At 42.3% G+C, this 144,179-nt stretch overlaps 1 protein-coding gene across 2 annotated transcripts; it reads left to right on the forward strand.

Annotated features, from left to right (window-relative positions):
• Window positions 1-5,467: 5,467 nt before the first annotated feature.
• On the forward strand, window positions 5,468-120,953 carry CPLX1 (complexin 1). 2 transcript variants are annotated; one of them, XR_008744886.1, is made up of 5 exons: window positions 5,468-5,710; window positions 6,619-6,721; window positions 76,711-76,886; window positions 116,062-118,414; window positions 118,459-120,953. XR_008744886.1 is itself a non-coding variant. In XM_055791504.1 (4 exons), exons 2-4 carry the CDS (start codon window positions 6,691-6,693, stop codon window positions 116,257-116,259), a joined length of 405 nt encoding a protein of 134 aa, XP_055647479.1. In that variant the 5' UTR covers window positions 5,468-5,710; window positions 6,619-6,690; the 3' UTR covers window positions 116,260-120,953. The 2 variants fall into 2 exon arrangements, 1 of the variants encoding a protein (XP_055647479.1); XM_055791504.1 differs by having other exon boundaries at window positions 116,062-120,953.
• Window positions 120,954-144,179: the final 23,226 nt, after the last annotated feature.

Genomic DNA, 144,179 nt, shown 5'->3' on the forward strand with positions numbered 1-144,179 from the left:
CAGAGAGGAAAATATAATATGCATACCTGCTTCTGCATGTCATGGAGAAAGGGCAATCAGTACATGTTTGTTTCAGGATTTATAAGCACAGGCAGCTAAAATCTGATCTTGTGATATAGCTGCAGCAAATGTTCCATAAAAAGGTCATTTTCCAGAACTCTGAAGTGACTTTTTCTTCAGAGCTAGCAGAAATGGTTGAAAAGTCTTTCACAGTTTTGGCTTAAGGGAAAGATCCACTTCTTTAAAAGAATGTATCTATATTTTTTCTCTTTGGTTAGAAAATAAAGAGCTTACTTAAAACCTGCTCTGAGTGGAAGAACAAGAAACAAAGCAGTACTTTTGGAGAAAAACAAAACAAAACAAAACAAGCCAAAACCCAAACACCAAACAAACAAACAAACAAAAAACCCAGCTACATGTAGTAGGTTTGTGTTCAATGAGCTAAATCACTGGAGGGGCTGCATCTGCTGTCCACAAACTACCTTTAGCAAGTGTCTGACTCCTCTGTCTCCGTAGCTGTATTGATTAAAAGCTAATCATCTGCTGCTGTCCAGGTTCTGCCTGCAGTGCACTAAACAGTGCTGCAGTTACATCAGTGTGAGTTAATAATAAGGTGGGGGTGGGGGGTGGGGGGAAGTGGGGGGAAGGGAAAAAGAGACAAAGTTGGTTTATTTTGGGCAGTGGCTTAAGTATTTCTGTAACCTTCATACTTGGTTTGAGAGCTTTCTTATTAGTACTGTTTTTACATGGCATTGATTTCAGTTTAGCAGTCAAACACCATATGGAATTGAATAATCAAATATTGCATTTAAAGATGTTGAAATGAAACATCTTGACTCATTTGGTATTTTTTCCCCTCTTCTCTTTCTTTTTGGGGACCTGAATATTCATTTTTCTATGGAAAACATGACCCAAACCAATTATTGGCTTTTTCCATCTTCCTCCACAGACATCAGTAATGCACAGATTCCCAGCTGCTGGCAAAGAGTCTGAGTTCCGTGGACAAAGCCCCATGGAGGAGCTCCTTGCTCTGAGTTTTCTGTACTCTTCATCTCCAGCAAGCAAGGTCACAGAGTGGATTCCTGTCCTAGTTCTGTAAAGGAAGAATAAGCCTGTTCCCACAATCAGGAGCAGTTGTATCTCAGTCACACAGTGCAAATCAGACCAAGAACTGTCTCTGGTCTTCTGGGAGGTTTTGGAGGTGCTGGCAGTGGCCTCCGTGTGTGCGGCAGTGCTCTGCTGTCTGTCATGCTGGGGTGGATTCTGCATGGACGTACCCATGTCCATCTCTTAGCTGCATGAGGAAACATTGCTGTTACTGAGATTTGTTGCTGTCCAGTAAATAGGCCATTAAATTGCATTACTGCCAGATTAATATTCATAAATATTCCAAACATAATACATTGTTATATGCCATCAGAAAGAAAACCCATGAAGCATTGCTCATATCATTGCCATGACTGGGCAAGCTATTTCTCTTGTAGCAGGAGTTATGTATCTCATAACTGTCCAGGTTCACATAACATAATCACATATGTAAATCACGTAACAGATCCCTGTGAGTCCATCTGTCAGTTGGATTCTTCAGCAAATTGAGGAAAGGTTGTGTCAGAATCCCTCTGTTCAATTCCCAAGGTAAAATCCTTCTCTAGAAACCTTTCTGAGACTGTGATTAGACACAGGTCTATAGATTACATCACCTTGTTCTGACCGTGCCCTTTCTTGCCACTATGCCTGAAATCTGTGTGGTGAGGAGAGTACTGGTGGGATCTTTCCTAACTGATGTCAGTACCAGTGTGGCCTAGACAGGAGGTACCCTAGGTTTTTGTAGTGAGGGGGCTACAGCGGTGGTTTCTATAAGATGTCAGAAGCATTCCCCATGTCCAGTGGAGCCAATGCCAGCCGGCCTCAAGACAGACCTGCTGCTGGCCAAGGCTGAAATAACCAACGAAGGTAATGGCACCTCTGTGATAGCATATTAAAAAAAAGGGGGGTGGGGTGGGGTGGGAATTTGCATCATCAGGACAGAGGAGTGAGACAATGTGAGAACAACAACTCTGCAGACACAACGTCAATGAAGAAGGAGGAAGAGGAGGTGTTCCAGGTGCCAGAGCAGAGATTCTCTTGCAACCTGTGGTGAAGACGATGGTGAGGCAAGCTGCCCCCCTGCAGCTCATGGAGGTTAACAGTGGAGCAGATATCCACCTGAAGCCCATGGAGGTCCATGCTGGAGCAGATATCCACCTGCAGCCCATGGAGGACACCCACGCTGGAACAGGTAGATGCCTGAAGGAGGCTGTGACCTGTGGAAGCCAACACTGAAGGTGGACTTTGCTGGCTGGACTCGACCCCATGTGGGACCCACACTGAAGGACTGCATCCCATGGGAGGGACCCATGCTGGAGCAGTGTCTGAAAAACTGCAGCACAAGGGAAGGACTTGTGTTGGAGAAGTTCGTGGAGAACTGTGTCCCATGAGAGGGAACCCACGCTGGAACAGGGGAAGAGCGTGAGGAGAAAGGAGCAGCAGAAACAACGTGTGATGAACTGACTGTAATCCCCATTCCCCATTCACCTGCATTGCTTGGGGGGAGGAGGGAGAGAAATCAGGAATTAAGCCTGTGAAGAAGGGAGGGGTGAGGGTGTTTTTTCTGATTGGAATGGTAATAAATTAAACTAATTTTGCCCAAGTTGAGTCTGTTTTGCCTGTGATGGTAACTGCTGAGTGATCTCCCTGTCTGTGTTTCAACCCATGAGCCTTTTGTTAGATTTTCTCTGCCCTCTCCAGTTGAGGAGGAGAGTGATGGAATGGCTTTGGTGGGCACCTGGCATCCACCCAGAGTCAAAACACTACATGGGGTCATGTTTCACTGCCTCATGCATCTTGATTTTCTGAAGCAGTTGTATAATCTGAAAAAAGTGGAAGTAGTTTGGGGACAGAACCATGGTTACATGACCTTTGGAGAGTCAGCTGGCTCTGAGGACTGACCAGCAGCTCTAAACAGGTCAATGAGAAGCTCAAGGATCTCTCAGGGTCTTCTTGATAAACTTATTGTTTTGCCTTGCTTGTGAAAGCCCTGTGGATGACATTGCTTTATTCCCTGCACAAAAGGGAGGACATTTGCCATTGAAAAGCTTGTAAGTAGCTTATGGAGAGGAATGATTACATTTCTCAGCAATCCCACATGGCTGTGCTGACCTTTGACTGCTACAGGAGTTCCTTGACATAGCATTCTCTAGGATCCCTAAAGCAGGAAGGAAAAACCTGGTCTTAGGCATTTAGGTGTTTTAACTACTAGCCCACAACTCTCCGATCCTTGTGTTTGAGGGCATTTGAGTTGTTCTTTCCCAGACTCCAGGATATAAGAGCAAGGTGTGCACCTGGAGGTTTAGTAGCATGGAGCTGGCACAATGCCATCCTCCCCAGGAGCAATCACACAATGAAGAAAGAATGTGAGGTGCTGTATAACAGACTCAAACTACAAGTCCTGCTCAAAATTATATGTGCACTTGGGGAAGGAACACAGACCTGGAAATGGTGTATTAATTGCACAAGAACCTGGGCGCACAATTCCAGCAAGCTTCAATTTCTTGGGCACAGCCATCTATGCTGAGCTACTGCTATGGTATGTATGCAAGTAAGAGAATCAAAAAGCTACCAGTATGCCCTTTGGATTAGAAATGCTGGGCGTGAGTCAAGGCTTAAAATAAAAGAGTTCCCCATCCCTTCTAGACATTATTTTTTCCTTTCTGAAGTTTGTAAAAATGCAGCACATGCCTACCCAGCTGAGCTTCTTAGGCTGATACTAGTGTATATTGGAAAAGAGGTGTTCTGGGAGCTGAATAGAATAGAATAGAATAGAATAGAATAGAATAGAATAGAATAGAATAGAATAGAATAGAACAGAATAGAACAGAATAGAATAGAATAGAATAGAATAGAATAGAATGGGATGAGATGAGATGATGTAGATGAGATGAGATGAGATGATGTAGATGAGATGAGATGAGATGATGTAGATGAGATGAGATGAGATGAGATGAGGTGAGATGAGATGAGATGAGGTGAGATGAGATGAGATGAGATGAGATGAGATGAGATGGAACAGAACCGAACCGAACAGAACAGTGGAAAGGACCCACAATGATCATCTAGTCCAACTGCCTGACCACCTCCGGGCTGAAAAGCATGTTATTAAGAGCATTGCCCAACTGCCTCTTAGACAGTGACTAGCACGGGGCACCGAGGCAAACCCGGGTGGACGCTCACTGTCCTGAGCACAGAAACATGCCCTCCCGCATCTGAGCTGGCACCCGAGGGCTCCGCAGGCTGCCCGGGCGCGGTGGCCGGCATCGCTGCCCGGGAGGGGCTGGTTCGAGCCCGCCGCGCCTGCTGGAGCTGCAGGACCCTCCCCGCGACGCCATCAGCCGAGGTGGCCCAGCGGGTCGTGCCGGCGCCACCCCGGGATGCCAGCGCCGCCGCTGCCCCACCCCCGGGGCAGCCACTTCTGCCGGCACGATTCCCCTCCTCCCTCCCCCCTCCTTTTAGCCCCGTATCTGTTGCTTTGCGGGCTGCTGTCCCACCTCATTCGCTGGCGACAGAAGGGCGGATCAGCAGTCACAGCCGGTCCCTTCCCCACGAAGCCTCCAGTGCTGCCGGCACCCCCGAGCCGGGTGCCAAGTGCCGGTGCCGTCAGGGGTTCTGTTCCGCTTTGCCACGGAGCGCTCGCACCGCGCGTGGCTCCCTCCCCCTCCCCTGCAGACGCCGTCCCGAATCCCGGCTGGACACCGGAACGCTGCACGCGCGCCTTTCAACGGGCAATGGCAGGGAGGGCACTTTCCCCTTCGCCCCCCCACCCACCCCCCACCCCCCTCTTCCCGCCTCCTCCTGTGCTGAAACACCGCTGGATAGCGATCCGATAGCCGAACAGCTGGCGATCCTTCTCCGGCCACAGTTAAAATCCGAGGCAAAGGAGGAGGGAAGAGAAGGCTGTTCCCTTCCTACCTTCTTCATATGCCTCTCCAACTCCTGCCAGGACCTAGGGGATGAGAGGGGATCTGCGGGAAGGACCAGAACAGAGGACGCGGATAGCTCTCCCACCCTCCCCCCTTTTCAGGAAGCCGTATTTGCAGAGATTCCCCCTGGCACACGCACACACTGACTCCTGAGGAGATGCATGGAAGCAGTTGCAAAATGCAACAGAGGGCTGACAGACTCCCCTCCTTCCCCCAGGCAAAGCGCAAGGACACCTGGCTGCTGCAGACGGCTGGGGATGGGGTGGGGGACGTGCACGCAAAATACACGCACCCATCCGAGGGGCTGGGGACCGCAGGGGGCCTCCTCCGTGGCGAGCATCGGGGGGCGAGGGCGGCGCAGGGAAGGGGCGGGGGAGCCGGAGGCAGGGGGAGGGAGAGAGCCTAGCTCCCGCAACGAGGGGAGGAGGAAGGAGGGACCGTGTTGGTGGGATGGTCCGGAAATCCTGTGATAAAAAGAGGGGCGCGGGGGAAAAGTAGGGAGAAGCTCTGGACAAATTCTCTCTCTCCCACCCCGTACCTGCAACTTCCCCGGCAGCCCTCGGGCACATGGGCGCCGGCCGGAGCCTCTAGGAGCTGTGCGGAGCGGGGAGGAGCGGAGCAGCCGCAGCCACCTGCCGCCGGCCCGGCACAGCACAGACCGGCTCAGCTCAGCACCGCGCCCGCCGCCGAGCGAGGTACCGGCGCCGGGGCGGGCGGGCCGGGCCGAGCCGGCCGGCTTGCGGCGGGGCGGCGGCGTGCGGGCATTCAGGGACGGAGGACGCCCTCGTCCTCCGGGTGCTGGCGGGCCGCGCAGCCCCGCGGCACGGCCGTGATCCTGTACGAGAGCCGGTACCGGGCGGAGGGCGGCAGCCTGCCCCGGAGCCGAGCCGCCGCTCCCCGCGGCCGGGGCCAGCAGAGGGAACCAGCAGCCTGCGCGGCGGGGCTGCGGGTCTGCACCTGGGGCCGCCCGGTCTCAACCTTGAGCCATCCCGGGTTTTCCTGAGGAGGCGCAGCCCCCTCCGGCATTGCGCTGAGGGCTCCCCGGGTGAGGGTTCCGCGGGGCTGGCTGGGGGAGCTGGTCGCGCATCCGTGCTCTCCATCCAGCCGCCCCGGCTGCATCCGCACCCGAGTCTCCCGGCTTCCCCCGCTTGCCCGCACGGGCACTTGCGGAGCGCTTCACCTTCAAATGCCCCCTCAGCTGTCCCCAGCGGAGCTGCCGCTCCGGAGCTAGCTCTCCGAAAACCGAGAGGGCGAGAGGCAGGCGGGGAAACGAGAAAGTTCAAAGGTTTAACGCCTTCCTGCCCGCCTGCAGGAGACAAGCCGGGAGAAGCACCTCACTGCTCCCCCAGGCTCACTCCCGGCCACCTGCCCTGCCCGGGGGGAACCACCGTGTCCCCTTACCTCCTCCTCCTCCCGCCCGTTCCCTGTTCACCAGCATACAGTTCTGCTCCCCAGGTGCCTTGTCCTGGCAGGGATGGGGGGTGGGAAACTTGCCTGCCCTCAGACAAGGGGAGGAAAGCTGCTGGAGAGAGAGCCGAGACCGGGCAGCAGCCTTTTCTGCTCCTGGAGGCACCATTCCTCTTTTGACTGTGCTTCTTTGCAGGCTGCACTCCAAGGATTCCTGGTCTCGGTGCATGTGAGGTGTGAAGGTGGGCAGCACCCCTAAGCCATCACCATGGATTTTGTTATGAAACAAGCTCTAGGAGGTAAGTGTGATTGGCACGTGAAGAGTCTTGCAGCCCTCCCTCCCCTGTGCACCTGGCAAGAGAGGGCATGGACTGCTATGAGGCTCTGGTAGGGTCTGTAGCTGGAAGAGCTGTTTGGGAACGTGGAAGAGCACATCTGTTCACTGGCTCATGATCCCAGAGCCAAGTGTTTTGAAGAATCTGAGCGGGAGAGGGCAGCATCAAGCAGAGACCAAAGCCCCGTGTCAGGGGAGAGACCTCCCACTCAAAGTGTGCAGGCCCTGGGTTATACCTAATCTTGCACCCTACCAGCTGGCTGCACATCCTGCTGTACAGTGCACAGGTCTTTGCTTTACTTATTGCAATGCTACTGAGGCAGTTATTACAAAGGCTGCAGACAGGTTTAGCTGGAGCAAACACAAAGAAAGAGTAGCATTTTGTGTATGTGTATGAGCCCCCTTTTCATCCTTCCCCCAAATGCTGGCCCGACCTTTACTAAAAACCAGCCAGTGCAGAAATGTTTGTATCTGGTATTTGGAGAGTTATTTTTAATATGAATATTGCTGCAATATGCAGGGAAACAGTAATAAAGAATCCTTCCCCCCGCTCCCCAGGATATGATGGCAACTTCTTACATGGTTTCAATACATTTCCTTCCATGTGTGATGAATTGTTTTAATGGTGGCAAATAGAAAAGGCAGTGGTGTGAGGGGGAGAAATTGAAAACAGTACAAAAGTATTTGGGAATGAGATTCGTTCGTTCTGCCACAGTTGTGCTGCCTTTCTGGGCTGCTTGACCTGAACATTCAGTCAAAACAAGGCTGTCACTGAGACTATACTGAATGCTGCCTACTATTGGGAACTGGAATAGTTGTCATCAGAAGAAGTCAGTGAGGTGGTTCTGCTCATTCTCTTTTGTACTATTATCTTATGTGTTCATTTTCCTTTGATGAAACTGTAGAATCATGGGAATGTAAGAATGTTTCATGCATAGTGTTATTGGTGTCTTATGCGGCTTCAGCATTTACTGCAGGACTCCCTCCCATGGCATGGAAATGTGATTTTCGTCTCTGAAAGCAAAGGAACTCTTGTGTGTGTGTCTCTTTTTTTCACCAACGGAGAAAAATTCTCACAGTTAAGAACAGAAAAAGCAACCCAAGTTTTAGTTGGGCTGTTCGGAATGGGAAGATTGAACTAAAGAAGAAAGAGTCTAATTTGATTGCACAAAATAGCAAGATATGAAGATAACTATGTGAGAAGCTAACATTCTTTATGGTAGTAGTGTTACTCTTCAGTGCCTCTTCTGAAGGACAAATAGATTTGAGAAGAGCAGGTTTTGCAGTTTGCTACAGTGATATAAGGTTGCTTGCACAGAAATGAGAAAGTTTACCTGCAAACTGGAAATACAGCCACTGCAGCTGGAGATCACTGAATCCACTAAAGGGAAATAACTGCTTAGAGACTGCAGTTAGAGGCAGGGGGAGGAAGGTTGCAGCAGAGGAGTAACAGTTGAGATGCATGCCTTTTCTTGCAGCTTAGTGACTAACCTGAGTTGGAAACTGTCTGCTGATACTTAACAGCATTCACTCTGGGCAGACTTTCATTCTAACATAACGTTGCATGCCAGGGTCAGGGTTTGCGTTATAACAGCAGTTGATGAGAAGGCAAATTCAAGAAGCATCTTCTGGTGATATCTATCAAGATGCTGCCCAGGTCACCAGCTCTTCTCCCAGATGACTTAATGTGTCTGGAACTTGCTCGCTTACTCAATAAAGAAATCACTGCAGAGTGATAAAATCCAGGAAATGTTAATTCATGGAGACTTATTTTTAAATCAGAAATAGTTTCAAAGAGGATAAACAAGATATCTCAGAGCAAATATAACATGGAAAGTAAAGGTGGTTTTGGATACTTGTTTCCCACTGGAGCTAAAGCTCAAGCTGATGCAAGCATGCCATCTGGCCACACTGGCGCAGCAAACCAAGGACTAAAGGTTACAGTTTGTTTCCTTAATTATGGAGCCAGAACCCTTTTTTGTCTGCCAGTTCTGACATCCAAAGGCAAATGCCCAAACTGAGTAAAGCATTAAAGTTCTGGTGGGTGACAGGCTTGCTTTGGCTAGGATGCAAGGTGTGATCTGCTAGTAAGCTTTTAAATTATTCCTACTTTCAGGGAGATTTTCTTGTGGTTTTCATTATTTTAGTTTAATGTGGCTTTTCTCAGAACACCTCTGAATTAATTCTGCTGTCTGCTTGGGATTTTTTGAATGGTACAAAAGTTCTGCTGGCTGTCATCCTGTTACTGGGATACTTGAGGGCCCAAGGGTCTTAGCCATTTTCATACGGAAAAGGAGAAGGAGAAAGCCCATGGGAAGGTGCAAGGGATTTGTCTGAGGTGGGATCATGATGTGGTTGAAGAGACAGATTTCTTACAGCAGAAACTAGCATTGTGCAGGCCAAAATGCTGTGAAGTTATGGATATACAGAACACACAATAGCTCTGATTCTGTACTACATGGTGTTGTGCAAGCCCCTTTTGATGTGCTTCTTTTATTACCATGCATAGAAGAAATGTCTAGCTGGGATGCCTGCCTTAAATAGTGACTTTTCCTAGTATCAGCCTGTGGATAAATCATGTAATTAATTTCATAAATAATCATAATATATAATTATATAAATAATCATGAATAATTATGCATATGAATGGTACTGTCTAAATTTCTTCTTTCTGCTACCCCTTGAACTCATTGCACAATGCAAACCCCATCAGGAGGAAGGGTATGTTAGAGTTTCTGGATAGTTAATCACTGTGCTATATTACAGGCATGATTTTCTGTTGTATTGACAGCAGCTTAGAGTGAGGACTGCTGCTTGGCATTCACTTCTTTATCTGTCAAGATTCAGCGGAGACTTGTTTTTGTTCATAAGTATTCTTGAAATACTGTAGGCAGAAGGCAAATGCAACCAGATTGCCATCTGGAATATGTCAGCAGGGGGGGACTGCCTACTTAATGTCCCTTACTGGCAGCTTTGGTTCAGTGAGGTATATGACAAACACAGTCCAGAGGGAGTCCCCTTGTCCTTGAAGGTAGGCAGTGATTTAAACCCTCCTGAAGACAACGGGATATAAGTCACTATCCGTAAGCTCTGAAAAAGCAGCCCCTGTGCTAAGCTTACATTAGTGAAGATGTGTGTGTGAATGCTAGACAAGCCTGAATGGAAACAGTACCAGTGTTTAACAACATCTTAGCAGTGGCCTTCTGTGTGACTTACGGAGTGTGTATTTTGCTGCTGCATTTGCTTCATTTTACTTGCTTGTGATGTGAGGATTACATCCTTGATTTTCCCTGGGGCATTCAGTGAGACTGATTGCAGTTAGAGGAAATACAGACCTGTCCAGGATGGAACAGACAGTGAAATAACCAGTGTTTTCTGCTTCTTCCTTCTCCAATTCAGCCTCTTGTTTCTCACATTTGCAGTTCTCTGCTGAGCCTCTCTCCTGTTCTGGGACCTCATGCATCAGCTAGACTGTGCTCCTCTGGTTATGTTAATGTGTGAAGTCCTGGAGCAGTACAGAAACTGTAATGCAGAACAGCAAGTTGCACTGCCAACAAATAGCACTGGTGTACTTCTGGGGTCTCTTTAGCTTGTAATCCTTGAAACCTGTGACATGTAAGGTCTTTCATTTTGCAGTCAGGTGCTTCCAAATCACAAAGACTTAAGAATCTGAGATGAGACAGAGGTCTCCAGCCCCCTGTAGCATGTGGTAGATCTTGGGAGCCTAGCTACCTTTGTTCTCAGATAACATCTGCCTATATGTTGTGCAGTTCTGGGCCCCACAATTTAAAAAGGATGTTAAGGTACTTGAATGCGTCCAGAGGAGGGCAACAAAGCTGGTGGAAGGGCTGAAAGGCATGCCCTGTGAGGAGCAGCAAAGGACTTGGTTTGTCTAGTTTGGAGAGAAGGAGGCTGAGGGTAACCCCATTGCTCCCTACAGCTGCCTGAGGGGGGGAAGTGGAGAGGGAGGTGCTGATCCCGTCACCCTGGGGTCCAGTGACAGGATGCATGGGAATGGCTCAAAGCTTCATTAGGGGAGGTTCAGACTTCTTTACTGGGGGGGCAGTCAAACACTGAAACAGGCTTTGTAGAGAGGTGGTTGATACCCTATGCCACCCATGTCAGTATTTGAGGTGTTTGGACAATGCCCTTAGTAACAGGCTTTAGCTTTTGTTCAGCCCTGAAGTGGTCAGGCAGTTGGACTAGATGATCATTGTAGGTCCCTTCCACTGAACTATACTATTCTAGGCTATTCTATTCTATAAATTTTTGAGTAAGAGTATAAGATGAATTCTGCAGCCTGTTTGTAGTATGGTTGTGTTCTTGATGTTCTTCTGGATCCCTTTTTCCTTGTCTCATGCTTTGAGTATATGCATTTTAATGACATTTTGAAGATGAAGAGGTAGTGTTGGTGTCTGATGGATACATTTTTCACAAGGAATGGTTTTATAGGCCTTTTTTTTTTTTTTTCCTAATGCATGCTGCTGGCAAAGCTATTTTCTTCAAGAAATTGGATTGAGTGCAGTCTTGATATCTGTTGCCAAGACAAGGATAGAAAGGAAAATCCCATGGAGGTGTCTTAGTGCTTCCAGAAAAACAAAACTAACATAGGTTCTATAGCTGTTCAAGGCTGATTAATCTATATCAGCCTTGGATTTTCCTTGTTAATTTATTTGATGCCAGATCTTCCAATGGAAGCCTATAGTGCTTAGTTTGTTCTTCAGGAATTCCCATTAAAGCCAAGAAGCAAGATATCTTCCAAGGAAGCAAACTGTTGATCGTGGAGATGATACCAGTGAAACAACTACATTGAGGGTCAGCTGATTTATTTCATCCATGATCCAAACCAGAAGGAGGAAAACTGGCCAGGTCCTTTCTTCCTGTGCCTTTCTTGAGAAACCTTCATTTTATGTTTGTTTGCCTCTGTTGGGCCTGTTGTTGGAACCCTACAAATACTCTCACTTGTGTCTGCTGGGATCTTACTTATGTTTGCCTTATTCGTAAGCAGGTGCTGAGAGCAGTATGCTTATTTAGTATTGTTGGAGGAAATGAGCAACCTTCAGCCTGCTGATTGTAAAGGTAAGCCACAAAGAGCTTAGCTAAGATTTCTCCTGCTGAGCATCTGCTTGCCAGGAGCCTGCTTGAAATAGAATGGCATGGATAAGCAGGAAGTTTTCCCTCTTGGAGAGGAGAGAGAGGAAGAAATAAGGAAGTTTCACATGCATTAAGGAGTTTGTCTAGGATTCCTTCACGACAGAACAAAAGATGCTTCTCTTTGATTCTTTGTTCACTTCAAAGGAAATTCTGCATACTTTTCATTTTGACATCTGTTGTTGTACACCTGAGTATTTCTGGCTTTTTTTTTTGTGTCTTTCATAATTGAAGTTGGTTCTCAAGGGGGGTAGAGTAGAGAAAAATTATGGTTTCTTGCCAGCTACATACTTTTGGCACAAATAGCATTTTTCAATGCTGAGTTTTGTTGTCCTGTGTTGACAGAAAACACTACCTGCAGCAGTGGATTTAGAGCTGGGCAGGAGACTAGTGCATTATGCATTACACTTATTCAGACCTTCCTGGTGAAATGAGACTCTGAAAATGTAAGCTGCTGGTTTGCCTTTGTGTTGGTCCTCAGAGACAGGGAAGTTCAGACTGTAGTTCAGCTGTTAGCTGTGGAGACCTATTCACTCGCTCATGTGCTGGCAAAAGGACAGCCATGAAAGAAGGCAGGTATATTTGAATGCTGGTATACATGGGAGAGCTTCGTGCTTCGATCAGAAGTGAAGAGAAAGCTATGAAATCAAATACTTGCAGACCACATGGGTTTAGAAATCTTGCTGAGATAAGTTGAGAGTGAATGGACTGCTTGTGTTTGTTAGTGCTGCAGTAATGTACAGGGCTCCAAATGATCTAATTTATATCTGCAGAGGTTCTCCATTCTTAAGGGAAGAGAGGCACCCTGCCCTTGTGGAGGACAGGAATGACTGTCTCATTTTGGAGCACCTCCAAGGCCAACAGCAGGAAGATATTTGCATGGAAAATTGCAGTATGAATTCTCTGGAAGCTGCATGGAGAACAGAAATCCTCCAGCAGATTTTGAAGGTCACCAGATTGTTGAAGAGGCCCGGAAAAGAAGTGCTAGTAAACAGGAAAGGCTGGCATAAAGAAAGGGACAGATCTCCAGTGTGTGGCCACTGGCTTGTCTCAGGTCAGAGAGCTGCATGAAAATGCATGCTCTTCTGCTTGAATACCATGGTCACTTCTTCAAACCTGACATGATAGTGCTCAAAGGAAAGAGAGGCTGGTGCTGAGGCTGACGGATACAGGTTCTAGTATTTTCTAGGGTGGGAATCCATAGTTTTTCAGGCCCTTGGAAAATGGATATAGTTCATAAAGTGGTGACTATTGGATATTAGTCCCTCAAAGCTGCAGGATTTATACTCCCACTTCCAATAGCTGGAGATGTAGCATGCTGTGGCTCTTCCAGGTTCTCTGACTCTCCTCTTTCAGTGGTGGGACAGAGAACACTCTGCCTTAGCCTTGAGTACTCCTGTTTGAGAACTTGCAACTCTGCACTGCCTTTGTATAGTCATTGCATGTGCTGAAATCAAGTGCTCGCTCAAGGCTACACAGAACTGTAAGCATCTGCTAAGTTATGGCTTTGAGAACTATGTTGGTTGGCATCTTATTTTCCCCTCAACAGCTTGATTGTGAGAGCTTGGATACAGGCAGTTCTGTTTCTTGCAGATTGGCTTTAGTGGCTGGATGACATGTCTCAAAGGGTGTGAGGCTTTGCTGAGAATTTCTACAGGTTGCTGAGCAGATCGTCAGTGTGGTTTGCTAAAGGGTAACAGCTGCAGATACAGACATGGCAAAGGTTACTAGTGATCTTCCTAACACTCCTACAGATCATGGTGCATATTGCAAACAAAATACTTCAAACAAATTGTGTCTCTCTGTTAGGGACAAATTGATCATGGTATGCAATTCAAGAATTTATTAGTTTTTTTACACACATACAGTTTTAAATGAGTTGATTTCAAATTGGGTGGATGATGTCACTGCAGCAATGCATTAGTACAAACAATAAATTTAATCACTAACTTTGTGCATCTTTTTACAATTTGAATTTCTTGTTACCTACAGGAATGAAGCTGCTTAGCAGCTACTTACGGTTTTGCAGGATGATTTGAGTCTTGTGGCTTATTTGCAGTGATAGTGACCTTGAAGGAATGTCAAACGTGCAACACAAACAGAAATTCAGGATTCAAAGAGCTGTGAATTATCTTCTGTAGAAAATAAGGAAAGAAATAAAAAACCCTAAGTCTGGAATGGTGCAGCTGTTTTGATAACTCTTTGTCTCTGTAGAGAATAGGAGCAATGAAGAGGGAGACAGACAACAATTAAAGGAAAAGGGATGGCAAAGATATGTGTGCCAGTGCTTAGGCTGGCAGACAGCTGGAGTGCCACGGTTCTGTGTCCCTGGATCCACCTCTTCCTTTTTCCTGGTAAGCACAGGCAAAGCTGACCAGCAGAAAAGAAGTTTGAACCTTTGGTTTAAGGTAACTGGGAAATAATCTCAGCTGCTGGCCTTGTCTGTGGGAGAACCTTGGGCATGCTTGGGAAGGTGAGTTACTCTCTGGTGTCTCTCCCAGTTCCCTTTGCATAGGAAGCAGTATGTGGCTCCATTACCCCAAGAGCAGGACACAGTTGCATGTGACTCACAGGCATCTGAGCACTGCCCTTCTTTTCATGGGAAGGGAATAGCATTCCTTTTGCCTTCTGTCACTCCTTGTTCTGCTTTCAGCAGCTTGCCAGAGTTGAACTTGTGCACGTAATGGACTTGAATGTTTGTACTTGACTTAATATTGGCAATGAAACTTTCTTGTTCATTTTGCCTTCCTCCCACCATGTTATTGCATGCAGTGTAAGACTCTGCATGCCCAGTGAAGGGGCAGAAACTGTGTGGGACTGCCTGGTTTGTCCCTGTTCCAGTGCCTGTCTTAAGTGTACGTGTGCATTAAATTCCTTGAAAATGCAAGTATTAATTAAAATTTTAATTTGCAAGAGGGTTTTGTAAAGGTTTTACTAAAACATGTTTTTTTTCATGAAAAGCTTTTAAATACACAGTTTGCCTTTTCTCAGCAACCAAGAAGAGAAAGACTCATCACAAACCTGAAAGACTGCATGAGACTAAGACATCATATCAAAACAGATGTATTTTTAATCTGTGACAGCCATCTAATTTATGCTGTGGTTAAGTGGATGCATGCCACTCTTCCTTGAATCGATGTATGGCTCTTACTGAGTGAAATGTTTTGTTCTTTGTGAATGAACCAATTTCTCTTTGCGGTTTCCTTCAGATGTATTTTTTCATTAAATGAAAGTCTTTTTATTTAAAAAACCCAAACAAAAAAAATGAGGAGAATGAGAAAATATTCAGAGGTTTTGGTAACTGCCAGCATATCAACATAGCTCCTCCTGTGCACAGTTTTAGCTGGGAATAAAACTTTGGAGAGTGTCTAGAAAAACCTCAGTCCCTGTTAGAAATAGACAGTCTTTTTAATATTTTTTCATTCTGTATATTTAGAACACTTTTCTTGTGACAATTGCAACTTTCTCCTTGGTGTTTTTCTCAGTGCACAATCTAAATTAAATATCAGCAGTTCCTGTTCCATGTCAGCCAAGCTGCACAGTGACAGATTAAAAAGAGCATGAAAAAGTAAATTTATAATTACATGGAGATGCATTAAAATCATGAGGAAAAAGGTTAAGAAGGGACACAACTGCTTTCTCTAAATACATGAGAGAGGTAAACACTTCAGTGAAGGATGAGCTACTTAAAGTGAAGGACAATATTGGTAAAAGAATAATATGAATAAATTGGTCATGAGCATACTCAAGCCAGGAATTACAAGTGTTTCTGGCTAGAAGAAGAGAAGTGCTGGGGCAGCCTGCTGTTGGGGGAAGCTGGGAGAAATGGAAGCTGAGTCTCAGGTCGGTTTCAAATAATGTATCAGTGTAATTGCGCATGCCCAGAGAGATAGAGCCAGAGAGTCAGGAAATTTCTGTTCTGAGTGCCTCTATAGAAAGCAGACATCTTTGGCTCTGCACTTGTGAGACTGTCCATAATAACAAAATCATCTTTAAAAGAGGCTTAGCTTGTTTGTTACAATATGTGTTACAACATGCCCAGGGGTCTGGCCCAGCTCAGTGGGAACTAGCAGCGTGCCCCTCTGGGTGAGGCTGAAACAGCTGTAGTTAATTTTCCCTTTTCTGAAAACTTTTTAGCCCTTTCATGTCTGTATGAGAGGAGGAGAGGTCTACCAGCTGTATTATCTCACTGCCTCAAGGATGATCTGAAATCAACTATAAGATTGAAAGTGATTTTATTTCAAAGGACTTTGTGGATTTGCAAAGTAATTTCTAGACTAGCTGACCAGGTTGCTTCTGAGTAAAGCAAGCTCACAGCTACAGTGGATATTTTTCTACCTGTGGTGTTTAAACACGGGCAGAGGTTTTGAGTTTTGCATAACTTGAAATTCCCTCCATGCTGACTTTGACCTGCAGTTCAGATGGAAGCAGTTGTTTTCAATACATTTGTTCATTTGTTTGTTTTATGCTACAGTTGAGAAATAAATGATTTCAGAATTAGGTGTTTCCCTGGAATTTTCTCCTAGTTTTGAACAGTTGTCTGAGAACAAGCTATTGCTGTTATCTTCTTCAATACCAATATTTACTGTACTAGACTCAGTTTATGCTCCTGCTTTCTACCCTGGCAATATCCTGGACTTAGGCTCACATTTTGATGTGGCTTAAATCTCTGCCTAGGAAGGCACTTTAAGAAGGTGCCTTATGCTATCTTAGTACTGAGGAAAAAAGACATGTTTTATATTCATATATGTAGATGTATGAATCCCTTGGGCTTAAATGTCCCCTGTAGCATTAAGAGGCTCTGCCCCCATGGCTGTTAACTTTCCACCCAAGTCTCCTTAAAACTACCTGATTACTTCAGGAGTGCCTACCCAAACAAAACCTTCTGCAAGGGCACACACGCAGATGGTAGGACACCAGATCACTGCCATAGCAAGATATTGGCTTCTGGAAGAGAAGACGAATCGGCCATCCCTGTCTGCTGACTGTACATCTTCTTGTATTGCCAGCGAGCACTCTGCCAGACAGACATCCCAGTGCAATTCATATCTCTCTGAATACCATGTCAAGGTGCTCCCTTTTCTGGTCATGTGGCTCGAGTTCTCCATTAATGGAGACAATGACTTGCCTCCTGGCTAAGACATTCAATTGGGACTTTTGGTTTTGCCTTTTAACTGCTACCTAGTAAAACTTCTCAGGTGGTACTGCTTCTGCCTGGACTTCAGTTCCCCTGCTCCAAGACAGTGCACATGTGCTCCTGCTATGCTGGCAGCTGCTGTAAGAGTTGCTTAAAATAGATGGGTAAAATGCATCCTCTCGATCACCACCACAGACAAGAATGTTCTGCTTCCACAGCGGCTAAAGTGAAGGCAAAGCTGCTACAGCTGTAACTCTGCTTCACATCTTGAATCCCCTCTCTGGGATAAATGCAGGATATGTCAGCTTCAATGTTGTTTTACCTCCAGCTAGCTACCGTGAATTGCCCACTCTGTGTTAAGAATACCAATTATTTTTTCTTTCAACTAATAGACATGCTGTCTTATTGCTAGTTCTTACATGGTTATCTGCCTGATATTTATTTAGGACTCGATTTAATGTGTATTGTGCTTTGTACTGTAGAAGACTAGGTCCTTTTTATGTGCTTAAAAAAGTAGTCCTAATTGAAAGACTGCAATTGACAAGAGGCAAACTCTGAACGGTCAGTGAAACCTGAGGCTTGATTTTGCACAACAGGGCCATGAGCCCTCACAGGCACTGTTCTGATACAGCATAATGTAATTTACAAATTTCAACTGTTCTAAACATGTCAGTTTTGACAGAGATCTGTCACTCTACAGTAGCAGTTCTACTAATTTCTTGCAGCTGCAAGTAAAATAATCACAGGGGTTTTCTTCCCCTTCTTTTTAAAAACTCACAAAAATCTCCTCAACCTCATGGGTTGGGGTATTTCTTGTTTCCACACAGTCTGAAAATGGTGGGTTAGATCTAACATCTCCAGTGCTGGATGTGCATGGAAGAGGCACATTTGTGGCACATAATTAGGGAGGGGCTGACTAAGCCAGAGATGATATTAGTTACATAAGATCTCAATCATATCCCAAGTGCAGTGTGGATGCTTTGGAGTGAAGCAATTATCTATTTTGTTGTCTTAAGAACAGAGTGACCTAGATTCTCTCTGCTTTTTACTCTTTTTTCTTTTTTCTTTTTTTTTTTTCCTTTTTCCTCACGGGGTGGCCCACTTAGTTGATTAAACTGCAACTCATTTATAACTGGTTGTGTTATAGTTGGGAATAAAGCAGCTGTAAAGAGGCTGGGGTTGATAAAAAGTAATTCTTTGTTTTGCCTTGTTGGTTAGCTGGAAATTATAGCTGGGATTAAGTGACAAGCATTAGTTTTAGTAGCTTTTGGGTGACAGTCATCTCGCAATAGCCTTGGCTGGTAGTAGGGAATGCAAAAGTGATTCAATGAAAAGTTATGTATTTCATGGTAAGAAGAAAAGGTTATGATCCAATTTATAAAAGATTTGAAATAAGCTTTAAATCCAAAATAAGCCCAAAGTCAGGAAATGCATTAACAGCATGTTAATTAACAATGTGTTTGGGTTTTTTTATGTGAATACATAAAACACATTGACACTTGTACATTATTTATAATTTTAATGCACCTGCAGATTCTCTAATAAATCGTCAGAGACATCAGGAGGGCAAATAAGTCATCCAGGTAGAGTTTGCAAAGCAGGTGACCAAACTCCAGCTGAAAACAACCCATCCTATGCAGTCATTGGTAACCAAGTTATCCTTTAGGTTAAGGACATGACAGCCAGGTAGCATTGGCTCAGTGTCATATTTGTTTCCTCATCTATTTTCTTCTTTTAATTAAAGCTCAGAAAACAGAACAAAACCAAGTCTGTTCAGCACAGGACAACCTGGAAAATAAAATTCCTCTTCCCATGAAGTTCAGGGAGGGAAAGGATCCAATAAGAGGTCTTAATCCCTGAAGATATGTACATTCAAATTACACTCCTAGGTAGATGTCTCTAGGTAGATATCTGCAGCAGGGATGAAGCTGTGGATGGAACCTAGCACTAGATTTATGCATGGACTCCAAGTGGTAGGAGAAGTACCTTCTGTCTCTTTGGACTTGATGTATAGCATGGCTTCTTGCTGTATTACCACATCATCTGCAGCTGAGCAGCATGCCCTCACACTGTTGCCATCTGCACATTCAAGTGTGACAACTTCACCAGGTAAAAAAGCAGCTGGCATTCTGCTCTTGTTCCTGTCTCTGACACTGTGGAAAGCTGATGCTGTAAATATATTTCCTGATGGCAGGAGAGAGCAGGCATACCCATTCCTCCTCTGAAAATCCCATCACCCAGGTTCAGCTGGAGTGCATAGTCTTGCTGCTCACTTACTGCTTCGGTCTCCGGAAGGTGTCTCAGAGCTGCGAGGTCTGTTCTGTACAGTGTGAGGCAGATGGTCTCCTTACCAGCCTGGAGATACATTTGGTTTCAGCAACACATGAAAGAAGTATCCCTCTGTGCCAAAATCTGCCTTTGATACTTCAGGGCTTAAAGAAGTTCCTCGGGGATCAGGGGAGAGCTCAGGGAGAAGTGTCTGGGAAAGTTCTTGTTCCTGTATTTGTGCTGAAATTCCTGGTATAGGGGAGGAGTGGGTTGGTAAGGAAGCAGTATGCAGATGTTCAGGGGGACACTATACGAGGCTGATCGCTGAGCTTATCTGTTATGACATGAGCCAGATTTGCTCCAAGTGCAGCTTGGAGTTCACACTCTAATAATTTCAAACAGTTTGTAAGAAGGAAGTGCTATTCACCTTTGTAGGGAATTTTTTCTCCATTGGGAAGGATTATTCAGAGATACCAAGATACCACAGAAGATAAAGGCCAGTTGTGTAATTCGAGGGCTTTGAAGGCCCTAGAAGGCCTTAAATGTGACTGACATCAAGGGGAAAGGCCATACTTGATTTCAAGTAGTCTGAGTGCCATCTGAAATTTGAAAGCATATAAGACACACTTGCATATGATTTCAGATGCTTTTCCATATCTCCTCCATGCTGTGCTTTTATATTGACTTTCATGGTTAATTTTCTGTTCTGTCTCAATAGCTAGCATACACAGATATGGACACTGGGCTATCTTACAGTCTTGGTTTTTCGCTCAGTTCATGAACCCTCCTGTCAGGATGTTATTTCTCTTTGTTTTACTTCAATCTTAACAGGGGTCTGAAACCACTTAACAGGAGAGCTTAGGAACCATTGGTTGGAGATGTATCCATCAGGAACAGATATGTGGTATTCCTCATCCGGTATGCGGTGCCTAGCAGAAGGATCTCATTGGCATCCTTTGTATCCTTTCGGCTAGTCCAGGACTGCTGCAGTGCCCCGAGGAGGCACAGAGAGGACCTGTTTGTTTAGTCAGTCCCACAGGATCAGGAATGCTATACATAGTCCATGTGAGAAAGACAGGCAGGCCTCTGCCCTGATAATTCTTTCTTACCTGTATTCCTTGTCATGCAAGCTCCCATCTAGCTGCTTTGTCAAGGCATCTGATGATTCACACCCATGTTATCACCCTGCACAGAGCAGTAAATCACCCCTGTCTACCTGTATGGCACTGTTGGGGATCCCTTTCTCATATACTCCTTAGGAGCCTACATTTTTTAATAGTGCAGCTGATACAGGGTAACATCATAAATCTAATGACACTTTGCTAATGCTATTTGGTATGGCCAGAGCTGCTGTCAGTGTTTCATAGAAATGCTGGGGTCTATTCTTCCTGGTGACATCTTACCAGGACAAACATGGAAAGGTGAAAATGGAACAGCAAATCTTGTTCGAGGGCTCTGCACTCCAGCTACCCATCAATAAAACTCTTGCCTTTCTTCTTCAGTGCAACCATCTGCCTAGATTCTGGCACTTGCCATTATTTAAAGCCAGGTGCTTCTTGGGCCCAGCAGTGAAGATGAAGAAAACATAAACGATACCCTGTGAATTTACATAGCTCATCATTCTGGATTACAGAGCTAATATCCACATGGTGGTGCTGAAAGAGCTGGTGTGAACTGCTAGTGAAGCATACACCTGGGGGTTAATCTATCAGAGACTTTAGTCCAGTGAGCTTTTGTTCTCTCTGCTAGTGATGGCATGGTAATTTGGTGACAAACTGGACTCACAACAGAATTTAACAATTTGCACTGGGGCAATGTATATGCAGTTCTCCCCCAGAAAGACCTGGCCTTGGCTTGAATGAGAAAGCATGGTGATCTTTGGCAGAAATTGCATCCTCACCTAGGAAGGGGAGAGAATTAGCTCCTTCATGCATGGGGCAAGCTTTGGAGCTTCCAGTGGTAAGCACAGGACCTTATTCATATGTTGACAGGGTACCCTGTACTGCCTCTAGGTGTACTGCACCATGGACCACAGCTGATGGAGCCTGCTCACAATCTCAGTTCCAGCAGATATCTCCTTCCAGAAGGCCCATTGCACCCTTTGAAGCACCACTCTGTGCTAAGAGTACATTTCCTCTCCCTCTCCATCTGTTAGATATGTTCATTGCCACACAGAAAAAACACCAGGCTGGTTTTGCTAAACTGCTAGCCTTTCTGAGAAGGTGACCTCTATGTACCTCCCGCTAGTGCAGGGGTCCTCAAACTACAGCCTGCGGGCTGGATACGGCCCCCCAGGGTCCTCAATCCAGCCTCCGGTATTTACAGACCCACCCCGCCGGGGGTTGGGGGGGAAACGAAGCAGCCGCAGATGGCTGCCTGCCACTGCATCCGCGCCAGCCCCCTGGTTAAAAAGTGTGAGGACCCCTGGGCTAGTGTGTACACACAGTTGCAGGGTGCCATTGTACAGGGCATTGAATATAAGCAAGAAGGAATCCTTCCTTGACAGCATTGATTATATAAGAACAGTAGGAGAACAACTCCAGTTATCCACCATTCCCCATTATTATCATTCCACGTTCAAGTTTGTACCAGGATTCCCTGGTACAAGCCGTGATTATATCTGTGACAGTCTCTGAGTAGTTAAATTCAGTTCAGGATTCAGAGAAACTTGGAAGTTCCTTGTGTTCTGGCAAATACTCACTGTGTTTGCTAACCTTTTAATTAGAAACAAACAAAGAAATTTGTAAGAGGTAACTGGCTTGAAACATGGCTGCTCGCAGCTTGGATGGGTGTAGTCTAGACTGGGTTAAAAGCTGGCTGGACAGCTAAGCACAAAGAGTGCTGGTAAATGCTGTTACATCCAGCTGTCAGCTGGTCACAAGTGGTGTTCCCCAGGGTTCAGTATTGGGGACAGTCCTGCTTAATACCTTTATTGACAATCTGGATGAGGGGATTGAGTGCACTCTCAGTCAGTTTGCAGATGACATCAAGTTGAGCATGAGTGTTGATCTGCTGGAGGGCAGGAAGGCTCTGCAAGAGGGATCTGAACAGGCTGGATCGATGGGCCAAGGCCAATTGTATGAGGTTCAACAAGGAGAAGTGCTGGGCCCTGCACTTGGGTCACACCAACCCCACACAGCACTACAGGCTTGGGGTGGAGTGGCTGGAAAGCTGCCTGGTGGGAAAGGGCCTGGGGGTGCTGGTTGACAGCCAGCTGAATGTGAGCCAGCAGTGTGCCCAGGTGGCCAAGAAGGCCAACAGCATCCTGGCTTGTATCAGAAATGGTGTGGCCAGCAGGACAAGGGAAGTGATTATCCCCCTGTACTCAGCACTGGTGAGGTGACACCTTGAATACCATGGTCAGTTTTGAGCCCCTCACTTCAAGAGGGATGTAGAGGTGCTGGAGCATGTCCAGAGAGGGTAACAAAACTCGTGAAGGGTCTGGAGCACAAATCTGATGAGGAACATCTGAGGGAACTGGGGTTGTTTATTCTGGAGAAAAAGAGAATCAGTGGGGACCTTATTACTCTCTACAACTGCCTGACAAGAAGCTGCAGGCAGGTGGGGGTAGGTCTCTTCTCCCAGAAACCAAGTGACAGGCCAAGAGGAAACAGCCTCAAGTTATGCCAGGGGAGGTTTCAATTGGATATTAGGAAAACTTTCTTCACTGAAAGGGTGGTGAAGCATTGGAACAGGCTGCCCAGGGAGGTGGTTGAATCACCATCCCTGGAGGTGTTTAAAAACATGTTAGATGTGGTGCTCAGGGACATGGTATAGTAATGGACTTGGCAGTCCTGGGTTAATGGTTGGACTTGGTGTTTTCCGAAGGTCTTTTCCAACCTAAATGATTCTATGATTCTATAATTCTACGAAATGTAGAACACTCAACAGCACATTCATATTAACTAGGTCCATATTCCTATTCCTCTTAACTACAAAGCCTTTATAAGGGAGCCAGCTCAAGAGTCAGTGTTTATTAAGACATGAATTAAAACTGACAGTAACTGCTCTTTAAAAAATAAGAAATTAGTTGCGTTGGACAGATCAGGATTTGTTTGGGTTTTTTTTCTCTCATTCACATCCACTTCCATGCCCTCAAAAACAAGCCAAGACGCACCCTCTGGGGCAGTGAGAGGAGAGAGGAGTACTGGCATAATTTGTGTTCTCCTTGGAGAAGCTGCCCTACGCTTGCAGCCTTAGCTGCTCAAGGACAACTTGTAATCAGCCACTTGGAGACCTGGCTGACTTTTGGCTGACTTTGTGGTCATGAGCACATGCCAGTTTGATAAATGAGGCAGAATTGCCTATCCAGGGATTTTTCTCCCTTTCTGGCCTGTTGGATTACATAATTTTTCAAGGCAATATGGGAAGTCCTATCAGTTTCACAGCATATTCTGGGGCTCCTGAGGGACACTGGGGAACAGAAACTCCGAGCAGAGAGCTTTCTTCTCCCTGTCCACCATCGCCTTAGCCTGCTATCAGAAGCACAGCTACTTCTCCAGTAGCTCTCGTTCCTGGCATGTCACTGACTTCTGGTCCCAAATGGCAGATAATTTTCAGACATTTTCTCAACACTGTCTATGTACTGTCAGCAGACCTTTGGGTTTTAGCAATCTCAGTCTGTCTTATAACTACACTGACCTTTATGTGTATCAGCATAGTTATATTTAGTCATTTGATGAGTGCAGAGTGTATGCCTGAACCCAATACGCATTTCTTCCAAGACTGTTTCTGTAGCCACAAATGTGTGAGACGAAACCAGCTGGACAGGCAGCGGCGCTGTTGCTGCTTTTTGGGGCATTACCTTTAGTTTTCCAGTGCAGTGTTGTGGCAGAAATAGGCTGGACTTCAGCTGTGATGGTCCATGTGAAAAACAATGGTCTGTGGTTTCACTGCTGCGCATCTGTATCAGACAGATAAGCACAAGCACAGATACACAGCGATGTGTTGCAAACTGGTCAGCCACCATGACATTGAAGGATGCAGAGTGTTGAACTGGTTTTGGCGGAAGAATATATTTGTCATGAAAAGCTCTCCATTGTTATCTAAACTTCAGCATAATTGTGACAGACTCATCTGTGTAACATTCCAGCTGAAGCATTGAGCTCATCACAGTGTTGAAATGGATACACCAGCTTGACAATGGAAGGTAACACAAATAATTTTAATTAGAGCCTGTTTCATTATTTAACACTTAAAAAATGTGCTTTCCTCAAGCAGATCTCAGCACCTCCGAGGAAGATACTACAAATTCTTCCTATGAGTAAGCATGTGTTCTTTCTCTGGTCCAAAAAGTGATAATGAAGTCTTTAACAGGATCTGTGGTAGTTCTTTGGTAGAGAAGGATGAAACACAGCATTGGCATATATGCTGAACACCAATAAAAGGAACGGGGTGAAGGTCATTTAAACATTTTCAGCAGAACACAATCACTTGGAACATTGGGACTATTTGCTGCCCGATACATTTACACTATGTCAGAATGAGAGAGCTGTATTTAGTAGCTCTTCTCTTTACTCTGCAATATGAGCTATTCCCTGGCACATTGCATTGATTTCCATCTCATCCTGATCTTGTAATAATTATAGAGGCAGGACAAAACCTAGTCTCATTTTTCTAGTGTCTTCCATGCCTTAACTGTGACAGTAGTTTAGATCTCTGTTGTCTCTTTTTCAGCAGAACTGCTGGTGAGTCCTCACTCCCTTGCGGGAAGTGTACTTGTGCTTGTGCACTTGAATATTCCTCTTTTGGTAGACAACTTCGGTTTTGCACTCCAAGCATCTGTTGCATGCCAATATTTGAGAGCACTTGTAATGTTAATTTTATTCTGTGTAGCAGCCCCTTTTAGCTTGCCATCATCTAGATAAAGAGCTGCAGAAAAGCTAATGTGCATGAAACCTGTCCTGTTTTTTCCCCTGGTAATGCAAAGTATTCTGTCTCCTAACAAGCTGTGCATCTCTTACTTCCTTACATTATCCAGTTTACACTTACACTACAGCAAAAATGAGATAGGTGTCCGTGTTGTCATTCAAGCAATTGATTAAAATGAGCGATAGACCTTGCAGAACACTCTCACAGCAGCGCATCCTTCCAACCTGACAGTAAATCAATTGTGCATCAGCTTCCAGACTAAACAAAGCAATACAAGTGGGCTTCAGGGGCATTTTCACTGCTTCTGCAAATGTACGGATGAATACAATTAACGCAGCTAACCAGCAGATTCTGAGGCCCCTTCAAAGAAGCAACATTAACTGACCTTCTAAGGGACCTTCCAGAGGCACTGGCTTCCATTTAGAAGAATGGAGAGAACACAGGCAATGTTCCTTTACCATATCTGCTGGATGCCCATATTAGCTGAGATGGATCCCATTAGGGATACCTTCCTGGGAGAAGGCATGGTCACAGCTATAGACCCAATTTACATTGGCTTGAAATGTTTGCAAAAAGAAGAAAGTCCGTCCTTGCTTTCATGTCTGCTAACCAGCAGTCAACTTCATAGCTTCTTTGCAACAATTTACTCTTTTTATTTCTTTGCTTGCCCCTTGGTAAACAAATGGAACAAGGAGAGGTGCTGTGAGACTAGAGAAGGTGTTAAGAGAGGCAAAGAGGTATTCTGCTGGTACAGTATGGAGTCTGACGGGTCATGTATTATTTGCAGCCTTGGAGCTGTAAGTATCCTGGAACTAAGACATGCCCCTAATCTTCTAGAATTTAGATAATAATGCTGGCAAAGCATCAATAAGGTGTGTGATCAGTGTTACACTCAAGCCAATCAACCAAGCTGTTACTTGTGTTATGTATTCTAATGTATTGCATCCTTTATAGGTGCAAGGAAAAGGTTATTGCATGTTAGCACTGTTGCTATTACCTCTCTTTGTCTGCTCTTCAGTCTGGTTTGATGGATGTTGGTCTTCTTTTCTTGAGCAAACTAAAGCCTTCTATGAGTAATGCAGTCCTCTCAAAGGATTGCTGTGTTCATAAAGTGTAGCATTTAAAGCAGGAGGCATCTGAGCCTTAATTCAGTATGCAAGAGGCAGCATGAATGTGGTTTCACTTATTTCAGGGACATTGCTTTGTATTTTCATAGAAAGGAAGACATAACCAGCACGAGTAATTTCTATGTGCTGTGGTTCCTTGTAACTTTTTCAGTGCTGCACACATGCTAGTCACCTGGATAAATTACAGCAACAAGCAGGAGAGTTTTTGTTCTGAGACAGTACACAACGTTTCTGCAGTGGAGACATCTTAAGCTGAGGTAGGTGAAGTGGGAGGAAAAGATGTCTCACATAGTTTTCACTTCCAAAGTTGGGAGGAGGTCTTCAGAATGTTGGCCAGATACCAGACAAATCAGATACCACACAAATGCACTCTTTGTGAATAGACTTTTGTGAGGATTGTCTTCCAAAGCCACATCATTCTGCAAACCAGTGATAAAAGCACTGAGATGCAGCAGAATTCCTGCTCCATGACACAATGGAGTTAGAAATGAAGCTGTTAAACTGAATGCAATTCAAGGATATGTTTCCTATGAGTCTGTCTATGGTTTCATTATCCCCACTGCTCTTTCTGGGTACTTACACCTTCCCATTGAGAGTGCAGCCACACAAGGAGACAGTGCAGCACAACTAGAAACTCTGCGCTGGGGAGGAATGCAAATGTGATGTCATATGGTGGACTTCTTTTGGTTCTTTCAGCTCTGTGCATGCAAAGGCAAGTTATCTGGCAAGGTAAGCAGGGTTGATGTTCCTGTAGCTCGGCTGTGGGAGCAACAATGGTGATAGTTTTGGTTTTGCTTTGTCCTTCCCAACTGGATTATCAGTTGCACTTCTGACACAAATTCAGAACCCTTGTCAGAATCAACAAGGGGCTGATCTTATGCAGGGGCAACATTATGAACATAGGAGGTGAGGATACAGGGGAAAGTAGCTGAGATGCCGTGTTGCCAAAAAAAGAAGTATGGTTTATAGGAGCTGAAAAAAAGAGTACAGTGGCTTGCATTGGGAGTAGGTCCCTTGAAAAGTTGCCTGAAGCTGCTGTGAATAAGATGTGCTGTCCCTCTTACTATCCATCACAGTTGCACTTTCTTTGAACAGGAGTAACTGACATAAATGTAAGTTACACTCATTTTGGTTATGCCCACCAGTCTAACAGCACTTCAAGTTCTGAGTCTAAAAAGGCAGGCAGCCCTTATTAATTCTGTCTTCCATTCTGCAAAAGCATCTAAACCCACAGCAATCTTTGGTGTGTGATGACTTGGGACCATGTTTGAGCTCTATTCTAGCAGCTTTGGCACTTAATCTCTCTTTTTATTATTTCTTCTTTTATTTTTTTTCCATGCCAGCTATTGGGAGGAGGTGTGATTTCGCAGCAGTTGTGGCCAACGTAGTGTCTCCTTGTGTGTAGGCTGCCTACATGGCAATGGGAGAAGAATTCTTTCTGTACTGGAGAACGTGCACTGAGTTCACAAAACAAGTGAACCTGTTTTGTTCTTTTAAAATTGGATAACTGGAAATTTGTTGTTGGTGTTTGCAAAAGAAAGAAACAGAATGGAATTGACTCAAGGATTAATCAGATTGTCCTGTTTGTGGTGGTAGTCATAGCTGAGGCATGGCACTCAACAAAGGCTTACCACAAGAGCATTCAAATTGTTCTCTGTTAGTGGTCTTCTCTTTTTTTCATTGTGTATGAAGCTGGAGCTTTGTTTTTGGCTCTAAGCAAAAAAATGACACTTCAAACAGCTATTTTGATGCTGCTACCTGTTCCCCAGCTCCCTCCTTCTCTCTAAGTCACTGTCTGTCAGCCTTGCCACAGACTTAAAAGGGGGAAAAAAAAGCATCTGCTTTTAGCAGTTGTGTTGGTTCTTGCCTTAACAGTGTAAACTTTAACTCAAGGCATGACTTTCTCTGTAAACAAAGTAGTTGGGATGTTTAGCACAAGAAGATGAAGATCAGTGGGATTCCTGTGATCCTGGCTGATGATTCGTGGCTTTAATCTGGAGATACTTTAAATTATGGTCTGTCAGAAACTATCCAAGTCCCTAGCTGAAAAAAGCATTTCAAAAATTCACCCTTGCCATCAGTAAGATAAAAAATATGGACTAAAATTTAAGCTATGTGTAACTCCTTTGCTAGGTTGGGGGTCTATCCTTTTCTGTACACAATGAGGAAACTAAAACTTGCCCAGCTTTTATAGCTGCACTCTCCTTGTTGTCTTGGTATAGATTGAGATCTATGCATGGCAGAAAACTGAACATGGATACAGAATTATTAACAGCTGGCAAGGATATCAGTAAAAACCATGATGCGTTGAGACTTGTGAGGAGATCCAGGCTACAGTCATCAGTTGCTACCTTCCTTTATAAGACAGTCTTTAAGCCTTGGTTCTTGCAGCCACTGACATTTATTCTTCGCAGCAGAAAGCCCTGTTTGCCTCTCATTTCAAACATTTGGTGTTTGGCCCATTTGAAGAGTGTGCAGTCACAAATTTTTCCAGCCACTCTTGTAGGTCACATCCCATCTTTCTTTGCATCCAATTCTCTGTCTCCAATATTGCTTCAGATACAGCTGTGCTTCTGGGTTCTTTTGCATGGCAAAATGGTGATTTGAAATGGTGATAAGCAGCTGCTAGTTGGAAGTGAGGCTTAGGGGCTCATTAGCTCACAGAGACACATATATTTTCGTTTGCATTTTAGGGAAGCTTGTGCTACTCTGTAATTACAATGTCTGAAGGCTCTCCATCCTCCTGGGGCTGAGTAGCCACTGTTCTTCTTCTAATTTGATAAGTTGCTGCAAAATTAATCATTTGCTTAGAAAGCAGCTAAATTTCTTGACAGCCATGGAGATGGTACCCTCCCCATCCCTCCCGCATGCACTGGAACACCTCTTCAGTAACAACAAGGGGCCTTACTTCTCCAGAACCCAGATATTTTCCAAAGAATGGGAAGGTCTTTACTGCTTTTCACAGAAGAGAGAGCTAAGGCTTGAAGGTAAAGCCCACTCACTGGTATGTGAATAGGATGAACTTGCCTCCCTGACTAAGAACCAGCTGTGTCCCCCAGTGCTCATCTGTCCTGTGGTATGTGTGGAATGACAAAGGGCTGACACAGGCTTAGAAGATGGCTCTCTTCTGCTCCTATCTTCAGCCACAGCTGTTAGCCTTTGAAGCAGCAGCTGGTGGAGTGACTGTCTTTGAAATTAACTCAGTCACCAGGGCACCTGGGATAGCATCCCTATGATAGAAGAGCAGACTCTGCAGCAAGCAAAAAGGAGGGGGAATGAAATTAGAACATCATGTGAGGGAAGGAGACAAGAATGGAGATATTTTGAAGTTTCTCTGGCTAGAAACTGAAATTCAGCAAATATGCTTGAAAGAGGATGCATCAGACCTGCTTTCAGCAGAGGCTGGACTAGAAAGCTCTTAATGTCCCTTCCCACTCAAGTGGTTCTGTGATCCTGTGGTGTGAGAAGTCTGCTCAGTGCTGGTTCATGTCAGTCCTCCTTGAGAGAACACTCAGTGAAGACACAAAAGAGCTGAGAACTTGTCTCTTGTCTGATGTGCTGCTTTACAGCCTGGGTAGAAATCCAGCATGCCCTTCTGTTAATCTCAAATCTTGTTGTGGGCACAAAGGAAACATACGTTACATATGTAAAGCCAAGAATGTATTATTAGTATAACTGAAAGCTGTCTAATCAAAATATAATTAGTTCAGATTTAGTTCTTACAGAAAATGAAAACCAGAAATGAACATTGCCATAATAATATGTAATAAACATGTAATATGTACATAAAATGTAATAATAATGTGTTTAACATTGTCATACACATGTTCTGGTGTCTATCTTCCTACCCCATTTTGTGATGGTATGTTTGCTGTTTCGCTGCTTATTGAGGTCCTAAGGAGGATAGCTTCAATCTGGATGAGGATGTGGTTGAGTCATCAGTACTGGAAGTCCTTTACCAGTAGAAACATGATGGTGATGTTAATGATTTCTTCTTCCTCACTTAAGGATCCAGCTATGGTCATTTTTATGTTTCCTAGCACACTTTGACACCTTGCTCTTTTAGTCTCTTTTCAGATAAACTATGTATGGTTCCATACATGTATATCCTTTGTTCTGTTATCTCTGCAATTGTTTTTGACCATCTTCAGGTCTGCATTTCTTTAACTGACTTTTAGTCTGTTGCAGGATCTCCAGGCCTAATCTGTGCCACATCTTCTATCCTGTGCTCCTGTAGCAGTCACAGACATTACCTACAAGAGTTTACATACTGTGCAGGCATGTAAGATTGAGACTGTGGTGTTCTCAGGATTCTGTAACACACGAGGACATGAAGGTTTGGGTTTCGGTGAAATTCTTTATTGTAGATTATTACAAATTACTACTAGTAAAACAAGTATATATTACAGGTTGCTACAAAATGACCACTAATAAGTTTTATATATATATATATGTATAAATATAAATATTAAATATGTATAAGTGAAGTTCTTAGAGTCGTAGAACGTTTTGTGTTTGAAGGGAAGTTAAAAGATCATCTATCTTCAGCCACTCTGCTTCTTACTAGATCAGGTTGCTCAAAGCCCCATTCAACTTGACTTTGAACATTTCTAATGATGGGGCACCTGCATCTTCTCTGGGCAACCTGTTGTTATTACAGAATTACCAAAAGGAAGTATATACCTATGATCATTTACCTTTATGCTTACCTATATATGAGAAGTATTACCAATACAGTACTCACCAAACTGTTTCCAGGGGTGTGACTCATCAATGATAGAAAAGTGTCTCTTCATAGATGATCCATGTCACAGGGTTTGGAGTCAGCCAGGCATTCCCAGTGAGGGTCCAATCTGGGCAATGTCATGCAGAGTACCTTTCTCAGAGAAGTTCATGCAGAGAAGCTTCCACAGATCTTGGGCAGATAGTCGGTTAATTTTTATATGGCTTTGGCATAGACACATAAGTGGGCATAGGACACAGTTCCCAGATTTTTTCATCATCACGGTTTCTTTGTTCTGCCAGTGGTACCTAACCAAGTGTGTCCTGGCTCCTGGAGGGCTTATCAGGGATAACCTGGGCTCTCTCTGAGCTCATTGGGAATATCTGGGACTCTTGCTGAGTTCACTAAAGCACTGAGTTCATCAGGGAGACCTCGAGGTGGGGGGAACCTGGCTAAGCAGGTATCTGTCTTTGTCAGCAGGTTTACTTGGTCACCTTTATGGCTGCTCACATCAGGTCTTCTTTACAACATCCTATGTCTCTACTTCTCTAGGCCCCTGATACATTTTTTTTTCCTAAACTACACCAAATTATTCTAGAATCATACAACTACAGAGGATAGTTGCCTGCTGCTACTATTTTTTTAAAAAATTATGATTTTGCTGTAGGAAGGTAAGCAAGAGTAAGACAAATTAGCTATAGCTGCCTGGTCATTAGAAAAAAACTGTTAGAGCTAAACCAAGCACAACTGTAACCCCAGGAGGGTCAAAACCAGTTCAAACAAAGCAGGCCTGGCAAGCCTTAGCTCTGAGGCCACGCAGACTCACTACACAATTTGTGCTGTGGTGTTTATACTGGCAGTTATTGCAGACTGCCTTGTCAGCACAAGTCTTCAGCTAGGGTGAGCTGGAATGCACGGTCTCTGGCTGTTGTGGCTGCCTACCTGACTCTCACCTTCCACCTAGATGGCTTAGGCCTGTTTGGTTTCTCAGGTTTACTGTCTCCAACTGCATTTAGTATAGCATAATATACAATCCCGACATCACAGTGTTATTAACAGCTTTCTTGAGGGTAATTTTAGCTGTACCACAAATTTAATTTCATTTGCATTTTAATGACTTGGACTCTCCATGCTGACCTATCATTCATGCAGATGAGGATTACACCCATGGTACCAGTGATCTAGGGCTCAGATTTTTTTTTTTTAATATCTTTTTATGTTGTTTGTTTGTTACATGTTTTTTAATGCTTAGAAAAGCTGCACTGGAAATGTTCCATGGCTGCCATAATCAACAGCAACCTGAATCTGCCAGGATTTGTTACCAAGATCTTGCTATGGAGAATTTTCTGGGGCAAGCACAAGGTGTTCTTTGGTGTAGCAAACTCTACACTGAATTCTGTCACAGGATCCTGGGTCTGCCATATTAATCAAAATGTGTGTGTTACATTGTTTTACTGTTGCAATTTGTTTTCATGTGAGATGTAGCAGAATCTCACCTCAGGCGACTCATAGTAGGAACACCTTCAGCAGTTTGCTATGGATCTGAGAGGGGGCCTAGCTCTCATGTGCAAACTTAGAGCACTGAAGAAGAAAATTTATGCATGAACAGGCAACATCCAAAATATAATTGGAAAAGATTAAAAAGAAGAAAGAAGTGGAGGGTAATATAAAGAATACAAATATCTTTACTGATAATGAATGGCCAGGAAGGCTATTCCAGGAAGGACGTACACAGCCTTTTGATCAAACACTAATTATGTTACTAGCCAGAACCAGTCCAGAGTTTTATGAAACAAGGACACGTCTGAAGACAGTTTCCATCTGAGCAGGAGCTACAATTTTGACTTTCACTGTGCATGTAGGTTACCCATCCTGCACTTCTTCTGACATGCACCAAAATAGATCGTAGGTCTCTAGTCACCAGGGCATATTCTCCATTGATGTTAACTTCACTTAATTGCAGGCTAGTTCACAGAATGTAAGAACTCAGCTTTTACCTGTAGCTCTCAGAAGCAGCAGTTTCTGTGTCCCCCTTACACACACTTACTGTGGTGCAAGCTGACTAACGTGTGCGGGAGAAGGTTAGTGCAGTACCCACATTATATCTGAAGATGATGAAAGCTTGCAAATCGTTTGAATCTGTTCCGTACTCTAGGTTAGAGATGTAAAGACAGAATAAATTACACAGGGACAGAATTTCTGCCTTGCAGTGATTCGGAGCAAGTTTTGGTATTTGGCATAGCAGGCCTATAGGAAAGCATTTGTTATAAATAAATGCAGGATGAACACAGAGGGGATCCTGATAAGAACTGGAGAAGTGCTGAGCAAGAGAGATACTGCCTTCTGGAACTCAAGGCTGCTCAGTGTGTAGCGGGATTGGCCTGGATCACTGAAACCACAGTTGCAATTACGTAAGCTGAAAATCTTCACTACAAATCCAGCTGGAAGAAGTGCTGGGCAGGCAAATCTTGATACAGCAAAGTCTCTTTCTGTGCCTTTAGCTCTTGTTAGTTCCTAGCAGATACTCTGTGCCTACCATGACTAACATTCCCTCAAGATTCAGCTCCTATTGTTACTCCCTGAGGCTGTAAATTTAATCCTTACTTTTGAACAGTGGACAAACGAGAACTGTGTGGAATCAGCTTCACTGTTGTTTATAGTCAGTTCTAAAGAATATTAGATGGCATGGCTCCAGCAGATCAAATGAAAGAACCATCTAGCCCAGTGTTGCCTTCAATAGTGGATGTGTTGGGAATACAGCAAACCGCTTAAGTGTAGTGGAGATCTGCCCCAAAACACTGTCCAGCCTCCAGTAGCTGTAGCTTTCAGATACAGACATGTTACCTCTGTAGATATTTGATAAATGTGAGGATTCACTGTTTGGGTGCAAAGGAGGATTTATTCAAAAATTAATGTGATATGGGATTTGAATTTAGAAAAAAAAGTTGTTATTCATTCGTCTTATAAAACTGGATCTCCATCCTCTGTTCTGTATTTTGCATTGAACTGGATTTGTCATTGAAACCAAAACAAGCTGACATTTTATAGGCTGTCCAAAGGCTGTGAAAGTCATTGTGTGGAGCACTCTGTGCCTTTTGCTTCTGTAGGTCCCAATCAAAGACTCAAAGCCATTGGACAGAAAGCCTTGGTGTTGTATGGCTTGGGGTCAATAAAGAATTTTGACATATACTCTCTCATGGTAATGATAGAAGAGTGCCATCAACATAAAATTGCTAAAAGTATGCTCATTGTAAAGATAAGTGGCCTGATTGCAGTCAGCACTGAAATCTCTAGTGTATTTCCTGAAAATTACTCACTTGAAAGGTGGAATTAAAAGATCTTGTGCTAGGCAGACTCTGCTAGGGAATTTGCAACTCATTGGCTGTCCATTTGTGTAACTAGGATACATAATATTTAGAAAATCTTACCAAAAGCTGTTGCCTACTGTCATTTAGATGCCAGCTTTGGCTGTCCTTTTCTGCAAGGAGGTAGGCAGATTTCTGCCTACATCCTGCACCACTGAAGTTAATGTGGGGTTTTTTAAGTTCTGAAAAGGCTAAGCAAAGAAACACAGACCTTTCTGATCCTACTTGTGGTGTGGGAAGCTCACACTTTGTTTTACCAGTGTCTCACATTATCTGCTTACAGTAGGGCCTTTTTACTGTTCTGGGATCCATTATGCCAGAAATGTGTGTAGAAGGGCAGGTATACAGTGCCTCTGTCAGCATCCTGTCTCCAGTACTGGCCAAAGGTAGGTACTTTACGAAAGTGTAAGTAGAGGGCAGAATAATAACTTCCTCTAATATTCTTTCATCTCTCCCATTCTCTATTTTTAGTCCAGCTTCCTGGGCTATAAGTAGTTTCTCTGTATTTAATGATCCTCAGTGGAATTATCCATCATGAGCTTGTCCAACCTATCCTTTAAACTTTGGCACCTTCTAGTGTCCACAGCACTTCATGGAGGTGTTCCACCAGCCTGCAACCTGTAGCATGAAGATCCAGTTCTTTCTGGTGGTTTTGAATCTTGGTCCTTGTACTTTCATTTGCTCTCTCAACTGGTTTTCTGAATTTAAGTCCATGGATCAGGGAAAATGCATCATGCTTCCCTGCAGTGAGGAAGTGTATTGTTTCCTATGACACGACACCTAAAGGAATTCTGAGAGGCATGATTCCCAGTGCACATCTCAAGCATTCAAGAACTTCTTGATGAAGATGGTTGCATAATCAAAAGTGGAAATCACATCCTCAGTGACAAAATCCACTTTGTCTCCTAGCGGTTTGAGAAGAATTCTGAAAGGAACAGTGTACCTGGGGGCAGGGGGTAGCACTGTTGTGCCACTGAACCAGAGTTGCAAAGACTCTTGAAAGTCTTCCGTAGTAAAGGGACTTTTGAAAGTGTTAGCTCTGATCCTGGGCAGTAAGGGAATTTGATCAATTAAAAGCACAACCTCTGTACAGTTTTCTTGCTATACAAGAGCAAGGTCAGCCTTGGTAAACAAATGGAATTCTTTGTCTACCTGCCAGAAACATTTCTATTTCAGCAGAGGTGTCTCTACATATTCAATAGGTCAATTAAGGAGTGACAGAACATGCTGTGTGACCTAAGGAAATAATTATCTTTCTGGTGTAAAAAAGAAGCAGCAGACTAACTATGAATGAACAGTTCAGAAAGCTCCATCACTTGTCAATTCTCTGTCCATGGTTTGATGGCAATGTGAAGAATTAACAGCAGCACCCCCAGAAATTAGAAAGAAGATTGAGTGATACTGCGAAGCTTGCATCAAAAAGGATGTATTTGGAATAATTAGATTAGGGCTCACTTGTTTATTCTTTCCCTGACTTTCTCCTCAAGTTGCTCATCAAGTAGGATGACCTCATTTCATATAAGTCTAAGCCTGCCTTGAGACAGGAACCAAGATCATAGCCCCACCCATGTGGTTAGAAAGAAAGTGATTGAAGAAAAAAAAGAAAAAAAAAAAAAAAGACGTTACATTAACTATCTCCATCTTTTTTGCCTTTTGGAAGAAAGGGGGAGTTCTCTCTTGGTAATTTTAAACTAGTATTGCTGCTGTTATTATTGTTGTTGTTGTTACTTACTGTTTATAAGTTAGTCTGGGGAAATTAGCTTCAATGAAAAAATGGAGAAAAAGGATCAGCTGTTGTTCTGACAACAGATGGGTATATCAAATGATTGAGGCTGAAGAGCAGAAAATGGGCAGTTGCATCTTTCCTCTGCAGTCCTTAGCATGACAGCCACTTGTATAGAGCAAATTGCTTCTGTGTGAAGGGGTGCTTATGTTTTGTAGAGGTAGCAAGGGTTAACTGAAATTCCTTTTGATTTCCTATCCTATGCCCCAGTGCAAAGAAAGTGTGTGTTATCTTACCTGCAAACTGAAACTCTGGGCCATTCATAGTTTTGCAGCTAAGTGACTGCAGTGCTGAAGGTAGTAGCTGAGAAATATCTGGACCTCTGCTTTCAGAAAAAGACAATGGTGTAATACAACCCCCTACCTTTGCCAGCACAGATTTATTCATAACCTCCCTGGCTCAGATGGTAAACCAGACCCACTCATGACTATGCACAAATATCAATATGGAATGTGGGTGGCCATGAGACCTAAAGAAGTTCCAAGTGTCTCTCAGATTGGTGAAAACCTTGCTTAAGCCACTAAGCACTTTCATGGGCTGGGAATTCAGGCTTCCTCTCCTGTCCAAGCTAGCGTAGCAATTTTAGTGCAGAATATTTGTAAAACATTCAGTATAATGATGGTGTTTGGGACATGCCAAATCTTGGCTTTTTGCCTGAGCTAGCAGTAATAATACTTCTGATATTAAAAATGGAAACTGTGTCTATAAACATAATGTACATGTGCTTCCCTGCTCACCCACCCCCCACCCCCTCCCCCGGCCCGCACCCAAGTCTGTATTTTATGCAGGTTATAGAACCAGTTTCTCTTGCCTTCCTCTAGACAAAATGCATCAGAAAGGGTTTCCCGGGATGACAATACATCCTGCTATTGGGAACAGAAATATTTCAATGTAAATAAATTCAGGGAATTAAATTTGCCAGATGTGAGAGATGTTCCATGGAGAAGATGTTGCAAGATGAAATTTAGTTCATTAGAGGTGCTAGCATGCTTCTGTGGGGTAAGCGTAGATGGTGTTGGCCTATAAAACAGCCACAGTCTGTAGCCTACTCTTTTCAAACTGTTGCAGAGTGTCAAGGGCTCTGTGTTGGCTGTGCCTTTCAAGTTGGTATTCTCCCCCAGAGAAAATCTTAGTAGTGACATGTTCTGCAGGCCACAGTGTCATGACTAAAAGCTTATTTTTTAGTATGCATGTCACAACCAGAAAGTAATTTCTGTGGGGAATAATACTAATATGGCTTCTGATTCTTTTGAAGCAGAGAGGTTCCAGCTTTGCCTTAATATTTTGTCTGTGCGTATCAGTTCTGGCAGATGATACTATTGGCAGCACTCTTTTAGCTGTTTCCCTCATCTGAGTAGTTTTGGTGGAGAACTGAGTTTCTCACTCCTGATGTGGTGATATAGCAGATTTGATAGGATGCCTTGATTGGATACAAAAGCATTAGTTTACAGTTCAATTACTGGTATGCAAGGGAAAGAAAACAGGAGCTAGATTTGATGTTTAGCAGGAGTGAGTGGGATCATGAAGAGGATAAGAGATTTGAGGAAACATAAGTATCCAACTTTCCATGCCTTCCTTGTGCACTAAAGTTATCCTGACTTGCAACTTTCAGTGTCATCCCTGAAGAAATTTTGTACATACAGAAAATAAAAATCTCTCTCTGATATTTAGGCAGTGAACTTGCTCATAAGTCACTGTAATGAGAGAAAAATATCTTACAGGAAGGCAAGCAATAAAGTAGAAATAGAAAAGAGAAATACTGATTTTCTTCTGCTTTTTACTTCTTTTTTTCATGCTAACTAGTCTGTCCTAAAGTGCTCTTGAAATCAGGAGAAAAACTTGGAGAATGTATGGCTTGGAAGCTTTAGTTGTTGTTGCAGACACACAGAAAACTGGCATTTATAAGAAAACCAACTGTCCAAAATTTCCTCAGCACTCAGGAAAAGGCTTTGTGAATCTTTCTTTGTTCTTCTGTGGCTCTTTTCTTTTTAGCTTTGAGCACAGTTGTCATCTGTTTTATGTGCTATGTTCATTTTGTGAGGTGAGGTATCATAGCAGTGACAGCACCAGTCCCTTGCTGCACAAAGTGGACATGGAGATGATGGTTGCATTTTAGAGCTCAGTTTTTGCTCACGTACCATCACAATATCTTGTACTGAGGCAAATTCCTGGGTGAGGTGTCTATGAATACATAGAGACAGACCTGTCTGACATTTGTCATAAGTGTGAGAGAATGAGAAGTAGTGAAGTCTCCAGTAGCTTCTTTCCACCCCAGAAAAGCACAACACTGTGTCTTGGACCAAATATTTACCTGAAGGATAGTGCCTACTGGTTTGGATCTTAATTCATACACTTAGTAGGAATACTCTCAGAAGCACAGAATAGTTGAATTTGAAAGAGACCTCTTGAGATCTTCCACTTAACTACCCTGCTCAAGCAGGGTCAACTTGAACTGCCCAGGACTGTGCACAGTCAGGTTTGGAATATCTCCATATATACGCTTGGAGGAAATGAAAAACTGTTCTCCATGCATGCTGTGGTGCCAAAGTACTGGTTTATACTGACTTAAAGGAGAGGGAAGGGGACAACGTTCAGGGTTCAGATACCTGGCAGAGAAAATCTAAATTCCTTCTTGGGGGTGGGCAGGGACTAGAGTTTCTTCCACCAAAAGATTAGCAACAGGTAAGAAAACAATCCATCAGATAAAGTGATGCAGAAACAGCTTCCTAGTCACAGTAGGAGGATGGAGCGTGTGATTATTTTGGGATCTTTCCAGCCCTATTTCCCATGGTTGTTTTTCCCTGATAAATTTCTACTGAATTATTGCTTTAATGAGGAGCAAAGATTTCTCATTTTAGGTTGTGATAAATTATTACAGTATTAATTAGAACTTGCATAGCCAATTTCATTTTTCAGAGGTTTTAAAAAAATGTTAATTACTTTATTAGTAGTAATTAACATGTTCTTTGGGAATTATAGTACTTTTTTTTCCTAGTTGTTTGTTTGTCATTGATTTCATTCCTTCAGATGTGTTTCTTGTTCTTACTGTGCCGCTTGGATGAAGCATTTTCACTTGGTACATTCAAGTTACACTGTTTCTTCCCCCTGGCCCTTTTGTTTCTGGTAAGACAGGTCATGGGTACGAGAAGGAGAATGGATCTATGATGGACTGACTGAAAATGAGCAATGACTTCCAAACATTGCTCTAAGAGCCCCATGAATGGGAGACCTCTAACCTTGAGTGTAGTTAGCCTGAGTCCTGCCATATGATGCGTCTGGTATTGCAGGTTTTTTATCTTTAAATGTGTTTAAGGAGGAGTTTAGGGTTTCGGGGGAGAGGGTATGGGGGTGGTAGTTTTGTGGTTGGTTTTTTTTTCCCCAGTAGACTGCTGTTTTGCTGGAATGGTTGCAGTGTTCTGTGACTTGATTTGGCATGTTATCTCCAAGGCTCTTGATTGCCCAATATATAGATGCATGGCCAGGGTTATTCAGGTTATGCAGTGAAGTTTGGTAAGTTGTCATGATGTGATATTAGGACTCCAGCTTGGCTCCTACCATAGTTGTTTCTGTGGCAGTGAGTGAAGTCAGCACCAGGTGCATAGCTCAGCTGATTACAAGGAGAGTGGAAATATCTCCTGGCTCCACTGCTGGACAGATTTCACACTACCTTATTTCCAGATGGGACGGTAATACCTAGCAGATAATTCCTTGACATTCTTAGGAAGTACTTGCTCATGAAAGTAAATTTGTTCAAAACAAGGCCTCCATGTCTTATAGGAATACTCAATTATGTCATTCTGAAATTTAGAAGACATAACTTGAGTTACCCCTCAGACATTTGCTGTTTGAACCAATTGCATGGGAGCATAAGCCATCACTGAGCACTGGGGTAAAGCAATGACTATGTAACTACTTGCATCTTCAAGAATATTTCAGGCCCCTGCAGAGACTCATGAGGGAGTGAGTTGTGCTGCAAATGCTTTCTACTGGGAGTGGATTGTGGAAGGGTGTTGACTGGTAAATTATTCAGGGATTGTTCCGTCTTTTGAAAATATTGCTAAGGATGCACACTCTGAACTTCTGGTGTAAATCTTTCCCTTGTGCTTACAACTGTGGGTAGCACGTCTGTGGCTTTCTATAGGAAGGTAAAGCTATAGCCAGGCCACAAAGGCTGGCTAAGCAAGACAGCATCCTGGCATTGGGCAGAGTCTGACTTACCTGGAACAACTTTCCTACCTGCTTTGGCTTCTTTTCAGGTTCATGTTATGCTACAACTCCTTGCTGTAACACAAACTAAAATGTAACCACACTGAAGCTTATGGAAACAAGGGGATCTTGGTTACCTGTACTATGTCTTTGCGGGGGGTGGGGGGTGTATGGAAGCATGTAATGTATTTCAATAATCAAGCAATGTGCTTGCTGGAGTGAAAAAATAGTCACTTCTTATCACTGCCCACTGGCATAGGGAAAGTCATCATCTCTATCCCTGTGAATGCTAATTTCAGCTCATCAACCTTTCTCTATCTTACAATTTTTGTGTAACACATCAAGAGCTTTCAAGCTGGTCTGCTCCATCTAATCTATTTGCAACTGGAAAACAGGGCTGAAACTGTGTGTGTCCCTCTGTCAGTAGGAAAGCAGAGAGAGGATCAGTGTGGCATGTTTATATATTGCAGTGTGGTGGCATACAAATAATCTTCCAAGGAAGCAAACTTAAAAATCAGGAAAAAAAGCCCCAAACAATCCAAAAGATGCAGTAGGTAATATAGTGGGTAGTTTTCTGAGGAGATGATGATGTCCTGTCCAGCCCTGCTAAGGGAAGTCTTTCAGAGAAGTTTGGCAATGCTCCAGCAATTTCAGATATTTTTACTGAGTACCTACTGGGTTTTGATTGCTTCTCAGGATTCCCCCAGAAAGTAATGCTCTTATAGCAAGTAATCAATTGAAGATGTAGGAAAAAGCCTTTAGATGAATAAACCAGCTGGTTTGTGAATATCTTGTTAAGGAACAGTGATTGAAATATTATTTTTTGCGGGGGTTTGCTGTATTTTGGTAACCAGGGCCCTTGCCACAGTTCTTTGAACATCTGGATATATGTAAATATTTTATTATTAGTTTGCAAATTTTTCTTTATTAGTCTTGCTGCTCTCTTTCCAACTTCTTATCATTTAAAGCAGGCAAAGGGAAAGTCTCTCCAATAGTTTGAAAGAGGTTAGTCTTTTTTCTGGCCTGCTCAGATCTGATTTCCATAGTAAGAGACTGAAATCAAAGTAGGAAAATAATAAGAAAAGTGCTTCAGAGGATGAGGGCCTCACCAGGATATCAATTGAGCTTGCTCAAAACTTCAGGTTTGGTCAGTAGGTTCACTGAATCCTGGCCTTCCTGCCATAGAGAAATTTAAGGACTCTGCCAGACTATATATATATATATATGTATATTTTATTTTATTTTTTATAAAGTTCAAAACAGACTACATTTCATGCAAAGGCTTGGTTCCCAGACTGTATGGTCAGGGAAATAAAGAATAATTTTTGCCACATAATTTTTGTCATAAAACTAGCAGAGTTCATCTTCTCAATAGTTTGTTTTTTTGTCACAGAAATTGAGTGAACTGTGGAAGAATGAGCTCCCAAGACAGGATTGGATTTGTCATAGCGCATGATGCTGTGCTCCTGTCTTCGTGATCCCTTCCAGGAGCACAAAATGGCACTTCGGTAAATAAATTCTTCCACTGCTGTGAAATAGGTTTTACTCCCAAATCCTCTGAAGACCTGGGCTGAAGGTCATTTGTCTGTTGGTGGGAAAGAGAAGATCTTTTGCCTAACACGTACTTGCTTGGTGTTGAAAATTAACACAAGCTGTTAGAAAAACAGCCACTTGAGCACACTGTTGTGCTTGAGCTGTAGAAGGTGGGAAGAGCAAATGCCTCATTTGAGAGGCATCTGTGACTTCTTTGTGACTTTTTGACAGAAAAAGAGAAATTGTCAGGTGTGTTGCCCAGATAATAAGCCAGGGAACAGGACTGGCAGTTATGAAGCCACCCGCTTGCATGTCAAAACAACATCACAGTCTGATCTGTCTGCGCTAATGAACAAATGAGATTCTACAAAAATTGTAACCTGCCTTCCACTTGCGTCTTCATTTTGAGTGTGCATTGCTTTACACATATAGAATGGCAATTTACTTTGCAGGGCCCTGTCAGCCTCCTGTGCTGGAAAAATTTGCAGAAGGTGCTTGCTGCAGCCTCCAGACAGTACACTGGCTCAAACTCTTAAGGCTGGTTTCTGCAATGATCCATAAGACCTGAAGTCAAACAGACAGTCTTATACCCAGGTCACTTCATTCTGTTTTGAACTAGAAGAAATTGGCACTCTGGACTTTTCTGTGTGTAATATATCTGCATTCATTTTTACTCACACTACCATGGGCACTGCTCTACTCAACCACTTGTGCTGTTTTCTAGAGCTCAGGTGACCTCTGCCAATGCTGAGGACTTAAATGAATCCTAACTTCCTACTATTTCCTACTTTTTTGGAAAATACAAAGAATATCCCTTCTGGTTTTGGAGGGAAGCATGATGAATGAGAATGGAGCTGTTATGAACCTGCCTGCTTGGCAGCTAAGGGAACAATTAGGTTGCTGCTGCAAAATGCAAGTCCAATGCTCAGCTTGTCTTGACATCTTCTTGATAAACACAAGTCACTCCAAAGGTAGGCTTTTTCTGGAAAGCCTTTTTCTCCATATTAAACATCCCATGAGATCTATGGATGGAAAAGCAGGTTCTTCTCCATTCTGTCCCTACCTCTATCTAGAATTTCACAGCTAGGATGTAAATTCCATGTATTTAGAAGACTAAGTGGTGCAAGAATGGGTAAGTCTACTGTGCTGACTTATGCCTTAAGCCAGTGCAGGCTTGAGTGGTCCACACGGTTTACTTAGTGTATAAGTGTATGAGACATTAACACAGTCCCACCTTACAGACTGGATGCTGAAGCTTGGACTTCAGGTATCCTCACCTTGGCCTTAATCCTTGCATCTTCTGCCTGCTGAAAGGCCATTCTGTCATTATTTATGTAGCAAAGTCTGTATAGCCTCATGTCATGTCCTGACAACGTTCAAGATAAAGAAGAAATGAGAGCAGCAGAAGGAAAATATGTGGACATGAATGATTTAAGATAAAAGCTCTTCTGCTTAGGCAGGGCTCTCTCCACTGGGTGAACCCTGAGGGCTTCAAGACTTGCTTTTGCCTCTTTATTGCTGGTGTCCAAATTCAAGAAGCTAGAAAGTGTTGCATTAGTCATGTTCCTTGTCAGTAGATCTTCTGGGCTGGCAGAACTGAGATGAACCTTTCCATGGGTTATACCTGGCTGCAAAGCAGTCGGTGCAGAAGACTGAATGCTGTAAGCATGGGAGATGTCCTGATGAACACTTCCCCCATTAAACTCCTCATACAGAGCAGAAATCCTTTGTATTAAGCTTCACTCTAGCTGTGTTGGAAATGGTTTGCTGATGTCTACATTAGCTGGGGCTGCTCTGCAGCAGGAAGGATACATTTGTGATGGGGAAGGCAGCAATTCTGCCTGCTGCTGCCTCCCCAGCATTTTAAAAGCTTAGTCCTCTCTTTGAGTCCCACTGAAGCTGTGAAATAAGCTGTGACAGCAGCAGGGCAGCTGGCTCCTGATCTCTGGAGCCAAGTCACTCCAACAGACAGTTTAGGATTGCAGAGGGCTGAGTCATATGGCTCAGCCTATTGTGAAGGGAGTGTAGAAGTCATACTAAGGTCACTTTTTATTCACTGTGCTTACTAGTTACTGAGCCATTAAAGAGCTACTTGGAATATCTTTTTCCCAGTACACAATTAAAAAAAAAAGTTCCATCTCCAACCACATGACTGCAGGAATGCTTTAGAAATAGCATCGAGATTATAGAAGACCTGCACTGAGCTTGTAAGAGCTTTCCTTTTCATGACCAGTATGATACAACATGAGGTTAACTGCTTGTTCAGACATTCCTTCTTGGAAACCATACAAGAAAACTGTAGCATTTCCAGCCACTGAGTCCCAGGGAAGGAGAATATGGGAGTGCACAGAATTGCTCTTGTGTGGACTGTGAAATAAGGAGAACTTTTTCACCAAGTAAAACTTCAGCAAATTTCAGACGAAGAGACAGGAGTCTAACAGATTTCTGGTTTTTAAGGGTTAGTTCTTCAATGCCAGGTACGATTTTTGTTTCTAGAGCTCATGCCTATATGCTATGACAGAAAACCAAACCAAAACAAAAACAAAAGAACCTTGATAGTTCCTGAGAAAATCCTGTCTATTTAAACAGAATCAAGTCAAATAATCTTACTTTATCTTTCCAGGGTACACTGAATCTTAAAATGGGAAGCAAATCTGACTGTTCTGTTAAACACGAAATCAAAGGTCAGGTTGACTTTATGTTAGTGGACTAGCAGTATTTACACAAGGATGAAAGGAAAAGCCCACAAAGAAGGCAGAATCCTGGAGAAGGAGTGGGAGGCTCTCTTGCAGGGCTGAGACTTTTTGTCAGTTCCCAAACAAGTACTGCCTCTGAGACATTAATTAGTTCGCTGAGTCTATGAGCATCATGGTACTTCTGGTGATGTGCTGTTATTTATCATGTTTTGGGGATAGCAGAATGCATATGCCAGCATCAAACAAGGTCTGATGGTAATAAGATGGTAAGCAAGGCAGAGACATAGAACATGGATATGGAATTTATGTTTTGAAAAAGGTTCACTTCTCAAAAGGCAGCAGAAAGTCAAGGAACTGCAGAGATTTCTCAGTACCAAACTGGAAAACCTTGATAGTCTGATCTGTCAGAGGCTGGATGCTTAGACTTACAAAATGGATGTATCAGTCTTTAGCTGAGCTTTTTAAAAGTACCAATTCCATTAAAAAGCTCTGGGACATGGTAAGATTTTCTGCTAGTGTCTTCTTATTACCTCCTGCTGAGTACTGACTGAAATTTCAGCCTCTGTTCTTGAGATGTGTGAGGAAAAATGGTTGAGCTGGGATATAGGTGAGAAATAGTGCAATTAAAAGCAGTTCTGGGAGCTGATGAAGACCTCTTTCCAGCCTGTGTGACTCTGGCCATGCATGCAGCATAATCCCTTCTAGAGATGCCAAATGTTCAGGACAACTGTCTGTACCCACACCCAAAAGGTGCTAGACTAATGATTTAAGTGCCTCAGACCTAATTCCCTGAGCTAGTCATCCAGAATAGAAATTTACCAGCCACCCTGTGCACTGAGTATAACACAAATGTAGGACAGATTAGAAGTGAATCCTGAGCCAGCAGTGTCCATTGGAAAGCTGGTCCTGGAGTTACTACCAAAGCTGTTGCCACCAAAATCCTGCTTCGGTGCCAGATGCTATCCAGTAGCCTGCTGCCTTTCCCTCCTTCTCTATCTATGGGGGGAAAGGAAGGAAAGAAAGAGAAAGAAGATGAAAGGTGATAGACATAATCATCTTCAAACACCAAGGTCTGGCACTGCTTCAATACATATTTTGCATCGGTCCTGCAGGCTTCATTTCCATCTGTCTTTGCCATCCCCCTCACCCAGTCCCAGGTTTTGTTCTTCTATTGGTCAGTGTATTGTGGTGTCCTGTGTCTAGTGCTAAAAGATCACCCAGAAGGCTTTCTGTTGATTCCTTGTCAAGGATGTCACAATAGGAGCAGGAAGCATGATGGGCCCAGTCTTTCCTTTTTTGGGGAGTAATCTTTTAATTCTTGATTCAAATGTTCAGGTGGACATACACCAACAATCTGTGATGAAACATTTCTGTAGATTTGGCATAGGCTTGTATCTCCAGGTGATCTAGGCTTGAATTCATAAGATAGGAGACTACAAGTCCTTTTTGCTTCCAGCTTGTGACGTTGTTTAGAATTGTGCTTTCAGTTCTGGAAATTTAGACTGGGGTTTTGCAGCTCCACTGATATTTTTAGTAGGTGTTACCATTCAGGTAGCTCTTTCATAAACCAAAATCTACAAATTATCAAAAAGAAATACAATCAAATACATCTTCTCTTAAGATTTATCTGTAAGTCCTATTTCAAGAACAGCTCATCTGGGAATATCTGCATGTCTGGACATGCCTGCCCAAATAATTTGGAGTCCAGGGTCACTTAATTCCCTTTTAAAGATACTGTACTTGAAACTTTACATTTCCCTTAACTTGAAGGAAGTTGTCAGTGAAATATCCCACACATGGAGCTGCATTTTGTAGAACTGTTGACCACAGTAGCACGCCATTCTCACTAGTGGTTAAAGGAAGAACTGTTTGTGACTGTCATCAGAATCAGCTGTGGAAAATGAAGGTAATAGATTTTGCCACTGTGGGCTTTTGCTTTTCTATTTTAATAGAGCCAGTCCTTGTTAATGATGGAAGCATGATATGTTTGCATTTTAAAGTGGTCCCTGTGCATATAACTATCTAAATATTGATAGAACTGTAAAAACAGTTATGCAAAGCAGTTCAGCAAATATTTTATCTTGGAAAACAAGTATTCCTTTTATTGTCAGCTTCATTTCTAGCCTAATCACATTGCACTTTTATTTTAAAAAATCGTATGTGTGTGCTTTAAGCATCCTTAAGCAAAAAATTCCAATGAAGAAATATTTGTGTGGCAATAAATTAGGGTGAATTACGTGGGTGTATGAGCAAAATGGAGCAAGCTGGCATAGAAAGGGAAACCCAACTCTTCTGAAAAGGGAGGCATGAAGAATTAGCAAGTGGCCAAAGGCTTAGACCTAGTTTCTTTAATGACAGCTGAGCTTGCAGTGTTCTGCACAAAAAGGGATGCATTGAGTAAGTATTTCTAGGGGGACAAATGGTACAGCCACAATGTATAAAACTCGTGAAATCTTTCCATCCCGAAAGGATGAAGGCTTTAGCAAAATTTTAAAATTGCTGAAGAAGGAACTCTCTAAAAAAGTAAAATTGTGTTTTCCCAGTAAGTTGGTTTAATACTGCTGGAAGTCCAGAAGAATATTGATGTTACTTAAACAGCTAAATGTTGAAAGGGAAAGAGGATGACTGTACTTCATCTCTATGCTGAAAAAATCAAGGAAATATCTGACACAAGGAAGGTAGGTGCATGCTTCAGTGTGAGTGATTTAATTAATGCAAGTCAATATGCGTTTTCTTAAAGGTATGTCATGTCACACTAAGCCAATTCTTCTGGAAAGGAGATGATATGCCAGACAAGAGTTGCAGTATTGCTGATATAATGCCTTGGGTTCTGGAGGATGTGAAAGTAAGCACTGTGTACTGTCATTAAATACATTAGGATATTAACAAACAGCATACTGAATGGATTAAAGCTGAGTCCCAGGTCAGATTCAGAATGTCCTTTCAAACAGAAACCATAGGCTTAAAATGTGCACTGTTATGTGGCTGGCAAGGCAAGGGCTGGTGAGCCTATGCTCAACTGATGGGAAGTAGATGCTGGTCCAGATGTGGTCTAGATCACCGTGTTGCTGGGTGTCCAGTTGGCCCCATGACCCAGCAAAGTCCCGCAGAGACCACAAGGTTATCTGCGTTATTCTGGTGATGCCAGGTACTGAATAATGGTTTTCAGAGATAATGAAGGCTGTAATATATGGAGATTTGCTAAAACTGTGGCCATGTTATAGGCAATAATCTTTCCACAAGCATGATGGCAAATTGCTTTTCAATTAGTCTTTTTGGTGACTGATTTAGCCAGGAAAGTTTGTACAGCTTTGCTAGGGCGTTGGCAGTGAAAAGACACACAACTTGGGAATGGTGCATAGTGGAGTCCATAAAAAAAGGCTCAGATTCTGTGTCCTTATTGACATGTTCAACTTGCTGTTGGTGGAGTGGACTGTTTGCCCAGCCTAGGAAAGAAGGGGGACCTGTACTGTAGCTCCGAAATGCTGCTTTGAGATTTGAGAGCAACAGCAAAATGATTACTCTCTAGAGATGGTTCAGGAAGGACTATGTACTTGATAATGATAGCTTAAACAGGCCTTGCATTCTTCCCAAGGGCAGAACTGTAGCCAATGATCTGCCTGTACTTTGTGGTGAAAACAACTGAATTCTGTACTGAGATTTAAGACAAGCATTTCATGGACCTCATAAGGAGTTAGACCGTACTTTCAGCGTGTTCAGGATAGATGCAAAAAAGCATTCCTCACCCTCTCCACCTCCTTGCTCACCTCTGTGCAATGTTATCATAGAATCATTTGGGTTGGAAAAGAACCTTGAGACCATCAAGTCGATCCATTAACCCAGGACTGACAAGTCCATTGCTAAACCATGTACCTAAGTACCATATTTTTTGAACACCTCCAGGGATGAAGATTCCACCCCCTCCCTGGGCAGCCTGTTCCAATGCTTCACTACCCTTTCAGCGAAGTAGTTTTTCCCAATATCCAATTGAAACCTCCCTAGTGCAAATTGAGGCCATTTCCTCTTGTCTTGTCACCCGTTATCTGGGAGGAAAGACCAACCCCCACTTGCCTACAACCTCCTTTCAGGCAGTTGTAGAGAGCAATAAGGTCCCCCTGAGCCTCCTTTTCTCCAGACTTAACAACCCCAGTTCCCTCAGCTGCTCCTCAGAAGACTTGTGCTCCACACCGTTTATTAGCTTTGTTACCCTTCTCTGGACATTCTTCAGCACCTCTATGCCCCCCTTGAAGCGAGGTGGTCAAAACTGACCATGGTATTTGAGGTACAGACTCACCAGTGCCCAGTACCAGGGGATAATCACTGTCCTTGTCCTGCTGCCCACACTGTTTCTGATACAACCAGAATGCTGCTGGGCTTCTTGGCCACCTGGGCACACTGCTGGCTCATGTTCAGCTGGCTGTCAACCAGCACTTCCAGTTCCTTTCCTACCAGGCAGCTTTCCAGCCACTCCACCCGAAGCCTGTAGTGCTGTGTGGGGTTGGTGTGACCCAAGTGCAGGGCCCAGCTCTTCTCTTTGTTGCACCTCATACAGTTGGCCTTGGCCCATTGATCCAGCCTGTTCAGATCCCTCTGCCAGAGCCTGCCTGCCCTAGAGCAGATCAGCATCCGTGCTCAACTTGTTGTTATCTCCAAACTGACTGAGGGTGCACTCAATCCCCTTTTTCAGGTTGTCAGTAAAGGTATTAAACAGGACTGGCCCCAGTACTGAGCCCTGGGGAGCACCACTTGTGACCAACCGCCAGCTGGATGTAACGACATTCACCGCCACTCTTTGGGGTCGGCCAGCCAGGCGGCTTTTTACCCATTGTATACTACACCCATCCACAATCCATGAAGAGCCAATTTCTGCGTCAGAATGCTGTGGAAGATGGTGTCAAAGGCTTTAATTTAATAAGGTCCAGGTGTCCGAGCCGGGAAGATTCTTTGTTATTCCCAGATTAAGATACAAACAAGGTCAAATGCCGCTAATCAAGGAAATTTAGTCTGCACTTACATAAACGAAACATTCATGTGATGTGGTAAGAAAACAGTGGTAGGAAAGAGAGGGAAAGATAGGAAAAAAGGAAATCTAGCAAGAAGTCAGGATAGAGTTGCAAGAGGTAGTCACCACCATGGATCCAGCAGCATCCCATTGGTCCATAGTCTCTGTTCAATCAGTGACGGGCGGCTCTGGATCACCACTTATTGTTTGGTGGCAGTTTTTTATAGGGTATTCAGGGGGGCTGTTTCCCAAACAGCAGCATGTACTGCATTCCTCTCCTCTCTGGGGCACATGGGATTACTGCATAGGTAGGGGTGATCATCCATGTCTAGGCACATCCCTCACAGCAGTGTGGCCTTTCCTTGACCCTGGCCAAAAACTGATGTCAGTCAGCTGCTGGCTCCTTATCTACCACAGCTGTTAAGTCTTGCAGGAGCTCAGCTAACAAGCTTTGTTAGCTAACAAGTCAGTTTGAGATATGGTCTCCATACCAGGCAGACAACATTCATAGCCTTTCCCTCACCTGCTAGGTGGGTCATCTTGTTGTAGGAGATTGGGTGCAAGACCTGCCTTTCATAAACCCATGATGGCTGTGTGTAAATATGCACTTGACCAGCATCACAGTAACTCTTAGCAGCTTCCTATGCTTTGAGCTAGCAATGAGGTGGGAGAATCCATGCAAGTGTGTAAGAAGGGATCTCCTTTCCTTGCTTATCCTCGGTACCACATCACAATCAACATTATGTTCAGGCCAGTGTTGTTGGCTGATGTTTTTCAAGGTACATGAAGAAGTATGCAAGAAAGGCTAGAAATATTGGTGGAGGCTAGGGATTCTGTGAAAAGAAACTGGGCCTTTGCACATTGTGAGCTACAACCCAGCTAGTGGTAGACCAGGCTGTGCCTGGCCATTGTAGTTCATTGACTGATGCCTTGAATGCAGCCTAAAACCCAGTAAGACAGTTATGTTTAGAATTATTCTGACAGTTGATTTACAGTAATACATGTTGACAAGATTATTGCATGGATTTTTGAGAGTAAGATGTAGGCTGCGGTACCAATAAATTAGTTTTTAGCAACATCAGATTAATATTCAGAGTCGATTTCTCTGATGGTTGCATAAATGTCTTTACCTATACTGTAAATAAAGATGCTGCCAAGTCACACTGAGACCTTGTTCATGCACAAGGAAAAGTTAAACTTGTATGACAGAGGGAGAAAAGGAAAGCTGAAAATGCAGGGAGATCAGTAGAATGCTTGGTGGAGCTTGTCAGCTAAATGAAATGATCCAAAAATTATGTTTATTTAGTAAGAAAATGAGCTGGGTCATATCACAGGCAATCCCTTCATTAGAGAGTTTAGGCAAGAAGGAAGACTGTGATTTTTGTGAATTTGGTAAGAATAAATACATTTTGAGATGTGTCAGGGAATGACAGAGTCTGTATGTCAAGCCCAGAAGATATTCAAGGCTTTCTGTATTTTGGGAGCAGTAAAAGGGAAGGAACAGAAGAAAAGTGTTGTTGATCTGCTTGAAGGCTGAAAGGCCTTACAGAGCAGCATCCCAGCAGCATCCTGGTTGTATCAGAAATAGTGTGCTCAGCAGGACAAGGACAGTGATTGTCCCCTGGTACTGGGCACTGGTGAGGCTGCATTTCAAATTCTGTGTTCAGTTTTGGCCACCTCACTTCAAGAGGGATGCAGAGGTGCTGGAGTGTGTCCAGAGAAGGGTAACAAAGCTGATAAAGGGTGTGGAGCACAAGTCTTCTGAGGAGCAGCTGAGCGAACTGGGGTTGTTAAGTCTGGAGAAAAGGAGGCTCAGGGGGACCTTATTGCTCTCTACAAGAGCACTCCATGACCTGAAAGGGGGTTGTAGCAAGGTGGGGGTAGGTCTCTCCTCCCAGATAACGGGTGACAAGACAAGAGGAAATGGCCTCAATTTGCACTAGGGAGGTTTCAATTGGATATTAGAAAAAATTACTTCGCTGAAAGGGTGGTGAAGCATTGGAACAGGCTGCCCAGGGAGGTGGTGGAACCCTCATCCCTGGAGGTATTTAAAAAATACGTAGATGTGGTGCTCAGGGACATGGTTTAGTGATGGACTTGACAGTCCTGGGTTAATGGTTGGACTTGATGATCTCAAAGTTCTTTTCCAACAAAATAATTCTAAAAGTCTGTTCAAAAAAGTTGTGGACAGACTGGAGTGTGTCCAGAGAAAGGCCACAAAGATGATCAAACTTCTGGGAATCCTGACGACACATGAGGAAAGGTGAGACAACTGTGTTTGTGCAGCTTTGAGAAAAGAAGACTTTGGGGAGAGCTTATTACGATATTCCAGTATTGAAAAGGTAGCTATAAAGAAGAAGGAGAGTCCCTTTTTACAAGGAGTCACATGGAAGGATGAGAGGTAATGGGTAAAATGTAATCTTGGAGAGATTCCAACTGGATACAAGTTGAAAATTTTTCATAATGAGATCAGTCATTGAAATAATCTCCTAGGGAAGTAGTGGGTCCCTCAGCAGTGGACACCTTTAGGATTCGGCTGGACAGGGTGCTGGGCCATCTTTTCTAAACTGTGCTTTTTTCCAGGAAAGGTTGGACCAGGTGATCCTTGAGGTCCTTTCAAACCTGGTATTCTATGATTCTGTGAAAAGCAAAAGCCAGAATAGTAAAAGGGATGCGTGCCATGGTAACCTAGAAGGCAGTCTGAAGAAACTCTTTCTCCGAGTAGACCTTTATGTTTCTTTGAAGATTGTCTTGCCCTCTGGTACATAGTGGTCTGGGGGACCTGTCAAGGGACAGTGTTCCCAAGGAAAGAGGCTGAGTTGTCCAAAAGGTTAGATAAAAAATTTAATATGTCAGCTTCTGGGCTGGAAAAATGATGTAGTAAACCCCAAAATGGTGGCAGGGGAAGACAGCAAATGAAACTGCAGTGATCTAAATGGAGCAGAGGTATCAACAGGTGGCACTTCAGACTGCAGAGCCACTATGGGGGTGGCTGCATTTTTTTCCCCCCAGAATTCCATTCAGCTTATAAGACATCATATGCATCAGGCCTCCTGCGATTAAGAAGTCCAAGCTTTTAATAGTGCTCACAGATGAAACCTGCTCCACCATGCACTGAAGTCAGTGTGTGTCTACTGTTTTCAGAACAACTTTTACTTCAGCATGATTCAGACTTTCATTACCCTGAATTCCCATTCTGGCCTGCATAAGCTGCATTGCTTCTTCTGAAGATTGTCGCAGTACATCACAAAAATCCTTGTCCTTCTGATGTCTGTTTCCCCAGTTCCCTTAAAGATCCTCTGTGAAAGACTATCTGTACAAATCCTACCATTTGTACAGACAGGTTTAAACTTTGTGCTGTTAATATTTCCCTGTTGGAACAGATTAAATATTTTCCCCTCATTTGGCCTGGCAGGGATAAGGACATAGCTAGTTGTGAAAAATCTTTGCTTGATAGTCCTTAATGGTTTAGGTAGAGCTGAGGAGAATATACTGCCAGGAATGGTATGTGATAGTACTGTCAATGGGACTGGAAACTCCATTGTGTATTACAGGAGCACTCTTCTGGAATAATTTGGCATCCTTTTGTGGCTGTTAATGCTGTTTATGGTGCCTGGGGCAGAAGGAAGTCACTATTTCTAGCGACAGTAACTGTTCTTGAGAATAGTCACTTATTACTAGGCTAGAATCTGTTATTGCTGTAGCCTGGGCTGTACAATAAAGGTAACTCAAAGCCTATTATTAGGCAACTGTATTTTGTATAGTCCCAATACTCTTGGCAGTGTGGTGTCAAATAAGAATTTGCTGAGGACTACGGGAAGCTACCAGTATGATTACCTAATTACATATTTGCACAGTTATGCTGGTATTATGACTAAACTCAAAGACACAAGGAGCCTTTGTATAAAAGTGTTTCATACTCTTTTAACCTGTTTTGGAACCACCTTTGTACTAGTGTCTGTTTCATGGTAAGAATCCTCAGACAGCTGAATATATTGAAGGTTCAGAAACGTGTTGCTTGGGCTGCTTTGTTGGCACTTGAGGCCTCCCACACCGATCAAATTGTCCGGTTTGGTTTGACACATTCATCTTGGATCACAGCCACATGACCGGAATTGAAGAACTTAGGAAGACAATTTCTGGTAGGAAAAAGAAGGGACAGGAATGACTGGCTGAATGTAGTGAGTCCTAGCAGCATATATGTCATCTGCACCCAGCCAGCAAAGCGGCTTGCTTTTTGAAAAGACACCAAGGGCTAATTTGCTGTGGGGTTCTTGAGGCTTTTGAAAAATGGCTGGTTTTACATTCAGCCTCACATTTTGTGAAGCAAATGGTGCAAGCTGTGGTTCCAGGAATGGTATAGACAGTGGCCGTCCTCAACACAGCAATTCCTTCTGGCATAGGTTCCCATCCATTTTCAGAGAAGCCATGCAAAGATTTACACAGGGACATTTGTGAGACACAGAGTAAGAGGAATGAAGTGGGAGGATGGAAACACTTCATTCAGCTCTTGATTTAAGGCAAAATCTCTCCCTGGGTGTATAATTTGGAGGGTAACAGTGGAAACTTTTAGTCTGGCAGAAGGCTGTACCTGCTTCCAGAACAGAATGAAGGTTCTGGACACCAGGCCCTGTCATGGCAAGTGCTTCTGCACCCACACCTCAGCCGCACTGCTGTGCAGTACTCAGCACAACAGCATGATCTGCAGCCAAGTGTCACACACATGCACATGGGAAGGACCTGGGACTTAAGCAGTTGCCTAAATAAAATATAACATTTCTGAGTATATATATTTCCTTTCTTCCCTCTCCAAGGAGGAATCTACTGGCTGTAAATGCCTCTTCAAAGAGAGTTTGTATTAGATAAATAGCTCCACAAAATTTGCAATTCAAAAGAAAAGTACTTGTGTCAGTGTTTGACAAAGCATGACCAGTTGGGTGCCCTGTAATTCTGTCACTGAGCAGATGGGGAGATGAGGGTTTATTGCTTGCTCTATTTCATACAGACAGCACATTGCACGTCACAGATGAACTTTCATAGCTGAAGTTTGACAACTGCTAATGGAAAAATACTGATGAAGTAAAATTAGCCTAAAGAAACAGTAGGCTTACATTACAAGACTTTTCGTTTTAAATGGAACTGTTTTCGAACTTCTGGACTTCTTGGGATTAAAGAAAATACATTTACGTTCTTGTTAAAGAATGAAGTTGTGATGAACAAGCAACTTATCTTTTTTCTGTTCAAGTATAAATTCTCTATGGACGTAGAAGGTGTTTGATGATGGGCTAGGAAGAATCTCCATGTGCTGCTGCAAAAATTGATGGCATTTTTAATTTATATTGTGACCTTCAATTTTTTGCTGAAGTGCAGTGTTAGACTGTGTACTGAACTCGAAAAGCCTGAAGCATGCTTGGATATCTATTTATTTCAAAGCTCCTAGCTCGATAGAAGCCCAGTCCTCAAGCAGCAGAGAAAGACAATGTGTTAATTCCCAAAGCAAGACAAAATTATGTGAACTTGTAAAATGGCTCTATTTGGCTTTAGGGATATTATCTCCCAAATGCCTTCTAAGTGAGTATGTTGCTTGTACCCTTAAATTACTAGCAGAAATAAATATCCAAATGCTTAATTTGAATGTCTGTAACCGAAGAGCTGTTGACCTTGAGCAGTATGCTCTATCTTGTTAAACTCAGAAACCAATACTTAGACGTGCTCCACCTTTTAAAGGACAATATTCTTTTTGGTCTAGCTCTATTTTCTCCTTCACTAACAGTTATGTGACTATTACATGGTTTACAGCCTGTTTCTCTGCTTAGTCATCCACACATGCTGTTCATTTATGTGAAAGAGAAAAAAAAGAAAGCTGGAAGATAATTCTTATCGTGCTGAAAAGATTAAGTCCATCACAGCTATGTAAAGTCAGGCTGTCAATACATCTTCCTTACATTGCATCCTTAGTGTTGGTTTATGGTTGGTTCCTGAACAGGAAGCACAAAACCATTTCATTAGGAGTGGGTGTATTTGGAGGGTGAGGAGGGCTATTCAACTTCTAGTAAGGCACTTTTGTTACTGCACTCAGTTCGTCTGTGAAAGTGATGGCAGCATGAGCTCGGGCATCCTTCCCTTGGCATACTCTATTCTTATGGCCTGAAGGAATTCTTCCTCAGCTAGGGAAGGAATGGAAGCGAGTGCAATAGTTTAGTATGTTATATTTAGTGATATCTTATTTTACTTACTAAAGAACATCATCGGTGGAACAAACTTCTTTTGTTTAAACCTTCTAATGGTAATAGCCTTTTTGAAACTTCCAAACACCAAAAAAATTATCCATACCATGTGGTAACACTGTAAAATACATACACAGATACCCATATGCTGCTTTCACTGTGGGGAATAAAGGAAATCATGTCTTGATGGCACATCAGGGAAGATGATGTGCCTTGGCCTCCAGAAAGTATAACAGAATTTGTAATGTCACGTTTTGTTTTCTTTTTTAAAGGGCTCTTGCACAAAGGCCTCAATTTCCATTCATTCCCCTGCCCCCAGACTAGTGCTGAAATTCAATAATCTATAGGTGTAAACTCTGGTTTTACCTTAATCCTAATCTAGGCTCAACATCATGCACTGCTGGAAGCGCAGTCCAACATGGTAAAAACACAGATCACGAGCTCCCCATCCTGTTACTACTCATAGTGAAGGCTATAAGAATAGAGGAAGGTTAGAATCATGTTGCCCCAGATATTTTCCCAACTTCCAAAAATTCTGATTAAGGAACTTCTTGAACAGAAAATAGTTTCTTAATATTTAGCAGCCCTCTTTTTCTTCTTGGTCTTTTCTTTTTTCCATGCCATGGAAATTTATAGGATTTGCAATGTCCTGTGTTGAAGAGTTTCACAGGTCAGTTACTTGCTTTATAAATAAAGGTATTTTTCTGTTTCTCTGGAGTTTTGAAACAACTAACCTTGTTTGAAACTTGCTTCCTCCATAGTTCCTGCTTAGCTCTTATATTTACAGACAGTGATGAGTCGTTCCTTCTCCCAGCAGTTCTCAATTCTGCAGAGCTCCAGCAATGTGTCTTTTTACCTGCCTGGAAAGGTCCATACTATTAATAGTTTATTGGATTGAAGCTATCCCATGCCCACCATTGCTGATGACCTACTTTCACGTCATTTTACCTTGAAAATCTCTACAGACCTTTCCTGCAGTGCAAATGGAGTCTAAATCACACGTTTATGTGAACCTACACCTATTTGTGACAGATGCTGAGTGCATATACACACCACAAAATGCACTGTGCTTCTCCCAGGTTACCACTTCAGACTATTTCGTTTAGTGGATATTGATAAATTTTGTTTTACTGCTGGAAGATCTTTCTGACCTTTGATTAGTAAGTTTATTTTGACTTCGTTTAAAAGATGTTCACTTCCTATAACTGAGAATATATTCTCTTTATATCTTTTTTTATCCTTTTTTCCCCATGCATAGAGGGAATGGCGAGATCTCAGCTTTTCACAGGAAAAAATGGGCAGCTCCTCAGTATTGCAGCCCATCTGTCTGCAAAAATGAGACTGAATAGAGTTGCAGTTCAGGTTGCAGACGGATGGAAAACAGCAGTCCCTCCTATTAATTCTTCTGGAGTGCCTCTGTTAAACATCTCAATGCTGAAACTGTCCTTTTGATGTCCTTCCTTATGTCTGCAGTTCTGGGCTTTAAATGAAGATCCTAAACTTATTTAATTGGCTATTGAAGTGAACAGTATTTTTTTATGTAAAGCTTTTAATTGTGCCCTTCACTCCTTTCCCTTGCATATAGTCTGTGTTTGACTACAGTGTTATGGATCAGGAAGAACAGGGCCAAGTACAGCAGGCCACACATTGGATTATGTCTTTAACAGCAAGCAAGCTGTAGCTTTGAAAGGTTGCTGTTTGTGCTGTCATGTCAGCCTTGCTCCAGTGACTATTGATACCAGAGCAAGTACTAAGGGAACACAAGACCTAGACTGAACTAGTTTCCCCCTGACAAATCATGTATGTGCTTACCAGCACTAGGTTGCACTGCAGAACTGTGTCTTTACTGCGCTAGTGACAGTGGAGTTAAAACAGCCTCTTTCTCTATGCACGTTTATGCCAGTTGAAGCTTGAGGGCCTGGAGTTTCTATGTATCAGATTTTCTTGTTCGGTACTGAAAGCTTTATATGTGTTCCTCGAGCTCCCTTGGGTCTTGAGGCTTGTGGACATGGGGAATGGCAAAGTGGTATAACAGCAGCACTCCATCCAGGGATAAGGAGTTTTTATGAGATGCTAATTCCATGTTCTAGCATAGAATGTAGGTAGCAAAAAGCCGGTTGTTTTCTCTCTCAGCCTGGGGTAAGGAAAGACAGCACTCTTAACAGGTAGTAGGCACTCTTAACAGGTAGTAGACACTCTGTTTCTGGATCCTGAAGACATGTTGTAGGTAACAACAACAGGTATGTTGAGATGCTCTTAGGAATTCCCCTGCTCTCTCTTGGATGGCTCAGGTGGCCAGAGGGCTCCCAACTGGGTGGGAATCACCTGGGTTCAACAGCACTTCTAACATCACCAAGAGCTTGGAAAGGAATGTGCTGGAGGATCTACCTTGGAAACCTCCCAGCTGGGTTCATCCAGGTGCATGAGCTACTATTATGACACCGCACCTAGGCATGTACAGGAGCTCTGCTGGACATCTGATGACAGTATACTCTTCTCTTACCTGTTGCAAATACTGCAATGCTTAGGTTCACAGCAAAGAGGGGTCAGTGTAATTAATGAGCTGTGTGTGGATTCTCCGTGAGCCTAGAGGAGAGAAGACAGGAGCACCAGGACCAAACTCAGAGCTGCAGAATTTTCCAATCAAGGTAATCTGTTGCTGAAGTCTCATGTTATCTTCCAATTACTCCATTCTTAAGTCTGCATCATGCTATTTCTGGTTCCATTTTGGCAGTAATGACATATTGAGTCATATTTGCATTCAGCATAGTCCATAGGGTTTGGACTGAGGAAAAAAAATGGAGTAAGAAAATTTACAAGTCATCTTTCCTCTAGGTAAGAGACCTCATTGTGATGTTTCCATGACAGGATTAAGCTGCTTGACAAACCATTGAATATTGCACACTTCTAATGTAAAACATTCAGTTTAGTGATAGTTCAGATGCAGATATGTGAGTACGAAGATCCAATGAAGAGACTGTGTATGCATAAAATACTTACCACAAGCAAAAAATACATCTTTTTATGTAAATTGGAACTTCAGATTATGAAGTAGTCATTTTATATACCAAGTGACTACGGTGGTCCTTTTTTTAAGGCTATGAGGTATAGCACTCTCCCTGCCTTAAATTGCTTCAAGGAGAGCAGGATGCAATCCCAGTTGATTGTGCTGGAATTGCTGCTAGGATGGTTAGAACCATATGCTATACTCCTTGCCTGGGGCAAACTTGTTACACAGTGCAATAATCAAGTTTTTGGGCATGGCTGTACCCTCAGAGTTTCTTTTAAACCCTGACTTTTCTATTGCTCAGATAAGGCAACAGAGGTGGCTGTGGCTCTTAAAGGAGAACTTGTGGAAGTCTCCTTTGTATCCTTCTGCTGTACTCTCCATTCTACAGGACAGCAAGAGGGACAGAGTGTCTCTGGAGAACAGGCTTAGTAGACAACAGCAGTTCCCAAAGGAAAAAGTGTTTCCATGAAGTATAGATGGTGTCTTAGCAGTTCTGACAACCATTTGTAATACTTTCTCTGGAGCGCAAAAGAAGGTAACATTCATACAAGTAATGAACACAGGATGAATGAAGCTGTGTTGCTTAGGTAGTAAACTGTTCCCATGTAAATCCAGATGAATTCAAGGAGTCAAAGCAACAGTCTCATCTTTTTCACTAGGTAGGCATTTATATAAATAAATTTTGTTTTAGAGCTGCATTGTTGGCTCTTTAATTTATAGTATCTGTGAGTTGAGGCTTATCTAGAGCTGTGAGTCATTAAAATATTGCTTTCCTCATCTTCCATCCCTAAATGAGGATGTAAAATCTCAAATTGGGCAACATTTAAAAATCTTCTACAGACAAGTTTCAAAAAAACATTTTCTTCTGGTTCAAAAGTGTTCCATGCCCTTCAATTTTCTTTTGACTCTCCTGCAGTAAAAAGAAAGTACAGAAATTACATCAATTATATTTCTTGCCCAATTATATCCTGATCCCTTGAGCTTTTCTGAGTAATTCTACAGACTAAGGTAACTCCATACCATGCTGAAAAATGCATGGATCAATAGCAGGCATGGCCTATATATTAACAAGAGTGAGAGAAAGAGCTACTGATAGAAGACTAAAAATAGAACAAGCACATCTTGTACGATCAAGGCTGTAAGGTGACTTGAAAGAGGTCTTTGGTCCCGTGTTAGCAGCATTGTGGGCCTTTGTCTCCTGAAGTAAATTACTATAAAATTCTGCAACAAACGTTACCTTCCTTCTTTTAAGAATGTTTGTGCTGACATTTGCATGTTCTAGAAGCATTGTGCAGGTCTCACTATGATGGAGAGTGAAAAAGACATCAAGGTATGAAAGAGTACCAAAGTACTAAGAACAAAGCTATTTAGACTCTTCTAATCTGCTCTCTGTGTGTGTGGGTTCTATTCTGAGTGATGCGTGAACACTGCTGCTGAATTAGGATTTTACATGATTCAGGGTTATGCAGCCTGGCTATGTTGTATGAGACAGGGTTATGTAGCCTGGTCTTGATGGAAGGCCAACAGAAGTTGATGGCAGACTGGGCAGTCATTGTGGCCTCTCATCCTGATGGCCTTGGGATAGTTCAGTGAGTCCTTTGATGTTCTGCCTCCAGGAGGAAAATCCTGCCTTGTTCTTCCTTTCAGATTGGTTAAATGTTTAGATTAAATTATAAAAGAAAGTTCTTTTGAATATAGAAACAGTGCTACTGTATTTCCCTTACTTTTTTTGTGCTGTTTGGACAGGAAAGGACTGTTGTTGGTATTGGGTTAGTGTGTGGCCAAACTCTGGGTGGTGCTTCAGGTGGCCATATGGATCTTTCTTACACAAGCTACGTTCATGACTCTTGCTTTGGAAAAGGGAGACGGCTTCATCTTGGCATCCTCAGAGCAGCCTATGGTACAAACTTCAGTACTGTCAGATAGCTGGAGTGTCCTTATATTTGTCAGCAAATTTGAAAACCTACCTTAGAGTCTGTCTTACAAATCTATTTCTTTAATATAAAAAGAAAGAGCAGCCTTTGTCTTGAGGGTGTTACTCATTGGGGTCTGCAGGACCCAGAATCACATATACTGGGATGAAAAAAGGCCTACCTCCAGGGTAGGAATGTGTGCAACAGAAATGCTACATTCATTGGTTTGGGAGTAGAAGATATTTCTTGCTCTTTCCAGATATTTGAAGGAAATGAACTTACCTTGGGGTGTTCTAAGTCGTGAGAGAGGATGTTCTGGATGTCAGAGTAGATTTACTGCTCACAGTCAGCGAAAAATGGCAAAGCTTTTTTTGTTGAGGTGTTCAAATGCCTGAGTTGCAGACTGTGTATGAGAGTCTCGAAACACATAAAGTGTAAAGTCACCATGATAGAAAGGAAGATGATAGTGATGTGTAGTTCAGAGTTGTGTTAATCAACCCTAAAGAATAAACCAGAGCATGGTGCATGTGAAAAGAGACAACAGCCAGGTCATATGCAGAAGCTGTGTTTACTGAGCAAGGAGGCATAGAGATCCAGACTCCAACACTCTTTAGCTACATGCTGGTGAAGGCAACTTTTTCAGGTCTCTCTTCTATGAATACAGACTTCAAAGAACTTGCAGATCAGACTTTTCATACTGAATCTCCTCCTTGCCAGGACAAAAAAATTAAGATTTGTAGGAGAGATACAATCACCACAGAATAATCCTACAATGAGAGTTTTGAGAATAACCTCATACATCTTACCTAATTATTAGACTTGAAGCATGAACAACATGTTCAGTGAACTTTGTTAGACATTAAGAGAATTACTTCTCTTGTTTTATTTTTTTATTCTGTAGTTCTTAAAATGTATTTTCGGGCTTCCATTTGCACTTCCACTCTCTTAATATATGGAACAATGTAATACGTTAATGAATGCCTTGCTGTTGTGATTTTTTTATTACTTTTTTACAAATAAAGCCATATGTCTTAGGCTGAAAGAGACCAGTTCTTTATTTCTCATGACAGAGTTTTGGCATCTCAGGTCTCCTGAAAGCTTTCAGCTGAGCAGGTTCCAACTGCTCCAGCGTTGCTTCCTCTTCACCTTTTGGAGATATTTTTCATTTTTTCAGTTTTCTGAAGGTAGTTCTTTTAGTGACCTGCATGGAATTCTTGAAAAGGTCAGGCAACCATCTTGCTAAGTTCCATAGTAACAACCAGACCCAAGGCCGTTAGACAGGCTGCAGTGTTTAGAAAACATTGGGCAGAATGTGCTAGTTCTTTCATGGACTGATTCTGTCTACAGTTGCTAATAGCTCTAAATCATGGAGATAGGTGCCTAGAAAAGCAAGTTTATCCGCTGCACGACTGTTTCAGCAGACTGGGATACCCAGTGCTGCTTTCTGAGCCTGCCTGCAGGTGGCAGCACGTTGCCAACTCGTTTCGGAAATCCTTTGTCCTGCAGTTCCACGGTTGCCCCCCGGCAAGGCTGTGAGGCTGCAGACCGTTCAGGCTGTGCTACTTTTGTAACACAACATTGTGAATCAAAGCCAGTGGGAAACAGGAGGTGAGAATGGGCTGTGAGCATCTTCAGGGTTTCCTTGCCAGGACAGCATATGCAGCCTAACACTAATATGGAGGTGGCTCCCTCAAGCCACAGCAATGGACAAGGCCAGGGATGAGTGGCAGGGAAAGGTCAGACTGGGCACGAGTGCTGGTGGGATGTAGGCAGGACTGCATGCTCAAGTGGAAGGAATGACCTAAAGCTCTGGAGCAGGTGACACAGAGACTCCTGGGTGAGAAGTCACTCAGTGCAGGTGCAGGGCTTCAAAGCACCTCATGTGAAACTGAAAACACACTCCTTTGCCTCCATTTCACCAAATGAAGCCCTTGCAGCCTGGGACTTCTCATTTGCACCTCTATGCAAAAGACACTGCAAATTATACTGTTCCTGTGCCGCAGGGATGTGTGTGTGCACCCTTTTGCTGACTCTGGGCCAGCTTTGGTAGTGCTCTGCAAGGATATGGATTGTGAAAGGTGCCACAGAACTCCTTTTGCCCAAGAAACTTTTCAGCATTACCAAAGAGTTACATCACCTCAAATGATGTCAAATCTGTTAATAAGCCTGTTGGGGTTATGACATGGATGACTGCAGAAGTCACATCTCTGAAGCAATTTCTTTTTTTAAAAAAATAAGAAAATATTGAGGGAAGGTAACAGCTTTTGATAGCTTCTGTTCTGAATGTTCTGGAGGCACACTTCGCCTTTGACTGTTTAAATTTTTCCTTCCAGATAGATTTGTCTGTTTGGAGGTTTATTTATTTTTCATCAGTGCTGCATCCTAGATGAAACGCCCACATTGAGCTGAAATAGCCCAAGCTGCAGAGAGAAGAGAGAACTAGTCTGGCTAGCAGATACAATGTTTGTGTGTGTGTGAGCATATATGTTATGTTTCTGTCTGTGGGTGTATAAAGAAACTGCTGAGAGCAAACCAAATTTAAAGTTTCTTTCTGGGTGTAGTGTGTCTGCCATCGCTGTTATTTCTTGACTATGGAAGTTCCACAGCCTCTCATGAAAACTCTGTCTTTTCTACTCACAGCCTACCTACTGACCTTCAGGCTTGAGAAGGTGTGACAAATCACTGACAGAAAATATGTTAACATTTCTTCAAGCAGAACTTGATTGTATGCAATAAGCTGAGGTTTACAAGCACCTAATTTGAGTAACAGCCCATTCCACAGAACATGTTCCTCTGTTTGGTATAGTACCACCCCACTGCTAGCACTGTAGCTGCCAAGAAGCATCAAAGCACCAGTGCCTTGCTATGCTGCTGTTATCAAGCACCTACATTTCTTGAAGTACATTAAGAAAATACGTGAAGGTGCATTAATTATTTCTAAGGAGTTCCTATCTTTTCTGACAGGTAAGTAATTTCACTAATTAGAGTATATTACAGCTATTTAAACACCTCTTGCTGCTATGAAGAGGTTCACAATGGTATCTCATCAGAAGAACTCAACTGTGTGGGAAAGGCTTGTAATGATTATTGAAGATTTGACTGCATTCCCTTTGGAACTTTTCTGTGGGAGGATGTTGTGTTTCAGTGATGGTTTAGCTCATGGTTAGTCCCAGTGCCAATTCTTCCTGCTGATAGGCTCCTACAGGGGTGTCCTTCAAGGAGACATACGTTCCTGAGAAATCTGCTGCGGGGAACAACAGTTAATAATCTCCCACCCAGCCACTGAGGAGGCAACTGAGGCAGCCATTACATCTTGCTAAAATATCTGGTCTTCTGGTTTGGTTTTATTTTGTGATTATTTTTTTTTTAAATGTTTTCTTGCCCTTAATACTATTAGACAAACGCATCTGAATTTGGTGCTAGCAAAATGTTTTGAAGGTAACTGGTATAATCTGAGTAACTTGGAACACAGAAGTCCACACAGGAAGTAGCATTTAATGCCCCTCCATGCCAGTAGCCTTTTGTTTTTTCCTTCCGCTACCTGGATTTAACTGGCAAGAGCTAAGTTTTAAAAGGAAGCTCAGGAACCTGCCTGCTGTGTGTGTTGGTCTCAGGAACCAATGTATCTCCTCCTGGCCCCTTGCACAGCTGCAGGACCTTGAAGACTCATGACCTGGTACTCTTCAGCAGTGGACACAGGCATCAGTGTGGGATGGGAAAGGGAAAATGCTCCTTCAAGATAATCTGTGAAAATATCTGCTTGAAGCATGTGGGAGTGAAAGTCTAAATTTTAGCTTTAGAATTATCTGGGCCAGTAAGGTGATGAGCTAGCTGGGTTTGACTAATGTTATGTCCTCAACCCAAGGCATCTTTTTGGGTCAGGCTAACCTAGACACATTGGCCTTGCTTACACTGAGCTTTACCTATGCATCATGAGATGTTGCCTTGTATGTCAGGGTTAGAGTTGCAGGTGTGCTACTTGAACACATATGCACACCAAAGAAGAGCCTTTTATAAAAATGCTGGAATATAAATTATGTTTAAAATATTGCAGAAAAACTGTAATCTTTGAGACAGTTTTCTCATCTTCAATAGGACCTTCTTAAGTAAGCTCAGTGTTTATCCGGACAGTTTTATTATAATATAATATAAAAATATATTTTATATTATATCATATATATATACACTATATATAATATAAAAGTAATAATCCAGCAGTATTACTTTTACCAGTGACTGAAGTAACAGTCAGCCTTTCATAAGGGCCTGTGTGTCTAAAGGCAATAGTAAAAGTGCTTCATTGTGGTTTGTGTGTTGAAGAACGATGCACTCAGATTAAAAAGAAACCAGTCTCGTGCAGAATGTGAGATGTGTATATATGTGGAACTGAGACTTTTTTAACCTTTCAAAACCAAAATGCAGCAGACTGTACCAAGACACCTCTACTAGTACAAGGTTTCTTTCTCCTGCAAAACCTTACCCCCACATCAGAGGCAGAAGATAACCTTCCCGCAGCTTCTGTCCTCCCACATTTACAATGCATGTTCCTCTCAATCATCTCGTCATGTGCCACCATCTTGTAGTTCCTGACATTAAATGGTGTCATCTTATGATATTAGTAGCTGTTTGGCATACAATACACTTACGTATCAGAACATAATGGTTCATGCTGCCTTATAGGCTTCACAAGAGCCACAAAGCAGAAAGGGAATGAATGAACGTCCATCAGGGAGTATAAGCTATTTCAGCTAGGAAGTGCTTTTATTTTTTACAGCAGAGGAGGTCTGCAAGCTAATGAATCAACTGAAGTGAACCTTTCACTGCTTAAAAATATTAAGTATACTAAACTGAATGTGCACAGCACAATACAAGGTACGAACACTGACTCTGACGCATGCAAATGAGATACCACTGATAGGCCATCAACGGTGTTTGGCATCTTTCACAAATTGATTGTAAAATGCAGTACCTGCTTCAACCTGGAAAAAGCCTTATCAGGTCATTCTGAGTAACAAATAGGTATTAGCCCAGTGGTTGTTTCTAGTTTGTCATGAAATGGAAGTTCTTACTGGCAATTAAAACCCCCCAAACAAAACCAGTAACAAACAACAAGGATAAGTGCGGCGTCCCCCATGTAATGCTACAGACTTGGGGAAGAGTGGCCAGAAAGCTGCCTGGTGGAAAAGAGCCTGCGTCTATTCATCAACAGACAGCTGAATATGAGCCAGCAGTGTGCCCAGGTGGCCAAGAAGGTCAGTAGCATTCTGGCTTGTATCTGAAATAGTGTGGCCAGCAGGAAAAGGACATTGATTGTTCCCCAGTGCTTGGCACTGGTGAGGCCACAGCTTGAATAGTGAGTTCAGTTTTTGGCCCCTCACTTCAAGAAGGACATAGAGGTGCTGGAGCGTGTCCAGAGAAGAGCAACAAAGCTGGTGAATGGTGTGAAGTCTTTTGAGGAGCAGCTGAGGGAACCGGGGTTGTTTAGTCTGGAGAAAAGGACATTCAGGGGGACCTTATTGCTTTCAGGAACTACCAGAAAGGAGGTTGTAGCAAGGTGGGCATCAGCCTATTTTCCCAAATAGCAAGTGACAGAACAAGAGGAATTGGCCTCAAGTTATGCTAGAGGTGCTTTCTATTGGATATTAGGAAAAAATCGTCACTAAAAAGGTGGTGAAGCATTGAAAGAGGGTGCCCAGGGAAGTGGTGGGATTATCATCCCTGTAGGTGTTTAAAAGATGTGTAGACATTGCGCTTATGAACATGGTTTAGTGATGGACTTGGCAGTGTTAGGTTTAAGGTTAGACTCTATGATCTTAAAGGCCTTTTCCTACCTAAATGATTCTATGAAGAAGAAGAGAAAGCCTCATATGTCCAGGATAGTGCCACTCTGGGTCTGAGATCAGGTCAGATGAATGTCACCTGAAAATTATTTCTCCACATGCATTACATAGGCAACTTTATTGTTCTAGCTAAAGCAGTATAAAAAGGACTTAGCACCAGTGAAAGGAATAAATCATATATTAACTGAAGAATTCACTTAAATACATGAATTGATAATTGTAAGCTAGAAAGAGAAAACAGAAGAGGAACTTAACTACTTGTTGCAAAATCGCACAAGTACCATTCAGATTAGATGTTGTTTTGTGTGCAAGTACTGTACATCTCTACGTAGTTAGAGAAAAATCGTCACTGTGTAGACATGGAGACCTCACAGAGCAAGAACCATAGAGATTAAGATTTTAGCAAAAGAAATTATGCTGAAGAGGCTGGCAGGGTCTTGCTCCAAAAATAGTACTTTCTTTTGTCTGTCAAAGGAGGCTCTCCAGTAGCTTGTAAAGTAGGAAAATCGTTATGTTCTGTTAACATGGCTATCTATCTCACCTATTGGGCTTTAATACCCATCTGCAGGGTGAAACATTGCTCTTGCACATGTTAGAACCTACTGCTATCTCAGAAAAATGTGGGGAAAAATAGTTTCTAGGAAGTTCTGTGGGCCTCCACGTGGATTTGTACCAAGTTTGAAAAAGGCCGTTCGACATCAGCCTCTAAAGTCTGCCTTAGGGTGTGTAAAGGAAATGTAATATTACCATAGTGGTGAGAAGAGGCATTTGTTTCCAAATAGCTGGAATTCCAAATACCTTCAAATGTTCTTAAATATTTCAAGTACCTTTACACAGAGTTTCCTCAATTTACCAGTTTATTTCCCAACAAGATGACCTCTGAGCAATGCAGTTTGTCTGGCTGGATACAGTATGAGAGAGAGAAAGAAAGAAGTAAAATACCAGAGGCAGAGAAAGCTGGGGTCTGAGGAAGGGGAATGGCTGAAGTAAAGGTCCCCAAGGACAGTAAAATAAAGAGTTATATGTCTAAACATGGACAGCCAGAGCAAAACCTGCTTTTTTAGGACCCTTTTCTGAAGAAGGCACAGGGAATGGCAAGACTTGAAAGTTTATGGCATTAAAGCCTGAACACAGACTGAGGTGTGGTAAAAAATCCCAGAATCTGGAAGAAGGAAAGATGGAGAATAGATATTGTACTGATAATCACCCTAAAGTCTTGATCACCCAAATGATCACTTAGTGTCTTGTCATAGTGCTGATTCTGTGAATAACTTCTTATTATCACCTCGATCTGTTTGTCTTGCTATCTGTTACATGGGACGGGTCTCAGTGAAGCCTTTGTTCTAGGTACTGGGTATCCACAGACCGTATCTTTTCTGATTAGCTGATGGTAAGGAATATTTGAGATTCCAGCATAAGCACTCAGAGAACAGAAAGAACTGAGTCAGTGAATTCTACCAGGCCAAGGAATGGGAATTACTACAGATTCTGAGAAAACAGCAAGCCAACCAACAACCTGGAAAAAGGAGATAGAGGAAAAACAAAAAGACTGAAAGCAGACCATGTCTGTATTGCTATGTGATGAGTATTACAGTGGCCACAGCTTTATTCACTGTTTTGTCTTCGATTCTACAATCCTTTGACAGCAGTCAGACAAAAGGCTGACAGGAATAGCATTAGACTGATCCTTGGGGCAAGGGATATACCAGGCTGGTGTCTTGCATTCTCGTTTATCTGGAAGGTAATCTAACAATTTAGTGTGTGGGGAAAAGGAACAAAATAAAAAACCCCAAATTTATACCTTCCTGTGCAACTTTTCCTCAACAGTGTTCATTTATAAACAAACTAAACTGAAGCTTTGAGTGTTCCTTTTCTGCTCCTTCGTCTTGGCCATTTGTGTTCTGCCACCACATAACTTGCACAGTACCTGTGATCCATGGCTCAACACTTAATATGTTCAGATGGACCTCACCAAGATCCTTCCAATATTATTTTTCTGTGGTATCTCGGAAGACTTGACACTGAAAGGGATAGGCATCCCACTGACCTGGAAATAAGCCTAAAACCATAGACTGGCTCAGGGAGCAGAAATGTGTATAAATGTGCACCTTCTCAGTTGTGCAAGACACTTGTGCTGCATGGATATGGAAAAGCAAACAGTGAAAGAGTTCCTGTCTGTTTTGAGCTTTGAACTTCATTAAGAATTTCTTCATTTAATACAATGCTAATAATCCTTCTCAGAGGTCCCCACTGTGCCAAAAACACCAGAACAATGCCATTTTCTGTGCCATTTGTGATTTCTTAAGTGAGGTCCTCAAGTTAACTTGGCATCAGTTCTTTGTTTATGAAAGGGAAATTGGTAATGCACTTCAGTAGGTCTGTAGTTATAGTTAATTAATAAATTGTGGTTGTTCCTTTGGAGCTGTTCAGTACTAATGTATAAATACCCTATTTCATTCACGCAAGTACCACTTTGGAATATCATGTGATGCTCTCCTGAAGGGCTGTTGTATTTTTATTAAAATTAACAGGAGGAAGTCAGGGCTTTTTTTCACCTGAAAGGATTGATGTGGCATTTACTTTTTTGATGGAAAATAGCAATCTGGTGGCTAATAAAACTGCAGAAGGAAAAGACCCCACACCTTTATCTGCCAGTGGAAGGAGCAGGAGGCAGATAGTAGAGGCGTCTGTGTTCTTATCACTGAAGAAATGTACAAACATTTGCAGGAAAACAGCTTTCTATAGCAAGCATGAAGCAGTACTCTTTAGTTTCCAAAACATTCCTAAAAGCATTGTTTTGTATTCATATAAGGAAGACTTTTGCTTCCAAAACAGGTATGATGGCCTATATTCCAGATCCCTCTCTGCCCTTCCCACTTTTGTCAATGGGATGGAAAGACCAGGCAGACAACCAAGCTGCCCCAGTGGTGTGGAAAAGTCAGCACCTTTATTCCAACCAGCTGACAGCATTTACTGGTTCTTTGTGGATGAGTTATTTTGATCTCATCCTTGACAAGAAAAAATTTTCCATGCAGTAAAGGGTCCTTGCGCTGGCCCTAGTCTGCCCTGTTCTGGATATAGTGATTTTGGATTATGCAAATTGTAACCTTGTTCGCTCATGTCAACTCTGGTAACTCCCTATTGGGTTGTACCAAACCCTGCATTGAAACAGGCATCACCTGATGGAAACTGACTCAAAGAAAGTAAGAAAATAGGAGCAGCCTTACATTGTGTGTGGAACACAAAGTCTTGTGAGATTGTCGAAGTGAGATTGGCATCTAGGTTCATTGCTGCTTTACAGATGGGGACACTTAAGAAAGGAGAGGCAGCAGGGCATATCAGAAAAGCTCATAATATACAGACCATAAGACTTAGAAGAGAATGGAGCATAGGAGCTCTTCCTGGGCAGAGATCCTGAAAAGCTCAGTTTGCTTGTTCTTGCCTGGTCTTGTTTTCAAAGAAGAGTGATACAAAAAACTATGGGGAAGTGTAAGTCATCGAAGCCATCTTGTAATGTCAACAACTCTCAGAGTGAAAGACAAAAATAAGATTGTTCAGCCCATCCATCATTGACTGCTCTTTGCTCCTTCCTGTTTGGCCCATGTGGTTGCTAGAAATCTCAAAGCCATTGTTTCATTTTCACCCAGTCCTAAGAGGGAAAATTTACATTCCTGCTGGATTTAAACAAAGTTTCAGGAGTTATTTGTCTACAAGATAATGAGCTTTGGGTAGTAAGTTTGGGGCTGTTTCATTTTTGGGAGTCAGAAAAACTCATGGATGATTCAATTGATTTTGCAAGGCATTATAAAATGGAAGTGCATAGCACTGAAAAATCCGATTTCTAGAGATCGGTGGGTTAGGTCTCTCTGTAGAACACATACTCAGTACTTTCCATTTTATTTGAGACTGAACTAGCTTCTTTATAAAATACCTTTTAGTGATCATTCATCTATCACTTTGTCTTAGCTGCAGGGGAAGTTGGTGATGTGCTGGAAACACCTTTTTCTTGCTTAAAGGTGAAAGGAAGTGCATTAAAATGGGATTGCTGTCCAAACATAACGTGTTTGGGAGCCTGCTGTTTCTTGTCTGTATTTTATGCCAGGGAGAGTTACACTCATCCCTGCCCCCTTCAGTTCCTGTAGACTGTAGTTTGGGGGTTTTACTCTATTTCTGACTAAGATGTGTATATAAATCTGGATCTCAGCTTGACGTTTTGCTGACTGTTTGCTAGATCAGAATAGATGGAGATGAATCCTGCTGTATAAAACACATAGGCCAGGGAGTCTACATGAGGTATTGACACAGCAAATAGGTATGCAAACTCATCAAAACTCACCGGAGGTTGACTGTGCTTTACCTGAAGCTTGAGGCAGCTTTGGCCTTGATTTCCTGGGCTGTGATTCAGGCTCTGTAGGAAACCTGTCTCTTAAGCAGTAGACAGAGGCAATGGAAGGTTGCAGTGGGCTTCCAGTTGCTGTAATGGGAAGCCAGGTACCAATCACACATGGATACATCTCTGAGCAGAAACTTGAATCTAGCCATTGCTGTTGGGAACTGGATTTCACCCTGGTAGTGAGAACTGCTCTCTCAGCCAGTCTATTTGATTCAGGTGTAACCAGCAGATGTAATGACTTTGCTGGAAGAAGGTAGACATGTTGGAAATATAGCTCCACATTTTGAGGACAAGGGGAACGGAAGTTTAATTTGTATTTTGTCTAAAATAATCTCACCTATTGGTGTGTATTTTGGCTGCAACAGAGGACAAAGTTTATGTCACAGCAGCCAGGGGGAATAATTTGAAAGCATCTCTAGTATCTAAGGATTTTGGATAAAAACACTTGAACAAATCTGATTCTTTTAGATATGATTCATATTGGGGGAAAATTTCCATATGAAATTGCTTTGCACAGTGAAGTCTTCATACAAACACCAGCTTAACCTTTCCTGACAAATTAGCAATTAAATGTCTTGACTTCTGGACAGAGTAAGGAGTCCCATAATGATTGTTATAAGGCTTTTTTCTTAATAGCAAATTCACCTTTTCATGTGCCTTAAAATGGGGAAAGGATTTCTTGTATACCAGACATAAGCTTTACATTATGGCCTTGATGAAAAAGGTCTCTCTCCATTGGTACCAATAAAACATTCTTAGTTCTAGTTCTGAAGTAATGCTGCAAAAATGAGTGACCCATTCCTGCTCCAGGACAGTGCTATCTGATTAGCTCCAAATTGTTATGACGAAGTGATAAAAATCATGCTGTGGTTTAGAAACTCTGAGAGATCAGTTATCCTGTCTGTTTGATCTAAATATGGCTCAGCCACGAATAGTAATACCAAAAAAACCCTGCAAAATTTCTTCAGGGCATGCCTGTTTCAGGTAAACTTCTTGTTCCTTCCTCTGACACCTGTGATTAAGAGGGCAAGCTTCTGCAACATCCTCTGAGATCTATGCACACACATATTCAGCCCTCCTGAAAGACAGGTATGGGATGCTATTTTTTTGCAATATGAAATGAGATTTGTGCAAAAGAAATTCTTCTGATTTCACTTAATTACCTTACCTGAAGCAATGATGTGTGCAAATTTCCATCATGCTTTGCTTAATTAAGAATGCCCAAGATGTTTCTACTAATCTTTTTCTGTAACTCATCCTTAAAAATCCTAATCCTTTTCTGTGTAGCTTTTGTGGCAAATAACTTTGCATGTTAATATTAAGCAGATTTTTTTTCAACAAGTAACAAACTGAGCATTGCTCCTGCAAGCTAATTCTGTGAGTTTTGTTTTCTGTGTGAAAGCTGGATTGATGTCAGTCAGCTATTGAAGACTTAGGTCATAGGAAGTGGTGCTCCTGTGACAGAGGTCAGGCAGTTTAAGAATTTACTTTCCTTCAGTTCAGATGTAGGATGTGTTTTGGTATGTGCTTTTCACCCTCTTCCTTGCCAAACTCACTTCAGTCACTTTCCGTTGCCATTTAAACCACTTATTTGTGAGGTCTCACAGAGTCACAAAATATCTGAGGTTGGCAGGGATGCACAAGGGGCTATCTAGTCCAATCCCCTTCTCAAACAGAGCATCCTACAGCAGGCTGCTCAGGGTCTATGAAGTTTTGAGTATCTCCACAGACAGACTCCACAGCCTCTGTCTGCAACACTTTTTTTTTTTTTTTTTTCTTGTATTAAATGGGATTCCCCATACACATTATCTCTTCTCCTGTCACTGGGCACCAGAAAGAAGAGTCTGACTCCCTCTCATTCATTCCCTTTCATCAGATATCTACACACACTTCTGAGACGTCCTGAACCTTCTCTTTTCTGGGTTAAGCAGTCCCAGCTCTCACCTTCTCCTCATATAAAAGATCCTGAAGTCTCCTAATTGTCTTCATGGCCCTTAAGTGGCTCACTCCAGTAGATTCATATCTCTCTTGTGTCTGGGAGCCCAGAACTGGACACATCACTCTGAAATTTGGTGTCATCAAGGCTAAGTAGAAGTGAGGGATCCCTCGTTCTGCTGGCAACACTTCTCCTAATACAGCCCAGGAGGCTGTTGACCTTCTTTGCTGCAAGGATGCATTGCCTTCTTATGGTCAGCTTTTCCACCAGGATCCCAAGGCCTTTACTGCAAAACTGCTTTCTGGACAGCTGACCTGCTTTCCAGCTGTTTCACTAGGGAATGTGTCCCACACGTTCCCAAACATCTAAAATACTGTTTTTCAGACGGCTGTTGACAGCTTAAACCAACAAGCCTCCCATGGAAATGTGTCTTAAGTGCACTCATAGTTACTTGTCTTAACACCTGATTGCCTCAGTCTTCAGCCCATATGGATGAAGGGAATGAATACTAGTTTGAAATGCCTGCTGTGGCACTTGCCTTCTAAACAAACCATGTCTGAGATGTTTTCCCTTACCAAAGTTTTTTATCCTTCAGGGACAGGGCTGTTTATTATAGCCGGAAAGGTGAAAACTTGCACATGTTGTCCTAGAGCTTTAGCCACTTCTGTGTTCTTCCTGTGGCTTTGTCTAGAGATGTTGGAATTAATGTTGATTGAAGCTCGTTACTGATTAGTGATTACTTTGGCGTTGTCTGCCTTCTCTTCATGTCAAGGTAGGTGTTATGATTGGGGTGTGAAAGAAGACAAAAAGACCCAGGCATATCATATGAACAGATTCAGTAAGTGTGTCCTTCCCCTCTGCTTCCTTGGAAGCTTCAAAATTAGGCTTAAGGACAGAACTTCTGCTCTTCCCTTCTGCTTGTGCCTGTAACTGCAGCATCTCAGTTGCATGCAAATGAATTCTCTGGGGCCTCCACTGCTGAACTGTTAAAACCAGAAACTGTTATCCAGGGAACATTAAAAACAAAGCCTAAAATTTAGGATGAAGAACAAATGAGACAGAAAAAAAAAGCTTTTCTATACCAGAAGTAACACAAGAGATCAAAGTTAAAATGTAGTGTAAACTTTTGCTTCCAGTCAGTTAACAGTGATACCACAGTGCAGCTTTCTGCACATTTAGAAAGCAACTTTGAAATCAGTGGTGAGTTAAGAGAGTCTGTGAGATTCCTGAAACTGTGTTCTTGTGCTTGTAGGTGTCCTGTGTGCTGAATAGCTGCAAAATCAACTGCCTGAAGCACTCAAAATCTTGGTCTTGTCTAAGAGATAAAAGAAAGTCTACACAATTTCAATCCTTACATGATGAGCTGAGCTGATATTGTAACTCAGTGATAGCCTAGAAGTAGTGCTTACAGGGGAAGAAATAATCTCTTTCTGCTGCTGAATTCTGCTTCATAAGTAGCTAGTGTATTACACTGTCTGGATGGCTCTAAGTGGAGAGAAGCTACAAAGAGATTAACTTGATATATTGAACCCAAATAGGTTCTGCAATAAGGCTGCTTAGGGAGGTTCCTGCAATAGGGATGTGGTACTCAACTTGTCTGCATTCCCTTTCCACTTGCTATGAAATTCTAGATTGCTTACAATTTCAGTTAGCCTTCCATTAGCCTTCCTTGCATCCCAGGAAAGAAATCACCAGATGCTCTGAGTAAATTTGCCCTCAAAGTGCAAGACACTCTGTATTACTCTGACCCTGCAGAGGAAGGATGCAAAATGACAGTAGAGGAAGGCTGACAGTAGCTGGGGACCATGAGTATTCCAGCTGGTTTTTTTTGGGGGGTCCCTATGTCCTTTTCTTATCCGCAGGTTTCCCAACAGGATGCAAGTGTCGAAAGGCTTGTGGTTAGCTAGCTGAATGGAGACAGTCATGTTTACTGTTATTATTTCCCAGCCGGCAAAAAAACCCCACCTATAATAGCCAGATCTTGGCAGGCTTAAAATGATTGTTTTCCCCATACTTCTTCATGGGAGATGGATTCAGAACTGCTTTCAATTTAGGACTCTGGAAGAACATGTGACCTGGAAAAGAAATGTGGAGGGGAAAAGCCACAGGATCTGCTCACCTCTCAACAAATTCCATGGTAGTTGTTAGAGGCAGTAGTTAGTCTGATAACTGTCATCTCTGGGGCAATTCAGGAGGAGTTATTCTGACAGGTTGCAGTTGTTTCTTCCTGTAACAATCAAGGTTCCACCATTGCCATCCCAAGTACTGATGTGGAAAGCCAGAGCAAACACAGTCCTCTGCACTGTTGCCGCACTGAAGAGCTAATTTAGAAGAGAGGGATAAGGGGGTTCTGAAAACCTTTTCCCTTCACTTAGCCTCTAATAATGCCAACAGTTATTTGGAAGAACTTTGACAGTGTGTCCTTCCAGCCTAGCCTTTGAAAAGACCAGATGACTTAGCTTTATGCAAGGCAAGAGTTGTTAAATGTGTATACACGTATGTGCATGTGAATGTGTGTTACAACAAGGCTATCTCAGATTAACTCCTCAGCAAGGAGCCAGTCTGAAGCTGTCCTGACCCAGGAACTAAAGACCTGGGTTCAGACTGGGTCAACCCATTCCTGGGTTAAATGTTGGACTTGATAAACTTAAAGGTCTTTTCCAACCTAAATGAATCCATGGTTGTATCATTCTGTGACAGAAACCAGCAACCTACGGTGTTCTGCCACAGTGAAGGTACTTTCTTTCATAAATGATGTAGACAAAGTCCGACACAACTCCCAAAGGATACATGTCTTCACTTCATCCATGTAACCATGCTTGATCCTGCTGCAGCCCTGCAGTGCCATGGTGATGATGCACCAGAGTAGATGCCCTACCCCTTTCCCTGGCACCTGCTTTCCTCCCCAGCTGGATGATTGCCAGTCATTTGCCAATAAAGGTTCCTCTGAAATACAGGGTAAATGGCTTTATGCGGCCCTGTGGGGACAAAGGGGCATAAGAAGCCTCCCCATTTGCGTGGTTGTGCAAGGGTTTTTCACAATAACAAAGAGCTGGCTCAGGAGTCACACATAGGCTGAAAATTTGGGACCACTATTCATGCAGTGGTATAAAGAGGGCAAAGCCAAGCCAGGGTCCCTCCTAGATACTAGGCATTAGAGGCAGTGGTGTCCAAGGGTAGACAAGAGACATGCAGAGATGCTGCTTCTTTCTGATCCGTGGTAGAAGCCTACAAATCATCAGCAACTCCAAATGTTTGCTAATGCTGTGTGCTCCTACCTGTCATGGGATGTGTAATTTCTGGCAACAATTAAGCCTGTGATTACTCATCCCTGCAATCAAAATTTCAAATTCCTTTCCTAGCCCTGGTGTCATTTCTCTCTGGATGCATCATCTACCTGTAACATTAAAGACCCTTCAAAATCAAGCTTCAGTTCACTTTACTGAGCTGATGGAGTGAAAACATTGTGTGGATGGCAGCTTGCCCCCCTCAGGACTGCAAACTAATTGTTTTGCCATCATGCAAGTGTACAGAGATGGTCTCTTCCTCTTACTTCTGTGCTTCTCCCACCATTGCCGGGTAACCCACCTGGTCAGGCAAGATACTTTGTCCACCTCCTTCCTCTGTGTGGAGTGTGCTTCCTTCTCAGTGGAAGGAGAAACCTTTGCAGATGCAGAAGTGAAATAAGGTCCTGAGTGTGGAAGGAGGACGCTGGCACTGTGGTGGTTTTCCCACATTCTTACAGGGCTGACTTTCTCATGTGCTTTCTCTAGGGGCTACCAAAGACATGGGGAAGATGCTGGGTGGGGATGAGGAGAAAGATCCAGATGCTGCCAAGAAAGAAGAGGAACGACAGGAAGCTCTCAGGCAAGAAGAAGAAGAAAGGAAAGCCAAATATGCCAAGATGGAGGCTGAAAGAGAAGTTATGAGACAAGGGATTCGAGACAAGGTAAGGATCTGGCTTTCAGCACAGACCAGGTAACTCATAATGCTCATGGAGAACTGCAGTTTTCAGCTGATTTGTGACCAGTTCCCTGAGCACCTGGATAGAGCCAGGCAATTACTTTGCCACACTGAACTTTCTAATCTTGTGCACTGTCCCTCGAGCTCTGTTCCTGTTTAAACATACCTCCCACACAGATAAGTCCTCTGCAAAGATGAAAAAGAGAGTGAAGATAAGGGGACAAAAATGCCTGGTTTTCTCATCATATGTTAATTACTTGCACTACTTTAAATGTTAGTGACATCTCTGTCCCCATGCAGGTGCTTTCTAAGCTTGCATTTGTGGTTTGTGAGAAAGGCATAATTCAGTGTTTCCGAGAGATACAGTCCAAGTATCTTCTGTATTGCTTCCAAAGCTTTCTTTGTGTTAACAGGTGACATGGGACAAATCTACTCTACTTTTCATATTTAGGCTTCTACTACTCACAGGCCGTTAATCTGAAAGAAACCACGTTTCATTTACCCGAGGGACTTAACCATTGAGAAGCACTCTCTTCTACTTAAGTTGATTCTTGTAATCTTGTAATTTTGCACAAGGAAGAAAGGAATAATTGTGAGAGTTCAGAATGAGATTGAAAAGAAACATACAAAACAAACGTCTAGTAGAGAAATGAGCTTAATTTAAGATAGTTGAAGCTATTGTTACTATACTTTAGCTTTTAGGGATTGATGTGTGGAGGGAGAAGGTAGTTTTACTGCTTCACCCTCAAGACTGGGTCAAAACTGTCTGTTTAGAATAACTTAATTTTATAGGAAGAGGTCCTGGCACTCAGATAACTTTGAAAGAAATGTGGGTAATGGTTGGAGAAGGGGTTTCTGATAATGAAGGCCTGTATGCTGACTTACATCACATACCAAAGAACAATAGAAAATACCTGTAGACAGAATGAGGAAGTCTTGAGAGATCTTTCCTCTGCAGTGCCTACCTCTGAGCACGTTACAGTGCCCTAAGAATATGTCAGGGAGAAAGCTTCAAGATCTTATCACAGAGCTCAGAGCAACTGTCCATAAACAAAACTATGTTTGCACTGAGTCAGACTTCTGACCTAATCCTTATGGTTCAGGAGGGAAGCACAGATAAGGATGAATTGTTCCAGTGGGATAGTACATCTTGTAAAGAGTATCAAGAATTGTTCTGCAAATAAAGAAATTTGGGAGTATGCTTCTAAGAAAAGACCGTACTTACAGGGAATTGTCAGCCTGTGACATTGCCAGAGAAAGGCATTCATATGATAATTTAAAAGAGGGTGTTAGTTAGCAGAGAGAGAGACAGATGAAGAACCCCTACCTGGTCAATATTTGTTGTTTTATAATGTATTTAATGAATACATATCTAGACAGTGTAATATATTAATATAAGCATATCAATGTGTGCGGTATATGTTTAATGTATATTTACAGGTGGAACTGTTTCAAAGCAATGACATAGGTCTGTATTAGACATTGGGGGTGGGGGAGAGATGATGAATTTCTGACTTGAAGGCAGATGGGCCTAATGCCCCGTTTTCATCTGTCACCATCTTTCTGCTAGACCATTGAAATGTTCCCAGAGGCAGACGGGGTTGCTGCATTTTTCTTGCTGTTGGGCAAACTGCTGTGAAAGCGTCTGAAAAATCCAAGATGCCCTCTGTTGCAAATCCAAGGTGATCTAGACTAGAATTCATGCATTCATGAGTAGGATGTATACAGCCTGAGTTTCAATGAAACAACCAGCCAACGAGGATTTCCCTGGGATATTGTCAGCTACCTAGATTTTGCTGAGTCAGGCTGGGTACTGGCTGCTTAAGTCTCTTGGAAATGCGTTGACTCCTGGATGATATAGCAAAGGGCTGGCTCTGCAGAGAGAGTAAACAGGAACACTTGGAGGAATGTTATTTGACCTCCATTGAAATTCTGGATTGCAGCTTTTCTAGTGATGTGCTGGGTTATCTTTCAGATTAGCAACAGGAAGTCCTGCTTTGGAGAGTGCACCCAGCTTGTGAAAACACAGGAGCTCAATTTCCTGTGGTTTTCTTTCTCCTGGGAATAATCCCAGGTAGTATGTGTTTGAAAGATAAAGCTGTTTTCTACAAAATCAGAAAAAATGGATAAAGCTGTAGAAAGGAGTTGGTTTTGGGATGTGGGTTTGGGGTGTGTGGTGTTTTTTTTTTATGTTTGAGAGTTCTGTGAAAGAGAGAGATTATTTTGTCCTGACAAGGAGGTGGATTTGATAATATACAAGACTTTGTCTTCAAGTATTGTGAATTTGGTGGCTGGAAATGTGGGAAAAAAATATTGAAAGACTAGAAAAAAGGGCTGGATTATTTCATCCATTTCTTGTTTATTTAGAAGTTACCTTCATTTCTTCACCAACTCCAGTAAAAGCAGAAATGTAGAAAAGAAAACTGAAACAGGGGTTCTATCTCGTACATACACAAGTTATTGCTGGCAGGTAAAAATGAAATCCAAGAAGTTTTAGGTATTAGAGATCTCCATGATGATATTTGCTTATTTCTCACATAAAAAAGTGAGAAATGAGCACGTGACTTGAGTGAGTAGGAACAGGTTATTTATGCAGAATACAAGTTTGAAAGTGTGTGCATAGGTCATGAACCCACAGTTGCAAAGATACTACCTTAGTGCAGCTGCAGGATGTCAGGGAAACAAGCCAGGGAATGACGGTTTCATCAGTTAGTTAATATGGCTCTTTGGTGAGGCCCACAGAAAGGACAGGCTCATCATGTTTGTTTTGATCTTTTTGCCATGGCTTTGCAATGAGTGTGATAAATGCACTCTCTTGTTTAGGGCTTCAGAAAATGTGGGAGCTACGGCAGAGCTTGGAAGGGACAGATACCACAGATATGTTCCAGCATGTGCTAACTTCAGCTTTTAAATCCAATCTGTTAAATCGAGATGCATGTGCCCTGAGCCCAGCATGGCAGCTGGGCAGAGAAACGATTTAGGGAAAGGACAAAATGAATTATGCAACAATCAAGTATTTTTATAAAACTTACGCAGCATTTTCATATGGAAATGAATTTTTAAGGATGATGTTTGGACATGACATTTTGAAATAACTGGACCACCAGGCAGTTGTCTTCTAGCTCCTACTTAATGTCCAGCATCTGATACTGAAAATGGATTGCAAGAGTGTAAAGGACATAAACTGGGAATGCTCCAGCTTCCTGCTGCCCCAAGGTGCATGTATAGAGCTTGCTTTCTGATCTCATCTGGGCTTGATCTCAACACTACTGCCTCACAGATCTTCTGGGCCTTACCACAGCTGTGTCTGGACAGAGGTGCCTCACCTGACCAGCGCAGGCAAGGCTGTGAGAGGTCTTCAGTGCTCCTATGCCTGGTAGGTCAGGGTCTGTGTCCAGCACCCTGGTGGTGGGACTGGAGAGCTAATATCCCCGTTATCTTGCTAATACCGAGTTCTATCAACCTGCTGTGCTGGAGCAGCCATCTTATTTCCAATGCTTTTGGGTGAAATACTGCCTTCTATAGACAGATGATCTTTTTCTGTGTTATATACTTGCACATCTCAGCAATGAAAGCTAATTACTTTCTTCATGTAATAATCCATAATTACTTATTTACATGATTAATTATTTCCACCACTGTGGTAGAACCCAGGCCTCAGAGAGCCCTAGTACATGCTCTGTAATTAACACTACCTGTCTTGGCTGCCAGTGGGACGATGCCTGTAGCCTGCAGCTGCATGAGAAGTATGGAAAGGTGGCAAATGGAAAATTCAAATGCTGGAAGAATTAGATTTGTCTCTACCATTGTAATTGACCCTGTTGGGTGCTGTGCAAAGATTGTGGCATAGTGCTTAATTGCATGGTCATACAATTATGCTTCTAGGAACGTCAGCTCTCCTGGTGCACAAGCTGAGGGTCAGCTTTTCTTAGTAAGCAGAAGTTCAGTATTTCATCTCTGCCGTGAAGAGAACAGTGCGTATTCTCAAGCTCATATACTAAGCAGTATCCAAATTCTGACAGCAATATAACAGATTTCCTCATTTAAGCATTTAATTCAGTGTTGTTATTATTATTATGCTTTCACGAATATAGTTGTTAAGTTCATCCCAAACACGGTTTCTTCGGAAATTTATCTGGGTGTAGAACAAAGAATTTTGTTGAGGTTTTTTTTGTTTGCAAAGTACAAAAGCAGAAGAGTTACGTGATTAAAGCCTTGGTGATAGTAGAATGTTAACAACTTGTGGCATGAGTGAGCCTCTATGGCACATAGTAAGAAAAGCTCAGGGCTTCCCTGTCCCTTTGCTGGTGATAGGAAAATGGTGGAGTCTGGGGTTTGATGTTTGTTCCTGCAAGCACCATATCACACAGCAGGAGAATGTGCAGTCCTTGTTCTGTTTAAGTGTAAGTCCTTCTGTCCCTGGATGTGTGCCATTAATTCTTCCCATTTTCTCTACTGGGCCATCAAACACTCTCAGTGGTTAGGCAGTAAGAGTCTTTGCAGTATTTGGAATTGTCCATCTCCCAGGAGAGCCATGAAATCTATTCAGTACTTTGTAGATATTTAAGATGTGATCTTCAGGTCGTCCATGGTATAAGGTTGGTGGTTTTGGAATTCTAGAAAAGTGAGAACATTTGGATTACCAGCAATGTGAGAAGTCCTAAGTTAGAGCTTTTGTTCTCTCCAGTTGGGAATGTGTCCTCATAGTGCTGGGGTTTTATTCTTTGTTTTTATTTTAAATCTGATTGCTGAACTCACTTTTGGCATTAGATCACTCAGACAAAAAGGCAATCAGGATTTATAGCTGCAGTACTAGATTCTCACATGAGATAATCAACATGCAACATCATACAATTATTTACTTCTACTATTTCATTTATCTATTTCCATATGTAACTGGTACATAGCTGCGAAAATCCCATCTTCGGACAGGAAAAATACCAGAATGTGGATTCACTCTGTTCTCCAGCAATATCAGACCATTAAAACTAAACTCCAAGCTCAGGAGTGCAAACTTAACTTTGATAAAACTTTGTTGCTATGAAACAGCTTTACATTGTTAGCTAAACTCTTTAGTATTAGTACATCTATGGGTTGTTTCATTCTTGTCTGACTTCAGATGCAGATATTGCCAAGGGCTTTAAAAATTCCTGTACAAAGGAATGAAATTTTGCTGTGTGAAAGTGCAGTCTTTCTTCAGAGGAAGAAATATAGCACATTTTTCATTGGAGACTATCCACAACAGAAAAAAAGTGCAGAAATTGTATTCTTTGCATGTCAGAAGGTGAAGGATCTCAAACAAAGAAGATTGTCCTCTGCAATGAATCATCTTCTGTAATTCAAATGATAAAATTTGTATCTCCATAAACAGAAACATTCTGTCTGATCTCTTCCCTTTAAAATCACTGATATTAAACCAGCGATGTGAATTCTTATCCAGCACTTGTGATCTAATGAAGCTGTGGCTACTGTTCAGTGTGTGGGTCTTAAAATGATTTTCAGAGTTGTGTATGTATTGCACAGATGGAAAAGTATCATTAACTTGACTCTTCTGCTTCCACTGTAGCTTTTGATAATTCACAATAAAAAAGACAAACAAAGAAAAAAATTCCTTGCTTAGTTTAGTTCAGTACAGGTACTCTTTGTGCTATAGACCAAAGAGTGTTTACAACTGGCCCTCTGGCTATGAGAAAGCAATAGGCCTGGCTATGACACTCCCAGAGTGATGCTTTGCAAGACAGGGATTATATTGTGCTTTCCAAGAAGTGGGCACTGGGCTGGGTGGGAACAGTCATAACCCCAATAACAGCGACAACCAAGAAGAATTGCACTCATTGCAGCAATTAAATCATACGCTGATCTGGGTGAAGAAGGCTGCAAGGGCAATGTCCTGTGGTGCTTACTGTGTTCTGGACACGTTCCATTCACAGGCTGTTGAGGACAGTGGAAGGTGGAGTAAGCCCAAACAAAGTCAAGTTGTGGTTTAACCCCAGCTGGCCACTAAGCACCATGCAGCCACTTGCTCACACACACCTCCCCATGATCACCCCTGCCCCCTGAAGTGGGATGGGGGAGAGAATCAGAAGAGTAAGTAAACTTGTGGGTTGAGGTAAAGACAGTTTAATGGGTAAACCAAAAGCTGTTCACACAAACAAAGCAAAACAAGGAATTCGGGTGTTTAGCTATCTCCACAAAAGCATGACTTCATCACACATAATGGTTACTTGGGAAGACAAGTGCCATCACTCCAAATGTCACCCCCTTCCTTCTTCTCCCAGCCTGATGTTCTGTGGTATGGAATATCTCTTTGGCTAGTTTGGGTCAGCTGTCCTGGCTGTGCTCCTTCCCAGCTTCTTGTACACCTGCTTGCTGGCAGAGCATAGGAAATTTGAAAAGCCCTTGATGTAGAGTAAGCATGACTCAGCAACAACTAAAACATCAGTTTATTATCAACATTAATATACTAAATCCAAAACACAAGACCTTACCAGCTGCTAATAAAAAAATTAACTCTATCCCAGCTGAAACCAGGACAATTCAGAAGAAGGAAAGAACATTTGCAGGGTGATTTAAGAGCACCATAACACTGCAGATCTTTGTCATATTGGTATTTGGAGGCATTCAAGGGGATAAAGTGATTTGATCTGGACTAGAGTTCTGACCTTCTGCCAGAACTTGTCCCCCAGTGATTGTTGCAAAGAAGTCCTGACTGACCTGTGTTGCCTCTGAGCCATACTCTTGAGTTTCTGAATCAGTTTTCTTCATAGCTTAGAGTACAGATCTTTAGCATCAAACTTGTTCCCAGACCACAGAACTTTTCAATATGATTTAGTTCACTTCTCACTTCTGGAAATTCTAGCCAGATTTGATTTTCTGTTTTGTATCTCAAAAAAAAAACCAAACCCTTGTCTGTGATGCAGCAGCTGTCTTTTGTAAGGAGGCTAACAAACTGGTCTGCTTCAGTGAGAAGAAGCACAGCTGGAAAGCCAAAGGTTAACAAAGTTATCTGGGTATGCCTAAGTTCAGCAGTCTCTCTTGAAAGTTGAGAGAGAATTGTGCCTTCCCAGGTGTGCTTTTTAGCACAGAACAGGGATTGATGTACCTGTTAAGGACCTCCAAGGCCATTACTAAACATAGTCACCTTCAAAGTGATTTTAGGGCATGTGTTCCTACCCAACCCCTGTAGTTTCATCTTCATATTCCCTTGGAAGTGCCAGGATACACAACACGTCTGGGTCTTCGTTGTTGCAGCCACCTATGTATATAGAATTCTCTAGGTGGTCTGAATGAAAGTGTTTGTACCAGGTCTTATCTCTTGACATTAGACTAATAGAACTTATCTGATGGGAAAAGCTGTATGGATTCCTTCCTGCACTGTAGCTTTATGCCGTTTCTAAAATTCAGAAAAGGGAGCAAACCATTGGAGCTTGGAAGCAAAGTGGTATCTTTTTCGTCCTCAATCATAGTAGTTAGAGGTTTGATTATTTAGCAGAACTCAGCAGGATCAGTTTCCAGCTGCTGATTCCCCACTCATACCTTTTGGGGCTCATTAGTCCGCTTTTTTGTGCAGCTCTGCCTTTTTCTAACTTCGTTTCTACGTTTTACGCTAATCCAGATCTACACCAGTAGATGTCACTTTGGATACTTGCTAACGAGATCCCACTGGGCAATGCTTCTGGAGTTACTGAAATGTCTCTTGAAATGCAGCCTTTTTTTACTGTTATGCACTGATTAGGGTATCTTGTAAAGTAATTCAGCTGAAATCCTCACTTAATTTTTGTCTCACTGAGCTGGCTGGCAAAACCTATTATAATTGCTGGCTCAGGGCTAAGTAGATTCATCCACTCAGGACTGGGTGCAAAATAAACCCAAGCAGATGATGTACAGTGATCAGTGCTGGAATTTAGCTAGGAAGGATATCTGAATGGTGTGTCATGCCTTCTTGGGTGCGACCTATTTGGCTTACCTACTTGGAAAGGCAAGAAACAATTACCCCAAAAATTGGCCTTTTGCAAGTTCTCTTCCAGTACCATTGCAACTGAGCATCTTTGAACAGCCAGACACTACTACTCTGCTGTAGGTGCTGTTATACCACCTCATAGTCCAATCCACACTTCTGGCCCTCATATCAAGGTGCCCCATTACCAGAAGATCTGTTTGGAAACTAGTATCCAACAATTTTAATTGACAAATTATTCTGTATTCATAATAAGGAACTCTTCAGTACAGCACTCCCTAACCTGTCAGGTATTTACTTACATTACCATGCAGAGGATATGGAAGGTGGGAAGGCAGTAACTACTTGTAATTTATTGTCTGATAACACAATACATCCTCTCTTTCTTTTTCCCTTGTGCCTTTTTTTTTCCTGGTTGAACTGCTGGTTTAGGAGCTTTCCGTTTTTTCAGAGCAAGGATAGACTGACTACATTGCAGAGCAAGAATGTGTGATCTATGAGGAATTGCTTTATTTCTACAGAACAGTCTTACTATATGGAAACAATATACACAGCCATTGTATATTACCAAGTTTTTGTGTGTGTAGACACATAGAAATGTATATAAAGAAAGTTTGAATACATTTTCTTTAGTCAGAAAGATTTTTTTCCTTTGCGTAAAGGAGAAGATGAATGCAAAGAGAATGTCTGCGTCATGGATAAAGCCTTACTTTATTCCAGTTTCAGTAACAGTCTGCATTCAGTCCCCACCATGTTTAGCCCAGAGCTTGAGGAAGTCAGTGAGGAACCTGCCCTTCTTCAGTGGACTAGCAATGGTTAACACCTACATAAAGAGGTTATTAAGTTGGGTAGTAGCATTCACAGTCATATGTGACAGCAAATTACTACATGAAGAAGGTGGAGAGCTACCTACATGCATGCTGGATCCAGAGTTCTCTTTTTGCAAAGGCTGCAGACTTGTCTTAGCCTACTTCCCCAGCAGAGCAGGCACAGCCCACTGTCTACCTGAGTTTTGGCTGGAGTCATTCATGCTGACTATCCAGAATAGAAACTACTCAAGTCAGTGCAATTGGAAATAGCAACCTGAGAACCTGTACGCAGAAGACAATGGCAGGTCTCTGCAGTAGATTGCTATAACAAACACAAAGGTAACAGTATGCATTCACCTCTGAAATACCAGTTAGCTCAGTTTCTGCCTTTCTGATGCTTCTTTGTGATTCTAAGTGTCACCAAATGATACTTCTTTTTCACATCATCCAGCAAGACCAAGCTGCACAGAGGAAGGTCTTTTTCCCAAAAGATCTTGAAAATCCAATTTTTTATTATTATTTTATTTTATTGTATATGTCATAGTAATTACATAACATATACTGTATATTATATATTTATAATATATATTAAGTATACAATGTGATTAATAATTTTATTAATAATAATACTTTTTACTTAGCATTACTGTTTGTGATTCATGGGTGAAGAAATTGAGCAACTTGCCTAAAGCTATGCAGTGGCTGAGTAGGGAATCAGTTTCCTGAGCCAGAGGCGTAGGCATAGTCTAACCCTTGTGCAAATGGGATTTCATCTCCTCCTGAAAGCCTGGACACCTTCACAGGCAGCAGTCCATAACAGACAGTAAGGACTTAGAAATGAACACCATCCCAGAGCCTGTATGACCTGCATCCTCATTGCTACTGGTCTATAGAAATGGTTGCCATGCCCAAACCCTTCCAATTCAAATTTCTTTAGCCAGTAGAGCCAAGACCACATGTAATAATTTCTTGGCTAAATCCAAACCAAAGGCATAAATGCATCCCTTTGCATTGAGAGGCAGAACAGCATAGTTGTTGCCTTGCTGCTCTGAGGAATAAAATACTCTTTCCTCATTGGTAAAAACCCCTTAGTCAGGATGATATAAAATTTGGCTGAGTGGCTGGAGTACCTCTGAGTTTTTTCCAAGACAACCTCTCTAAGTCTTTTGATTCATCTGACCTTTAAAGGTAGACAGTTCTATCATGGGTCATGCTGCTTACATCAGCCTCAAAATGCAGATAATGGCATGAAAGTAATTTAACGAGTACTGTTGCCTGTAACAAGCACAGCTACACCATTTTTTTCATGTAACTTATTTTTTTTCACAGCTTACAAATCAGCTGTGAAAGCAAGGGAGAGCTTGTACAGTTGTTGGTTCTTTTTTATGTCAATCTAATTCAAGGACTGTGAAGGTCAGTGAAGAGGATTTAAAGGTCTTTTCCCTTTCTGCTGCAGCCAAAGAGCTCCCATTACTGTTTAAAATCAAGCATCAGCCACATTATGTCTCTTATATTGGCAGTTTGTTATCTGAGTCTTGAACAATCAGGTAATTCACCAGGAATTAATGAGACCAGTGGAGTTACGCCTGCTTGAGAATGCAGCCTGATGCCTTCATGGCTCAGCTAATGGAGCTCAGCCTTTGAAATTCTGCTGCTTCCTTGGAGCAAGACATGAGTGTATGCTGGCCTCATCACGAAGGTCTGCATCTGTTCTGACATTGCTCTTGGTTTCATCAGCCTGGGATTTAAGACTGTCAGGGACAATTAGTCCCCCCACATGCTTGAAAGAAGAAGGGCTGAAACCAGGCCAGATAGAGTTCATGCATGGGACAGGATGCCAAAGTTTGAGGCATGCCTGCCTTGCTTGCCTGATGTGTGTCCTTGCTCCCTATGGATGCTTGTTGCTTATGGTTAAGCTGGGAAAAGAAGAGAGGGTTTGCATCCCCGCTTCTGATGAGTGTCAATTCGTATGGCTTTCCTGAGGGTCTGAGACAGCCCTCAGGATTTCTCTTTCTCTCCCCTTCCTCACTGGCCAGCTTTGAGGCACTCACAAGCAGAGCTGAATTAATCTTCACCAGACTCCAGTGCAAGGTCCCCTGCCTGGGCTCCAGGCCAGGGCAGCCCTCTTGCTGATGCAGGAGAAGGTCTGTGGCCTTCCTTTGACCATGTCAGAGTTTGAGGAAGACAGATTGGCTGCTGCTGGGGGAGAAATAGGATATCTTGCCCTTTCATCATTTCCATTGGCTGAGGCTTTTCAGGATTCCCTCCTTTTCCTTTCAGCACAATCTTTAGTGCTGTAGGCCTTCTGCTTTGCTAAAACAGCATGCAAGCATGCCTACACCTGCTGGGAAGCACAGAGTCACATTATTCATTACCTGCTGAGAGAGAGACTTCATGGAAGAATTGCTTTTCCTCAGGAAGAAGAGAGGAAGAATGCAGCCTGTCAGCTTCAAGCCACCATATTCAAATTACCCAGCATCTCCTGGAACTGTTGGCATGGTCTTCACAAGACCAAGTAGAGCAGGTACAGTGCTTTTATGCTCTTCATCCCAGCCAGAGCTCCAAGCAACCTTTCAGAAATTTAGGGTTATTATAGGGACTTTTTAAACTGGCACCATATCTATACAATCTTACTAGCCATTTTACAGCTGCTGGATTATTTCTGTCTTGCTCTGTAATAGGGATTCAGATTCTGTCTCTTTATTAAACAGATTGATGCTAAATTAGAGGAAGGATTCATCAATCAGAGATCAAACCAGAAAGACAGCCCAAGCAAAGGCCTGGTGTGGGAAAACCAGCTGACAAATTGTCCATTGAACAGAACTTTTCACTCAAATGCAGAAAGAAAAATGGGGTTTGTGGGTGGTTTTTATTTGGAACTTGTATGCTTGATTTCCTTCCTGGAAGTTTCTTCCAGCTACTGCCATGGAGTTTGGGGCATAGAGATATCCCACTGTACCTCCCTGAAAGTCTCTAGAATGTTTTGTCACATTCTGGTGTTTCTGCTGAATCCCTGGTTATTGACTAGTGGGTGGTGCTGAAAGTATTTCTTTCCTGTCTAATCAGTGGCTTGTGCTCGTGAAGATTGCTTGTGAAGATGCTGTAGGCAGAACCTACCAATTTAAATTATAATCCTGGCCAGCAAAGGCAAAAGTGGCAAGACAGTGTTGCAGCGCAGCAGAGATTCAACTTCATCATGTCTGTGTGCTTCGTCCAGCTGCATATCTGGCTAGAAAATTCTTGCTTGCTGTGTTCACATTTCCTGTGCTCTGATGTAGTAATCATGGATTTCCATGTACTGTAATTTGCAGTGGGTGTTAGCTTTGTTTAGGAAGGAAGGAAGTGAGTAAACTGTCTTCAGTAAGGTGAAGAACAGCACCTCCACTTGGCTTGAATTTAGTTGAGTTTTGATCTGGAGTTGAGGCTGGGAGTTTTAGGAGAGCAAGGCTTCTGGGAAATTCTCCATCCATACCTCAGTGGTTTTGCTCCTGGCCAGCTCTGATAGGAGAGATGGATGAGAAGATTTAAAACAAAAACAGAGAGAGATGTGTTTGAGGCATACTTAGATCCCCATGAAGCCTCGAACATGATGCAGAGCCTTCTGGAAATCTGAGAGAACAGCTTCCTGACTTCACAGAGGGCCCTGTCAGGCTGATGCTGTTTACCAGAAGCAGGCTTACTGTAGTTAACTTCTGAAAGTCTGACAGTGCTTTATCAGTCAGGAAGTACAACACCAATGTCTTCTATCCATGCACCAGCTGGTCTTCCAGCCTTTGCAAATCTGTCTTTCCTAATTTAGAGAGCCAACTCTCAGTCCTAACTATGCTGTCTCCTTCAATAAAAGAGGCAATAACCTGCATGTGCTCTTGAAACAGTCTCAGCCTTGATGTGTGCTTTCTGACTTCATTTGCCTGTCTCCCATGTCTTGAGAAGGGAGGCAGACTTCAGAGGAGGAGATGAGGACCACAGATCAAGCTGAAACCTGCAAGGGAGGCTCTGTGTTGTGTTCTTGCTGAGGAAGTCTGATTTGGACAGTGAGAGGACTGTGGACTTATCTCTTTACAGGCATTTGAAAAATGGTCAGCCCATCCCAAAACCAATCTTTTTTGATGTAGGGGTAGGGTGAGGCTATATGTTCTATCTCTGACAGGTTCGTGCAAAGGAAAGTAATGTGCTGTTGCTAAATTTTAATGCATGGTGAAAGAATCCTCCTCCAAGAGATTTGCTAGGGAAGGAAGATCTGCAAACAGGAACAAGTGGAAAAACACTGGTCTACTTTTGGATAAATGGCCATTCTTCTGTCATTCAGGCTGCGTGTTTGGCAGGTGGTTTAAGCTGATTCTGTGCTGCCACATGCTTTAGGTGTGGATTTGGAGGTGGAGGGAGGTAGGGGATACTTCAGGGCTTCACTTTTGGCAGGTAGTGGGAGAATCTCAAATGAGAAACCGCCAAGCTATTCCCAGAAATAGGGATACCCCTGCTTCTGAAGGGCATCTGACACTGTGAGGGAAGCAGCAGGAATCTAACTGGCTCAGAACTGCTCTGGAGGCTCTTTCCCTTGACAGGTGTGTGTGGTCCCTTGTAAGCTTCCATTTTCTCAGAGATTTAGCAGTCAGCCTTGTTTGACAGGCCCAGTGAGTGTCAAGGAGAAAGGCCTGTCACTGTGTTAGTCATAATCTGCCTCTCACTCTGACATGTCGCATCAGAGCCTGTGTAAAGGCACTCTGCACCCTCCAGGCCCTTCCAGAGACTGGAATCACAGGGCTGTTCACCAACATTTTTGGCAAGAATCTCTGAGTGAATTTGGTTGGCAAAAGCAATCACAGATTATGGGAGAACTCAACACCCCAACATTTGCATTGATTTTTCTCTTCCACCTTCTGGCTGTTCACATAAAATGGTCAATTTATGTTCCCAGTACTGCTTTTTATCTCTGCTCGTCTCACAAATGCAAAATCACATCTTAAACCAAACACACAAGACTGTGTTCTTCTCCTTCCCCTAAGTTTCCAAAAGGCAGCTTCTCCTTGAAAAATACAGCTATTTCTTAAGAGCAAACCTGGGATTTTTGAATATTGAGAGCACTTACAGAGGCATGAGGCAAAGGAGAGAAGGCAGGGTGCTTTGCCTTAGATTCAGCACTCCCACACTCTGTCAGAACTGAGAACTGACCTGCTTAAATTTTTTTCTCTTCTTTTCAATTTAATGATCCACATGAACACATGAACGTTAGAGGTACTATATGACAGGTAACAAGAGCAAATATCTGAAAGGAACACAGAATTTGAAGGCATTAAAATAATTTAAATCTGCTTAACAAAATTATGAAACTATACTCCTATTAAAACTTCTTTGGTGAAAGGTTTTAGGCTCAGTGACATGTTTTTTAAGAAGTCTCACCACATGGACAGTTATGAGACATCTTTGTTTCCAGTCTCAGTGATTTGGACACGTCTTGTGTTTTTCCTGTGCTGTTCATGTATGTTATTGAGGCAGGCAGAGACAATATTTGAAATCCTGGAGAAGGCAGTTCAAAGCTCTTCCCTGCCTATTTCTGCAATATTTGTCTTGGGAAGTGTCTTAACCACAGAGCAGCATGAATAAGAGCACTGACATGACCACAGTAGCTCTATGAAAGATTGTCTGTGATTTGTTGTCTGCTTTTAGTAAGGGTGCCCAGAAATGAAAAAAGTATACTTTAGTTTCAGTGAAGTGATTTATTTGACTGACATAGACTGTTCCCCTCTAGTGGCTTGAAAAAAAGTTTAGAAATAAATTTGAGTTTTTAGTTCAAAAGCTAAATGTAAAAATTCATCTATTCCTTCCAAGTCTGATGTGAAATGGAGTTGAGGAACTAACTATTGATTTACTGAAAGGGTGGGGGTAATTCAGGTGCAGTGAGACCACAAAAGGTGTTTTGTCTGTCTTGATATCACTGAACATGAAATCCATTCCCATATCTCAGACATATACACTGCAAAATTTTAACACAAAATATAACTTTGCTTTTTTAGAATTCCTTGACATTTGCTCAGTGATGACACAGAAACAATACAGTAATCCCTGCACTGTTGTGCACACGTAAGTTGGTACATGATTCTGACAGAAGCCTGAAATAAAAAGTTCAAAGCGTCAGTACCAGGTAAGCACAGCTAAGGAGTTTGGTAAGAATCCCACAGGACAAAACTACGGCTCTTCCCTAGTGCAGCTGTTTTGCAAAAGCATTGCACAGTTCCTGCTCCCGCAGTCTTTTGTAATCAGAGCATCATGATTATGAAATAAGGCTGTTGCTTAAAAAGTACTGAAAATGTCAGAGCTGCTCTAATTAAAATCAAACCTGAAAGCTCTGAAGTGTTGGCTAAGTGGACTAATAGTTATTAAAGCACCTGGGTCTTGCTAAGAGATACCAGGTCTCTCTGTCTTTACTGTACTCAAAGGCACACTGAACAACTTCACAATATGAATGAAAAACCAAAATGGAAGCTGCACAATAGGATTTCAGTAGAAATAGACTAATTTATAAGTTGGTGCAGAGCTAACAAAAGGCTTCATTGGATTGATTTATCATGATTTTGATTAATAAAACATAACACTGCCTTCACTCGTCTGATTAAGGCAGGTAGTCTATGAACTTTCCAGTGATCATGCTCTTAAATGCAGCTTCCCTCCTGTAAAATCCTCCAGTCTTACATGCAATACAGTCCTGATCACAGCGGCTAAAACTTCTGATGCTTCCTGATTTACAAAGGTGGAACTCAAAGGCAAGGACTTCCTTTGTAGTTATGGTTAGTGCTTGGGAAAACTCAAGAGTTGCAGTGGCTTTATAATCTACAAAATACAGTAAGTACCACCCCGGTAAGCAGCCTCGTGCTTTCAAAAACAGAAATTACAGTGGTGCTTTAGAGTGAAAGGTGAAGTAATACATAAGAATAGAGATAAATTCACCTCCATTGAGCCTGGAAAAGATGATCTCAGTCTCAAGAAGCAGCCTGGCTTCTGTTTCCAGCCATTGTCTGAGTCAGGGCTGTAAGATCGTTTGTTTTGCCTCTACAGTCCCACGTGGGAAGGACAGCATGCACTTGGTGTCAGGGTTATCCCTGTCCTAAGGGCGCTGCTAGACAGATGTGCCAAACTGAATGGAAAAGCAGATGCAGAGAGGGGTGTGGTGTAGGCTAGGCATATGACAGGGCCTGAATCACAGATTGGTGGGTGGTTTCCCCCATCCTACTTGAAAAATTCATTTTGTAATACTCTGGGTCCTTGTCCAGCTCCTTTAATCAGCCAGATGCCTTTAGATCAGAGGCAGAACATTTTAGGATAATGATATCATAGCTAAGAGAAAATACCCTGTGGCAGAAAAGCGTTGTTAATGTTTCTGCTATAGATTGCTATTTTAATGATGACAGCAGAACTTACATTTGTGATGCTTCCTACCACTTGTGCATTTAAGAACCAGTCTCACTGTGAAGACCATCACAGAACGTAGCAAAGACATGTGCAAGATTCTTTGCAGTCTATGTCCCTTACTGAATTCGAATTCCACATCACCCTCTGCCTCCTACTGCCAGAGCATAAAAAAAAAAAAAAAAAAGAAATGAAATTAATTCAAAGTCACAGTATGTGGCTGATTATAAGCTTCAATAAGATAATACATGCATGGATTTTTTTTTCCACTGAAAAAAGCTCTGAAAATATTAGCTACAAATTAAAGTAACTGATGATTTTATTTAGAACTTTTAAACTGCAAAGAAATGTCCTACAGTATTTAACTTGTTTAAATGCAAATGTACAGATTAATACAGGAATATGATATTGTTATGTTAATCACAACTTTTTTCATCTTTTCAACTAAAGATTGATTTTCCCTTTCTTTTGCTTCTGTAAGAGCTGGTGTGCTCTGATTCTTTGTTCTGAACCAATCAGTAGAGTTGTTTTGCCATAGATATTGCACCTACTGTAAAGGAGGAAGGTTTGCAATGCTCTTTGTGTGGACAGTTAAACTTGTTTTGTTTGTGTATGTGTGCATCAGATGGTTGTTTATGGTTTATCTGATGCAAGATATCAGCCTTTCTGCTCCATGACTGCTTTTCACACAGCCTGTAGGTGTTTTTTCTTTCTTGAAACAGTATCACTAAATGTCAACTGATAAGAAAATGGCAGAACCTGATATTGTATCCAAGATCTTCTTACATGGTTAGAAACATTCACTATATATGAAGTGGAGTTGGCAATATTTTCTCTGTCCTCTGACTCTTTAAGTCGTAACTTAAAATTTTGCTTAACTTAAGTCATTAACTTAAGCAAGTTAAAGAAGGAAAATCCAAAAGCCAAGGTTTAAAGGCATTCTCCCTATAAAAAAATAAATGAGTGTGCACATGGTGGTAGTTAATTGCCACCTGTTCCCAAGGACATTTGTGCAGCTGCCAATCACTCTTAGTCCTCAGTACCTTTCTGGACAGCAGGCTTGTGTGTGATGTGAGCTGCTGGATTCTGTCAGGTACAAAGTGGAGTGCTATTGACAGAGCTTAAACACAAGAGAGGCTCTGGGGATACACCTCAGCCTTACAATCCTGAGATGTAAAGTACGCTATAGTTGTACTTCAGACCATGAGCATGATACCATAGTCTCCTTTACTCCATCTATGTAGAGTTAGGAGCATGAGCTGCTTCCATGTTGCTACAGTCTCCTGGCTGCTAGTCAGTAATTCCTCCCTCTCCTTTCTGATCTGAATAGAAACAGCATTAGTGCTTATAAATGAATGTAAAAACAGTGCTCTGCCAAACAGCTTTGTCCCTGATTAGCCAGAGTATTTCCACCCAGCTTGGCCCCTGTCTGGGCCTCTGTACATACAGATGTCCACACCACTCTGATGCAAGGAAACAGCTGGGATGCATGCCACCAACTTGCTATGCCTGTGGTCTAGACCGTCGAGGAACAGAAATGTTCTTTATTAGTGGTTGGAAAGACTGTAAGGTTAAACTCTGGCCAGCCCTTCCTTGGCACCATATGCTGAATTCCCCATCGCTCCTGTGATGTGGTGGGTTGCCTGTGCTTTCTGAGTCAGCTCCGAGGCAAATGATCCCAAATACTTCTGAACCGATACTCTCATGCTTCACATACAAGATGGGCTGTAAGTTGGTGTCTGGTATGGCTCACTATGTTGCAACAGAGAACTGCACAGCCAGCTTTTCTAGGATCTAAATTTTTTTTTTTCTGGGTACAGGAAACACAAAGAATGTATATGAGATGAAAAATGTAAAAAGTCATTCACAACCAAAGGTGGTGCTAGATAACAGGTCAGACATGAAAAGACCATACTTAGATGATTTATACAGCGGATACTAGAGACTGGGCCAGTTAGGTGGATACATCAGAAAAAGAAATACAGATAAGATAATACCAGTGAGACTACCTTTGACCATCTGAAGCTGGAAGACAGAATTGATTCTTGTGTGCAGTTAGAAGCTTGGTTCATAATGTAACAGGACATTCTTAGGCTTGGCACAATATCATTTCTGAATTGTTAGCTTCAAATACATACTAAATGGATAAAAGGTTTTGCAAACAGAATCCTTATCAAGAAAGTAGCTTCCAAGTCTTGTGAATTATTAGTCCTTGGCCCTGGACCTAATGAATGTTTTTGTTAAGGACATAAAGATGGTTGTATACAGAAAGAACAGAAAATCTGTTTCCTTTTCTGCACAACAGATTAAGAGCAAGAAATAACATCCCATGAAAAATTCAGGTGAATCATCATGTGACAATAACAATGCTGTGGGCAGAGTTCATTTCAGCCATCAAACCTGAGGTTTGGTGATGGAAATAAAGGCAGATCCAATTCTTTCAAAAATTGCAGCTTTACTCAGAACCATTGTTGAAATAATAAATTATTTATATATATATATATATAAATTATTTAAACAAGGAATAAAAGGGGGAAAATGCATTTGATGATAAAAATAAGTTTTCTGCAGTAGGAAATGTCTTTGTGTTCTCTCAGACAATTGAAGGCAAGAATGAAACAACTATTTGTGCTTTGAATGATGTTAGGGTAGATGTACAGCTCTGCTTGCTAATGACTCCAGTTCACTTAGCTGCCCTTAAGCCATTGATGCTGCCAGAATCCAATCACCAAGTTAGCTGAAATCTGAATGCTTTCTTTGCCCTTTCCTGGCATGAGGGAGGAGAGGGAGGGGAGTAAGGGCTTGCAGCCTTCTTGGAAGAAATTCTTCCCATCTCCCAGAGGAACAGACAGCTGCAGGATAAATTTTAGATAAATTTATGCTTATTTCCTAAAGTATATCTCTGTTACGGTCAATGGAGCATTATAGACCTGAAGCAAAATCTCTGTTAAGTGAGAAGAATGTGTGCTGTGGATAGTTCTGAAAATCTCATCAATGAGTTGTCAGAGAAGAAAATGTTGCTGAAAACACTGATGTTGAAGATCTTTGAAGAAAATATATCCATTTGAAAGACTTTGTCTAGTAACAGAAGAATGGAATGTTTCTGGCCTGATGAAACAGCTCTATCTTAGGAAATACTTTTCTTTAATATTGAAACTTCTCTTCAAACAAGTACTCATTGTCGAGATCAAGTGACAAGACCAGTATAAGTGGAATGTCTTAATGTTAGTAAAACAAATAAATTCAGCGTTTGTTTGGAACTCATTCTCATGTAGTACTTTCTTTTTTTTTTTTTTAATAAGACGATTTCAATGAGGGAGAAGAAAATCAAACATGGAGAGTTTCTTCCAAAACAGCAAAAGTATCATGCCCTTTGAGTTTTGTTAAAGCATTGCAAAACTACCATTGACATTTGCAAAATAAGGTCTAAATAGCTGGTCATAAAGAGTTCAGGACAGCAGAGAAAAGACAAAGAATGAGAAGGCAAAATGGTTTTGGTGACATCATCAGGATGACATGACAGTTTAGTGGCAAAGCTAAAAAAAATCCCATGTATCTGGAACTCCTGTATCTGTTTAACTGTATGGCTTTTCAGCCTGAGATGGTAATCCCACTGATTTCCAATATTGTAAGAAGAAAAGAAATCTGATTGAGAAATTATTCGTGTGGTGTCGAGAAAAGCAAAGCCCTTGTATAAGTTAGAACCTGGCAGACTAGGCAAAACAGACTCCCTTGTGCAAATGCAAATTACTGTGAAGTGATTAGCAGAGTAATATTTGTAAAATTTAATCAATTTAACAGAGATGAGGAGAAGAAATAACAGCCCCGAGCCTGATCCCCTGCTCAGAGAAATCATTGAAAGACTTTCATTACTGTTAATTGGAATGGATTGATCTTTTTAGGAGCATTAAGTTAGCTTGAAATCACAGCTGAAAAGGCAATCTTATATTAAGAATGTAAGTTTGTATTATGATGAGAGGACACAAAGTAATAGATAAAATATTGCCCCAGTGCCTTTAATATTTATAAAATGTACATTGGTAAAGGACATGGATGTGTTTAACTCAGAAAGGGGTAAGCATAGCAATTAGAATAAGTACATCTGGTACATTCAGAGAATGGAAAATTAGAAAGCCAGCTCTGACCTGTACTTTCACACCAGTGTAAGTAAGCTCAGTAAAGTCTCATTATGACCATAATGTTTAACTCAATCATAAAGACCAGCATGGTAAAATATAGGATATATTTAATGTTTATCTGATATGTATTTCGTGAAGTGCCAAGATCTCTTTTTTATCCTCTAATTATGCAGTCTCAAAACATAACAGAGAGCTGACACATTTCTGACCTTTTCATTTGCCAATTGTAAATTAACCAGTAGTCATGACATGCACACACTGTAGAAATATTCATAGCACATTTCAGTTTTGCCTGGAGAAAAGACACAGACGCCAAATGCTGGATTGTAAAGAACTGATTTCACTAAATATTGAAGAGTCACTTGGTTTTTAAAAAGCCTCTGAAGTTGAAAACATACAGAATGGAAAGATCATGCTCAAAAGTGTTTCTTTAAGCATATGCTGTCCCAAGTCAGCACTATGTCTTTGAGCAAGAGAAGCCAGTTAGCAGGCATGTTCTCCAGGACTCAAACTTCTTTGCTGACTCTGAATAAAGGTAGACCCCTGACTTCCATGTGATTGTAGATTTAGCTGTATGCATAAGTCTTTAAATATATGTAATGAACAATTAGCAGAGTATCTAACTGTGCTACATTTGGTTGAATAATAGCTTTTTAAGTGGATAAATGCTCCTTCAGATTAAAGAATGGTCACATGCACTCACAACACTCACTCTTTCTTCCATGCTTTCTGGAATTTTATCTTAATGCGGTAGCTCAGTCTCTAGCTGTGATTGAAAGAGCACCTGAATTGTGATGCTGCAACACGGAAACTCAGAAGAATGTGTGACACTTGCATCCATCTCAACAAATTATCACAGAGATCCCCAGTAAGGGTGGTATTAGGCAAATCATCAGTGAAGTAGGAGAAAGATAGGGTTTTGCAAGCGTTATTAACTTGTCACAGTTTCAGGTGTCTTGCACTGCTCTATGTGCATCCAGCTCCAAGCATCATGTCAGAAGTCTTTCAAGAGCATGGGAAATGCAAAAATATAACAGGATTAAAAAAGAAGAGACATTATATCCATTTATGGAGAAGCACTAGATGGTAGCCCAAATGCAAACCTGTGCAGATGACACCAAGTTGGGCAGGAGCGTTGATCTGCTGAAGGGTAGGAATGCTGTGCTGAGGAATCTGGACAGGCTGGATCCATAGGCTGAGGCCAGTTGTATGAGGCTCAACAAGGAGAAGTGCTGGGTCCTGCACCTGGGTCACAACAACCCTATGCAATGCTACAGGCTGGGGCAGAGTGGCTGGAAAGCTGCCTGGCAGAAAATGACCTGAGGGAACTGGTTGACAGGTGGCTGAACATGAGCCAGCAGTGTGCCCAGGTGGCCAAGAAGGCAAATAGCATCCTGGCTTGTATCAGAAATGGTGTGGCCAGCAGGTCTAGAGAAGTGATTGTCCTCCTGTAATCTGCACTGGTGAGGCTGCACCTCGAATCCTGAGTTCAGTTTTGGGCCCCTCATTTCAAGAGGGATGCAGAGGTGCTGGAGCGTGTCCTGAGAAGGGCAATGAAGCTGGTGAAGGATCTAGAGCAGAAGTCTTCTGAAAAGCAGCTGAAGAAACCGGCTGCTAAACAGGCAACTGTTTAGTCAGGAGAAGAGAAGGCTCAGTGGGGACTTTAATGCTCTCTTCAAGTACCTGACAGAAGGCTGTAGGCAGGTGGGGGTCGGTCTCTCCTCCCAGATAACAGGTGACAGGACAAGAGGAAATGGCCTCAAGTTGCACCAGGGGAGTTTTCTATTGGATATCAGGAAAAATTTCTTCACTGAAAGGATGGTGAAGCACTGGAACAGGCTGCCCAGGGAGGTAGTGGAGTCACCGTTCCTGGCGGTGTTTGAAAAATGTGGTGCTTAGGGACATGGTTTATTGACAGATTTGGCAGTCCTGGGTTGAAGGTTGGACTTGATGATCTCAGAGTTCTTTTCCAACCTAAATGATTCTATGATTCTGATTGTATGTCCCTGAACTGCTGACGGTTGAAAGTCCTTGATGCCAGAGGCAAGCTTACTTAATATTACTCTAATTCTTGCAATCCTTCTTAAAGCAGAAATTTCTATCCTGCCAACAGGCCCCTTGATCTAACACAGTATTGCAGTTCTGCTCTACTATTGCATTCCTGCTGCTCATTTTTCTGTAGGTTTTTTCTTTCTTTCCCTTATAATCCCAGGCTGTGACTTAACGTCTACTACATATAAAGAAGAGAGCAAGTCTGGGCTGTTGGTTCTGGTGATTATGTCTTGTCTCCCCTCCCCCTCTTCCTCCCACTCCTTCTCCTCCCTGCTTAGTCCTGGCTTATACTAAGCATGGCACATTCTTAGTCTGGGATGTGAACTGCTTGTATTTTAAATTGTCCTCATTGGAAAAAATGTGTTAGTTTGTTTATGAAAAACTCAAAGACAGAAGCATGTTTGCTTTTGGTGGGCACAGAAATTACTGTACCACAAATCCATATGTTCTACTTCAGAATTCATCCTGATTCATCCCAACTCTAGGTGATGTGTCTGGGCTTTGTGTCATACTGGAGGGCATAAAGGAAAGTGCCTGATTAGGGTCCATTGTTCAAACCACAGCACAACTATTCTGCTCAAATCTCAACAGAAGGCTGTGTTTGGCGACGTACAATGTTCAGTTTCACAGACTGTCCCAACACACAACTACTGACATAATTTCTTCAGACAGTCATAAAGTGATACTTGATGAAAGCTCATTCTTGTAGAAAAATCTTAATTCTCCCCAGAAAACAAAAATGCTCTCCAGAACTTGACTGTTGATGAGATTTGAGTACCCTGCAACCATTCAAAGTTCAAGACCCACTAACTCCCTTCAAGGAGTCAGTCTGGGAGGGCCTCAGATTGCATGAGAGTAGTGGTGCCAGACCAGTACCCAAAGAAAGGAGATGAGCCTACTGCACTGTGGCCCAGGGTGTGCAGAGAAAAACAGCCAAAGCTTGTTCCCTGAACTTTTACTTGCAGGAACTCTCCAGTTACACAGCATCACTGGAAAAGGTCCACAGGTCACTGAGGGAAACAGGGATAAATAGTAAGTGGGCCATCAGGCCTGACATTTCAGGAGTTCATCTACTCCTGCTGCACATTCCCCAGCTGAAATAATAATTTTGTTTGTGATGTCTCAACTGAGGGGCAGGTAGTGAGTATTATCATCCTGACTGGGAAGCTGTTAACTCTGTGGAAGGTCTTTGATATTAGTCAGGGGAGACATATCTATCTTTTCCAAAAAAGGCCAAGAGCATGACTTAGTGAAGCTCATCTTAAGTTCCTCACAGGGATAGGCTCCACATTTGCAGAGAGCTAAGATCTGGCAAGCAACAGAAGTCTTGTAAGGAAATAAGAATTACAGAAAGACTATCCTGAAACTACATTAAATTGAATCCATGCCAGTAAACCGAGAGATATATTCAATCAAATAAAGGTAGTTTGACCTTCATTTTAAAAGACTTTTTCTTCATGCTAGCTGTTAGCTGTGAAATGATAGCGTGTGACTAATATACATTGGAACTTGTTGGGACATGCTATGGTGAATCTCACAGCTATTACCAGCTTTCATTAGCAACACCGAAATGTATTCCTAGGCTGTTTCCATTTCTGCAGAAGGAATTGATTATGCCTAAGGGAAGGGAGGTTGAGAGAGAGAGAAAAGGGAAGAGGAACCTTGCTGCTGAAGAGGAACCTCCCCTCGGGTAGTTGTAGAGAGCAATAAGGTCCCCACTGAGCCTCCTTTTCTCCATGAACAAACAACCCCACTTCTCTCAGCTACTCCTCAGAAGACTTGTGCTCCACATCCTTTGCCAGCTTTGTTACTCTTCTCAGGACACGCTCCCCTCTATGTCCCCCTTGAAGTGAGGGGCCCAAAACTGAACACGGGATTTGAGGTGTGGCCTCACCAGTTCCCAATACAGAAGGACGATTATGTCCTTTGTTCTGCTGGCCACACTTTTTTGGATAGAAGTCAGGGTGCTGTTGGCCTTCTTGGCCACCTGGGCACACCGCTGTCTCCTTTTCTGCCAGGCAGCTTTCCAGCCTATTGTGGTTTAACCCTAGATGGTAATTCAGTACCACACAGCTGCTCAGCACTCCCTCCACCACCCAGGGGGATGGGGAGAAGTGTTGAAAAGGAATGTAAAACTCAGTTGAGATAAGAACAATTTCATAATTAAAATAGAATAAAAATAAAAAAAAACCCAACATAATAACAATGATGACAATAACAGTTATAATGAAAAGGGAGAGGGAAAGAATAAAATCCAAAGGGAAAGGAAGAATGAAACATGTGACACACACTGCAGCTGCTCACCACCTGCTGAACAATCCACAGCCCGTCCCTCAGCAATCATCTGCCTGCTCCAGCCAGCCTCCCAGGTATATATATCAAGCATGATGCCTCATGGTATGGAATACCTCTTTGGCTAATTTACGCCAGCTGTCCTGGCTGTGTCCCCCTCCCAGTTCCTTGTGCCCCTCCATCCTTTTCACTAACAAGGCCCAAGGAACTGAAAAGTCTCACATCAAAGCAAAAGCAAAGCACCGAACTAGCTCCTAAGGAGATAATTAACTCCGTCCCAGCTGAAACCAGGACACAGCCACGCTGCCCCAGCCTGTAGCATTGCATAGGGTTGTTGTGACCCAAGTGCAGGGCCCAGCACTTCTCCTTGTTGAACCTCATGCAACTGGCCTCAGCCTATGGATCCAGCCTGTCCAGATCCCTCAGCACAGCATTCCTACCCTCCAGTAGGGCAACAGTCCTGCTCAGCTTGGTGTCATCATGGCTCTGTTAGGCATGCACATATATTACGAAGGGAAGATTATGGAAAGGTGCTAAATAGTGGTCGGGGGCATGGAACAGCATGATCAGCTGAGTATGGTTTTGATGTGTATAGTCATATATATGTGCAGGCTCAATTACCAATGTGTTTCCTTCTGGCACTCCCCGCCACTTCACATCATCCAAGGCTCAATTTCAGTGTGATTGTAAGGGCTGTCTTTCATGCCACATACCCCTGCCCCTCATCAAGAGTACTAAAAATCTCATTAATGATGCCAAATCGCTCAGACAATATGAAATAGTCAGCCTTCATTTGCCCAGCTTGTGATGATAACATGAGCATGGCTGGATAACACTTATCATGTAAGTGAGTACTCAGAGTTGCTGCTCTTTGAAATGGACATAACAGAAAGCCAACATGGCGCTGCAAAAGACACCATTCATTCCTGTGAAAGATAAAAAGCACCCAATCACATCCAGAGAGAAAGAAAATGGGCTTGTCACTCTTGTCCTGACTCATTGTCTGGAGCATGAATGACTCCACCCAACAAGCTGTTCTGTTCCCTCACATCTGAATTGCTATGAGGTCCTGCATATATGGAGAGAGCAAGAAAAACTGCAGGTCACAACCAAGAGCTCAAGTATCTTTGGAAACTATTATAGTAACTGCTTTCCCTTATCCTTTCCTTACTTCAGTAAATAGAAGCAGGTAGGGGCAAGATGAAACTCTTTTATCTTGCTGCCATAAAGCAAAGGCATGAGTATGAAAAATGTACAGTAGAGTTAGCAAGGTCTTCCATACCAGGTTTGTCTCTCCTCTTAGCTGTACAGCTCTTAGCTTGCTGTGAGTTGTGAGTTTCATGGAATCTGCCCCTGCTCACGTATCACCGACAAGGCTAAACATCTATTCTCTGACCACAGCCAGTCAACAGAAAGAATGCGAAAAGGTCAACAGCTGATTTCACCTGAAAGAAATGTGAAACATGCACTTCATGTCCAATGCAGATTTTGAGATATTAGCCCAGGGCTGGCTGCAGGCTGTTGCAATGGTGGGAGCTTTATTGTGTGTAGTGGCTGTTCACAGGTACAGCAGTTCTACAAGCTTGTAATAGCAATCCAGCCTTGCAGCAGTATAGAGCCAGAGTGGGTCCCTCTAGCACTGTAACATCGTTAATGCTCTTCAGTTGGATTGTTAAGATGCACCAGATATTCTCCGCAATCAACTTTCATTCACTATAAACATGACTTGCACAACCTCTTGGGAAGAAGAGTACCTTGAATTGCAAAAGGGAGAGGCTGCTTTGCCAGATCAAAAAGGGCTAGAGAAAGGTAAGTGACTTACCCCTCATTTTTTCATATCCCTGTGCAGGGCTACAGCATGTGAATAAACACTCATGCTTCTTTACTTGCTTTTTTTGGGTGTCAAAAGTGTTCTCATTTTCAAAGTGTTTTGATGTTAGAGTTTTCCTCTCTGTTGCTGGCTAATGGGATTGAGAAGTACCTTTTGCACTGCAGAGGGAAGTGTATGTCAAAGGTTTGAGACTAATTGATTATCTGCCTTTGATTTTACTGAGTTTTGGCTCTGAGCTTGTGGCAGTGCCTTGGTCTCCACAGATGTACTGTCAGGGTGGGTGTGCTAATGAGATCCTAGCCACAATGGTGTATGGCAGCATTTATTCCACACAGAAGAATCACCAAGGAGTTGATGACAAAGATTAAATAGTCTCACAGCAAGGACTAAAGATAATCACCTAACTAATCTGTCCTGAGCTATTACTATTGCAGAATTACATTGTCCTGGGCTGTCAGCAAAGTCAGCACTGAAAACACTGGTGCAGGTTACTGAAGGGAAAAAAAAGAAAAAACTTAGAGAAAACTTTGAGGAAGGTTAATGTCCTGTCAAACTCATCCTACCAACCCACGTGAGTTACTGAGGACTCAATAACCTTATGAGAATGGTGTGGAAGCCACTTATTGTATTTCAGTGAGGCATCACTATAAGCAATGACTGTATTTCAGTGCGGAGTCTTTCATTGCAGCTCATTTGGAAGGGTAAATCTTACTTAAGTTCTCTGTCCATCAAGAAGAAATTAATTCTCTCCCATAGAGGTCACACAGAAAGCTGGCAAAAAAGTTGCAGATGCATACCCAGATGTGAATCTAGGGGACTATTTTCCTTCCATGTTAGGCCCCAGGACTCTCAGCAGTGGTGATATGAAGGCTTCTTGTATATCTGGGTCTGTTAGTTAGCTCTCTTCTAATATTTTGGATTTCTTTCCTTATGTAACAATTAAGCTATGTTTATAATCTGTTGTTATTGTTTAGATAGAATTTAATCTTTTTCATTTCCCTCAAATCTACTATCTAATAGAAGAGTATAATTGAATGGAACTGCCCCTCACAGTGCTGAACTACAGCAAGGAGTATAAATTTAGTTGGAGCATGTTTTCAATCATGTAGAACAATATCACTTCCAGAATGCTTTCTAAATTCCTTTTTTGATCAGCCACGATGAGCTCTGTTACCTGCTGCTTTGCTGGTAACACATGCCTACATATTCAAGAGCACTTTTTAGTGCACTACAAAATGCCAAGGACAACCTAAAGTTCATAACAGCAAGAGCTGACATGCTCACAGAGAAATAGATGCACCATGCTAGAAACAAAACTGGCATTCAGCAACTGTTTTTTTCAAAAATCTGCTTTTAGTGGCTCCCAGAGATTTGCAATGAGATCAAATGCACAGAGATCACATAGTTTGTCTACTGAGAGCTGGACTTGAAATGAATCAGCCATTTAGGGTTCAGTCTGAATTTCAGCTGGCTTCAACCTACAGACTGTTAAAGTGCTTGTGATCAATAAGGCAATGAAACGATGAACCCTAGCAAGCACAAACCTAGCAATGCAGGATGATAATGATTTCTAAGCTTCATGAGCAGTCAGTGAGTTTCCTGTTCCCCTGGAGAGGGGGATTTCTGTTGGCAGTTATCTGCATCTTCACCATACTTTGCCCTGTAAGATAAAGCTGACTCCTCATCCTGCGGTGAACCACTCCTCATCCACTGGAGCATTTGTATTAGATTCTTGCTGAAACACAAGCCCAGACCTACACTGACTTGACCAGAGTTTTCAAAATAACACTAAATAAAGCAAAAATATTAATTAAAAAATAATTTTAAAAAAGCTTTTCACATATGGTAAAGAGAGGCTAAGGAAAATAAACAGTTATATCAAATCTAAATTACTGCAGCATCCTGGGAAATTAATTTTACCAGTGTTGTACTAAAAGGAAAGCTTTCATTTGGCAAAGGAAGAAATTATAGGAGGCAGGAAGGAGGAGGAGCAGCTTATACTCCATGTTCTGATCTTCCAAAATGCACACATAAACACAGATATATCCTATGGATTTATTTATGCTGTCAGATACATAGCTGTAACCTAAATTCTTCTAAACTTATACAAGCAACTGCATTTGCACATTCCAGGGTCCCTCCCATTGGTTTCTGGGAAGTTTGTGGGGGTTTTTGTGAAAAACCTAAATGCAGACATTGGAAACCCAAGATATCATATCATACCTTGGCTAGGAGTGCACCTGCTCTGCGTCACTGGAAAATGCCTCTGTTCTTATGGGAACCTTCTGCAGCTTGACCTCATCTTAGTGATCATAGAGCAAATCTAAATTTTCGCTGTAACCTATACAATTAAGCTGTAATTGTTAGTGGGGAATATGCAACTTTTTTTCTTATTATCCTGTCTCAACTGCTTTGAAGGATAGAATTGACCCAGACTTTCCTAATTGAAGCTGTGAGTTGGGTTCTAGGGGAGAGATTTTCCCAGTGCCCTAACAGGCTTCGGAGTACAATATGTACAGCACTTATCTTGGTTCCTGTGGTCATGAGTTACAGTAGTGATTTCAGTCAACACTCCAGGTACCTAAAATCAATATTTTGGAGACTCTGATCCTAAGGTCTTTCTTATGAGTCAGGTATTATTATTATTATCTGCTCACTTTAGAGATTTCTCCTCTATTTACAAGACAAAGTCTTTGCTATTCAGCAGTATTTTAATTACATCCACTCCTGAAACTTCCTAAACCACATTCCCTCTCACTGAGGCTGACCATTATGCATTAGGGTGTTGTTTTAATATGGATGCCTTGTACACAAGAGGAAGCAAATTAATATATTTGCAAACACAGATAAAACATGTTTTCTTCTCAGTATTCTGAAAAATTCATGATATGTGATACCTATGCCTGTTCTTTCTCATAGTCTTGCTTACCAAAGAGGAGTAAATTTGTTCACAAATTGTAGTTCACACCACCTGAATGTAGTAATGGGAAAGAAGCATTTTTGACTGGGACAGCTTAGCATAGTCCAAGCAGTTGAGCAGTGAGCAAAATGGAACTGGCTGGAACTCATGGAAAAAAGGAGAGTGGAGAGTTTACCCCTTTGGAAGAAGGGGCAGGCAACTAGGGAGGACCATAAGGACGTTGCAAGGTTATGCAGGGCAAGAGAGGCAAAAGCCTGACTAGAACTCAGGCTGGCCACTGACATAAAAGAATTTTTTTAGAAATATATGAGAAACAAAAGGATAATCTCCATCCTTTATTGGATGCAGTGCAGAACATTGCAACAAAGGGTGAGGAAGAGACAGGTACTTAATGCCTTCTTTGCCTTACTTTTTAACAGCCAGACCAGCTTCCCTCTGGGTACTCAGCCCCCTGAGCACCCAGCAGACAAAGACAAGGAGCAGAATGAAGTCCCCACAGTCCAGAAGGAAATGGTTAGTGACCTGCTGCTCCACTTAGACATGCACAAGTGTATGGGGCTGGATGGGATCCTCCTGAGAGTACTGAGGGAGCTGGTGGAGGAGCTCACTAAGCCACTTTCCATCATTTATCAACAGTCCTGGCTAACCAAGGAGTTGCCAGAAGGCTGGAGGTTACCCAGTGTGATATCCACCTACAAGAAGGGCAGGAAGGAGGATCCAGAGAACTACAGGCCTGTCAGTCTGACCTTCCCCAGGGCTCAGTACTGGGGCCAGTCTTGTTTAATATCTTTATCAATGACCTGGATAAGGGGTTTGTGTGCACTGTCAGTCAGTTTGCAGATGACACCAAGTTGAGCAGGACTGTTGCCCTACTGGAGGGCAGGAAGGCTCTGCAGAGGGATCTGGACAGGCTGGATCCATAGGCTGAGGCCAGTTGCATGAGGTTCAACAAGGAGAAGAGCTGGGCCCTGCACTTGGGTCACAACAACCCTATGCAATGCTACAGGCTGGGGCAGAGTGGCTGGAAAGCTGCCTGGTGGAAAAGGACCTGAGGGAGTATGGTTGACAGGTGGCTGAACATGAGCCAGCAGTGTGCCCAGGTGGCCAAGAAGGCCAACAGCATCCTGGCCTGTGTCCGAAATGGTGCTCAGCAGGACAAGGGAAGTGATTGTCCCCCTGTATTGGGCACTGGTGAGACCATACCTCAAATCCTGAGTTCAGTTTTGGGCTACTTACTTCAAGGGGGACATATTGGTGCTGGAGTGTGGCCAGAGAAGGGTAACAAAGCTGATGAAGGGTGTAGAGCACAAGTCTTCTGAGTGGCAGCTGAGGGAACTGGGGTTGTTCAGTCAGAAGAGGAGACTCAGTGGGGACCTTAATGCTCTCTACAACTACCTGAAAGGAGGCTGTAGGCAGGTGAGGGTCGGTCTCTTCTCCCAGATAACAAGCAACAGAACAGGAGGAAATGGCCTCAAGTTACGTCAGAGGAGGTTAGATTGGGTATTAGGAAACAATTTCTTCACTGAAAGGTGATGAAGCATTGGAACAGGCTGCCCAGGGAGGTGGTGGAATCACCATCCCTGGTGGTGTTTAAAAGATGCGTAGATGTGGTGCTTAGGGACATGGTGTAGTGATGGACGTGGCAGTCCTGGGTTGAAGGTTGGACTTGATGATCTCAAAGTTCTTTTCCAATCTAAATGATTCTATGATTACATTGAAATGGCCACTTTGCTTCAGCAACCATAGTAGATCAAGGCAAATCAAGTTTCCCATCTCTCTCTTTTAACCAGAAATGTCTGGTCCTACCTTCATTGAGACCAATGGAAAGATTCCCTTTAATCTGATCTTAGAGCAAATTCACAGTATCTTCTGTAACCAGGAACCAGATGCAGCTCTGTTTTCACTTACAGTTACATAAACAGTAAACATTAGACAGATGTGTGATTACTTCCAATCAAGGTAAAGTAGCAAGGCTTGTGGAGTACAGAACAGATCTGCTCAGGAGAGCAGGACTTTATGTTCTACGGTCTCTGTTGTGGGACCGCAGAAAAGCAACTTTTATGTCTATTGATCTGGGCAGCACTGCTCTTGGATGCTGGGGACAATGCGTATTCCCACAGGAACATGTTGCAAACCCACAGCTGATCAGCATGGAAAGCAAGTGTGTGGTTCTCAGGCAGCCACGTTGCCGTAGGGGAGAATGTAGTGACTGTCAGATTCCCCCGGTGTCACCAGACAATGCTGATGAGACGCTGATGAAGATCAGATGAGACCTTTGAAATCCACATCTGCATCTGGTCTGTTTGTGTTGCAAGTGGAAAGGCACATGTAGCCACAGGGAACTTGTGGGGAGATGGAGCCTTAGGTGAGGTAAAGGACTCAAAGGACAGCAGCCATGTCTACAAACAGCATCTGCAGGAAACCTGGCTGAAAAACTGACAGTCCCCAGTCAGATGGCTTGGGAAGGTCTGTTCCAGTAGAGATGAGGCACAAAACAGAAGCTGCTCATATATCCATATGTCTGCCTTTGCACCTAATTGCCCGCTTCCTGAAGTTTTGTTGTCCTCTTTTCTCTCTGTCTGCCACCTGTCTCTTGAGTTGCATTCCTTCTCGGCTCACATGCAACTGAACAATGTAATTTAGGACTGCAGTTTCCTCGTTGCCTTGTTCTTCTCCATTATTAATCAGCCTTCTTCCACTAACACAGACCCCACACCCCGCGCCCCAGGCAGGGACTGGAGACACCCAGCACTCTCTCTCTGACCTTTTATTCTCTACCACAGCTGGAAAGTTGCACACTCCCCCATGTGGCATGTTGTGATTCTTTATTACTCTTCATAAAGCACAGAGACTATCCAGGATCAGCATGGCTGAGCTACCTGAGGCAGTCTGGGTAGTTCTAACTTTGTATCGCAGAACTTAAATGGATAAATTGAGGGACAAAATTAGTGTCCTCCTTTCAAATATCTTAAAAGCCCTCCACAGAAGTTTTCTTGGGACTAATCCGCTCCCCCTCTCCATAGGAACTCCTTGGACATCAAGCCAGGGATAAATGAACTGACCAGAAGGACAAGGAGACCCACAAAAACAAACAAACAAAAAAAGAGACATGAATGAAATCAAGAGATCCCTAATATTGGGGTGGAAGAAGACCCAGTGCACATTACTGGGACAAGTCCACATCCAAGCAGGTCTGTGTGCTCAGAACAGAGTCCTTGGGACTTTGGGTTTCAGCACTGTCATCTCCTGCAGCAAAACCCTTCTCTCACTCTGCAACATCCCCAACTCAGGGGTTTGAAGGGAATAGATGTAGGGGAAGAAAAATATGCTGTTTCCATTGCCACATAAACACACAGCAGCACTCTCACCACAGAAAGATCTGTAAGCAATGCTGTGGCATCAGTAAAAAGACAAAACCACAGTCCATCTCAATGGCAGATACTTTCCTAAGCCTCTAGCTGAACACTGCCTTATTGTCACCTAAAATTGAAGCCAAAAATGTGCTTGGCAGCCTGCTTAGTCACAGAGAGACCAATGAAATTGTGTAAAAGACTTCAGGCTTGTATATATTAAATACATATGGAGTCTTTTTCTGTACCACAGACTCTCACAGTTGTAGAGCTAAAGGTCAGAGCTAAACCCTGCTTGTTGCTCTCAATTTGTTTCAGTCCTACATATAGTTCTGGCAGAAGGTTCCATGAGGTAATGATGGAAAGATCTTAATTAGGCTGGTATTCTCTTTGGTAATGGAAGAGAAAAAAACCCCAACAAACCACCAACCGCAACTCAGCACATATAATAAATGAAGCCCAGAAGGACAAATGAAAGATAAATCTTTTTTGCAGTAGCTGTGTCTTTTCAGTTTTCCAGATTATTTTCTTTTAAAAAAGTCATTTCAGAAAGAATCAGGTTGGACATGAGGGGAAGTATATTATTGTAAAGGGTAATCAAGTTCCAGAGCAGGTAAGAGTCCTTCATCAGCTGAGGTCTCTAAGAAAAAGACTGGTTCGGGTCAAGTTAACCCTTGAGGTGGAAGGGTGGGCCAGTTGCTCTCTCAGTGTCTTCTCTAAGCATATGCTTTCAAGTCTGGCTGATAATTTTATTCTTTCTTTATTGTGTTGTGGATTGGAATGTGAATTAAATTTAATAGTCAGGGATGTTTAAGAAAAGAAAAGGTCTCCCCTTAATTAGTATATGAAGCAGGATAAGGAACAAGCACTGAAGTCTCTAGGTACCTTTTGAAAGCTCAGATGGTAAATAAAATAGTAATTCCAGAGATGGCTATATCTGCCACACCTGTTCAGTACTACCAGCAGCTACAAAAAACCACAGGGGAGAAAAGTTCTCTGAAGAGAAATGTAACCAACATCATTCATATACCAACCTTTACCCAGAAACTAAAGCTCAGTGTTAGCTAACATGCAGTATTATTTCTTGGGATGCAGACTGAAAACCAATTTTAAGCTCTCAGAGCATCTTGGGAGGGAAAAGCGTTTCCAAAGTGAAAGAAAAGCAATGTTTTCAGCTGTCCGCAATGAAAACAACCAGTCATGAGCAATGCCTAGCACCATGGGTGGTGCACAGCTGTGTGGCAGGGTTCCTGTATACATACCTCTAGATTTCCATCACCCAGATGCAACCATAGAGGAAGAGACTTAGTTGACAGCTGTTAACAGCCACAGAAAGTGCTGGCCAGACAGGTCTACCTAGGGCGTGCTGTTGCATTATAAAATTCCTGCTATCCAAACCTGCATGAGTTTAAAATAACAAGGCACTACAACTTTTACTTGCACCCACTGCCTGCCGTAGGCTTCACATGCACACCCTAAGTCAGATGAACTTTCCATTAGTCAGACTTGTGAACACACCAAGCTGGCCAAGGGAACAGGTTTCCTTTCTCTGCTTCAAGGACCTTTGTTTATCTTCTTTACTTGCCCTGCAGCTGCAAGCCTGAGCTGCCAGGCAGCTGTGCAGTACTAAAAGCACCAGTCCTCATTCCATGTTTATCCAGGTATTAGGAAGGAAGAAAAGTGTGCAGTGAAAATACCCAGTCATGAAAGAAGCTTTGACTATGCAAGGTATATACATAGCTGTATTTAATAGTTTATGGAGACTGTAAAATGTTGTAGTTCAATCATGACAATAGCAGATACAATTCTGTAAATAACAGTAATTATCTTAGCAAGTAACTATAATAAATTTAGCAGCGTAAAATCATGGTAAATATTAGTAGCATAATGTCATGGTTATTGTGTTCTGGTAAACCCAGCCTGCTAAGGTCAGGAAGACCACTCTGTTGGTCTTTTGAATCCCCAAACAGAGTATGGGAGTACCAGGGGCATCCTGCCTGGCACGTTAATGGAAAAGACGTTCACCTTGGAGGCAGTTCATTTTCACTCCAAGATCCTCTGCACTGATAATCTCCTGCTGGTCCCAGCCTGAAATCTTTGAATTGTCTTTGTAACCTCCACAAAACTCCTTCTGTATTTCCTTAGCTAGTCCAGATAAATCAGTTGTTGTTCCTAAGGAGTCAGTACTAAATCTGATCTAAAGGTAACCACTCACACCTTGATTGCAGCTGTCTTCCTGGACAATTTGTTCCACAACTGACCCATAGATCAGCAGTTATGTCTGCAAGTGCCTTAACTGAGGTGTTACTGCTTTAATCATTCTGTGGCCTAGATATTTACTAGATAGATAGGTTCAATTTTAGCAAACAATGGTTAGCTCATCATAAGAAATGTTAACCATATTTTTGGTGAGTTGACATTTTAGCTGCAGGTCCAGCTTCACTCAATAGTCCTTGACACTCTTACTGCCATTAGAGTTAGATTGAATTACCAGCATGTTTCTAGATCATGTACTTACTTTGGCTGCCGGTTGAAAGCAGAAGGAATAGGGAAGGGAAGAGATGGGGAGGAAGTCGATGGCATTGCGAGTCTAGTCTTTTCCTGACATGCAGTTGGTGAGCGTGGGGTATACCAAGGGCCATGGCATTTTTTTCCCTACTCTTTCCATCTAACGAATCAGGACTCCAGCCTGCTGGTATTTCACCAACATGTGGTCCAGTGAAAACAATCCTTATGTGACTGCATAGTAATGACTTTAGGACCAGCAAGGTGGCTCACGTACTTAAAATGTTTCAGTAACTTGTTGGGTTAGGTCCATGATTCTGCATTATTAACTATATGGTGGCATGAGCAAAGGCCAAGCAGATAATGATACAAATACAGCCTCTGATATTAAACTTTGGGGCGGACCTTAAAAAAAAATGAAAGTGTTCTCATGCTTCATATTTTTTGGAGGTAATGCAACATTTCCCATCCTCAGGAAAGCCAGAGTACCAAACCCATCATTTTTAGTTGTATTTTTTAAAAGTATTTGTTGACTTCACCTAAAAGGTTTCATGTGAAGACACTAAGATTTTTAAGATTTTGCTCATATTAAGACTTTTCGTTCTATAATTTGATTTCCTCTGAAACAATTTCAAACATGAAAAATGCTATTTTATTCACCTATGAATCATCATAGCATTATATTTTCATTAATATAAAGCATTACAAAATAGCACAAAGTTTAAATGATAACACTGATTCCTCAAAACCGATCCTTTCTTGTAAAAATTGTTTTTGATGCAATGTCATATTTCTCCAAGAGAAGAATAATTCTGTCCAAAATAAATTTATGTTTGGGTTTTGCATATGTACTAAAGGGAAATGACTCATTTCCACATGTTGTAGCATCACTACAGGTAGGAACCACGAAAAATTAATATCTCTACTTGGCATTTGTAAGCTGGAACAATAGAGTCTGGTTTTCCTTAATACCCTTTTATAGTGAAAAATCTCTTCCCAGGCCATGTATTGCTCTGTTCTGCAGCTGTCCTGTAAGACTGGCCATGCCTAAGGTCTGTCTACAGCTGTGCAGAGGGCACTCAGCAGAGGCTTCCTAAGGAGATGTGTTAGCACATACTGACAAGTACAGTGCTAATTCCTCCATATAACCTTTGAGCTTCCCTCTGTCCTAGCACACAGGAGCACTTGAGTGATTGTTTTCCACAGTTTCCAGTGGCCTGGATGTTTGTTCAACAAGTTCATGAGCTAGAGAATCAACCCCCCAGGAACTGATACTTATTTTTGAGATGGAGAATTTGAGAGCATGAAGGGGACCTGTGTGCTACTATGATTTGTGTTGTCTCCACTACTGCTGTTCTCATCTAGCTGGAAAAGGAAGGTAAAGGCTGTAGATAAATTACACTAAGAATCACCTAGAGGAATCTACCTGTGACTTGAGAGGGAGAGACAGTATCACCCAGCCATACAGATTGTCCACAGCCTAGCAGTATATGTGATTCCCCGTGCAGTGGTTGCTGACCCTATGCTGGATCTTCTTTGTGGTTGATGTTCAGCCCTGTAACTACAAGTTGATTAAATATTTCCTTTGCCTCAGAGGTGAATGAAGACATCATTTGTTTGGAACATCTCTCCCATGAAATCTGGTGTGACTGGCATCCATTAGGTATAAAAATCTTAAGACAAATGTTCTTAATGAGCATTTTGGCTTGAAAGAATTGACTTACAGAACTAGGGATTTTTGAAGTTATTGGTTTCAACCTTGCAGGCTGTCATCCTAAATCTTAATGGTGATGGAGAAAGGAAGAAAAAATGCTGCCTTTGCTCAGAAATGTTTAGGATTTTCTTGTCAAACCCAAAAGCCCTTTGAAATCAGAAAGTCATGACAGCAACAATGCATTTTTTGCTTTAGTGGTAAACAGTTTGGTCTATTCTTAATGGAGAAAACAAAGAGAAAATAATGAAAAGAGCATCTACTTCATGTCTATTCGGCAGTACCATACTATCGATACTAGAAAATACTAATTATTTTGTACCAACATAATTCTTTGATACTTTTGAAATCATACATAATTTTCAAAGTTTTTTTCAAGCTTCTTTATGCAAGATATTTTTCTGGCCTTTGCATGAGTTTAAGTTAGTTACTTTATGGTTTTGATATTCTGAGAGCCATCTTAATTCCATTTGGTGCTTTAATTAAAATTTAGGCATAAGTAAAGGAGTAGCTTTTACAGAGCAATAATTTTGAAGTTGATGGCTGCTACAGCAAACCTGAATGCCTTTCCTCTTCCTCACAAAGGTCAAATACCTCTCTAATATAGCTGAAGTGAAACGATTTTAAGTAATTGTGCAGGTGCTTGTGAGGTCACTGGTGGCTGACGAGCTGATAAGCAGGAGCTGGCAGGTGCGAACAGACATAAAGGTGCCTGGCTAGAAATGATCGAGAGGAATGTTCCCACCAGTCTGGGAAACGTAAGCTTGGGGACCAGAAGCATCCTTCCAATGTACAGCTGGACACTGAGAAATGGAACATCTCCTGAGACTGCACTGATGATCACAAAATCAAGAAAGTTTAACCTCCATTTGTCATCAAAGAAAATGGAAACAGTCTGGGAAATTTGAATTGGTCTGAATAAACAAAGCAGACCTCTGAGCAACCTGATCTAGTTGAAAATGCCCCTGCTCATTGCAGGGCATTTGGACTAGATGATCTTTAAATGTCCCTTTCAACCCAAGTAATTTCATAATTCTGTAATATAGAGGGTAGTTTGCAGGTATCCTAGTTGCTGTAGATTTGCATGTGACAGTTTAAATTGATTTTTCTTATCATATATCACCATAATCTCCAAAGTTTCTGTGCAAATACTTATGGAAATTGCAGCAAAACCTGAGAATTACTGAAATGTTTGAAGGCTAAGGAATGATGAAGATTGGTGGTGCAGAAATTGTTTTCCTTGGACATGCCTTCAAACTAGCAGTTGGAAAGAAAGTCCTAATCATTGTGGAAGCTGAGATACTACAGCACTTCTGTCCCTAGTCTGATTCACTCATCCACATCTTTACTCCTCTATTAAATCTAGCATTATGAATATAAAATCATAAAATGAATTTTTGGCTACTCATGTAAAGTCTTAGTAGCATGCCTTTAATTCTTAACGGGGTAGGGAATTTCAATTATCTGAATTTCTACTCACAGGCTTAAGGGTGTTTCTCTTCAGACAGTATGAGTGAGCTTTACCCCCAGATGTACAGAGTTCAGTGTGCAAATACAGACAGTTTCTCATGAAGGTTTATTTTCACTAAGAGTTGTTCCTGTCCACCTATACCAAGAGAATGGGTATGAGGTTGTATAGGATATCTCCCACATGAGAATATCTAAACCAGTCCTTTTCATTGCAGTATGCTTGTCTGTCCTATCCTGTTTGCTTTCTTTTGTTCATAATTACTTTTTTTCTTGAAGTTTTGCCATATCCATTAACCTTTACTATAAAATGCTGCAGATGGAATTTCAAAATCATTTCACATGATGAATTTGAGCAGCAGACTTGTTAACAGAAAAAGAGAAGGATCAACACCAGTAGAATACCATGCCAAAACTTAAACTAACCCAGCTAGCATTGTCTTTGCTAGGCTCATGGCTGTATAGTCCCGAATTGTCTTCTGTGCTTGCTTCTGAATGATCTGAGCAACTGACCATCTTGTCTTGTGAAAGCTGTCCATCCACTGGGATGTACTTAGGAGTGAGTTGTTAGGATGGATAATTTGGGTGTCTGTGTAAAAGACCAAAAGCAGAATATTAACAGCGATGTTCATACTGCAGAATAGAAGGCACCATGTGTGGTGGCTGGCTTCATCAGTCATCCTGTTCAGTGGGTGACTGGCAATGTGTTCTCTCTCCCCTGCAGTATGGGATAAAGAAGAAGGAAGAAAAGGAAGCAGAGGCCCAGGCTGCACTGGAAGCTAATGCTGAAGGAAGTCTGACGCGCCCAAAGAAGGCAATCCCTCCTGGCTGTGGGGATGAGGAGGAAGAGGAAGAAGAGAGCATTCTAGACACAGTCATCAAATACCTACCAGGGCCTCTGCAGGACATGTTCAAGAAATAATACCTGCAGGCTGTTAGATGGGCATAAACAGTACTGCAAAGGATTTCTCTTTTGCCCAATGGGGATTTACAATCTTGCCATCCATCACGCAGCTCTCCCCACCTCTGCCCGTACTGCTCACTAGGAATCCCTTTGCTTCCCATTCCCTTCTGACTGCCTCTCCCTTCCCTCCACCCCAAGACTCATGCATTCCTTTTTTGTACATAGTCACATCCAGTAGATGCCTCTGAATGGATGTAAAGATTAAAAAGCTGCAGACTACACAACTTTTATTATAAGCCATAGTACTATGTATGTTAAATAAGGCAACTGTACATTAAGCATAGAAAAGGAACAACCTCACATGCATTTCCATCCAAAGCAGGAAGGAGTTCACTGAGTGTGAACAGTGGCCTCTTTAATTTTCTTTAATTCTCTTTTTATTATTATTGATAATAAAATCAGTCATCATAATTATAAATGTTCTTGTTGATTGGCTTACACTAGCCATTTGATGTTAGGCACATCTGCCCTTGGAAGGAATATCTCAGTTATCCCACGGAAGCAGAGCTTTTCTGTTTTAATTCCATGACTGGCATAAGTAAGAGATCATCTGTAAGGTAAATCGTGCATGACTTAACTGACATCACTCAGACCTGTTCAAGAAGTGAGTCATCTGCCCTCAGATGGTGGTAGAAGTTAAATGCCTCAGAATCTAAGCAAGACTCATGTTACTTTGGGAATTAGCCATACACTTAGCTTGAAAGAGCAGATTTGGTCATACAGTTGCCATACAGAGAGCTGAAACCACAGGAGAGTGCATGTTGCTGTGGTAGAGGACCTCTTCAACCCCTTTGAAGCCAATGACCAACTACACAGGCTGCTCTGATTAACTAACTTTCCTCTTTCTGCCCAGTGCCATATTCAGCTGTCCCATTCCCAGCAGTGCTTACAGAATGGATATTTGGGTTCAGGTATATTGTTGCAACTGTGACACGCCCACCCCTTCCCGCAGTGTGTGGGAGAGTGCAGTGGTCTGAATGTTAGCCATGGCCCTGGAGATCCAGAAATCCTGAGTATGCCTGCTATGTATCATGCTAAATTGCTGCATTGCCTTGATGAGGACACTTATTTTTCTGCCCCACCCAGCTTCTCCAACTGTGAAAATGTGGGTTCCAATCTCTACCTACTATAAAGGCATAAAGTGAGGATGCTTCTCCATTGCTGTGCAGGAGCTAATTGATATTGTAACAGTGTGTTACATCCCTTGATGCTAGCAGGGTGGGAGGAAATCTCTCTCACTACTATCTTTGTTGCCTTTCCCAGACACAGATACAGAGGGCTTCTCAATACAGCAGTGTAGGTATTGAGTAACTGCATAAGATAAGCCAAATTCCAAATTCTACTGGAGATCTTGGCTTGCTAGTACATACACAGACTCACATACATAGACTCATTTTGAACACAAAGCCTTGTGATCAGCTGTCTGGCTTGTCATATGAAGAGCTGATCCTGGAGTTTTTGCATTTGGCTAGGTCTCTGTAGTTGCTGTTGTGAGAGCATCATGCTATCTCAGTCTCACATAATCTTGTCAGAGAATCGGGGTTTGTGTGGCAGAACTAGCATAGCTTGTCATGGAACAAAATTTTCCTAAGGACATGGAAGAAATTTGGAAGCAAATACATGCTTTCTACTGACCACAGAAAGGAAAGCAATCTCAGACACTTCATTATGTACCTAAATTAAGCATCTAACTTCGGTGGAACTTCTTTCATGCACTAGTTCAGTGGAACTGAGTTAGGCAAACATCTCAGAATGAGAAATTTTTAAAGATAACTATCATCTTTCCAGGTAAGCAGAAGAAACCTGCACTATGGTTAAGGCAGTGAGCTTGTGAACTCTGTGCCTTTTAGCAGCATCTCTCATAACAGGGAAAAATATTATGAAAGAGAAGAAATATGTTTATTTTGCCCTCCTCATCCAGTTCTTATTCAGGTATGATAGTCCTTGCTTCTTTACAAGTGATTTTAGCCAAGGTGGAGGCTGAGGAGGTTTGGCTGATCTACAAGTCAGAACCAGCTCATAAATGTGCAACTTATTTCCAGCTGGATCTACAAATAAGGCATGTTCATTCATGTACAAGCTGCCTAAACTTCCCAGAGGAAAAAGAAGGCAGGTTTTGCTTTTTTGTGTAATCTTCCCAGAGGAAAAAGAAGGCAGGTTTTGCTCTTTTGGGTAATGTCAGTGGTTTTTTTCCCTAACTTTTATTTAAAGCAAGATAAGTGTACCCCCCCCTATGACTTTAATGGCCCAGAGTACTCTTTATTTCTGAATCAGTGCTTGGGTATAGCATAGCAGTGTTGAGCAATTTACCTTTTTCTAGGGAGAGTGTCCTACTCACCCCATGCAAATTCAGGAACTAGTAATCTGAGTCTATTCAAGTAAACCTCAAAAAACTGAAAACTCTTCTTCTGTCACAAAGGCGGCAGCTGTATTTGATGATCCTGCCACAAAGGGAACTAAATCCAACACCCCTGAAAGCTAAAAGGCAGAGGCTGGCTCTTTGCTTCAGCCACTTATTGGTAGTGAAATCTAACCCAGATCACACTGACACACTGACATCAATACTTTTGAAATGTTCTGACTAATCTCTGTGCCCTGCATCTCATAATACATAAGCAGAACCAGCAGAAATTGTCCCTACTAAAAAAAAACCCACATCCATTCATATTTTCCCCTGGCCTCGTGCTGGAGAACTCTGCAAACAAACAAAGAGGATGAACTCATTTTGCTTTACATTGGCCTTTTTCTACCACTTGCCTACTGACCTTTCCCTAACCTCCATCATTGACTCACTTCCTCATCCATCCATATAGTGTTCCTGACACAGAATCAGAATTTTTCTGCCTGATGTCCTTGCAGAATTTTGCTGCCAATTGTTTATTTTCACACACCACCTCCCTGGCAGCCTGATATGCTGTGTGTGCACATATGTGGAGAAGACAAGGAAAAGGGAGAAAAGAGGGAGAACAGAAAAAGGATGAGTGATTGGTATTATTTTTGCTAACTGTGCTAACTGCCTTAGCAGCTGAGTGATTGAATTGGCAGATCTAAGTTGGATCTTGTGCTCAAATTTCATAAGCAAGTACTGCTACCCCTGGGCTCAAAGCATTAAAAATACTCCTTTTGTGAAATGAGCTTCATGAGCATCTTGATCCAAACCCTGAAGAGGGTCATAGGAATTCTGTGCTGAGTTTGTTAGGCTTCATGCCAGGCTCACAGAGCAGGAGGGAAAGGGAAGGTAATTTATTAGATGTTGTTTGCTGGGTCTTTTTCATTATGGGAGCTGCCCAGCCCAGCCATGTCTCCACTTTGTACCTCAGCACTCCATATCCACAGCAGCCCTTTCTCCATGGACAGCAGAGAGTTCAGCCAGGTGTAAGCTGGTATTCCCATTCTAATTTCCCTTTTCTTTCAATAAAGGAACATGACAGATCTACCACAGGTACTGCACAGGTTTTGCTTGGCTTTGCCTCACATAACTTTTGGCACCTTGCATGCATTCTGGACCTCTCCTCAAGTCATTCTACTGTCCCCAAAGTGCCTAAGCCATGCTGAACAGACTTGAGAGCAGGCACTCTCCCCTCCCTTCTACCCACCCATTTCTCTTTCCACTCTGAACTGGCAACATGGGACACAGACACCTCTGGCTCATGTATGGATGTGAGAAGCATTGTCTCAGACATTTTCCCCCTCAGCACTCAAGCAGATGTCAAAGCACTTAAACAAGACCAAAGAGAAGCATGGTTCATTGTTTAGATTCTGAATATCTCCTTGTCTTTCCACGAAATTGTTTTATTTGTATCACTGGTCTATTCAATCTCAGGTATATGAGGTCTTTTGTTTTTTTAACTATTTTTTATTTATACAGAAAGGTTGGTGGCTAGACACTGCAGCCAGTTTCCTTCACAGCTCCAGGACCTTACTGGTTAGTAAAAAAAAAAGTCAAAGGGCCTCCGCATTTGGAGGGTAAATGATTTAGTTTGCCATTGACCTTGTGAACTCACATTTCTATTTAGAGAAAGCCATATGAAATCAGACTGCAATATTAATTATGAATGCTACTCTTGTGTTTAAAATAAATGAAACAAAATATAAAATCATGTGCTAAATCACTTTGGCATTCCTCTGTCTGTTTCTAGTACCATGCGTTGGCTTAGGTCCCTCCCAGACCCTCTCCTTCATCAAGAAAGACCATACCAATGCTGCTGAATACACCTTTTTGGCAAGCTTACTGTGCTAGAATAAGCATTGTTAGAATATAGCTGTTGTGACCTTCACATAACGTCTTATGTATCTGAAAGTTGTATCTGTTCGGAATATATGTTATCAAGGTAACTGTTTCTTCATGCATTCAGTTAGTAAAATGTTTTGGTACGGTCATTTAAAAATTGCTTGTTTTCTCTCTTTCTCTCTCACACACAGAGAAAAATTCAACTTAGCCATGCATTTTCTAGCAGAAATGCTCCCCAGCTTTCTTTCAGATGCATGCAGTACTCTCCAAGCAACTAGAAGATAATCTGAAGTAGAGACTTTGTGAATGTGGATTTCGTTTGTTATTTGCCTGCTACTTTTTCCTGCATGATGTGGGTAAATGGTATTATGTTCTTTTAAAATGGAATCACAGCCAATAAAAAAACCAGTGATTTCATACACATTTTTGTATTGCTTTCCTGTGAAATTCCTACCAAGCTACACTTGGAAATCAAAGAATGTATGCTGATACATAAATAGAGTGGTAGTAGAATCAAGGAGAAACATGGCTGTTATTTGAATGAATATGTTCTTTTTTGTCAAAAACAGTGGTGAGGTTTGACATCTACAGCTGATTCTCAAATTTGAAATAAGTTTTGCTATTACAAATTAGTTTTCCTTAGGAAGAGCAGAGCAACATTTCATTGAATGAAACACAGGAATCTAGCTATGGTTTAGTGAGAATATGTTTGGATCTTAAACCAAAAATGGTAAAAAGCTGATTTGCAATGACATCAAATATGTCTCTGGATCCAGAATTTGTGATATATACAAAACTGAGTGGCAAGCTACACACAGCTAAGCCTCTTGCTCAGGGATAAATCAGGAGTTGTTACATTCAGCATAAAAGCATTGCATCATGTTAGAAAAAGGAAGAGAAACAACCATACCTCCCATAGGAAATGCTGATACCCATTCCCCTCGGAAAGCTCTTCCTTATGCCACTGCATGGTGATATTTTGGGGTTTTTTTTTGATAACAGAAGCAGCCACAGGACTGTCACAGAGATCAACCCGTATTATTTACATCCCATAGCATCTACTCAGACTTTGAGCCTAGCACTGCTAAGGCCAACACATGCTAATGCTTCTGCAACCTGTAAGTTCAAAGGCAGGCTCTTCATTTACTCAGAGTTCCAGGTGACATCTGTGTTTGAGGAAGATAACTGGACAAGGAAGCATTTTTCATTGGATCTCCTAAGAACAGCCAGTTCAAGGGAACCAAATAATCATATCAGATCAGTGTGGTGGGGAGACAGGGTACAGATACCAAAGAAGGAAAGCAGGTGAGTTTGACAGTCTACATTTTGCAATGGAGGTAAATTATTCTTTGGAAACAGCTTCTGCCTTCTAATTAAAAAGATACAGAAGGATAATTCTAGTGGTTAACCTGGTGCAATCTACATTTTCCCACTTTAAAAGTATGCTTTGTCAAGTAAAACATTCTCCAGAGGAGAACAAAACAAAAAGAAGTCAGCAGGCACACCATGAGTGGTTCTGGTGAAAATCACTCCAGTTACAAAGGTGCATTACTGATCTACTTCTCACACAGAGAAGGCTCTCAGCCTTCACTAACAGCAATGGAGGCACAGACTACACGCTTGGGGCAGATAATAAACTTCTAAATGAAAAGATGAGTGCAATGATAATCACCATTGGTTGTGCTGAGTAAGTCCATTGTAATGGTTTAATTTCATTTTCTTCTATGGATGATCTAGGCCTCATAAAACTTCCTTTGCAATTGGGACTTGAATGAAGGCTACTGGACAATGCTGGCACAGCGTCGTCCTATGTAGGTCCCAGGAGGTATGTGGCAAACACCATCAGCCCCAGTTTAAAAATCTCAACCAATATTTTTTATTTTCCCTCTCCAACTGTTCCTCCTCTCTTCAGGAAAAACAAGGTTACAACTCTATTGGGATATTCCCTGTTGAAGACAGCTGTGCTACGGCATGTCTCTGGTGATTTTACAGACAGCTTGAGTTAAGTGCTGAAAGCACAGTTGAGAAAGACAAATGGCTGGAGCATGTGATGCCAAATACCCATGCTTTCTCGAGCCTTCAGTATTTAGAAGGAAGCAAAATTCTGCTACTAATGTGTGATGGAAGCAATTTTTTCATCTGAGATTTTCTTTCTTCCCAAACTGTATTTCGATACTAGAGGATCAGATATAGCAGTGTATTTGGCAAGATCTAGCTGCAGCAACCGAGGGTGTTTTGAGTCAGAAAATGACTTCTTTAAAACCTATGTGGTGAACATTTCAGTTGGGCTATGAGAGGGTTAGACAATGACAAGCAACAACTGCCTGACTGAAAATTCAGTTCAGTTCTATTACATTTTTAATGAAAAATTATTTTTAAATTTACACAAAATGGAACATCATCTTTCCAATTTGTCAGTACTGGTGAAAGAAGTCAAACCCAAGTAAAAGTCAGTCTGCGTGAGAAGGGAGAATGTGTACTGAAATAGAGTTAAAGTATTAACTCTATATTCTGTTTCAATTTTCACTTTATGGGTGCTGAAAATAGCCAAAGTATGTGTGCAGCCACCTCAAATTTGGTTATGTAAGCCATCATCCTGAAATCCGTGCATGGTTGGGCTGGGACTCTTTATTATACCAGTTTCATAGCTTGATAAGCTGTGAATTTTCTGCATACATGAACCCAATATCTAGCAGCTCTTTTTTAAACTGTTGAAAATAAGATACCTTTCCAGGTTTCCCTACCTTATCAACAACTGAACAGATGCTCATCAGATACTCACCCCTCAGCCACAAAGAATCCTTTTTTTTGTGAAGTCTGAGCATGGCAAATCTCAGACAAAATGTGAACATTTTGGCACTAATGCATTTACAAATAAATATGTTAATAGAGATTGACTCTCTGAAGAAATATCTTAGTGCTGAAACTCATCTGGGAGACTTGGGGGGAAAACCCCACAACTATTATTTCTTTCTAAGTAATATCTGAAGAAAATCCAGCACATCCATTGCACGCAACATTGCAACTGTTAGCAGACCACCAGCTTACAGGTTGAAAGCCCTTCTTAAGTAGATGATTAAATAAAGAATTGGGTTTCACAGTACTATGTGGGGATGAGAGGCAAGGCATTTGGAGGTTTTCACATCATGTTACAGTGTAGCATTAGGAAGCTCCCAACAATAATTTGTTTTTACGTTAAAAAAAAAAAAAAAAAAAGCTCCTTCATACTTTGTGGATTTACAGCCATTTTTAGTGTGCATATGAGCCAGATTAGCTTAATAGGCTATGACAAAGAGAGGAAAAATAAAATGTCCACTATGCAGTTAAAATCATGGGCTGGCAGATGGCGATCATTCATGTGTTTTTTAGGTCAGCTCAGCACAGCTCTGCACTACATTTGGGAGCAGAAAAATGAGAATAGAACATTTCAGTAGAAAATTCCTAGGCAGTTTACACAAGTCCTCTTACTCACCAAGGTTGTGAGGAATAGCCCAGCATGAACACTAGTCATGCACAAGAATAGGATGTGGAAAGTAATCCCTGTGCAAAAAGCGCAAGGGAGAGCACTGCCCGGTTATTAAAGTCTAGTTCACCTGCGTGAGAAGAAGCTAGAGCTACAGAGCTCTTTGTTTTCCCCCACTGGTGAAGTGAGGATAATGATAGTGATACTGACCCCTCTTTGAGATGTCCCAGTGAGACATGCCGTTCTTTACATAAGCAGCCTTCTCTGAGGACTCTGGCAACTCAGATGTCAACAATATCCAAGGAATGTGTGTCAGAAAGACTCTTGGGAATGATGAGGTGAAACAAATGGAAAAGTTCTGATGAACCAAATGTTACTTTAGGCTATGACCCCAAATAAAATTAGTTAGAGCAGCCTAGGTGATAGTCAGATTTTTAATTGCATATATTTTTCAAATGGAAATTTATTAATGTCCACTACATACTTACATAAAAGTGGAGCACAGAGTGCCACCTTAAAGATAACTACGCTTCATAAGCAGCTTAGCAAACGAGAGAGACATAGTCAGTTCACTACAAGTAAATGTTCATCGAGGATAAAGCTTACTTACCTGCTGTTGACCTGCCCCCCCCCGCCCCCCCCCCCCCATGAACCAATCTAAGCCTCTTTAAAGCTCACCATAGAGTGGCCATTATTCACTTACGTTATTTTTTGTTTCTCAGAGACTGCAAGTGTTTTCAACTAAAAAAATTCCTTTGTGCCCTCATTTCCTTTCTCAAATGCTGAGACAAGACAGTCTGGCCTTAGGCAAGGCATTCAGTGGATGTTGCATGGGTGGTAAATTAACACTCAGCAGAAATGGAACGTTAAATATCTCACCATGAGCTTTTCTTCCAAGTCAAGAAGTTCTCTGAACTAAGAGTATTTACTCTAGTATTTTACTCACTTGTTATTATCATAGTATTCCCAGACCAAAGATCCGCCAGGAAAAGGAATGAAGACTAAATTCTTGGCTTGTTTAAAAAAAAACAACCAAACAAAAAAACAGATGAAGAATAAACTTCTTAAGACTTTCCATATTAATAAGTAATGTAAAAGGATTAATGAAGAGCAAAAATTTTGCAAGTCCTCTACCTGCCTTTCCCACCAGTAGCTCAGAGCAAGGGCTCAGGAGAGGTTGTAGTCATCATGGAAAGCAATGCTTAGGGCTGAACAAATGCAGAGTTCATTGTGAGTGATGTCCCATAGTCCCATGGCTGATAGTAGTCACTGTCAGGTACTGAAAGTCTCCATTTAAGACCAGGTTCCCCATGGAAGTAGGCTCGGCTACATCCAGGGTCTCAGATACAGTACCAGCTGCTGTCAGAAAAAGCACAGGCCTGCCAGTAGGAGCCTGCTTCCCAGAAGACCTCCTGTGCCATAACACTGTTGTCTGGTCAAGAGACCAGAAAGGAGAAAGCAAGAATTGTACTGAGAAAGTGAGTTAATGTGCTAAAACACACTTCCCCACTGATGACTGTAAAAGGCTTCTTAAACCCTGTCTGTTCTGGCTTGTAAATCTCTGGCTTGGTTCTGTGCAAAGAAAGTACCCAGATTTTATGATTAAGATGACAAAAAAAAAAAAAAGTGAGAAAAGGCAGAAACAGACTAGTAGTGATGTGGCATATGATGGGACAGGGAGTGGCTGCTCAGCAAGCCTGAAGGACTCTTGAGGTGCTCTGGAGAGACAAAACTGGGGTAAACATTCATCCCTCTTTCCACAGTTTGTGAGTGTCTCTGCACGGCCACTCTTGACAGTGCTCCAGCTTGCTGCACAGTGAGGGACTTGCAGTGTTCCATAAGCCTGGGAACTCAGGGCTTGACTGTAGGCATATCGGAAGCACTGACCAGAGCCAAAGCATTATGTGTTCATTTCTCATGTCAACTAAACTCTGTCAGAAAACTGATTCACCTTCCTTGGCCAGCACAGAAGGCCCATTCCCAGCTCTGTCTAGTGACTGCAAAGCAACACATGGCCATCTCAAAAGCACAAGACTCTAGCTCCGACATACTTCCCTTTCCAAACTTATCTCCTTTTTCCTGGAAAGTGAAAATATGAAACATTTTGAAGTGAAAATATTTTTACCAGCTCCACCTTTACTTTAAATAGGTCTTACATTTCCATTGCCACATTTGCAGGGTTCATTCCTTCTGTGCCTCTCTGCTGATGTAGAACTGGGACCCCTACCCTCACAGTGCCCAGTTCATAAGATTAGTAGCTTCTTTGTTTTCTTGCCCCTTGTGCCAGCCATCTCAGGTATATTGATAGGCTTTTCCCAGGATGAGAAGAAGCTGATGATGAAGGAGTCTCAAGCAGTGGAGTAGACAGCTCTGCTTGGCCTTCTTCGACAGCTTTTCAAGCTGATGTCCGAATTTGTTCTGAAAGACCACCTCAGAAGCTGCACACTGCACCAGCAGGTTTCCCAAATGTCAGCAGAACACAGAAGGTCAGTGACAGCATGCAGGACTTTCATATTTTGCTTCCTGTTTCCTTATCTCCTTCCCTACTACCCTTCCACACCTCCTTCAGTGGTCTACCTAATGGTAGCCTGACTCTTTGGTTACCAATACATTTGGTGAGAATCTGGGACCTTGTTCAACTTTTGGGGACCAGAGGGCCAGGAAGGAGGTTTGAAATCCTTCCTAACAGATATGACAACTGAACTCTCACTGAGCTTCCACATTGTTGGGTAAAAATGCCAGGGCATTCCTTGTGCCTTGGGGCCTAGCTTTTGCTGGGTGGTAGGTTTAAGAAATATATTCCCAAGCCAGGTTAGCTCCAATTCTTTGCCAAGAGTGAGTGCCTCACCCAGGCTCATGCAGCATTTTTACGTGCAGTCACCATGGAGTGTTCAGAGAAGAAAGATAACAGCAACATCTATAAGCTTGTATTTGGAGATAATGCACAAATTTTCCCCTGTGTGTTGCTGTTTGGCAGAGTACAGCTGGCTCTGGTCCACCCTAAGTCTGTGCAGGCATTTAATGCCACTCTGGTTCATTAATTGATGGAGACTTAAGCTTACATCTTTCACAGACTGTTTTGCTACTGCCAAAAGACTTTGGCAGATGACAGTGAAGAAACTCTATTCATGCTTCTCCAAGGAAGACATCAATAATCTAGGGAGGGAAAAAAAAGCAACAACTCTCTTCTTCAAGAGAATTAATTATTCCTAAGCTTTCCATGGTATTAGGACAGTGTTATAAGAATGTGATAAAAAATGACAGACCAACATGAAATTTACTCATATTAATAAGCCTGAAGCTGGCTTGACTGTTGAGAAATTAATTTTAATTGATTCATCAAAGAATGGTCTTTCTCTACCATCTCCCAGTGGGTTCAAAGAGACACTGATCTGACAAAACCACCCAATGCATAGAAATCTGCTTTGCTTAAACAAAAAATGCACTACATAAAAAACCAGATCTGTAAGTTTAGAGCACCTCTGGGCAGCACTGGGACCATGTGAGCAGGCATGATCTCAACATGACTATGTTACTCTCTCACCATCTCAGATAAGCCTTTCTTCAGCAGGGTTTAATTGAAATGTGTCACAAGTTTCCTTAAGGCCCTCCCTGCTGTGGTCTCAGTGAAGGCCAGAATGACATCCTTATTGCTGATCATGGAGGAAAACTCTCCATCTCATCATGCTTGCAACAGCAGCTTGCAGACTGCCCTGCCCAATTTCTGCAGGAACACCTTTTGTTACTGTTGGAGCAACTGGAATGCCATCTTAGGGACACTACTAAGACCTATCAGTACTGTTAGGTGTCAGTGTAATGTAAGATGTCATACCTTTGGCTGACAAATAGCTTGATATAAGACAGTTCTGGAAAATCTCCCTTCTCTGAAATTGACAGTCTCTGCTAGGGGCTTAACATAACTCCAAGCTGCATGCACAGCAGTTCCCCTGCAAGTGGTAGCCATCACATCAGCCGTCTACATGAGCATAACAGAAGTACTTGTGTGAGGATCAGCCTGATTCTCAAAAGCTTCCCACTTTCACTGATTCTTTGTGTTTATGGAGCAACCCATTCCCCTTCTGCCAAATAGAAGCTGTAATCCTGTAGCTGAACATGGCAGCAGGTGCATGGGCAGAATGAGATACAAATGACAGTGTGACTAGAAAAGAAAAGGGAGGACCAGACAGCACTGGGAGACTACTAGCTTTTGCAGGCTGGCTGCAAATTTCCTTCCAAGGACATGTTGGTAGTACTCCAGCTGTGTCATGCCAATATGCAGGAGGATGAGCTTGTGTGAATTGTTGAGGCAGAAGGTAAATGACTAAGGTACACCATTTAAACTGCATTCCATACAGTAGGTGTTCCCTCTGTAGCTCCCTGCTCTTAATCTCCCCTTGCGGCCAGGCTTGCTGTGGAAATGTAGTTTTAGGAAGAGAATACACTATTATATGTCTCTATGAGTCACCAGATGCAGCTTGGGGCTTCTTTGGCACAAAGTTTCCAAGGAAGCAGAGAAACAAACCTCCTCGTTTGGAGTAGTGCAAGGAGATATGGGACAGGATAGAGCAGAAGATGAGGACATTGAAGAGAACAAGGTTACTTCTATCCTTGGAGTCCTGCACATTTTCTGTGAACATATCCTCTAATGATAAGAAGTGAGAAACTCAAGCTCCAGTTAGCAAATACTTTCCCTGCCATCTTCCCAAAGATCAGATCTATCAATCTACTTGGCAGTTACTCAGTTCTTTTAAATTCAGGCTTAACTATAAAGCACAATCTAATTTCTAATAATATTACCTGTGAAACTGTAAAAATTGAACTAATCACCATTTTTTAACCTCTACCTTTGAAGTCTCCCACATGCAAACCCCACAGTGAAAAGCCAATGTTTGCTAACAGTGAGAGTGTTGGGTAATACACAATAACCAGACCATGTCCTCTCTACTTTAAAATAACTCACAAATGCAATAGCCACTATCAAGCACTGGCATTTTAATAGCAATCACCACAGAAGAGTCCAGTGGGGCCACAACATTTGAGGCAGGCATTACTTTGAAGTGTGGCACTACAGCTCACCAGGACTTTTAATTCTGAGGCTAGACAACCTAAGATGTTAAAAAAAAAAATAAAAAAATAAAGGCAGCACAGTCCAACAAACCAGGTCTGGTTTTAATCATAATCACAGCTTTTTAGATGAAAACCTGTAGGCAAGCATGGTTTTGTCACTGTCAAACGACTGCATGGAACTAACAATTACAGCTGTTGAGAGGAGTGGAGGAGCTAATCCCACAGCAATAAACACAGCCTTCAAAACTTCCCTCCCTTACTGAGGACAAGACTGCCTGAATGCTGGAGAGCTAACAGGAAGCTGCAGCTGACTGCAATTGTCAGAGCTGGCTATAAGTGACTTTGACCTGTTGAAATTGCCCAGCAAGTCCACAAGGCATAAGGAGTTCCTGGGAGAAAAGGCATACACATACACACACACACACCCCAGACACAATATCTCAGACCACAAAACCCCCACAAAGTTATGTCACAAACACTGTGTTCTTGGCTTGCAAAAGTCTGCTTTCACAGTAGCAAACTTGAGGTGAGTGCTTATTTTTCCACTAACATTTCTTGGTTTTGAGACCTGGCTGGCAAAAGGTATTATTAGAATAAGGCAAAGATGCAGCATTTGCTGTCTCACCCAGCTCTCAGAATGCTATATGGCTGAGACCAAAAGAAACTGAATGATCACAGGAGTGAAAAAGGAGCAATACTCTCTTCTTCATGTCCTTGGGGAAGCACTGGCTTGTTTCAGTGGTGGTGAACTGGATCCTGAAGGAAGGATGCTGAAGTGTCACTGGCTTGGAGGGAAACAAGTGGACTGGGAGCTAGGTCACCAGACTGGGATTTAGGTTGGCTTTTCTCTGCCTCTTCTTTTTGTTACCTTCCACTTGGAAGCTATACACTTCACATCGATGTTTTGTTCAAGTGCTGGGTGCCACTGTGGTTTCAAATGAGATTCTCCCAGAATATAAATCGTGATATAGATCTATATTTAGATTGAAGAAGCAAACTGGCAAGAGAGCTGAACTTGATTTAAAAATAAAACAAATTAAAATCCACAGAAACTGGGATTTAAATCCTATGTAATGGATTAATTACTAGATTCCTTTTGCAAGAAAAAAACCAACCATCTGAGACTTCAAAGAGTTTTTCTTTTGCAGGAACTATCAGAAAGAGGCTGGTAATAGATATTATATAAATTTCATATATATGAAATATAAATAATATGAAATTTGCATGAATTATAAATGAAAAATATATGAGGGTTTCAAACTTTTAGACCTAGCAAAATGTTCAAGGGGATGCTTCCAGATCTAGAGAAATGTTGTTCTCTCATCTTTATGTTACATGCTGGAAGACAAGATTTGTACAACAGAATAAAAGCATGAAATTTAGGTCTTTAATCAATAACACTAAAACTATTTAAAAAAAGAGACATTCACAGTCAGTAAAAAACTTCACTGCTAAAGGCAGTACTGAGTTTTAACCACAGGCTTATTGTGCGTTATAATGTGATGCATACTGAAAAATGACAGTGCTATTTTAAATTGATGACAATACCAGAATACAGAGTTACAGAGCTAAGTGCAGCAGAACAAAGACAGGATCATGACTTAACAGGCTATAGAGTATGGGGTGGGAAAACAGATAAAGAAAAGCTCTTGCATTTCTAATGGTGCAGATAGACAGTAACTTACTGAAGTTTCCTCTTACTAATTCATTTCTATTTAATTTTTGTGTTAAATATTAATTTCAGGGGTGTGAAATAATTTACAAAGTTATGCATGTGGTACTAAGGCAAAATTATATAATCCTTGGATAAGTTCACTTCTACAGCTTTCCTAAAGTTGACCTATGTTATTAACAGACTCCATGGAGAAGGTTTAGTAGAAGAGTATTTTTCCATGTCTCTCTGTAAACATTAACTGAATTAATACAAGGCTGAAGAATGCTGTTAATATCTGTTGCTGCTAAGTGCTTGCTGTAAGCTTCTAATCAGTTAAAAAATCATATTTGTTCATTGCTTATCTGAGCTTGCTTTCTGCAAGAAAATTTGATGAAGGTTCATGTGATACCTGTCTTACTTGCCCGGTCTTGGCTGCAATGTTCTGAGCTGTCAGTGCCAGCACTTCCAGCAGACAATGGGGCATCCTATTTCCTCCCTCATCAACTCTCACCCTGCTGCCTTCAGGTCCACTATGTGCTCTTTCTGAACCCCTTTTCAGCCCTGCTTCCTCATGAGATAAAGCCTGGTGGCTTACTAGAGGTCCAGTTTCTGTCATTTGCTAGTCCTTCCTTCCCCCAATACTTGTTTGCTGGGGGGTTAACATTGCACTGGGATAACACTGGGCTAAGCAGTGGAGGCTAAGCAAATTCTGTCTCAAACAGCACCTGTGCTCAGTTCTCATCCCACAACAGAAGGAAGAAGAGGAAGCTCTTGCAAAGCAAATCAACACAGCATGCTGCCCAGGTCAGACCAGCATTGCGCCCAAGCTCATCTCACCTAGCTGAGAAAACTTTCTGAGGATACACTATACTCTAAGCATACGAAAAATAATTTCAAAGGCTGGGGCATTTACCTCTTAGAAAACTGAAAGACTGCAATGTCAGTCCCACAAAAATGTACTCTGGTACTTTAAAACTTTAGACTGGAGTTTAAAGGATTCTGTTTCATCACAGATGAGAACATTTTCTGAAGGTTCTGCTCTATCTTTGGAGGGCCCTTTTTTCTCATTGTACTTCTCAAGAAAATGGTTAGCAAAAGCTCACATCATTTAATTGTGTAATGGCTGAAAGTAACTTCATATCATTTAGGAAAGACATCGGTTTAATCTGTCTTTTTTTCTTTTTTAATTAAATATGTCACAGTGATGTATTTGCATTATTAAATAATCTGAAAATTGCAAGACGATTTTAAAAAAAATGTATTTTTAGAATGGCTCATTTTCAATCAGTCATCTGAATGGACCTGCCAGAAGAAAGTAGGCTGCAGAAGGCACAGCAGGGGCAGCATTCTTGCAAGAGAGGGATTCAGGCCTGTATGGTTATCTGTGGTGTGCACTGCACTAATCCTCCACCTGAGCTACATTATGGGCAAAAGGTAAAGGTAAGAAGCAACATAAAGTGTCTTAACGCCATCAGAGGGAAGGATATTTTCATTGTCTGATAAAGGTAATTATTTTTTTTGTTTTAGAAAAGCACAGTGAAGGCTTGGATTAGCACTGACAAGGACCTTATGCCTAGAAGGGGTGAGCATGATCTGCTCTAGCTTATTACCTGCACCCAGCTGTGCACAAACCCCATGCTTGGAAAAGTTAGAGCTGAAATTGTGTTCTGTGCTTGAAAACTCAGACAAACAAGATTTGGTTTAGAAGTTCCTTGCTTTGTTCATTGCTTAACAAAGTCCCCACTCCTGGCTTATCTATCCTGCCACTCCCACTCTTCTCCTGATAGTTTTACAGCAGCCAAAACAATGCTCAAGAAAAGCTGGTATATTTGTGCTACAGAATCCACTGAATCTAGATATTTCTTAGAATAATGGACAGACCCCTTTGCTTTCCAGGGTCTTGGCCTCAGACTCCTGCAGCCGGAAAGTGAAAATTGATTGAGGATGGGTTTTGGAAGGAGTTCAGTAGCCACAAATGAATGGGTTGCCCAAGAACTCTGAAAAACTGTTCCCCATGGTGAGTCACTTGTTTCTGAAAAATGGAGATCACTGCATACTGTACACCTGTTAACTTGTCCTTCAGGGACTGCAAGTTAAAAAAAAAACGGATCTAGCTACTACTTTGTGAAAAAAATAATCCTCTTGAATTTCCTTAGAATCATAGAATCATAGAATTATTTAGGCTGGAAAAGAACTTTGAGATCGTCAGGTCCAACTGTTAACCCAGGACTGCCAAGTCCATCACTACACCATGTCCCTAAACACCACATTTTTCAAACACCACCGGGGATGGTGACTCTACCACCTCCCTGGGCAGCCTGTTCCGATGCTTCACCACCCTTTCAGTGAAGACATTTTTCCTAATACCCAATCCAAGCCTTCCCTGGCATAACTTGAAGCCATTTCCTCTTGTCCTGTCACTTGTTATCTGGGAGGAGAGACCTACCTGCACCTGCCTACAGCCTCCTTTCAGGCAGTTGTTGAATCTCCTTTTTTCCAGACTAAACCCCAGTTCTCTCAGCTGCCTCTCATCAGACTTGTGCTCCATCCCCTTCACCAGCTTCATTGCCCTTCTCCAGGCATGCTTAAGCACCTCTACATCCCTCTTGAAGAGAGGAGCCCAAAACTGAACACAGGATTCGAGGTGCAGCCTCACCAGTGCCAAGCACAGGGGGACAATCACTGTTCTTGTCCTGCTGAGCTCACCATCTCAGATACAAACCAAAATGTATTGGCCTTCTTGGCCACCTGGGCACGCTGCTGGCTCATGTTCAGCCAGCTGTCAACCAGCACCCCCAGTTGCTTTTCTAACAGGCAGCTTTCCAGCCACTCTGCCCCAAGCCTGTAGTGGTATGTGGGGTTGTTGTGACCCAAGTGCAGCACTTCTCCTTGTCCTTGTCCAGCCTGTCCAGATCCCTCTGCAGAGCATTCCTACCCTCCAGCAAATCAACACTGGCCCTCAGCTTGGTGTCATCCATCAATCCCCTTATCCAGCTCATTGATAAAGATATTAAACAGAATTGATATAACCCAATACTGAGCCCTGGGGAGCACTACTTGTGACCAGTCACCAGGTGGATGTAATTCCATTCACCAGCACTCTTTGGAGTTGGCCAGCCAGCCAGATTTTCACCCAGCTACACCCATCCAGGCCACGAACAGCCAGTATCTCCAGGACAGCGCTGCGGGAGACAGTGTCAATGGCTTTAATAAGGTCCAGGTAGACAACATCCACAGCCTTTCCCTTATCCACTAGGCAGGTTATCTTGTCACTGAGGGAGATCAGGTTTGTCAAGCAGGACCTGCCTTTGATAAACCCATGCTGGCTGGGCCTGATCCCCTGGTTGTCCTGTATGTGCCACATGATGGCACTCAGGATGACCTGCTCCACAACCTTGCCCAGCACCAAGTCCGACTGACAGGCCTGTAGTTCTCCACACCCTCCTTCCTGCCCTCCTTGTAGATGGGTGTCACACTGGCCAACCTCCAGTCTTCTGGGACCTCCCCAGTTAGCCAGGACTGTTGACAAATGACAGAAAAATGGCTTAGCCATGTCCTTCACCAGTTCCGTCACTACCCTCAGGTGGATCACATCGAGCCCCATACACTTGTGCACATCAAAGTGGAGCAGCAGTTTCCTTGTTCTACTTTCTTTCCATAACCAGAAGAAATTTTTATTTGTCCCTTCAGACTTTCACATGACAAAACTCTACTTCCTATTTACAGATGTGGAGAAAGAATGACAACCCACCTGTCTTACAGTGGTGTTCAGCTTCGTTTTCACCTTGTTTCATGTCTTTTCTCTGAATGACAGCACTGAGATTTTGAATGAAGTTTAATAGATTTTTCAGGCCAAGTAATCAGGACAAAAGCTTCACCTTTTCTTGAGAAGCCTTGAAAATTACAGCCTTGAAATGGTATTCTGAATGGGTTTTACTGCCTTCAGATATTTTTATAGTTACAGGAAGTTACCTGTTCATGTTAGTGCTTCCTTTATAACTTTAAGGTATATTTGGACATCATAGGTAAGGTGAAACAATTAGTATGTTTCAGAACTAACAGAATAAGTGCACTTCCCTTGAAGACATGAAATATTCAAAGGACCATTAAGTTTTGCCAGCGAGAAGAAAACTCAGTTTTGACAAAATCACCTTGTAAAACAAACCTCCTATTTGTGAAGTCTTCATTTGACCTTGAGTTGTGCTCTTGCTGAATTAAAGCTTTGATTGTAGTGTTCTTTGATTCTTTCACTTGCTGAGTCCTTTTCAGTACCTCCAGGCAACAGATAAACTTGCAAATGGATATGAAAGTATACCTGAATCTGATGATTCTTCATAGAGATTTTTGCAATGACAGAGATACCTATGCCAAATACTCCTCATCAACCACTATGGTCATTTGCTCTGTTTGACAGCACTCTAAATTACGAGTAAAATTTCCAGAAGGCACAGTAAATTCACCAAGCCAATGATGGAATCTATTCCTAGATTTTATGTACCCTAGCCTCGGTTAATTTCAAATTCAGAAAGTAACAAGATCAGCATCAGGAAAATGTTTTCTACTTTTGTGATCTACTATCAGCAATTATGTTACTATCGTACTGTCATGGTTAAAGATACATTTGTGTGCTTCAGGAGGGGAATTTCTTTGGGTTTTTTATTGCAAGTAGGGAAAAAAATCTTGCCATATTTCAGACCATTATCTGTGAATAAAACTTGAATTGTCCAAGGAGTTTCAAGAAAAAAAACCAGTTAATTGCTTTCCAAGGGTTGACCAATTAAGATCTGTCACCAAGAAATGTTTCTGTAGTGAGCTTTGTGTTTTATGAAGCCTGACTTACTTAAAAACATCCACTGCAAAAAAATCATAGCCTGTGAGAAGTTAGCTGAAACATTCGTGTGAAAATGTCTTCACTCACTAACAGAAAAACAGTATTTGCTTTATTTGGCTTACGTCATAGTCTGCCAGCACAGTCACAGTGAATCAACTGTTTGAAGATTAATTATCCTCAAGATCTCCAGAAAATCACTACTTCTTGGCCTGCTGTTGTATTTCACCTGTATGATACAGGGAAGTGAGTTCAGGAGCAACTGTTCCTCACCCAGCTGGTTCCAGACAAAGCAATTCTGCCTTCAGAAAGCTCAGGAATTATTTGAGATGGATCAACTGGCTCAAGGATTATCAATCATATTTCTGAACCAAACAGCTTATCCCCTTTCCACCTTCTTTCACTTGTGTTCCACTCCAACCATTTCTCCACTCCCTGATGCTCCCTTTGGCACAGCTTAGCTGTTCTCCTGATGTGGGTGCTCATTAGTGCTCTATCTGTGAGTCAGTGCCAATCACTGGAGCTGACTCCTGCCACCTTCAAGCTGCTATCATAATAGTTTCCCTGGTATTCTGGCAGCTGGTACTCTTTCCAGCACGTTGGAGCACCAGTCATATTAAAGGGAATTGCATTTCTGTAACAGAAGGAACTCTTGGCACTCAAAGTACAAGTGCATTTAACAGGAGGTTGCAAAAAACTAGTAGCTTTAAGGATTCAGAACCACTTTGTGCTGTTTCCAATTTCTTTGTCCTGTTAACAGCTCTCTGGCTTTTTCCTGATCTTTGCTGCCCCTCACAAGGCTTAGGCATAACAGATACTTGTTCCTTGTGGAATAAAGGTAGGGTTTGCCTCACTGCATGCTGTCTAATTTTTTGAACATTTTTCTTTTCATTCTTCAGGGAAGCCTCCAACCATCTTTCAGAAAGGCTGTAGTGAACAAATTCAGCTGGTTCTGAACTCCACTCCTGGCATGGCTGAGCAGCAGAACAGGGAATCAAGTCAGGAACTCTTGCCTACTGTTGAAGGTTGACTAATGTGGTTTAACCCCAGTAGGCATATAAGCACAACACAGTCACTTGCTGACTCCCTGCCCAGTGGAACAGGGGGAAGGATTTAGCAAAAGCAGTTCATGAGCCAGGTTAGACAACCCTGCATGCAAATAGTTTGGATGTGGAACACGGAGAACGGGCCTCGCTTCTATCCAAGAACTGCAGCATCTCTAGATACCAGGGATATCAAAATTAGTGATCACATTTGAGTCACAACAGGCTCTTCAGTAGCCCTGAAATTTTAGGCTTTGTAACTTGCTATGGTCAAATAAGAAATCAAATGGTAAGGTCTGGTCTGAACACATGTTCTTTCAAGCACAGACACTGACAGACTTTTTTAGCACTAAAATCCATTGTCAAGGAGACCATGAAAAGCTTCTGAAGAGAAAATTCTGCTGAAGGAAACCATTCTGCAGTGGCGGATATTGAGCCACAGACAGTGTGGTCTTCCCAAGGCGGGAAGAAGTTCTGACAAGCTTCTGATGAGGGTCAAGGCCTCTGTGAGTACTTGAAATGGAAGGCCCTCATTTTGGAACAGCCAAAGTGATGACCACAGTGCATTTCTATGATGGCTGTGTTGTTTTTGTTTTTGTTTTGTTTTGTTCTTCTTGCTAATGTGTATGCTTGTATTCCTGTCAGACTGGGAGCTTCTTAGGAGAGACAGGTGTTTTGACCCATCAGCCACTTAACAAGTAGAACCACAAACAGGCAGGCTGCGAGAAGGCTGTGACCAAAAGCTGACTGTATGGCGCAGAGACTGAAGGTGAACCCCCCTCACAGGTAAGCACAGCCACAGAGACTAGAGGGAAATAAGGCACTCACATAATCCCTAGGCCAGTACTCTGGGCAGAAAGCTATCTGCGTGGATGGTAAAATCAAGCTCTTGGCCATGTGATGCAGATCTAAACAGACAAGGGTTCTTGTGATGTGGTCTGAAAATCAAGATGGTCTTTCTGTTTTATAGGAGCTTTGCCAAATTCCTCCTGACATAATTTTGAAAACATCTTCTCATAGTACAGTGCTGATCAACTGATGTCTTGTGTAGAGGGATTTTTAAGGGACTGAGGACATATGTTGCCATTGTCTGGGTTGGACAACCCAGGCCTGTTAGTTGAAGCTGCAGAGCAGTTTTAAATTGTCCCGGGGACAAGCAGTGGGAGAAAGAAAACAAGCTATGCACAAACAAGCAGCTAGGTGCGGAGCAAGTCCTGGGAACCGCGAAATCAACACACTGTCATTGGCACACTCAGATCAGGTGCCTGCAGCATGCCCACCGGTCAGCCACACGGACGCCCGCGTGGCCCAGAGACTTTTATCCAATCACCTGTGTGTAAAGTCGGGTGAGCGATCAGTTTAAGTTATAAATATGACCTGTTTGTTTAATAAAGTGAGCACGGCATGTAGCCATATTGGTGTGATTGTCGGGACTTGGCCAATTTTCCATGGGGGAACCCTCTTCGGTCTTGGACCTTCCTTATCCCTGTGCCCCTACCCCCCTCTCCCTACCCCCTGTCTTCATAATATGAAAAATACACCTAGCAATGGAAAAGATGGGCATGCTAGGCTGTCCACAGGGAGAAGGTCACTCCAGATTCAAGCAGGAAATCAGAACCAGTTGTGACTGGTGACAGATTTTCATAACCATGAACTGGGAGTAAGGACCCACGTCTACATATAGGCAGCACACAGCTCATTGCAAGGCTGATGCTGTCTGAGATGAAGCACTCAGTATCTTCTTTGATACCAGGGCAAAGCCCTTTGGATATTGTGAAATTACAGCTGTCAAGTGAATCAGTTTGTTTTGCCATTTTCATGCAAAACAGGAGCTTTCACAAAAAAATCCCGATGAACTCCACTGAAGGATGTCAATATTGATTTTTCTGGATGCATGCAGGGTTCTCCTGAATCACAATACCATACTCAGCAGCAAAACTGCAATGAGAACAAAGGGTTTGCATTCTTCCAGAAGATAAAGACATGGGGGTCAGACATCCTTTGGTGAGAAACTTAAGATAATTTGGACAGGCAGACTTGGAAACCCTGAACAGGAAACTGCATGCCCAATATACCACAACCTGTTTATATAACCTGTGTTTGGGGAAGTTTGGGAGATTTGGAACACTTTGATGTCAGGTCACTGGAATGATAAATTATTGTTGTACCATGAGGACAGAAAAAGCTACTTTATTTTGAGTGAACCTACTGAATGGGAGGGAGGGAGGGAGGGAGGGAGGGAGGCAGGAAGGAAGGAAGGAAGGAAGGAAGGAAGGAAGAAAGGAAGTAGGGAAGGAAGGAAGGAAGGAAGGAAGAAAGGGAGGAAGGAAGGAAGGAAGGAAGGGAGGAAGGAAGGAAGGAAGGAAGCAGAAATGTAACAAATAGTTGCTGTTGGAAAAGAGGTTATGAGTCGTGCACCAGAATCCTGGGAACAAAAGGAAAAAGCATGCAAGATTAGCAGTGGATGAATGAGCAAGAACAGGATGCTGGTTAAGGTAGAAGGAAATCAGGGATTTTCTTGGAAGACAGGAAGGCAAGGGCAGGTGCTACAGATGTAATGGAGAACTCTGAGGTGTGTCCACAGCTTGCAAAGAAGTTGAGGGTGTACAGCACAGGGAAGAAGAAATTGTAGATGAAAGGAAAAATTTCAGGAATAAAAACAATAATGACGCATACGCAGAGTGCATGCTGGAGCCTTGGGGCTCACAGAGCATGGAGAGGGACAGCTCAGCCCCTCCACACCTCTTCAGTCTGCCTTTTACTCTTCAGGGCAGGGTTAATCTGTTGCTGTAACCACTAGCAGGGCTGTAGGGAATGAGTGAGACCCATTTTCAGCACAGAGCTTGCCACAAATCCCTCTTTTGCTTCAAGTCATGTATTTTTCCCCAGTTAATTTTGCCCACTATAGGGATTCAACCCACAGAGAATAATCCTGTGAGCAGGATTACAGCGCATGGACCTTCCCAGCTGACAGCTAAGTAAAACAGTTCCCTTAGTCTTAGTTTAGCATTGGCTACTAACCAGGCCAGTTCTTCAGGCAGCTGAAGTTTCTTCCTTTTCATGCAGAGGTCTCTGGTACTTCTGCTCCCATTCTTTGTTCCCATTCATTAATTCAGTCACTTTTCAACTAACAAGGATGAACACCATCACAACCAAAGCCTGATGCAAGAGTGCAGTTTTTGCACATCTTTTAATAGGTGTACAGAGGATACAGATTAATCACTGCGCAGGAAATAAAATCACAAAAATAATTTTAAAATACCAGCTTCTATAATAGTTGCTACTTAGAAAACACTCATGGGAAATCCATTGCTTAGTTCATCTTGTACAGTATATAATTAATCCTTTGATCGTTACAGCTTTACATGTACCAGTGACAGATCCAGCGAAGTCACTGAAGTGTAAGTCTGTCCTCGGCAGTGACATTACTTGCTGACAGCATATTTTCACATCAGTATCACTGTAGCTTGCCTCATCTTTCAGTACAGGGAAGTAGAATTGCAGCAAAAGGCAGCTCCCTTCCTTGAGCAAACATTACTGCTTTGTTCTCTGGAAACATTAAGATGTAGTCCTTGATAAATTAAGGAAACTGTTTTGATGAAATTGCAAACAAAATGAAAAAAAGTGAAACAGTTGGTGTAAAGCATTGTTGAGCTTAACTGCTCAAAAGGGGAACTTGAGAGGGGCTTGTCCAGATATTTTTTGTTTGTGATGAAGTTAGCCCAACCTGTCAAATTAACTGAAAGTTCTCACTGACACAGAAAAATGACTGACCTTGATCTGAAATTGGTTTAGGCCCGTGTGAACTGAGCTTAGTGGCAACTGTAGCTATCATTTGTCTGTGAGCACAACCCACTGCAGAAGTACTAGGGAAATGTTTTAAGCACAGACAGTCCCCCAGCTCCTTTCCATAGTTCCTACTGCAGCACGGACCTCTTTAAGCTGTGCAGGAAGGGTGCACAGCACAAACAGCTCCTAGTCAATTTCTCGTCAGTGTTTCAGGAGCAGGGAACACATCTGGTCATGGTGCTGCTTACTCCCATGCTGGCTCGTCCCCTGCACTGGGGTGACAGCAGAATGTAAGCACAGTGCCAGACATTTTGGGTTCTACAGTCAGTGCTCTGACAGGCTTTTGGGCTTTAATAATTTCCATGTCAGCCTGGGAAGTCTGACACCTTCCTGTTTGCAATACTGTTGTTTCAAAGGGTATGTACAGTTGTCAGTCTGTCACCATCCACCAAGGTTGTGACAATAATCTAAATGGGTACCTTTTTCTTCAAACCCAAATGTTTTCTTCAGTTTCAGTTTCTGAGCTGGAACTGCTCAGGTATGAGGTTTCTGAAAGCACTCACCAAGTGCAGCTTGCCATATATTTCTTAAAATTAATAGACAAAAAGGAACAACCAGCTACATCAAAGTAATGTTAAACAGAAATATTCTGAAAGTACAGCTTAAAGTAAGGAACTGTTGCCTCTACCTGCTCCTGCTAGATTCCAGAGTGACTCACCATCACAGAGTTTCACAGAAAAGAGGTCTTTAAGATGTTGGCCTCAGAGGACCTGCGCCAGGCTTAATAGAGAACAAATGAATTAATCACATTAGCTCACACAAAAGACTCCATCAGGTATTTGTCCTTGTAAATCCCAGCTGGAGTGGATAATAAACTGTCTCAGGAATGCTGCAGTGCTCAACACGGGCACTGCAGAACAAGTGAGGTGTGTGCTCCCTGACTCAAAGTTATGCCACGTCCTTTACTGCTTCAGTTCAGGGTTCCTGCTTGCGAAGGCTTCTGCCTAAAGCAGATCTGTGGGCATGGAGATGTGGCTTGGAGATAAAACTCCTTCACGCCTGGGTAGCCTGTTTAATTTTCCACTTCCAGAGTGGAAGAAGATGAATTTGGTGAGCCTGTGTTGAATGACATCACTCTAGGCATTAATTTTCATGCAGGAAAAAAGAAGCATTAAGTAATTATCCCCTGATTCCTGCATGGGATACTGCTGGACCTTGTAAGCCTGAAACATCAAAGGTATCTGGATAGGCCATCTCCCAGACTCCAGCATAAGGGCATGTGCTATGGGCAATATCAAGCACAAGAAGCAAGGCCTTGGATGGTTCTCTCCAGATATGGAATGACTGAACAGCCACATGTACCTTTCTAAGTGAAGCTTGAACCTGGGGACAAGAGAAGTCCCCAAGGCATATTGATCTAAATACCTTTCAAGTCTCCTTCAATTGGACTCTATGAGGTTGAGGCAAATCAGAGAACTACATGGTGAGCTGCAGGCACACACACATTGTTTCCTGAACTCTCCTGTGGCATCTACAGGTGTTGTTCACCTTTTCAAAAGATGGATATTCTCCTTAGAACTCATTCTGCTGAAATAAACTGGGGTCTGCACTCTTTCAAAGAATCAGATTAAGACTGTTGGGTATGTGTGTTATTGGTTGGTTTAACACCACAGGTAGTTTGGCTTAGTTCAACAAAGTAAACCCTAGTGCAGGTCCTTTCACTTTGGCAGATTTATTCCAGAAAAAAAAATATCTTTGGAATGCTTTGACCTCATTAAAAATACTGACTTCAGAATGAAAGAATCTTTTGGATTTTAGACTAAGGAGAAAGAAACTTACTAAAGCCAGTGAGAATTCTTTCAGAATACTTCTCATTCCTTTCTAAGTCTTCTAACAACATGAAAGAATATGAAAAGATAATGTGGTTGTTGCAGTATCTCAGTAAAAGCATCAAAAGTGTTCTTGTTCTTTTGGTAAATACTTCAGCTTTATTTTGGTAAATATTTCTTGTCATTTCAGGGTTTTCTGTGTTCTCATTAGTGAGGAAACTTGCCAGTCAGAAGTTTATTTTTCCCATATGCTGGAGCAAAATGAAATTCCCTACTAGAAACTGACAGGTAAAAAAAAAAAAACCAACAAAATGAAACACCCAAACTAATATCATCAAGACATGATTAAAAAAGAACCTAGTATTTTGTTCTGTACCATTGAGAAGAAAATACTCTTCTTCTTCTTCCAGGCAGCTTCATTAACAAGCAAAATTCACAGCAAACACCAAAAAACCCAAACAGAAATGGCCCTCGCAGTGTCTTATAAGGCAAATGACCCAAAGGCCAGAGTCTGCCTTTTCCCATGTGAGAGTTGACACCAGTAGTGATATGAGAGAAAAGAAAATAATTTCTCATTTTTTCCAAAGTTTTCCGGCTGTTATGATACACAACACATAAACTGGTACACTGTTTCACAGCACAGAGGGGTCAGCCTGCTCCAAGTTAGTTTTCATACTTTTTGTTTCACTCATATCCAGAAAATAAGGTACTGGTTGCAGAGTATCTGGTGATCAGTTCTCTCTTACTCTTGCCAACAGCGCCTAGCTTAAAAATTGATAATTTATGGCAGTGTCATTGACATAACTGTTACCCATTATTATCACAATCAGATAGCAAGACTCAACTGCATATCCAGTATAACCCAACCTCTTTATATAAGCCGGGTTGTGCATCGTTCCCTGATTAAATGTATGTCAGCTCTTTGCTCTCTTGTATCAACTTTTCTGGCTGGAAAACAAGCTTCCTTACTGTCTTGAGGTGATGATACTAACATGCTGCCTGGTAACCTCTCATTTTCTCTGCTTCTGTACCTTTGAGAGACATGGGAATTATAGTGACTTATGCTGTCAGCAGGAGAAGTGCAATATTCAAAAGACACAGTTGCATGAATAGCATCCTAATATTATACAAGAGAAGAAGAAATCAATCTCACTGTTTTTTAACAATATCTGGTCAGGAATTTGTCAATGACATATTTGTTCCCCAGGAAAAGGTAGGAACAAATTCTGAAGTTGTTAAAAGAAAATGTTTGCCATAAAATGAAACTGGCTTTTCATTCAAAACCCATTTTCATTAGGAAATATAACCACTGCTCCTGCAAAACTGAGTTCCTGAAATGTCTTAAGTTTTCAAATTCTTTCATCTCAAATATACTAATACTTCATCCCATTTCATGGCAAAGCTGTGAAGCCTTTTTTTTCCTGTGTGTCAGCCAAAGCACAGCATCGAGTTAGAGGTGGTTTAATTACCTTCTTGTTAATATCTTCCCAAGGATATTCTCAAACTCCCTTTTAATTTTACTTATTTATGGATGTATTCATTAGTGCTAATAAATGAATGGCTGTAAAATTAATGAAGTTTTCATGACCAGGTTATTCCATTCCATAGGAAATGCTGATTCTTCTAGACCTGCCCGCTTCAGAACTCAGTATTTCAAGCCCTTCCTCATCTCTTTATTCCTGAGAGCTCCTTCATCACTGTCCAAAGCTGTCCCCAGAGTCCTGCCATTTCACTTTCTTTCCTAGAAAGCATCTGCAGTATTGTGTTCACTATTCACCCTAAATTAGTATCATTCCCTAATGGCATCAGCGCATTGAAGTGTCTTCCTAATGTTAACTATAAATAGCCCAGTATAATCTGAACTCTGTGCCAAAGTGCATACAAAGATGCAACCTATTTGTTATGAAAGGTGAAGCCTCCACAAGCTGGAAGTGCTGGATGTCTGCATATGTTGATATAATGCACCCAGAGATG

This window comes from Falco peregrinus, chromosome Z (genome assembly GCF_023634155.1).
Source record: "Falco peregrinus isolate bFalPer1 chromosome Z, bFalPer1.pri, whole genome shotgun sequence".
In the NCBI taxonomy this organism is placed as follows: Eukaryota; Metazoa; Chordata; class Aves; order Falconiformes; family Falconidae; genus Falco; species Falco peregrinus.

What these genes read in the sequence shown, in the direction of transcription:
- CPLX1 (XM_055791504.1), top strand. Translation starts at nt 6,691, where the DNA reads ATGGATTTTGTTATGAAACAAGCTCTAGGAG. An exon ending in TATGAAACAAGCTCTAGGAG is followed by an intron (nt 6,722 to 76,710) that starts GTAAGTGTGATT and finishes TGCTTTCTCTAG; the next exon opens with GGGCTACCAAAGACATGGGG. An exon ending in GACAAGGGATTCGAGACAAG is followed by an intron (nt 76,887 to 116,061) that starts GTAAGGATCTGG and finishes TCTCCCCTGCAG; the next exon opens with TATGGGATAAAGAAGAAGGA.